The sequence below is a fragment of the Notolepis coatsorum genome (assembly GCF_963971535.1).
Source record: "Notolepis coatsorum genome assembly, chromosome: 1".
In the NCBI taxonomy this organism is placed as follows: domain Eukaryota; kingdom Metazoa; phylum Chordata; class Actinopteri; order Aulopiformes; family Paralepididae; genus Notolepis; species Notolepis coatsorum.
The window spans coordinates 279,580,575-279,724,753 of NC_140165.1; the positions used below are offsets into that span (position 1 = coordinate 279,580,575).

Below are 144,179 nucleotides of genomic sequence, written 5' to 3' on the forward strand. Positions count from 1 at the left end.
TAGTGAACCATATTATGTATGCAGATGATCTTGTGGTATTTAGTCCGAGTAGCGCTGTCTCCAGCAGCTTCTTGCTATATGTATTGTGTATGGGGTTGAATATGATATAAAATACAATGCCAGTAAGAGTGTTGTTTTAATATGTAGATCCAATTTCCTGACTTCAAATTGTCTGAAAATAATCTTGGGGTCTGTGAAAAGGTAAAATATCTTGGACATTTTATTACAGAACAAATGACAGATGATGATGATATACAGGCAATGCCGCAGGATGTATGCACAAGCGAACACTCTCTCACGCAGGTTTAGTAGGCTATACAGATGGAGTGAAAGTGTCTCTGTTCAGAGCATATTGTACAGCACTTTATACTGCACACTTGTGGTCAAGCTACAAAAAAGCAAGTTTGCGGAGACTTCAGGTAGCATATATTATATATTTGATATATTATGCCACGAGAATATTACTCAAAAGACCTAGATGGTGTAGTACAAGTGAAATGTTTGTGGCTGCACGTGTCAATATCTTCCAAGCTGTTTTAAGAAATCTTATGTATAAATTCATCTGATGGCTAAATTACTCTGGAAATTAGATCATTCTGGTTTTAACGGACATTAGGCTCAGTGCCACACGTTACCACTCATCGATGTGGAGACATTGGCACAGCTGTCTATTTGTGGGACGTTGATGTGTATTTTAAGTGATGATATTTTTGCCTGTTGTGTGTACTTTTATATAGGTTATGTATGTTTTATTTGTTTTATCTGGACCATGAGTCTGTATTAAAGTTTGATTGATTGATTGAGTATACAGATATAAATATGAGATATACAGATACAGTTAGAATATATACATGTAGGCGGCTGAGTGGCGCAGTGGGCAAGGCGCTCGCCACTAACGCAGGAGATGCTGGTATCGAGCCCAGCTCTCGGCGTTGCTACCGGCTTGGCCAGTCGTCATACTAACACAATTGGCAGTGTTAGAGGGTGGGAAAGCCGGTGGGTGGGGATTGGACGTTGTGGACAGCGACTCCTACAGGTCGGTTGGTGCGCCTGTACAGCAGAATCAGGAAGTATCGGGGGCAGCGTGAGCCTCCCGCGCGTTACTCCTCGCCACTGAGAGATCGCGCTGTTCAGGTGAAAAGACAGCTGCCTCCTCATGTACCGGAGGGGACACGTGATGCAAGGCTTCTATCCTCACTGCAGCCGACCAGTGGGAGGCATAGTCTAGCAACGTTCGAGACAGGGGAGGGGAGAATTGAAGGGAGAATTGGCAAGGCGAAATTGGGATGCGAGAAATTTAAAATAAGGAGAAAAAGTGGATATAAAAAAAAATTATATATACATGTATACAGGTAAAGTATGTGAACAGGGGTATATGCAAATCCAAATGGTTGTAGATAAATATATACAGTATTATTGTACATGGCTATATCATACAGGTATGTAAACAGTAATAATAATAATTAATTGCATTTATATAGCGCTTTTCTAGACACTCAAAGTGCTTTACAATATAGGGTGGAAATTGCCTCCTTAATGGTAGGATGAGCCCATACGAGCTCTTCGGTTCAGACATGACCAGCGCAGTGAAATCTGTCTACGGTATAATTTCTAGAGCAAAATAATGTGAATACAACGGTAAAACGGTGTCCAAAATTACATTGAGATTTTTGTGTTGCTTATCGGCCACGTTTAAACAGTGCAGTTACTTCTCAGATCCACAAGGTGTCTATCTACCGTAGTGTAATGAATGAATGAATGAAAACTTTATTTAACAGATTGCAGAATGGGTACAATACAGTACGGCTCAATACATACAATTGTTAAGGGGATGCAGACCTGAGAAAGACGTTTGTCTTGTTTCCATCAGGGTCCCCCATTTTCAATTCATATAGACATATATGACATACATGACATACAGATAGTCAGTACTGCTACATCTATACATTTATGACATACCAGATTTGCAAATACAGTACTGTTTGTGATACAGAAGGAGTCAAGAAAAGGGAGTATATACATTTGACGTAGAAACTGTACATTGGAGGTTGGGTGGGGGGGGTTGGGTACATTGGGATATTGACAACCATACTGGGTAATTTACATTGGAGGTGGTTGGGGGGGGGGGGGGCGGGGGGCACACTGTATAAACAAGTAACACTGTACATTGAGGGGGGGGGGGAGGAGACACTGTACAAACAAACACAATTGTACATTGAACTATTGACAAAACCATACTAGGTAAATGACTGTACATTGGAGGGGGTTGGAATGATTGGGTTAGGATATTTACAGGGGCCAGTGTTGAATTGCAGTCTCCCGTAGGTGTCCCTTGAGAGAGGTTTTGAAAGTGGGTAGTGATCCACATTCCTTTACAGCTTTGGGTAGGGCGTTCCACATTGATGTGGCATAATTGCGAAACGTGTTTAGTCCCTTATTTGAGCCGAATCTGGGTTTGACATGATTTGTGGAGCTCCCTCTGGTGTTGTGATCGTGGTATTCACTGACCTTTGGGAAGTATTTTGACATGTACATGGGTACCTTGGTCGTGTAGTGTATCTTGTAGACCAGGCCCATTGCAAGTTGTTGTACTCTGTCGTCTACTCTAAGCCATCCTAGGTTGTCGAAGTGGGCAGGGGTGAGGTGGGTTCTAGGAGTAAGGTCAAGCAGTAGTCTGACCAGTTTGTTTTGAGATGTTTGTAATTTTGTTTTTAGCGCCTTTGAGGTGCTTTGGTACCATGAGGTGCAAGCATAGTCGTAGTACCCCTGAATGAGTGCTCCTGCCAGAGTCTTCAGGGTGTTCTTGTTTACCAGAGAGGAGATCCGGTACAAGAATCGAGTTCGTTGGTTGACTTTTTTTATTACATTGGATGCCATTTTGTCACAGGAGAGATTAGCCTCTAGGATGGACCCCAGGTAGGTAATTTCATCTTTCCTTGTGACAATATTGTCACCCACTGTAACTGAGAAGCCGTCGGTCTTGCTGAGTTTGTTATTTGAACCGAAGAGAATGGACTCTGTTTTGCCCATGTGTAATGATAGTTTGTTATCAGCGAGCCATATGCAGATTCTGCCTAGTTCCGAGCTGAGGGTTTTTTCAACCTGTAACTTGTTCTTGTCAGAGACCAGCAGGGCTGAGTCGTCCGCAAACAGGAACAAGTTGCAGTCACAAGCTGACGACATGTCATTTGCATAAATTAGGAACAGTAGCGGTCCTAGTATGCTTCCTTGTGGAACACCACAGCTCACTGTGAGGGGGGGGGATAGGGTACCGTTTACCTCCACCATCTGTTCCCTCCCCTCAAGGTAGGATTGCATCCAGCTCACTGATAGACTATCAAAACCAATTGCTTTTAGCTTGTCAATCAGAATGGAGTGATTGACCGTGTCAAAGGCCTTTTGTAGGTCCAGCATGACCATGCCGCAGTATTTGCCTGCGTCCACCTCTTGTTTGATGTGGTCATTCAAATAGAGAAGGCATGTGTCAGTGGAGTGGGATGTTCTGAAGCCAGATTGGAATTCGTAGATTAGATTTTTTTCCGCTAGGTACTTTTCGACCTGTTCGTAGACTATTTTTTCCATGACTTTCGAGATGGAGGTGAGAATAGAAACAGGGCGGTAGTTGCCTGGGTCTAATTTGCTGCCCTTTTTGTGCAGAGGGGTCACCCTCGCAATTTTGAAGTCCTTGGGGACGTGTCCCTGTTTTATGGAGAGGTTTATTATGTGTGTGATGATTGGTGTGATGGCGGCTGCTGAGTCTCTGAGGAATTTGGAGGGGATGTTGTCATGGCCAGTGGCCTTGTTAGGTTGGAGGGCGCTCAGTTTATTGAGTACCTCATCTGTTGTTACCATTTCCAGCTTGAAGTCGTCCTTGCGGACCCCTAGGTTTTTGTAGAAAGCTACTATGTGTTCTACCCCATAAAGCCCTGAGTGGGAGGGTAGTTTGTTTACCAGTGTTGTGGCTATGTTTGTGAAGAAAATGTTTAAGTAATTGGCTACATCCAGCTTGTCTGTGATGAGCGTGTTGTCAGTTTTTATGTTTATGTTTGAGAATCTGGTTTTAAGTTTTTTACTGCATCCTAGTTGATTATTGAGTAATTTCCAAAGTTCACGTGGTTTGTTTTTGTTTTCCTCAGTTTTGTCATTGATGAAATTCTTTTTTGCAGTTTTGATCATGGAGTTTACGTCGTTTCTTAGTCTGTTTCTTTCTAGTTTGAGTTCAGTCACGTGGGCTTGGAGTTCACTGCTCGTGCTTTTAGTAAGCTTTGACTGACTTTTACGAAACTCAGAGCATTTTTTGTCTCTGGTTTTCATAGCGGCCAGTATTTCGGAGTGCATCCACGGCTCAGCGCGATTTTTTACCCTGGTGGTTCTTAGGGGGGCCATGTCGTTTAGTATTGCTGAGAATTTGGTTTTGAAACCAAGCCATGTTTCGTCAACCAGTGTACCATTGAGTTCATCTGACCAGTCCAGACTCTCCAGTTCAAGGTTGAAGGCCTCGCTAGAGTAGGTTTTGAGGTCTCTAGATGTGACTGTTTTGTGGCAGCCAGCCTTTTGTTTTAGTTTTTTTCGGGTACAGAATATCATATAATGATCACTTAACCCACATGCTATAACCCCTTTATTTGAGATCTTGGACTTGTCGGAGGTCAGAATGAGGTCAATGGTAGTCTGAGTTGATTCACATACACGTGTGGGTTGGGTGATTAGCTGGCTGAGGCCATGCAGATCACAAAACCTACTGAAGGCCTTGAAGACGGGTGCATCTTTTCGTTGCATATCCGTGTTCCAGTCTCCAATAAGAATTTTGTCTACATCCTCAACTCCAGCTAAACACCCATCCATTGTATCATAAAAGCCACTATGATCTGGCGGCCTGTAGACTGTGCCAACCAGTAGGGATTTCGCCCTTTCGAATAGGATTTCCACCCATACAGTTTCAATTGATTTATGATTCAGGTCATTTCTGTTGATGAATTTGGTGTCCTTGTGTATGTACATACAGACACCACCTCCATGTTTGTTCCTATCATTCCTGATTATTGAGTAGTTCTCAATCTCTATCTCTGGATCTTTTACAGAATCGTCGAGCTTAGTTTCTGAGAAGCACAGTATGTTTGCCTTACCATTTATGAATATTTGCTTGATTTCATCCAATTTGTTTTTTAAGCTGTTAATGTTAATGTGAAAAATGTTCAGTCCATTGGCGTTGGTTATTTCATTTATGTTGGCAGGTTCGAAGTATTGTCCGTTTGTGATCTGTTCCTCTGTGTTGTTATGGGTGGGAAGGGGGGGGGGGGGGCGTCGGGTCCCGCGCCGTGTTGGAACAACAAAGAAGGGGGGAGGGGGGTGTCGGGTCCCGCGCCGTGCTGGGACAACAAAGGACTCGTTCCTGGTTGTTTTTGTTGTTAGCTCTGCTAGCTAGCCGGCTATCGGGCGTCGAGATGTTTACATCCCGCGTCGAGATGGTCGTCATGGTTTCGACCCTCGGTTCACCTCCTCTCGTCACTGCCTCACGTGTGCTCGTCTGCTGCGGCGTCATTGGGGAAGCGTTGCCGTCCGCGCAGTAGATGTAGCCACAGGTTGCGTTGTTGATGCTGTTGGTCGCGATGGGAACCTCCATCGCTTCTTGCTGTAGTCTCTGGTTCCGTGTCATTACGGGACCAGGGTTCTGATGTATGTCACCCGACATGAGCAGATATAATAAAAACATTGATCTCTTATTACACTTGCCTGCCGGGGGTAATTTCTTTCGTTCCGGATTTGCAGTAAGTACTGCGTGGATCGCCGAGGCTCCGAAGGGTGGATGTTTCCTCTCCGTGCCCGTTAACAAGTAGAAGTCGCAATGGGACTGTTGATTTACGTTTTCGCTACCCTCCACTTCTGTCTGGAGTTGCTGCTTGAGTTGTGAATTCAGGTACAAATCCATAATCCACAGGAGGGAAAGTAGAAAATGCGCAAAGTACTTTGTTGTTGCTCTGTTGCGTTGGCTGTTGCGTTGGTTACGGGAGCTACGTAAAATGCGACCGTCCATGTTGAAGCCGGATGTCTCAGCCCTGATGGAAAAAGCTTTAATGAAAACTCTAATAATTCTACCACTGTAGTTGAGGTCAAGCAAATGATTCATTACAGCATGATGTCAAAATCAACCACATAGACAATTGAATGTAATGTTAACATATACAACCAAACAGTTTCTTTATGTTTTGATGATAAGACTCGCTATTGACATAATAACAACTTGTGTCACCGTCGATGTGAAGTTATCATGACAAAGACATCCAGGACAATGTCAACATTGCACTGAAAAATGCCAAAATGAACTGAATGATACTTAGACAACAGTCGTTAACATTCATAAACATCAATTCAAACAAACTGGTCAGACTACTGCTTGACCTTACTCCTAGAACCCACCTCACCCCTACCCACTTTGACAACCTAGGATGGCTTAGAGTAGACGACAGAGTACAGCAACTTGCAATGGGCCTGGTCTACAAGATACACTACACGACCAAGGTACCCATGTACATGACAAAATACTTCCCAAAGGTCAGTGAATACCACGATCACAACACCAGAGGGAGCTCCACAAATCATGTTAAACCCAGATTCGGCTCAAACAAGGGACTAAACACGTTTCGCAATTATGCCACATCAATGTGGAACGCCCTACCCAAAGCTGTAAAGGAATGTGAATCACTACCCACTTTCAAAAACACTCTCAAAAAACACCTAAGGGAGACTGCAACTCGAAACTGGCCCCTGTAAATGTCCGAACACAACCCCCTCCAATGTACAGTAAATTACCAAGTATGGTCTTGTCAATAATCCAATGTACAGTGTTGTTTGTACAGTTGTACAGTGTCCCCCACCCACCCCTCCTACCCAACCCCCCCCCCCCCACTCCTACCCAACCCCCCCCCCCACTCCTACCCAACCCCCCCCACCCACCCAACCACCTCCAATGTACAGTCCCCCCCCACCCCCACCTACCCAATCCAATGTACAGTTTCTACGCCTTCTGGACTCTTTTTGTATCACAAACAGTACTGTAATTGCAAATCTGGTATGTCATAAATGTATAGATGTAGCAGTACTGTCTATCTGTATGTCATGTATGTCATATATGTTACGATGAATTGAAAATGGGGGACCCTGATGTAAACAAGACGAAAGTCTTTCTCTGGTCTGCATCCCCTTAACAATTGTATGTATTGAGCTGTACTGTACTGTACCCATTCTGCAATCTGTTAATAAAGTTTTCATTCATTCATTCATTCATGCATATGTCCGATCATGTTAATGTCATGTTTATGAAAGTGTTATGTCAGCCTTTTCAACACTGCTTCAGTGTTTACAGACACTCTCACTACATCCACACTGTGATTATTGTGTTGTAAATTAGAGCAATTTTATTGTTGTTTATACAGATATTTTTAAGCTATTTCTGTTGGTTTTGTTGTACCTTTTGTCTGTACTTATTTTCTTTTATTCCGTCTATTTATGCTCATTTTATGTATATTTTACTGAATGTTCTGCTGAAATGTAGAATAGTATTATTATTATTATTATTATTATTATTATTATTATTATTATTATTATTATTATTATTATTATTAATATAATTAATATGAATGGATGGATTCATGAGTTTATTTCGAACATAAATTAAAAACAAATTACATGAAAACATTAAATAAAACAATAAAGTAATAAACAGATCATACAAAATAATAAATAAATAATAAATTATGAATGTGTGTGTTTTTTTTATAGGGAGCAGTTTTGCAACACTAATAGACTTACTTACAAATTACAATATAATATGGAGCTAAAATAAGATTCAACCAGAGTATGCTATATTGCTGATGAAAAAAAGCCAGCATTTTCTAAATCTCAGGATTTTATTTATTTTTTGGTGTGCGAGTACATGCATTTTACACTCGCAGTCTGCAAGTACCTGAGTTCTCCTGCGTGTGTCATTCATTCCTAGTAGTATCCACTACTCGGTGTCTGTGTACATTGGGGTGCAGCTGCAGGCTGTAGTACAGCGTGTTCTAGTTTTTCTACCGGATCTTGCGAAGCGCAAATGCAGGAAGCTCCATAGGATCCACGTCGTCAAACGATCCTCCGCCGAAATACACCACTCGAGAAGCCCTACGCGTGCAGCAGGAAGCCGGGGTGCACTTCACTAAAAACACCACCTGCAAACGTGGAAACATGGTAGGCAAAACAAAAAAGTGAATAATATTGTCGAGGTAAACTACTTTAGCAGGAGAATGCTTCTCTGTTTGTGTTCTTCATCGTGGCGCTGGGGAATGTAGGCTTCGTGCGTGGAAATTAATCTATCAAGTTTTGACATGGTAGCACAGAGAGGCCCACGTTGGTGTCATGTCACGTAACGTTGTTATTGTTGTAAGGCACGCGCACGAATACAAGCAAACATTGTTGACGTTACTTGGCCTAAACTTTCGACAGTCAACAACAAAGCGAAACTGAATTGCTGCAAATCCCACGCTCGACGGTGTTTGTTCAGGCATATTTATATTTCACGCCACATTTCTATAATTTTAACAGTCGACTCGATATACATTTCTGTTAGACCCTTGTTTTTTCCCCACCCGCGTACAACTAACCAGTCTCGGGACAAATGATTGTCATCCAAGCAGTCATGCACCTCTAATGTGGAATGAGATGTCTAAACAGACACGCCCCCTTATTAACCCAATGTGTTTTTAACACGTAGTTCAAGTCCTCTCGTTGCAAAATGAAAAAAGAGTGGGTCGTACTGAGTGTCAAGAAAAGTACATGAGACGACGACGTAGTGTACTTAATGGCTCTTAACACATTACTGAGTTGAAGTTTGAGTGCGATACACATTTAAATCCAAGACCCACACAAGCATATCTGACTGGCTACCATTTTATCTGAATATTTGGTAGCTTTCACTCAAACACAGACTACATCCTATTATGAAATGTAATTTGTCGAGAGACGTTCTACAAATTAAATCATTCATTCAAGCAAGCTCTCATTTATAATGTCATCGAGAGGTACATAAAACATACATAGGCCTACATAAAAAAAAATATATATATATATAGAAACGCAAAAGTCAATCAATTAAACAATTACAATTAATTAAAACAACTACAGACTGAAATGATTGACTATTGTAGCTTTAAACTGTCCAATTGATACTAAAGTATTGAGTTTTCATATGCTTTGCAAAACATTCCACGTACATTCCAAGCAGATCTTCCGAAATCAGTGCACACTCTGGGGACCTTAACACATTGACCGCCGGCAGGGGCGGACCTAGCACATTTGGCGCCCTAGGCGAGATTCACCACTGCGCCGCCGTGGCTTTTGCCTCTTCATAGTTCTCTAACGTTAGTCTTTCTTTCCGCAACGCTCAATTCTATAAACACTTGACCGATACCCTTCAATGCACAGCGCTCTAGCATGTTCTGACTGTGGACACCTAAAGCTGAGGCTCAGACCGACCGACCGTTTTAGATTTTTGGCTCATTTTTTCCTTATGTTAGAATTTTTTTTATGTAAAAATAATGGTTGCAGATATAGAGGAGGGCGCCAAAACTGCACAGAGAAAAAAAAAATTAAAAATGTTGTGTAAATGTATGGCCGTTTGTGCCAGCGCTTTGTTCAATGGAGAGAATGCTGTGTTTGCGAGTGCTAAAACTATATTAAATATTATAGCTATGTGGATCTAATAACGTTGTCGATTGTCAGTGACAGATCATTTTTTCATCCGTACATTTCCGTTTTATACCGTGGTGAATATGAGTATAGTTTGAGTGATTCTGAGTAATCCCAGGAAAAGACGCGAAAACAGCCCTTTAGTTAAATCCACTTATAACGTTGCCATTTTTCGCCTGATTATCGAATCTTCCTGAAATCAACGCTAGATTATCGTTATTATGTCTCCTCATACACGCATGAAAGGGGGCTTGTAGCGGGGCGCCCCTCCGTGCTGTGATGTGACCAACGGGAAACAGCACACACACATTCCACACACACAGCTTCGATCGCGGGAGAAAAAAATATCAGATCAACGCAAGATTGGATATATACTGTACTTAAATCCAATTATCTGATCGCCATTTCAAGTACTGGTCGCGGTAGTCTGTCCCACGTTATCCGGCATTGCATATGAACGAGGGGGGGGGCAGACTAGTTGATGCATCGTTGTAAGCGCTTGTCTTGCCAGAGTATTTAAACCCCGCCCGCACGGCTCAGCTCGGCCCAGAAAACAAACTACATCGTTTCAAATGGAGTGCAATAGAGGCCGCAAGGCGTTAGGTGGCGGTATTGACTGTCTGTGATTTCAGACACACTCAGAACAGCCTGCACAGGCTGCCCCGATGAATTATGAATGGCAATAGCAAATAAAAGAAAAACGGATCCAATAACGAGTATACTCGTTGTCTGGCGCTCAGCGATTGGCGGGCTAACACGAGTTAACTCATTGTTGGTGCAGAAAGGGTTAACACAATGGAGGCCAAACCCGAGATAAGTCGGGTTAACTCGCCAGCGGTTGGGCGCCAGACCCGAGATTTCTCGGATTTTGGTCGTTTATTTCTTTTATTCGATATTTCCCTTCATTATCCATCCAGGGAGCCTGTGTTATCATTGGGAATGGGTCTGAGATCGCAAAAGTCCAATACCGCCGCCTGGTGGGTTGCGGCCTGTATTGCACATCCTTTGAAAGTCTGTATTCGGGTGTGCGTTGATGAACTAGGTCCGGGCGGACTTTTCCTTGTCGGGCATGGCGAGCTCTTATAACCCATGGATTTATAACTAAGAATCAAACTCTCCCGATTCATGTTCTTTGGTGGATTATGTTATGGACACGATCGACATCAATACTTGGAATGGCAATCAGATAATTGGAATATTCTTTTTGGGTTACATCCTAATCAAGGTAAGGGCTATATTAGGCCTGCCGCGATAAGCAATAAATCGATTAATTGCCGCGATAATTAAAATGAATGCAATGATTTTGACGGGCGCGATTAATTGCTATTTGCGCGTTTGTTTTAATGAGGCGGACCCAGTGCCCCTTGTCAGTCACTGTCCGTGTTGGGAGGCGGGCCGCTGGCTTTACTACAGAGCACAGCACAGGAGCTCCGTGGGGCTAACGTTACCCCTCATTGTGTCTATTCTACTAGCATTAACGTTACTCATACAAACAGAGTAAACACAGTTTTCAATCAATCAATCAATAACAACATTAACGAGACCCTCGTTGTGTCTATTCTGCTAACGCTAACGTTACCTCTCATTGTGTCTATTCTACAAGCGTTAACGTTAGCTAGGCTGTCTATGCTAACGTTAACGTTAGCATTAGGCTAACAAGCTGTAACGTTACCAGTCGCGTCTATTTGCTAACGTTAGCATTAGGTAATAACCGGTTTAAAATGGATGGTGATTACCTCACGTTGTGTCTATTCTACTAGCATTAACGTTACTCATACAAACAATCAATAGCGAGTTATATTGATCACGCTATGTACGATAGCCATGCTAAAACGCTAGCACAACATTAGCACCTAACCTAACAACAAGCCTTAACAAGTCAGCGATCTTTTTGCGAGACTAAACTCTCCGCTCGGTGGCAAATTGTGTTGATGTCGGTTTTGTTTAATCAATAAATGAGGCAGAATACACAGTGACTGTATCCTTTGTTTATTGCACTTGTGCCTGCTGCAAACATAATGATTATGAAATCCTAGAGACGCGTCTCTATTCTGACCAATCAGTGGTCTGCAGTGTTTCACGTGACTTTTCTGGTACCCAAAGTACCTGATAATCACAACAATACTTCCGGTCCGGTCGGTGGGCTTCAAAATAAAAGTCTAAAACACAGGAAAAGACGGAGCGGTGGGCTTCAAAATAAAAGTTTTGGGAAATAAATTTCTCAAAAAAAAATTCTCTAACCGGTCGCAATAATATCGCTTATCGCGATATTTTCGGGGGCAATTAATCGCCCAGCAAAATGTGTTATCGTGGCAGGCCTAGGCTATATCATATATGGTATCAATCTTGCGTTGTTCCAATAATTCCTTCATTGCGATCGGAGGGTATGTGTAATGTACTGTGTAACGTATTCCGTTGGTGACGATCAAAGCATAAAACCCACCCTTTCATGCATTCATGATTGATGAAACATAATACAGATAATATAGAGTTGATTTCGAAATAATAATAATAATAATAATAATAATAATAATAATAATAATAATAATAATAATAATAATAATAATAATAACTTTATTTGTATAGCACTTTTCATACAGAGGTTGCAGTTCAAAGTGCTTCACAACATAACAGTAAAAAATACAGGCATAAGCGAGCATAAAAAGATAGACAAGTAGAATCACAGTGTTTCACATTAGGATCTAGCATCCCAATAGGCTCTCCGCTTACAGTTTTCAGTAACACAAATAGTAAAAATAGTTTAAAATGATTCAGTTTAAAAATAGTCAAAAAATTATAAAATAGAACTGACATAAAAAATACAGGCATGAGCGAGCATAGCAAGATATGGCAAATAATCACAGTGTTTCACATTTGGATCTAGCAAATAATAAAAATTGTTTAAAATGATTTAGTTTAAAAATAGTCATCAGTAAGAAGTAAAAGGTGCAATAACCGACACATGAATTTGATAGGCAGTGTATAAGAGTAGGCAGGGTAAGAATAGTGCAGGTAAATACAAGTTGTGTCAGGATATCCCTGATGTTTCCTCTTGCCACTAGGTGGTAGCAGATATCTATCAGTGAAATGCCTGAGCAAAGAGATAGGTTAAGCTGTCTTTTAAAGATGTCTAGCGAGTTGGCTTCCCTGATGTTTTGGGGTAGTTTGTTCCATAGTTTTGGGGCATAGTTGATAAAGGCTGCATTACCGATCCTCTTTTGACTGCTTCTGGGAGCCTCTAGTAGTCCAGCAGCTGATGATCGCAGTGTTCTTGCTGGTGTGTAATTTATTAGAGTGTTGGCGATGTAGCTAGGTCCCTGTCCATTTAGAGCTTTGTATGTAAGGAGAAGGACCTTAAAGTCAATTCTAAATGTTACAGGAAGCCAGTGTAAAGCAGCTAAGACTGGACTAATGTGCTCTCTCCTTTTGGTTCTAGTTAGCAGTCGGGCTGCAGAGTTTTGGATTAGCTGAGGCCTCTCTGTGGTTTTCTTAGGGAGACCTGTGAAAAGTGCATTACAGTAGTCTAACCGGCTAGATATGAATGCATGAATTAGCTTCTCAGCATCGTTCTGATTAATAAATGGTCGTACTTTTGCTATATTTCTGAGATGGAAGAACGATGTTTTCGTCACTTTGCTAATATGAGAATTGAAGTTCAGTTCTGAATCTATGATAACCCCAAGACTAGTGACCTCAGATTTGATCCAAGGGGTTAGTCCCCCCAGGTTCTTTATTAATGTTTCTTTTTTAGTTTTGGAGCCGATAATTAGAATTTCAGTTTTGTTCTCGTTTAGTTTCAGGAAGTTCTTACTCATCCATTTATTTATTGCCAGTAAGCAGTCTGTAATGGAGCTAATCGCTGTATCATTTGGTTCAGCAGATATGTACAGTTGTGTATCATCCGCATAGCTATGGAAATCTACATTATGTTCTCTGATGATATCACCCAGCGGTAACATGTAAAGGGAGAAGAGTAAAGGACCTAAGCAATAGTCCTAGCAATAGAAATAGTAGCGTATACAGGCGAGAAACGGCACGGTTTTTAGTGAAATGCATGTATTGCTGCATAGCGTAGTTTTCTGGGATTAGACAGGATTACTCTAAAACCATACTCATATTCACCACGGTATAAAACGGGAATGTATGGATGAGAAAATTATTTCTTATTCACAAATTGAACGATAGATACTCGATGTCAAATGGGCAATATTATTATATCCATAGCTATATAATATAGTTTTAGCCCTGCAAACACAGCCACGTATATAAGCTCTGGCCTTTCAACAGTAACAGTAAACAGCGCCCTCTGGCTAGCATGCAGCCAGATAGCTTTCTACTGAACGCACAGAGAGGAAACTGGTATCTATCTTCTTGTCTCTCTCTGGAGCAGACTGTAAGCTAATTTCACAAAATGTTGGTGTGTTCTTTTAAGTGTAAGCCAATGATAAGGTCCAGAGTTCCAGTCCGGTAATGAAGCGATGCTTTGGTGTGTGTGTGCGCATCAGCTCCCCAGTATCATGCATTCTACTTTGACGTGGACAGCTACGATTTCTAAGAGCTGGATCTGTAGTTGAGAGGAGTTGATGCAGGTCATCCTAAAAAAAAATCTGGGTACACCTCCCTTCTAGTCCGGTATCTGCTAGGTCAGCTATAGCTATCCCATTTCACATTCAGATGTTATTGTCACATCTTCATATACTGTTTACAGCATAGGCAACCAAAATTCCTTTTGTTCTGGCTCATCAGCCTCGTAGTAGCATCATCAATAATGTTGAGGACCAAAAAAATAAATTGATAAAATTATGTAAAAATAGCAGCATAAGTAAGGGATAATGTATAGCTACGAGGTCATTGTCGCAAAATAATTGACCGACACAGAGTTTAAAATACCGAGCCGCCTCGGCGAGGTGTTTTAAACGTCAGTGAAGGTCAATTATTTTGCGACAATGATCGAGTATAGCTATACATTATCCCGCTTATTACATGGCTAACTTACTAACAATATACCTAATTCATTTTACATCGACTCGCAACAGTAACACTGGTTCTGGCTCCACTGAGTGCTCGTCGCTCCGCCCCCCAGCAGCTTCCCCGGCAGCCGGCAGTTTGCACTGATGTCAGTGGGCTTGATTGCGAACAGCTGCGCACAGCGGTCATTATTGTGGGCTTGATTGCGAACAGCTGCGCACAGCGGTCATTATTGTCCCACAGCGGTCATTATTGTCTGATAACTGACCTCTGACGCGCGCTATTGACCAATCACAAGCAAGCATTTTGGCGAATGTGAAAACGCCATGTAATAAGCAACAATAAAATGGCACTAATTTGCAATACAATAATCACAGTGTAATAATCACAGTGTGGGTGTAGTGGGTGCAAAGTGGCAGTAGAATCAATGATAGAATAGCTCTAGGCTATAACATAACAATCACTGCATGGGTGTAGTTATTTGTTCATGAGTCGGACTGCCTGTTGATGGGGGGGGGGGGCCTGTCCAGGAGGTTGTCTTTGATAACGCTGTGGGCTTTGCTGACACACTGTCCGTAGGGCTGACCTTCTATTTTTTTTGGAATTCGAAGCTTCTGGGCCGAGATTCGATTTTAATTCGAAGCTTCGGGAAAAGAAATTTATTAATTTTTTTTTTAATTTCTTTTATGTTGTGGGACTTGTACAGCACTTTGTTCAACTTTGTCAGTGCTGTAAACAGGGGAGGAAACTAACTTTTTGGCTTACCAGCCAACTGGCGAGTATCTGATTTTTTTTACCAGACAAACTGATTTTTTACCAGCCAAAAAAAATCGCTAATTGTGATAATTACTTCTTTGTATGTCTTCGTCTAAATTGATTTTCAATCATAGTAAAAATCACACCGTGTCTCTACTCTTTAAAATATTTATTAGCATAAAACATTAATAACAGTCTCTACTCTTCACAATATTAGCATACAACATGTATTAATCACACTGTCTCTACTCTTCAAAATATTAGGATATCACATATTAACATGAAAGAGGGAACTATTCTGGACTGGGTTGGGTTGAACTAGGCAGTGAAAGATGCTGGGCTGGGCTGGCATTTCACTGTAATGTAATAGCTAAATAAAACAACTTGACTTGTTACATTTGCACTCTGGTTGGATACCAAACGTATTCTGGTTGTACTGTACTTGTGCTGTATGATGACAATACATTGGAACCGAATCTCATGACAAGTTGACAACGCTAGGGGTTCAGCAGGTGTATTCTGAATGCCAAGTATGACAACATCACCGTTGTGAAGGGCATATGGGCGAGTGGTGATATGGGAGGAAACCCGGTAATAATAAAATGTCACTCGGCTGCATTTAAGCAAAGCCGCTCAGTATAGTCCACTATGTTGAATGCGCGTTATGGTAGCTTGATGCTAGGTAGCTAGCCGGCTAATGCTGGTTAGCCTCACGTCCACTTGTCATTCTCATCCGACTCGAAGGAGAACGTCGTGTGCTGTTGTTCGTCCCCATGTCAGACCGCACTGATATCCGAAAGCGACGACTCGACATGCAATTATTTTCATCCACAATGTGTTTTTGTCTAAGTGTGTCTACGTTGTCAAGCCGGTGACAGGAGTTTGTAGGTCTGCGCGCAGTGGTCTGTCCACTTCCCCTAGATGCGCGACATCGTCTAGAAAACGAGTGTTCATTGGAGGAGCTTAGAGCGCATCTGTACAACGATGATGTTCATTGGTTATGGTCGGATTATTATGAGGCACAAATGGGAAGAATCAAGGGGGGAGTCAGATTTCGGCTTGTGCCAGTGAGCGAATCAGAAGATTGCAGAATGATTTTTTTGTTTTGTTTTGTAATTACTAGTACTCGCCAGACTGGCGAGTGCTCTTCATGAATCACTCGCCAAACGTAAAAAATACTCGCATTTGGCGAGTAAAGTGGCCTAATTTCCTCCCCTGGCTGTAAAGTTTAAACAAAGTTTAAACAAACTAAACACTTTGCTTCCATGAAATATTGTAAGGCTATGTGTCCACTCAAAGCCTTTTTTTCAAGGCGGCCCGCTTTGAAAAAATAAGAAAAAAAAGCTGCAAGCGGTTTTCTGGGTCTCCCCAGAGCTCGCGCCAGCCGCGGCTCCGCCCCTTCCTCGATGAGTTACATTGATGAGCGCGCTCATTTCCCAAAAGTTGAACGAGTTTCAACTTTATGAGCTGAGAGCGCTCCGACCAAAAACGCTGCCGCCCAGAGCTCATAAAACGCGAGGCGCGTCGCTGGGAAGAGGAGCGCGCCTGCCGCTTCTCCAGCATAGAAATTAATGACAGAAAGGAGCTGGCAACTCATAAAACGTCCCCTATGGACACAAGCCCTAAGCCGTCATTTGAGGCTTTATAAAAGCAGCACAATGAACACAAATCTGTCAGTGCCGAGTCCGACCTCATATTAAATAACAAACGGCATTGCTTGTTGTAATTAACAAAGAGAGGCAGAGTTGATTTTGAAAAAAATTATAAAAAAATATTCATATATATATATATATATTTTTTTTTAACATAATCGAATTTTATTTTCATATTCGAAGCCCATGCCCATCGAACGAAGCTTCGAAGTATTTAAGACAACCCTAGCTGTCTGTTGCCGTAATTTTCGCACTATAAACCGCACCTGAATATAAGCCACAGCAGCTAAATTGAATGATGTGTACATATATAAGCCGCACTGGACTATAAGCTGCAGGTGTTTTAATGTTTAATTACCATTAGGGATGCCCCGATCACGTTTTTTGCCACCGATACCGATCACCGATCGTCGTGATCCATATCGGCCGATACCGATCCGATACCGATTGTTTTTGATTAAAAAGAAATTAAAACTTATTTTATATAAAAAGTTTTTTTTTTTTTTTTTTATAAAATATATATATTATATAATTAGACTTGTACTTGTATTATCTGCGACTGCGAGACATCGCCACCACGCAACAAGTCAAAATGCTCACTATCTGCAAACAGCTCCACTGTCTGTGTGTACTCTAGTAGCCCAGCTCAAAAGGATTCTCCGGCGCTGCAGCGGGACCCCATTGGTAACGTTAAGTGCTTTGGTCGTTTCACATTCAGCAAGCCCTCAGCTCGAATACGCATTAAATCAATGTTATAAGACATTGATATCAAGAGCTATCTGTAGCTACTGCTAGCCGGCTAGATGACGTTAAGACAGAACTTTAGTTCAATGGGACATTTCGTTTTGAACAGTAAACGAACGTCAGCTAACGCAAGCTAACTGAGGTATGAACATGAACTACTAGACTTTCTGGATCATTTGTTGATATCAGGAGCTATCGGTAGCTAGCCGGCTAAATACCGTTAGACAATGCCTACTAAACGTGAATAGTTGACTGGGTAATTTTGTTTAAACAGTAACGATAGCTAGGTAGCTAACGTTAGCGCAGGTCGAATGCAGTGCACTACAGACTCGAGCAGAGGAGCCGCACCTCTTTGTTTACAAACTCTACACGGGGGCGGGCGGGGCTAGGGAGGAGGAGCAGCGGCAGTTTGCAGGTCGTGTGTGTCTGAGACAGACAGCGAGTGAGAGCTTCGCTTGATCGGTTTCCGCTATCGGCGAATATGACTAATTATCGGAATTCACAGATTGCATATTTATACTGAGTATCGGCCGATAACGATCGGTGGCCGATCGATCGGGGCATCCCTAATTACCATATGTAAGGGTTCGTGCACAGAGGGGATTGTCGGGAAAGAGATGGCTGTTTGAGGAAGCTCCCATTTATTAACTTGCAGCAGCTGTGTGCCTGTGAGAGAAGAGCGAGTGAGAGTTAAAGGTGGTGGACTGTAACCTGTAAAATCCATAGATTTAGGAGGTCCCCTAGTGGCCGTTAGCTGTAAAAATCCATAGATTAGCCGCACCATTATATAAGCCGCAGGGTCGAAAAATGGGGGGGAAAAGGCGCGGTTTATAGTCCGAAGATTACAGTATATATTTCTGTCAGGGATCACGCACGTCATTAGCTGAACCATTTATTGTGATGGCAGTATATTCTGCAATGGCGATACAGTTATTTAGCTGTGTGGTTCTACTCTTAGAGTTGCTACCTGCTGCAAGTGGTTAAAGCAACAAACGGCAAAACAACTTAGACAGAAGATAAAGCATAATGGTATACTGACACTGAACAGCAGGGAGCATGTGAACAAATCCCCCATAGGCCGGGGATGTAACTTACAGAGTACAACACTAGAACCAAAGTCAAGTCAAGTCAAGCGTTTTAATTGTCACGGCATACAGGTATACAATGAAATGCGGGTGGTCTTTCCCGCAACGATGTGCAATATTCAGTGGTACAACATATAATAGAATCAAAATGAAAAACAACATTGTGCAGTAAACAGGTAACAGGTAACATGGAGTGACATCTCGGTATCTGTACATAGTTATTTACAGAGCATGGGACATGCTAGTTAGCTTTGGTAGTGCAATACACTGTTCCTGTTATTCTAATTTAAAGTGTCCTTTCCTTTGGCCATACGTGTGCGTGTGTGCGACATGAGTGTGTGCCCGCTCATGTTAAAGTGTTAAGTGGCTGCTCGTGTGTGAGCGTGCACAGCGTGCGTGTCGTGTATGTGTTCATGTGTGCTTGTGTGTGGATAGTTCAATGTTCTGAGCACTCAATGTTCATTGTTCATGGCTCTGATGGCCTGGGGGAAGAAGCTGAGCCTAAGCCGCTCTGTCCTAGTAGCTGGGGTTCGCAGGCGTCTGCCTGACCTCAGCAGCTGAAACAGGCTGTTATTGGGGTGGTGAGGGTCTTTCATTATCCTGCAGGCTCTGGATTTGCACCTCTTGTTGTATAGAACCTGCAGGGGGGGTAGTGCAATACCCGTGGTACGCTCGGCTGAGCGCACCACTCTCTGTAGGGCCTTCTTGTCCTGTGCCGTGCTGTTTCCATACCAGGCAGTGATGTTTCCGGTCAGGATGCTCTCTACAGCTCCTGAGTAGAAGGACTGGAGTATCTTCCCCGATACTCTGAACTTCCTTAACTGTCTCAGGTGGTAGAGGCGCTGTTTCGCCTTCTTTACTACTGTGTCTATGTGTGTTGACCATGTCAGGTCCTCTGAGATGTGGACCCCCAGGCAGGGACCGAAATTAGAGAGCGCCACCCGCCATTTGCGCTCAGTTTTTACGTTTGGCGCCTCCCACTGAGACGTCTGAGCGCCGTGTGGCGCTCAATCAAATAGTCATGTGAAAACCGAAAATCATGATCAAATTCTTTAGCGGAGTTCTCACTCGCTGTCTCAGCAGACATGAAGCGCGCACCGCGCACTGCTGCTGCTACCCCCTCCCCACCTGTTTCTGTATGCTGCATGTAAACAGAGGCTATTGCCTCCGAGTCACCGTGACGTTAGTTAGCACTTAGCACTGCTGCTCCTACCCCTGTATGCCTGCATGTAAACAGAGGCTATTGCCTCACCGTGACGTTAGTCTAGTCAGTGTGGGACCTTCGTGAGATAACGTTAGCTACCGTTACAAAATGACCCAGTCAACTATTCACTTAGTTTAATACACAAGGCATTGTGTAACGTTATCCAGCCGGCTAGCTACGGATAGCTCCCGACATCAACAAATCCTCCAGCAATAGTCCAGTGCATAATACCTCCGTTGGCTAGGTAACTAGTCACTACGAAATGTCGCAGTAAACTAAATAGTTCACTGAGGCGTTGTCCCAACGCCATCCAGCAGTAGCTACAGATAGCTCTTGGCATCAATGTCCTACAACATAACAACAACAACATGCGTATTCGAGTCCCTGGTTTACATCGCATGAGTGAGGGCTGCTGACTAGGGTCCAGGTGCAGCGCCGGAGAATTCTTTTGCATGCTGAATGTAGCGTTTAGGGTCCAGCTGCACCCCCGGAGAACCCTTGCTGGAGCTGGAGGCCACTCGAGTATACACACAGACAGTGGAGCTGTTTGCAGACAGCGAGGTGGCGATGTCTCGCAGATAACACAACCACAAGTATGATTATATAATATATATATTTTATTAAAAAAAAATATATATAAAATAATAATAAAAAAAAATTTATCAAAAAAAAGTTGGCGGGTAAGAAATATGCTTGGCGGGTAGATTCTTCCCATCTACCCGCCACTGGCCGGTGAGTCAAAAAGTAAATTTCGCTCCCTGCCCCCAGGTACTTAAAGCTGCTCACCCTGTCCACGGTAGCCCCGTTAATCATCAGTGGTGTGTGCGTCTCCTGCTGTCCTCTCCTATAATCCACGATCAGCTCCTTGGTTTTACCAATGTTCAGGAGCAGGCTGTTGTCCTGGCACCAGCGTTCCAGTCAGGGTTAGAAATTAACATTTTTTTTCAAGGGCTTTTTTTGCCCCCCTTAATTGATTTTCGGGGGCTTTTTTTGTATTTCGGGGGCACTGAATTTTTATGATAAACGGTAGGGGTGGGACGGTTCACAAAATGGACGGTTTGGTTCATATCACGAATTTGGGGTCACGGTTTTCAGTTCGATATACGTTAATTTTTATTAAAAAAAATTTAACACTCAAATCTAAAAGTCAAGATAGACTGCGCTCACAAATTATAACACTGGGTGCTGAAATCCCGTCGAGTATAATAGAAAAAGAAAGCAATACGCTTGGACCAGCACTCACAGATTTTGGTATATTTAATGGCAGCCTGAAACAAACATGTTTCGGAACATAATCGTTCCGAAACATGTTTGTTTCAGGCTGCCATTAAATATACCAAAATCTGTGAGTGCTGGTCCAAGCGTATTGCTTTTTTTTTTCTATAACACTCAAATCTAAACATGTTTCTCATTTATTAAAAATAAAATAAAAGGTTTACAGTGTTTACAGCCTTAAATAATGTTTGGCACACAAAGACCGAACTGACTGAAAAATATAGGCTACATTTGTCAAAGTATTAATTTAGTGCAAACAAACAATATGCTCAGCCAGCACTAGACTTTCCTTTCTTTAATTAATATAAACACACAAAAACAATGTCAACCATGTTTAAATTCCCTGCTTGTCAGTTCTTAATGGAAAGATTCGTTTTCTGCTTGAAATTATTATGTTTCTGTCTACATATATTTAGACTAACATTATTTAAATATTGAGTGCAACTGTGGTGGATTACGTAATTCGGTGAGTTGGAACTATCTATGGGTTGGCGCCGGGTCCCCACGGACATTTTAGCGTGTGGCACCGCCACCTTCAGCTCCGGTCACGTTAGGAGCAGTTCATAACGTCAACAAGCAGCGCGAAAGCGGCAATAGTCCCGGTTGGAGTTAGTAAAACACAGTTGTATGTTAGCCTTCTTGGATGTTGAATAAACGCCTATCATTGTCTTTAAACACCCCGCCTCTCAGACTCCCATTTCCTCCTCTGCTACAGTAGCTAGTAGCTACGGTGTTAGCTGTTGTTGTGAAGGGCTAGCTAGCTAACAGCTACAAACATTGTACAAACTGCTAACGCTATGGCAAGATGTGTGTAGGCCTATGTAATGTTAATGGCTATGTTTTTAAAGTCGTAATGAAGATTGATTTATATTGTGCGTGCCATTTTTACACAAACTGACTAGCACCTGGCTGCTGCTGCAGCCAGTGCAGAACACCGGCTCCGCCAAATGATTTTTTTTATTTGCGCGTCATCTGAACCGTATACGATACACAGACGCTCCATTACCGGATAAATATATATATATAATTAGTAAACTTTAAGCATTAAGTGCCCCCCTTAACTGCTTTTCGAGGGCATTTTATCCATTTTCAAGGGCATTATGCCCCAAGCCCCCGTTAATTTCGAACCCTGGTTCCAGTACCTCAACCTCCTCCCGGTAGGCCTTCTCGTCGTTGTCCGAGATCAGCCCCACCACCACCGTGTCGTCTGCGAACTTCACTATGGAGTTGGAGCTGAACTTGGCCACACAATCGTGTGTGTAGAGTGAGTACAGCAGGGGGCTCAGAACACAGCCCTGGGGGGACCCGATGCTCAGGGTGATGGTGTTGGAGGTCTGACCCCCCCACCCTGACCGCCTGGGGTCTTTCGCTCAGAAAGTCCAGTACCCAGGCGCTCAGGGCGGAGCTCAGACCTAGCTCGATCAGCTTGTCCACCAATCTGGAAAGCAGGTGTTGGTGGGGGAAAACCTTACTTGCAGGTTACAGCAGCAGTAACACTTGGCACTAGGGATGGGTATCGTTAGGATTTTATCGATACTACTACTCTTATCGATACTGCTTAACGGTTCGGTACTTTATCGATACTCTTATCGGTTCTTTTTGGTTATTTTTTTGCAAGAAAAAAAGACAATTAATTAAGAACAGAATCAACATTGCTTTATTATTTATAAATACAACTTTATAAATAAGTATTATAAATAAATATAATTTCTTCAGCAACAGCAATGTTCTTTTATATATCTTTATAAATAAATATAATAAATTAATATAATTTCTTCAGCAACAGCAGCAACAATGTTTTAAATGTGTCTGACTCTGAATTATAGACTTTTTATAATAAACAACAAATGCAAAAGGCTAACAGAACTGTGACACTCGTTCACCCTATCCTCTGTCATCCTTCCTCTAGCTGCTAGGGAGAAAGGACTTTGGGTGGTGGAGGGAGGTAGAGGGAGGATGTGTGGTGGCCCTGGGCTCACTGGGCTGGGACATAGTGGCTGACGCCTCAGCTTGACGATCTATAAAAAGTTTAGATTGTAGTATTTGTAGCTAAACAATTGTTTTGTTTATTAGCCTATTTGTAATAATTCGTTATTAGCCTAGGCAACTCCGTATCTTGGCTTACGGCTGCAGTGGATGCAGATGGAACACTGCGCGCAAGGCAGTCGAATACGCGCATTTCTGCACACTAATATCATGTTTTGCCAACAGATGTTTTGATAAATTGATTTGCTCGTATTGCCACCCTTACTGGCAAATGTTTTGTTGCACTTGTGGCAACGTGCATTGTCGGCATTGACCCTTGTAAAGTATATCCATACTTTAGAACGCTTCGCTCTATCCGCCATGATCACGACTCAGTGCATGCAGAGCTGCTGTCTGTGTGCAGCGCGCTATATAGCACGGGGCGTCGGGGACAGAACTTTCATTAAGGAGTACCCGTATGTAGTACCCGTATGTCTATGTGTAGCACTAGCGAGCGACTCGCGAGGAGTGTGTGTAATAATTGACTCGCTGGCTGCGGCTCGCTTCTCGTGCAGAGACAGAGAGAGGATCGTTCGCAACTTTTAAATAATAATAATAATAATAATAATAATTTCTCTAGAGTATCGATAGCAGTACCGAGGACGTCAGAGCTTATAAATACTCCGGTATTTTCTAATATAGTACCGGTTCCCGTTTAAAACCGGGGTCCGGGGGGCATCCCTACTTGGCACAATATCGTCAGCGAACAGAGTGTGTGAACGCGGAGGTCTTTAAATAGACCAGTGGTGCCCAACCAGTCGATCGCGATCGACAGGTAGATCGCGGGTTGATTTCAAGTAGATCTTGATTAATAAAATCAATCAACTCTGCCTCTCCTTGTTAACTACAACAAGCAATGCTGTTTGTTATTTAAGATGAGGTCGGACTCGGCACTGACAGATTTGTGTTCATTATGCTGCTTTTATAAAGCCTCAAATGACTGCTTACAATATACAATTTTGGCTGGTAGCTCTCGGCTAGGTGGTAAATTAAAAAGTAGATCTTGGTTCAAAAAAGGTTAGGCACCCCTGAAATAGACCATCAAATCAGTGTAGGTGTCCTGCCAGAATTTTTTTCCCCCCCATTTTGTTGATGAGAAGGTCATTGTTGTGTTTGACAACCATCTCTGGTGATAATATCGTTGGCCATCAATAGTATTCTCATGATGTGTCTTGCCGTCCAAAATATGATGCAGTGTGCCACAGCTTATTGGTCATGGTTGTCATTTAATGATAATCACCTGCTAGTTGATTTACAGTCACCCACTGTTTGCCGACCAATATGTCTGCAGTGGAATGCCATTAAATACTAGGTCACTAGGCTTGGTAGGCAGTGGTGCCACTGGTGAGTATAGCTTTCTTGAGTTGTCGTGGGCCTAAATACAATTAGACATCTGTGATGGGAGGAGTCCACTAGATAATCCCATTTCCACCCAAGCCAGGATTTCCGTGCAAGCTCTTACCCTAGTTTAATTGCCATAAGGCAGTGTGCCTGGCTGTTGCCTTGATGTTAGCTCATGCTAGGGCTGGGCGATTAATCGATTTTTCAATTAATTCGAATTAATGATCTAGGATGATTTTGAAAAATTAAAATCCATTTTCAAAAAATATATATATATATATATATATTTTTTTTATTCACCTTTTATTTTACAAAAAGTGATGTTTGGTGAAAGTTAGATTTGCACTTTATTAATCCCAATAGGGCAATTCATTCTTGTTTGATGATCAAGAGGCACATTTTATTTGTTTTAAGTGAAGTTTGGTGAAAAAGCAATTATTGCACTATTAATCCCAATAGGTACATTCATCTTTGTTTGATCAAGAGTAACCTTTTATATATATATATATATATATATATATATATATATATATATATATATATATATATATATATATATATATATATATATATATATTATTTTTTTTAAGTGAAGATTGGTGAAAGTTAGGTTTACACTTCAATCCCAATAGGGAAATTCATCTTGCTTTGATAATTCTTTTGTGTCAAATAAAAACAAAGGTTATTTGAATGATTTCCTTGGCGTTTCTAGTTTTCAAGAGAGAAAAAAATCAGAGATTTTATTTTTAGGCCGTATCGCCCAGCCCTAGCTCATGCCTATTTTGAGGTTGTAAAGAAAATGTATGTTAAAAATATTAAGCTATGTTAAAGGAACACGCCAACATTATGGGAAATACCACCGTTTCCAGAGTCAGACAAGAAGATGGATACCAATTTTCTCTCTGAACACATAGTTCAGTAGAAAGCTATCCGGCTGCAAGCTAGCTTAGCACACATGAATGGAAGCGGACATGGACCAGCTAGTCTAGCTGTGTGTTGGCCAAAAACACCACTTCCAGAGTTTTAAGCTAGGCTAGTAGTGGTCCATATCAGCTTCCATTAATTTGTGCTAGGCAAGCTTGCAGCCGGATAGCTTTCTACTGAACTATGATTTGTATATCTATCTTCTTGCCTGACTCTGGAGAAGATGGTAAGTGTTCCGATAATTGTTGCATGTTCCTTTATCTTGACTGGCAATTTCACTCAATCACTCACTTACGGCTAGCTAGGCTGTCCCTAGTGAGCTCTGTGTAAGCTTCACTTCTATGCCACTGTGTCCTTCTATAAGTGTTGAGAACCATGGTCATACTTAGTGATGCACCGATGTGAAAATTGTGGCCGATACCGATAACCGATATTATTGCTGTTCTGGGCGATACTGATATTTACCGTTGTGTTGTCGATATCTCTGTATAGAAAACACTTTTTTTATGATAATCAAATAAAGAGCTATTTTCCACTTTTGTAACTTATTTTCAGAAATGACTGATATTTTGAAACTATTTAAGGCCAAAACATGTAAAAAGATTTATTTTTTTAATATCGGCCCTATCTTGATATCGGACCGATACCGATGTGTAAAAAAACTGCCATATCGGCCGATATTATATCGGCGGCCGATATATCGTGCATCACTAGTCATACTGTTAGATTCGATCCTGTTTACTGTATGTATTAGTAACACACACCCCCTCCCCTCTCTCTCTCTCTCCCCCCTTTCTTTCTCCCTCTCTCTCTCCCTTCTCTCTCTCTCTCCCCTCCCCCCCCCCTCGCACTCTCTCTCGCTCTCTCTCTCGCTCAGCCTCTGCGATTGGATATCAAAAGGAGGCTGACAGCTCGGTCGGACCGGGTGAAGAGTGTGGACCTGCACCCCACAGAGCCATGGATGGTGGCCAGCCTCTACAACGGCAGTGTGGTGGTCTGGAACCACGAGTCCCAGGTCAGACACTCGCATTCATCTGTTTGTCTCAGTTGTGCCAGTCAGCCAGCCTACTTAATTTATTGAAATTACTTCTATTCGTACCCAAGTACTCATCTATTCATTCATCCACCCACTCACTCGCTCACTTACTCACTGAATGAACTTAATTAGTTAATTTATTGATGTTATTGATGTCTTTTTTTAATCCATCCATCCCTACCTACCTCCCTCCATCCATCCCTACCTACCTCCTTCCATCCATCTGTCCACTCATGAATCGATTTCAAATGTATATACTCAGAATCCAGCATGCATGGTCTTGTGATTATTTGACGAAGACCTAATCACTGTTAATCCATGTTCCATGTAGAACCTGGTGAAGACCTTTGAGGTGTGTGACCTGCCCGTCCGAGTGGCCAAGTTTGTAGCCAGGAAGCACTGGGTCGTCGCTGGAGCAGTAAGTCTCAGATCGGTCGTTAGCACTGGTTATGTGTACAGCAAGTTATGAGAACATTTAAAGACACGACCCCCTCTCTTTAACCTAATTATAATACAGTATAAACCATGAAAAACTTTTTCTTTCTTGCGTTCTTTCTTTCTTTCTTTCTCTCTTTCTCTTCCTCTCTCACTCCCTCTCCCTCTCTCTCTCCCCAGGATGACATGCAGATCCGTGTGTTCAACTACAACACACTGGAGAGATCTCACATGTTTGAGGCTCACTCTGACTACATCCGCTGTATCGCTGTGCATCCTAGCCAGCCCTACATCCTGACCAGCAGTGGTACGATCACACACACACACACACACACACACACACACACACACACACACACACACACACACTTCTCTCTCTTAGCTGTCCATCGTGTTCGATGATGACGCTTCCTCCAGGGACGGGGTGAGGGACGGGGGGGGGGGTGGTAGCGACGCTGCTGCTGGTGCCACTTCTCGTGGGCGTTGAGTCCGATCCTTGAGCCGCACACCCGTCCACAGATGGCGCAAGGGAAGCCAGATACCTGGGGGATGCCAGCCGCCCACTGGTGTCGTTGCGTGCGCCTCTCAGATCTTCGGTCTTGGTTCGTTTGGTGTATTTGGGAAACTGCAGTGGCACAAGTGACTTGCCAGGCTGATCTGTCGAGTGCCAGAGTTTCAAGCTGCGTGATGTTTGCACACTTTAGGAGGTCCCTGGTGTAGTCCTTAAAGCGTCTCTTTTGGCCTCCAGCAGCCCGCTTTGTGCCCTATCCAATGAAGATGTTTTTTGGCCACAGCTGTGGCCATACAGGTTGAGTTGGTGTTGTTGAGGATGTCACACACACACACACACACACACACACACACACACACACACACACACACACACACACACGCACACACACAGAAGTTTCTGCTTTTCGTATCATAAAGCAGATAAGATTGATGTTACTGCTACCTGCACTGGAGCCCGGAATTTGTGCCAAAACAGTGACAGCTGAGGAACCAAAAACGAAATAACCAATAATTAATTAATAATTACAAATAATTATGAGGGGAAATATTGTATTGCGGATGTCTCAAAAGTGTGTATGTGTGTCTGTGTGTGTACTGTGTGTGTGTGCGCACACAGATGATATGCTGATCAAGTTGTGGGACTGGGACAGGAAGTGGGCCTGTAGTCAGGTGTTTGAGGGCCACACCCACTACGTCATGCAGATCGTCATCAACCCCAAAGACAACAACCAGTTCGCCAGCGCCTCCCTGGACAGGACTATCAAGGTACACACGCACACACACAGACGCACACACACACACACACACACAGACACACACACACAGACACACACACTCTCACTCTCTCTGTCTCGTTCAGTCTCTCTTTCAATACCTCTCTCGATCTTCACTTATATGCATAAAATGGTCACACACACATAATGCATCATTTCTGGAGTGAGGAACATCCCTCCTTTTTTTGTATATAATTATTTTCATTATTTGACAATGATACAAAACAAAACATTATATATAAATGGAACAGAACGGAACAAGACAAAAACATATATACAAGACATTATATAAACAAGACTCACAAAAAAAAGACTAGACCGAAAAAGGACAATGACAATCGTGAAAATTACTGTATTAAATGTATGTTATTGCCATGTAACTGCTACTGATAAGTATGATCGACAAATGTCCCTCTTGTGGAGTTGTTATCTCAGAGACCTGCACTGAAAGGTAACATATAGGTATCGGTGCACTGATGTACTGTATATCAGAACACGCGTAACGAGGACGTCCTGTGTCTGTGGCAGGTGTGGCAGCTGGGCTCCAACAGTCCTAACTTCACCCTGGAGGGCCACGAGAAGGGGGTGAACTGCATCGACTACTACAGCGGAGGGGACAAGCCCTACCTCATATCAGGGGCCGACGACCGCCTGGTGAAGATCTGGGACTACCAGGTACCACGACTACATTTACAGTTAGTCATTTAGCGCAGGGGTTCCCAAAGTGGGGGTCGCAACACCCAGGGGGGTCGCCAGATGATATAAAAAAAAGGTGTATTTTTTATTTTTATGCAGTCAGGCCACTGAACTTAGAAGCAGGCCAGGCCAGTGTTTCTAGTTGCAGCAGCACAATAGTTAGATCACCTAGGTGGGGAACAACCAGGAGATCACTGCAACTCACAAGTTGGAGAACTATCTCTCTCTCTCTCTTGCTCTCACACACACAGACACAAAGGGAGCCGCATGTGATTGGTGGAGGCGGGACCCTTACAAAAAACTGTTGTTGCTAATCATTGACACATAATAGCCTGTAATAATCCCCCCCAGAAAAATCTACTTTGCGTTTGATATATTGCAAATATATGCCATCACACACACTGGCATTTAACACTTTGAGTGCCACGCCGGGTTTTCCTTTTCACCCCCTGAATGCCACCATCGGCGCCAATGTTAACGTTAATATCGCCTAATCTATGTTTTAAATTATGGCTATGTGTCTAATCTGCCCATTGCATTATCAAAGACTATTTTCCAGTCAGTGCTGTCAAGGCAGATTGTTTTTTTATCGCGTCATTTCCGTTTCAGAGCATTTAGAAAAGCACCCGTTTTCAGATGAAAATCGTCTTTTACTGGAATATTCCACAACGTTGATATTCGTCTGCCTTTTTATGAATCGTTTTCAAATAAACGCTAGATGATCAATATTATACGTGCACGCAAGCACATTCGGGCCGCGCACGGATAATCGCCGCGTTGATTTCCTCTCGGACTTTTACAGTGAAACCGAAAGAGTCCATTTCACAAAACAGCCTATAACTTCATCAAAATTAGTCTGATTATCCTAACACTGATAACATAGAGTCCGTAAGGACTCTAACTGGTATATTCCAATTCCTGATCACCATTCGAAAAAATCGATAAGTGTATGGATCCAACGCGATACAGTAGAACTCCATGATCAGCGGGGCTCAGACGCTCCAGAATGAACTGTGGTAACCCCGGCTGGATCAGTGGACTGGAAAATGTCGAGTACCGGATTTTTTTCCCCATCCATTTTCATTGAGTCCATTCCAAAATCCCTTATGTCATCTGGGAGACGACAGGGGGCGCTTTTTTCCACAATGATCGCTGGCGCCGCTCGGGTATACTCGGGTAGGCTCGGTGATGCAATATGATTTCAGATAGCTAAAAAAAAAAAAATCCGGGAAATCTCGTGAGTGGCTTTCAACCACCTATAAATAAACCCGAGTATTCTCGTGTGTGGCAGTTAAAGTGTTAAGGGTTAGAATTATAAAATTAATATGTGGTGTTATGATCAGGGCTGAAGTTGAATAAAGGATTGTATTTTTTTACATTTTTTATTACAAAAAAAAACCCTGCTTAAAAAGTGGCCTGACTGGGGCTATATTTTGCACTATATTTCCTGGCCTGAATGATTTACCCAGTCCGGCCCTGGTTAAAAGCCTCCAATGCTTATTAGTGTGTGTGCGTTTGAACGTTTGCATGTTTCAACCATACATTTCCATTTATAAAAAAAATATATATATTTTTTACCTCCTATAATAGTGGGGGTCGCGGCTCTCTGACACCGTTATTTGGGGGTCGTGGCCTGAAAAGTTTGGGAACCCCTGATTTAGCTGATGCTTTTATCCAAAGCGACTTACAAGTTGTGTACAACAAGTCAGCAGGAGGGGGTACACCTCTGCTAGCGGTGCTGAACAAATTTTGATTTTTAAATACAAATGTATCTATGAGTATTTGCTGACTTGTAATTTCTTTAGTCTGGGACAGACATAACCCCTACCCCATGTCCAGTAATATTTATTGTTTACAGTTCCAGTGTGCGTAGCTGACGGACTTTAGTATGTCTTCTCTCTCAGAATAAGACGTGTGTGCAGACGTTGGAGGGCCACGCCCAGAATGTGTCCTGCGTCAGCTTCCACCCTGAGCTGCCAATCATCCTCACAGGCTCAGAGGATGGTGAGTAGTGTAGTTCCTTATGTATTTAACTACACACATAAACTGCAAATCAATGTCAAACACAATGTTTTATATTTATTTTACTGTATTAAGTGCTACAACGTGGGATAATCACCACTTAAAGTGGTAATCTGCAAGATCCAAATTTGTTGCCACATGATGGGAATACGAAATCGTAATTGAAATTGTAACTCGATTAATCACCCTAGTTTTAGGTGGTCTTGACTAGTCAGTCGGTTGGTCCACAAAAGTGTCTCTACCCTAGTGGCTTCACATTTCACCCTAGGAGGCTGAGATTTGGCATGGAGGTCAAGTGCACGTGTGCGAAGATGTGTGTTTGTGTTGGCTGGTCCTTAACTCATTGACCGCCGGGGATTAGACGGGGCCCCGTTCTAGCACTGCCATGCTTTAAAAGATAGGAGTGCGTCACCTTGTTTGTAGGGCTCTAACTATATTATATATTATAGCTATGGATACAATACTATGGCCCATTTGACATCACCTATCTATCGTTCAATATGTGAAAAAGAATACATTTTTCCATCCATACGTTCCCGTGTTATACTGTGGTGAATATAAGTATCGTTATAGCATGGTCTGGGGTAATTCCCGAAAGGCTGAGTAATAGGCTTATACGTCAATTCTACTATAAACGTTGCCGTTTCTTGCCTGTACACGCTATTATTCCCAAATCAAATCTATATCATGGGTATTATGTTTCATCATGAATGCATGAAAGGGGGGGGGGGGGTCTTTTCTTGATGCTTTGATCGTCACCAACGGCATACGTTGTGGAGTAACGTTACACACATATGTTGCGATCGGGGTGAAGACATGGTTGGATCAACACAGGATTGATATCATATAGCCCTTACCTTCACTAGGATGTACCCCAAAAAGAATATTCCAATTATCTGATCGAGTCCCAGTATTGGTGTCGATCGTGTCGCCAACATAATCCACCACACATCATGCATCGGGAGCATTTGACGCGTCTCAATCCGATCGTTATAACCGATCCATTCGCCCGACAAAGAAAAGTGAGCCTGGTGACATTTTACCATTGCACAGGCCCAGATACAAGGTTTCAAAGGGTGCTCGATACCGCCGTCTAGCTGGATGCGGCCGGTATTGCACTTTGGCAATCTCAGACTCATTCCCTATGGTAACACCGAGGTGTCCCCGGATGAATAATGAATACAAATATTGGGGGGGGGGGGGGGGGGGGAGGGAGAAACAATCAAATAACGTATATATATACGTGGTTGGCGTTCAAAGGATGGCGCCCAATAACGTATATAAACGTTGTTGGCGGGGAATGAGTTAAGGTCCCTCGGGTTTGCTTGGAACAGGGTAAATCTGCATTTCTATGATGCCCCTATAGATCATGGAATGAACTCTAATAGTCCTTAAAGCTTAAAATTCTCCCCTTTATCGAATAGTTTAAAACATTGATTTCCAACAAGTTGTACGTGTTTTAATTGATTTGTTATCCTTACTTTTTCCCTCGTCTTGTTGTCTTATTGTTATGATTTTATATGCTGTGTGATTTTATATGCCTTATCTTTTTGCTTATTGATTGATTGATTGAAAACCTTTATTTATCCCAGAGGGGAGATTCAGATGTCCATCACAGCATAACAGCAATTTAAAAACAGTAAAAACAGTTAATGGAAACAGTTTATACATAACATACACTTATTAGTATGTGTTAAAAACAAGATGGACAAATACATAGGGATAAAAAATTGCTAAAATAGAGCTAAAAGTGGTTAAAAGAAAAATAAGTCCAATTATGATGTTAAATAATTAAATTAATTGGTTACAGTCCACAACCCAGATCCTCCAGTCCACAGCAGTTAGCCCGTCCTGGCCCTGCCTGTTTGTGGAGCCTGATTGCCACCGGCACAAAGGACTGCCTGAAGCGCTTTGTGTTATGTCGGGGGGGGGGGGGGATAAGTCTGCGGCTAAACGTGGACCGCATTGCGGTCAGCTCGTCATGGAGGGGGTGGCAGGCATTCTCAAGGATAGCATATAGCTTCCTCCTCGTCCTCCCCTCTGCCACCACCTCCAGACTGTCCAGAGCCCTCATTTATCAACGTTGCGTACGCACAGATATGTGCGTAACCCGTGCGTATGATCATTTCTAAGAAAAGTGTGGGACTTATCAATTTGAACGTGTGCTTGACTTTGTGCGTATATCTACGCTCAGCTCTGACTGTGCGTACCTGGCGCCCGGCGGTAGAATATGGATACTGCAGACGGACGGCATATGCTTTCATCAGTTTCATGCATTAGTTTCAACGCGGAAATAAGCTTTTGTTCATTAGTTTGACTGACGTGTTCTGTATGACCCCCGTAATTCATTATAGTTAATTGTAAAATGGCGACAGTAGTGTAATTATGGTCAAAACCCTATAAATAGCATTTGGAATAATGGGTAATCTGAATGAATGAATGCAGCATGGTTTATATATAGCGTTATCGGAATATACAGGGTGTACTGACTGCGCTCCGCGTAACTCAACTCGTTATTATTTTGAGCATAGATTGCAGAAATACGGGAACGTTTTGATTATATTTAAAAGGCTTTGCCATTGTTAAACTAAATAAGTGGAATTTCGAAGCTGTAAGCAGAATACAAGTCATATGAACACGCACAATATAGTGTTCTTCCCCCTTCCTACTGTATAAGAAAGAATTAAAAACGCATTGCAACGAGAACAGAGGTTATTTGTTGAGTTTATGTGTATTACAAAACCCTTGCAATAAATGTGTCTTAAATGAATGAAAAGCATACATGCTCTAGATATACAGGTAGCATATATCGTGTGGGTGATATGACTTTTAATTATTCTGCTTACATAACTTCGAAATTCCACTTATTTCGTTTTACAATGTCAAAGCCTTTTAAATATAAATCAAAACATTCCCGTATTTCTGCAATCTATGCGCAAAATAATAACGAGTTGAGTTCTAACAAAGAACGTATTACATGCTGGGTAGGCTGATAGAGTAAACTGTAAATGAAATAGTCTATAACATTATAAAGGATAGGCTATAATAGCAGGGTCTTCCCAACCTTTATTCCCCAGAGCCCCACGATTCCTGGGAGACATATAGGAATATGATATGATATAAGGTATACTGGTCCGTCAGCGAGGAGATTTAGCCCACAGTGGATAGCCATTAAATGCCATTTGAGAATATAGGCTATTAATGCAAAACGACGGCCTATAGCCTATACATATTATTTAATGTGTTCATAAGCGTAAAGATACAACAGCTAGATTAACGATCAAGTTAGTTTACTGTGCAGGCTTCGCAGGGCTGTGCCATGTGCTATTATATATGTGCAAGTTACTGTTGCATAATGTAGGCTATGGCTGCTATTATATGTAATTCATATAGGCTACCTAATACCGACAACAAAATAGATTGTATGCCTCTACAAATCATATTATACCCGGTAGTCAATCGAACAAAACTAATAAAGGCATTCATATTCCAGCATGGTTATAATGACACACCAACGCCAAACCGTGGTTAACAGTCTTTATTAGTATTTTGAGCTGTCCAGGCAGAATTGCAGCAATGGTCTTAGGGAGTCGTTGATATCTGACATCCCCGTGTACAAGTCCGCCAGCCTTTTATTTATCCCATAACACGGGTTGTGTCTTCTTGGTTCGACAGCGCCTCCGTGAACAATCTCGCTCGTGGAGTTTCTCAGAGTTCGCTCAGGTTAGTCCATTATTGCACATCCTATGGGGGGTGTTTCATTACCATATATGGATAATCATGCACGAGCATTGACGGTAAGAACAAATGGTATTTATCGGAGTGTGCATAGGACCCGTGTACGCATGGTTGATAAATCCCGATATTTCTGTGCGTATACATTCTAAATTCTGTGCGTAGGAACGGAAAACACTTTCTACGCAACGTTGATAAATGAGGGCCCAGGTCCGCTCCCACCACAGAGCTTGCTTTTTTGACCAGTTTATTTATTTTGTATGTGTTGGTGTTGCCCCCCCAGCATACCACAGCGAAGAAGAGGGCACCAGCAACCACAGACTGGTAGAACATCTGCAGCAGTTTGCTGCAGACATTAAAAGACCTGAGCCCTCTCAGGAAGAACAGTCTGCTCTGTCCCTTCCTGTAGAGGGCCTCGGTGTTGTCCGTCCAGTCCAGTTTATTGTTCATGAGAACACCCAGGAATTTGTAGTTCTCCACCCTTTCCACCTCCACCCCCTGGATGATGATGGGAGTTGGGGGCTTCCTCCTGCTCCGCCGATGGTCTACCACAATCTCCTTCGTCTTGCTGATGTTGAGCTGTAGGTGGTTTTCATTGCTCCACTCTGTGAAGCTCTCCACCACAGCTCTGTACTCCTCCTCGTTGTCGTTGGTGATATATCTAACGATGGAGGAGTAATCAGAAAACGTTTGGAGATGGCAGTTCCTGGAGCTGAAGCGGAAGTCTGAGGTGTACAGGGTGAATAAAAAGGGTGCCAATACAGTTCCCTGGGGGGCGCCAGTGTTGCAGATCAGCACGTCCGAGTGACACCCCTTCAGTTTGACAGACTGTGGTCTGCCAGTGAGGTAGTTGAAGATCCAGGCCACCAAGTCGTCCTCCTTTTCTGTATGTACACTCGATGTGACTATAAATGAGGGAAACCTCAGTTGCCTTTTGAGTTTAAATAAAGGTTTGAATGCATGCTTGCATGGATATAGCGTGTCCGCTATTGCAGAACATTTGGTTTTGGCAACATCTATTGTTCAGAAGCGGTCATTGCTGTTGTGTTTATGCACTGTTTTGACTTGCTTCCCATCTTTAACACATTGACGACCAGCGTCCCGCGCCGATTTATAGGCCAGAGGACCGAGCGTTGTCAACAAACCGATGTACTTTCTAACAGCTATATATATACTTTATAGTATTGCTATCTGTCCATTCTCATTGTCACTTGAGTGCATAAACCGTGCCTTCATAATGGCTTAAAGAAAATAAAAATCCATCGGTTGGTTGTCATTTTATAGCGCCGTGAATATAAGGTTTATCGCAGTTTTCGCCTAGTCTTTTTTCTGGGGAGCTAGATAATAGGCTAAATGCTAGTCACGTTATATCAAACGCCATTTCTGCTGTGTATATATATACGAATGAAATAAAACAAACTGCGTAGCATCCGGACTATTACAGAGCATCTATGGATGAAATGGGGGCGGCGGGGAACGCCGATTACTATTATTGATTAGCAATACAGTGCGTTCACGTAGCCATTTTCACTGATCGATCACGTTGCGTTTTAAAACAATGTCCAATCCAGCTGTAATTTCGGGGAATAGTATCCTACCGTCAGCCCATGTGATCGCCGGCAGCATTTCGTCATTAGTCATCGGAATCTGGTAGATCGATATGTCCATTGGTTGATCATAAATCTGCGGTCGGTAACGGGATCAAAGATGGAGTATGTTCGGCTGGGACCGAGGCTCATATGAAACGCAGACAGTAAAAAAAAATTTTTTCAATCGCCCTCAATGATACTGCAGTGGAGCAATGGCGCCCCTAAGAGGATCTGGCCGGTATTGCATGTTTCGAAAATCAAATATGCGGGTAGGTCCTGCAAGAAGATTGCGGACGTTAATAGCGTTATTAATATGGAATAAAACAATAACAACTTGCCACGAGTTAACTCGTGGCTCTGGTCCACAACGCATGGCACCGAAACACGAGTTAACTCGTGGCTGGTCCCTATAGTGTTAAAATGCATACGAACTACTGAGTTCGTTTTTCTATTCATTCCAAACAAACTGCTGTTGCTGCTGCTGGTGACATAAAACGCAACACTTCCTGTGTGCCGGATGATTTTTCCCAGGAATGTCCAGACACTAGAGTTTGAAACACTCAGGAATGGCAATGAACTGGGTATAGGTAGAATCACTATTGTGGCAAATTAGACATTTATTTATATGAAAATGGAAATTGGAAACAAAACTTGTTATTCAGTATTCTTCTTTTTTACTATTTTTAAATTTGAATTTATTCACACACGATACAATACACACTTAACACTTTGAGTGCCGACGACGTGTATTGTAGTCTTATCATGCCCCCTGTTGAGTGCCGACGGCGTGAAATGTCGTTTGATTTTTTTATTAGCGATCTGAATTCATATTTCATCAACAGAGTCTCCCGTTGGTACAGCAGACTCTCTAGGAGCTCAGATGGGAAAATACCGCCCCCTATCGTCTATCCCTGTGTAACTGCAGCCCATTAGATTATACTGGGAGATCCCTGTGGGGGGAGCCTACTGGCTCCATTATGCTGGCGATGGATCTGATGAACATGGAAGTGATCGCGAGTTGGAAAGCAGCGTGGAATATATATTTACAGCAGCCAATAATCAATCAATAAACGTGATCGATATTTGGAATGGCGATCAGGAATTGGAATAATCTTTTTGAAGAACATCTGATCTAAGGTAACGAGTCTATGTTACCAGTTTTAGGATAATCAGAGCTGTATTCACTGAGATATCAGCATGTGCCATGTGTGTGTGTGTGTGATGTTGAGGAAATGAGAGAATAGATTTTTCAGCCCGCTTCTATAGCGTGCATAAGTACACATATACTATTGATAATCTAGCGTTTATTTGAAAACGATTCATAAATAGGCCGACAAATGACAACGTGTCTAGTGTATTCGAGAATATTCCAATAAATGCCGTTTGTTGTGAAGGGCCAGATTAAACCGAATATATATATTTATTTATATATATATATTTAATTGTATTTGTATATTCTCTAATATTCCCTGATATCCCTTGTATATTCCGTGTACAATATGCATTGAATATCCATTCTAGCCTACTGAACATCCCATAATAGTCTCCATTCTACTATTGGTCGAGACCTTGGTGCCAGGCTGCCATACCCCCCAGACCCAGTTCAAACGTACCGCTCAACATGTACGAACAAGTCCTAGTTCCGCGTAGGAATCTGGCTACCGCACCACTAATGGGACTATTTGTTCATAGTGCGTATATATACTGCGCTACTAAAGTAGGACTTCCTTTTCAGTCCAGTTTCTTACCCTCCAATAGAGTCACAGACGTAAAGCCTCCCCGCGACGCCACGTGTGGGAGTAAGGCCAAGTTCGGCTTACCATCGGTATTGAGACATCGTGTATATTAATATTTGAATAGTCATATTTGGCACTATATCGTCGAGTTGGACGTAGTCTATTAAGCTAATAATAGTCTGTTAATATATAGTGCTTCGTGCGGTGAGAATACTACCGTAGTCAGTACCCCATCGTTTCGGGCAGAGAACTGGCTGCTTATCCAGGGTGGTTGACCCCACGTGAAGCTGCACCCGAGGAGCCCCAGAGCCGACGAGCGAGTGGACCTGTATACCGGATTATTCTACCGACGACAGCCCGCCTTCCCCGGCACGGATTATGCTTTGTATACGTTGATTATTCCATGGATAAAGACCCCCGACACTGCCGTGTGTTGGAACCCCCCCCCCCCCCTGGAGAGGACGCAAGGTGAGGAGACGCTCTGCAAGACGAGGTCGCTTCACGTCTCTCCTCCGTGGACCGGAGGACGCCGGCCCACAAAGAGTCCACCTGCTTTCATCTGTGGTCCAAGGATCGCCGGCGCATTGAACGGCACTACAGTGGGTTCACCTGGGATACCCTTGGCCGGATGAGGCAGCCGGATTCTACCCCCCCCCCCCCCTTCCTACTCCTGTCGGCTTACAAGCGACCGGATTAACCCCCCCTAGTGTATCCAGTATATAATCATTAAAGTATCATTGCTGTTATTCCTTAAACTATTCCAGGTCGTATATGTACCACCTGCGCCTTCAGAGATTGGACATTCTCTATTGATATACCGACGAATACTCTTGCCATAAAAGTGCATACTAATTTCCATTCATAAATGTGATTGATTTGATTAAGTGCTTGCTCTACACACCATCGCTGTGTAGAAATAAAGACCTATTTCTAATTTGTACATTTGTGTTGGATCCGTTTCATCTACGTGACTGTTCATCATAATATATTTATGCCGTGTACTGGGTGGCCGAATATTAAGTACAAAGGTAGTGGTAGTAAGTATCATATCTAGTAATACAGTCAGGGAATTGTACCCCTCAGTTACACCGTTTATGGGGGGAATCTTTAAATTTTCCGGACGTTTTCGAGAGAACGATAGCTTTTCGAAATGCTATAAAAAGGATATGAACCGATTTTTTAAATAAAAAATAAAATCCGTTTCGACAATGTTGACTGCAAACAAGTCATTGATAAGCGACGGGCAGATTAGACACATAGCCATAATTTAAAATAGATTATGCATTTTTAACGCTAACATTGAAGTGGTGGAAGTGATGATGGCATTCAAGGGGGTAAAAAGGAAAACAAGGCCGGCACTGAAGTGTGTTAAGGTGCTATAGATAAATTTTTTATTTAAAGTAATCATAAAAAATTATAATAATAAGTATTGCTTTTCCCCCATTTCTATTGATTAATTAATTTATCATTTAAAAACATTTGTGTTGAAAATGAATGTTGCGTGCATGTATACCTGCCCTACTTCCCATTTCCCCCACGTGGAATGCACCTGATTGGATAAACGACATGTTGGTTCTCTAGAGCGACATCTATTGGCTGAATGTCATCCGTGTCATTTTCTCGTATTTTGACACATTGAGCGCTGAACATTAGGTAACAGGTTGTGTGCCAAATGGATACATAGAACTTTTGTTGATGAAATCTCTTCCTCCTTCCAGGGACCGTTAGAGTCTGGCACTCCAGCACCTACCGTCTGGAGAACACGCTGAACTACGGCATGGAGCGCGTGTGGTGTGTGTGTGGCCAGCGGGGCTCCAACAGTGTGGCTCTGGGCTACGACGAAGGCAGCATCATCATCAAGGTACTGTGTGTACATTGTATTTATTTATTTGTTTATTTGTCAGGGACAATGCTAAATAAAACATTGTAGCAAGTTACAATAACAAGATACAGATTCATTGCATATAGGCCCTCAACGGCTCAACCTGGCATACCGTGTGGCAAAGGGAACTGCTCCCGCCTACCTCCGGTCAATGGTCTCTAACTACACACCCTCAATACCTTCTGGCCGTCTCAGACCCACTCCTATCCGAGCTCCGGGAGGGTCATCAAGGAGAAGCCGCCTATTCTCAGTCCTTGCCCCACAATGGTGGAACGAACTGCCCACCACAGTTAGGACAGCTGAAACCTGTCCAATCTTTCGCCGTCGACTAAAGACTCACTTATTCAACCATTATCTGAAAAAATATATATATATACTGTATATATATATATTTTCTAACCCTAACTAACCTTCATGCACTTGTCCCAATATACTAACCTACACTGTAGCACTCAACACTTTGATGAACATTTTTACTCAGCTGATGGAATTGTACCCTTCCTGATGACTTGTCATACAGAACTTGTAAGTCATTTTGCTTTGGATAAAAGCGTCAGCTAAATAACTACCAATGTAAATAGGATTTCTAGCCCAGGCTAATTTGCAACCCCCCTGTCCCTGGTTAGGCTTTTCTACTTAAAAGTGGTCATTACATATCATCATTACCAAAAGTACATTCATTAAAATGAGCACATAATTAATAGTGACACTCTTTACATAATCATTACATTACATCACATTACAGTAATTTTACATACGTGTGCATGTGTGTGTGTTCCATGCCTCATGGCAATATATGTGTATTTGCCATATGTTTATAGGTGTGTGTGTCCGTGTGCATGCATGCATGTACTGTAGTCTTATGTATATATGATTGATATACAGTTGGATGCTGTCACAATTTCCATTCCGAGTTGAGAATCAATCGAAATTAGTTTGATTTCAACCTTCAAAATAATTTAATTTATTTAATCTAGAAAGATCATTGAGAGCAACCTCTCATTTACAATGACATCGAGAGGTACAGTACATAATACAAAAACAATATAGAAACAAAAGTTGATCAATTTAAATGAATTAAAACAACTACAGATTGATCAGGTTTGTGATTCTCCTAGTGTTTTTTTTCTCTCTCCACCCTCACCTACTTGGGGGGGGGGGGGGGGGTAGCCTGCATTACTTTTAGAGAACACACAGTGTAGCTGCTAGTTAACCATCTCACCGGTAGCCTGCATTACTTTTAGAGAACACAGTGTAGCTGCTAGTTAACCATCTCACCGGTAGCCTGCATTACTTTTAGAGAACACACAGTGTAGCTGCTAGTTAACCATCTCACCGGTAGCCTGCATTACTTTTAGAGAACACACAGTGTAGCTGCTAGTTAACCATCTCACCGGTAGCCTGCATTACTTTTAGAGAACACACAGTGTAGCTGCTAGTTAACCATCTCACCGGTAGCCTGCATTACTTTTAGAGAACACACAGTGTAGCTGCTAGTTAACCATCTCACCGGTAGCCTGCATTACTTTTAGAGAACACACAGTGTAGCTGCTAGTTAACCATCTCACCGGTAGCCTGCATTACTTTTAGAGAACACACAGTGTAGCTGCTAGTTAACCATCTCACCGGTAGCCTGCATTACTTTTACAGAACACACAGTGTAGCTGCTAGTTAACCATCTCACCGGTAGCCTGCATTACTTTTAGAGAACACACAGTGTAGCTGCTAGTTAACCATCTCACCGGTAGCCTGCATTACTTCTAGAGAACACACAGCGTTGCTGCTAGTTACTATGCTCACCGTTAGCTAGGGCTGCACGATTTTGGGAAATAATCTAATTGCGATTTTTCTCACAGATATTGCGATTGCGATTAAATTTGCGATTTATAATAATAAAAAAATGTAAGCAGCCCCACAGAGGTTTATTGTAAAATGCGGCTTGCATCTGCCCTACGCGTGGGTCTGTTCGGGACACCGAGCCTGAACATTTTTCTTTTTACCTGGGAATCGATACCGGTACTCAACGGTACCTTTTCTTCTGTACTTCTGAGATTTGCCTACCCCTGGAATCTTCGCGGCATGTTCCAACGACACGTCGGGTCTATTATTACATTTATTACATTTCATTATCTGAAATGATAAAAAAAATTAAAATAAAATCGAACCCCCGACTAACCTTACTGTCATGCACTTGTCCTAATAAACTAACCTACACTGTAACACGTAACACTTTGATGAACATTGTTACTCAGCTGATAGAGTTATACCCTTCTTGCTGTCTTGTCGCACAGAACTTGTAAGTCGCTTTGGATAAAAGCGTCAGCTAAATGACTAAATGTAAATGTAAATGATGTTTCCTCGTCTTGTGGCAGCAGATCGCGGGACAGCGTGCAAGGTTTGGCTATCGAGCCGGCTCGTACACAGGTACAGTAGGCTCTGTGTCATCAGGCATTAACGCTGGTGTTAGTAATGCTGCTGGTTGTTTTGTTACACAACCGAGTTGTGTGTCGGCGCCAGGGGCGGGATGTTTTGGTGAACGTCCCTCTGAGTTGGACGTTTTCCAGGCGATCCTGGAGCGCGCTGCTAACACTAATGCTATAATGCTGGGTCACTGTTTTAATGTTCCCCGCCGTGGGATGTCACTGCTTTTCCCTCCTCTTAACCGGTTCATTGATGAAGGTCAGTCGGTAGCTAATGTGGGGGGTTTTGCTGAGTCTTATTTACCCTTTTTACGGGTGAATGGGTTGACAACAGGGCGCAGGGCGGGTGTGCCGTGGCTAGAGAGCCAGGTAGCATCGATCCTGTGCCCCGGCGGGGTTGAACGGTGTCCCACCCGGAAGCCGACGCTTGAGAGTCGGCCCGGCACGTGGCAGTATGGAATGATGAGAGTTATACTGCTACAGGATGGAATTTAGCGGCGGCCAGTGTTGTGGCTCAGCTGACTGTTTTTCTGTCCACATTAGCGTCGGGTAGTGGGGCTACAGGACCAGCCGACGCTGAAAACATTTTGCATGTTTTTGGTGTTATAGAGATCTTGACTCAGTCGCAAGCTATAATTGCGGGGAGGATTAGGATGCTATCAACGCTTGTTAATAGGCATTTCTGGTTGGAGCAGTCTCCTCTTGGGGAGCAAGAAAGGTTTCTTCTCCTCACGGCTCCTCTTTCCGCGGAAGGACTCTTTGGTCGTTCTGCGGAGACGCAGGCGGTTGTTGACCTAGGTCCCACACCGCCTCACGCTATGCAGCCAGAGGTTGGAGCACGGCCTCGTCAGCGACTGTGGCGAGGCCCTCGACAGGCGGCCATGTTTCCCCCGCCAGTGGTACCCTGGGCGTCGAGTCAACAGGGGTCCACAAGGCCGACAGCCTTGGCGGCCGAGGGATCGGCCATGTTGGATGTGCTCGGCTTGGAATATACAAGCCGTCGCCGTTCGCCGAGCTGCATTTTCGTGCCTACAACCACAGCCACAGGGATATATCCAGCTTTGACAAGCTCTCTCTCCTCCTGCCGATTAAATTCAGCAGCTCTTCCTCGACCTCGAGTGCCTGTAGCTGCCAGCTAACGTTAAAACTAACCTAAAGTTACACAAGCAGAATACATCACAAATACTTCCGGTCGGGGGATTTCAAAATAAAAGAGCGACGTCTAAAAGCACCGGAAATACGTTTATTTTGTACATTATCTAACGTTAACACGAACCTAAACTAACTTTAGTTAAACAAACTTTGCGCGTCGATGTTGCAGAAGCATAAATGCAGAGTGTCTACAACACCGTTGCTTTGTCGATGTTGTGGTGCAGTTGCTTTGAAGTTGCTGTAGCATGTAGAGGCCTTTAGTCTGCAACACTACTAGACATCTAAGAAGGGAGATCCCCCCTTGAATGGCCCTTCTAAGGTTTCTCTCCTCCACACTGCCTGTGGAGAATGTTTCCCTATTGTTAGGTTTTAGTGAGTTTTTCCTTACCTTCGCGTGGTGTATGTCTGGGAGTGCTTGCATTCTTTCATTTATTTGCATTTATTTTAAATTTGTTGGACCTTATGGTGTTCTTGTTCTGTTCTTGACTTATTGTTATGTTTCTTCTTGACTTGTTTAAAGAAGACGTGTACGGCCCATGGGGACATTAACGTGTGTTGTCGGGCCTTACAAATAAATTTGATTTGATTTGATTTGATTTGGGACTAAACACGTTTCGCAATTATGCCACAACAATGTGGAACGCCCTACCCACAGCCGTAAAATAATGTGAATCCCTACCCACTTTCAAAACCGCTCTCAAAGAGCACCTACCGGAGGCTGCAATTAGAAACTGGCCCCGGTAAATGTACAGTTTCTTCCCCCTCAAATGTATATATTCTCTTTCAGAAACTCTGTCTGTAAATAAACAGTACTGTATATTTGTATATCTTGTATGTCATAAATGTCTGGATGTAACAGTGCTGTATATCTGTATGTCGTGTATGTCATAATTGTTATGATTAATTGAAAATGGGGGACCCTGATGATTTTATCAATTAATTAGAATTAATGATTTAGGACGAGGAGTCACCTTTTATTTTACAAAAAGTAATGTTTGGTGAAAGTTACATTTGCACTTTATTAATCCCAATAGGGAAATTCATTCTTGTTTGATGATCAAGAGGCACCTTTTATATATATATATTAGGGCTGTCAGTTTATCGCGTTAATTAGATTAATTAATTACACAGCAAATAATCGCGTTATGAAAATTAACTCAAAATTAATTACATTTTTTTTTTTTTTTTTTTATAATTTTTTTTGTATCTTATTCATTCCATAAGCATGTAGAATACACATTTACAGATTTTTTTTTAATATGGTTCATTTGCATGTTCTTGGTATCTGATTCTAGGGACATCTATGAATCTCAGGGAATGTATTCCCAGTGTCAGAAATACTGTGGGCTAGATCCACAAAGAATGGATTGCACGGTGCAAGTTGCACCCTTACTTACAATTCATTATGAATTGAAAATGGGGGACCCTGATGTAAACAAGACGAAAGTCTTTCTCTGGTCTGCATTCCCTTAACAATTGTGTGTATTGAGCCGTACTGTATTGTACCCATTCTGCAATCTGTTAATAACATTTTCATTCAATCAATCAATCTGCGCGGTGATTGATTGAATGAAAATTTTATTTTGAGTAAATTGTAATGAACCAAATGAGAATATCAATAATTTTTTTTTATCTTTGACTGTGAATAACACCATGCTCAAATTGACCAGACCTGAAAAATCTAAGCAAATTAATAGATGGAAGATCATTAAACAGAAGGTTTTGTAGATACAGTACTGAATTCTGCCATCTGGACACATGCAATTTGAAATATGATTATAGAATATAGAATATGAGGCATAAAATGGTAATGCGATTAAAATGCGATTAATTAGATTAATTCATTACAAATCCTGTAATTAATTAGATTAATTTTTTTAATCGCCTGACAGCACTAATATATATATGTATATATTATTATTATTATTTTAAATGAAGATTGGTTCATTTGGTTAGGTTTGCACTTCACTCCCAATAGGGAAATTCATTTTTAGGCCATATCGCCCAGCCCTACCCTGATGTAAACAAGACTAAAGTCTTTCTCTGGTCTGCATCCCCTTAACAATTGTGTGTATTGAGCCGTACTGTATTGTACCCATTCTGCAATCTGGTAATAAAAAATGTAATCAATCAATCAATCAATTAGAACAGTGCCCATCAATGTGTCAAGTCTCCTAATTTCAAGTCAGAAGTTTGTGTACCTGGTGGTTAAAGTAATTCTTCATCTCTCTCTCTCTCTCTCTCTCTCTCTCTCTCTCTCTCCCTCCCTCTCTCAGCTGGGTCGCGAGGAGCCGGCCATGTCCATGGACTCCATTGGGAAGATCATGTGGGCCCGCCACTCGGAGGTACAGCAGGCCAACCTGAAGGCCATGGGAGATGCGGAGAGCAAGGACGGGGAGCGGCTGCAGCTCGCTGTTAAAGACATGGGTAGCTGTGAGATCTACCCACAGACCATCCAGCACAGCCCCAATGGGAGGTGAGGGGCTGAGGGCCATGTGTCAGGGTGGGGGATTAGGTATTTGATATGTGTCAAGCAGGGGAGGGTTGTCATGGTTAATCGACTGAATTAAATAAATTAAAATGTACTGAATCGATGCTTCAAAACCTTTCATTGGTGGTAGTTAAAGGAACACGCCAACATTATGGGAAATTCGCTTACCGTCTTCTCCAGACGGTACAAGGACAAGAAGATGGATACAAATGAACAGAAGCGGATATGGACCACTAGCCTAGCTTAAAGTTCCGGGAGGTATTTTTTTGGTCAACAGCTTGGCTAGTGCCTCTGCTTCCATTCATTCCATTGCATGTCCCAGTTCATTGCATGCTGAATAAAGGCCTTTTAAGAGGTCCTGCATTATTATTATATTATTATATTTGTGCTAAGCTAGGCTAGCTTGCAGCCAGATAGCTTTCTACTGAATGCACAGAGGGAGGAAATTGGCATCTATGTTTTTGTCTGACTCTGGAGAAGATTGTAAGCACATTTGCCATAATGTTGGCCGGTCTAGTCCAACAGAAATGCAAAAGAAGGAAGTAAAATAATTCTATTCAGAACCACTAAGATTGTTCACAAATGCTCTTTAAAGAAAAAGACAGTGTTAAAGTGCATCTTTAGCTCCATTTCAGTGCATTCATGAAAAAGGTTATGAATCTGATTGGAACCATGAGGTCCGAGGGAGCATTGAAAAAACAAGCACACAAGTAAACTTAAATGCACTGCAATCATTGAACAAATCGATGACTTAATAATAATTGTTAGTAGCAGCTCTCGATGCACATTATGTTTGTGTGAATCTTGAATTAGATTGGCTAATTGGAGGTGCAAAGAATTTTTTTTATTACATATTCCAATAATACATAAACCTTTTGCACAAGACGGTCATCTTATCCCACCGATCCAAAGAGATAATTGAATGAATGAATGAATGAATGAAAACTTTATTTAACAGATTGCAGAATGGGTACAATACAGTACGGCTCAATACATACAATTGTTAAGGGGATGCAGACCTGAGAAAGACGTTTGTCTTGTTTCCATCAGGGTCCCCCATTTTCAATTCATATAGACATTTATGACATACACAACATACATGACATTTATGGCATAGGGACATATAGGTATTTAGTACTGATACATTTGTGACATAGGCGGTATTCAAATATACAGTACTGTTACCCCTAGATCCTGACAGAGTATATACATATGATGGGGAGGGGACTGTACATTAGGAGGGGGTGGGAGGGAAATATACATACGGCGGGGAGGGAATATATACATGCGGTGGGGAGGAGACTGTCTATTAGGAGGTGGTGGGGGTTTTGGGCATTTACGGTGGCCAGTTTCGAATTGCAGCCTCCCGTAGGTGCTCTTTAAGAGCGGTTTTGAATGTGGGCAGGGATTCACATTCCTTTACAGCTTTGGGTAGGGCGTTCCACATTGTTGTGGCATAATTGCGAAACGTGTTTAGTCCCTTGTTTGAGCCGAATCTGGGTTTCACATGATTTGTTGAGCTTCCTCTGGTGTAGTGGTTGTGGTATTCACTGACCTTTGGGAAGTATTTTGACATGTACAATGAATGCTCTGTTGTTAATCCAGATTTTACTTGCATTTTGAATCTATTATATTGACTTGAAAGGGCTCTAGCCCTGTGTGTTTCTGAGTGTGTCTCTTTCAATTGCGTTGTTATATTCCGTTTCATAATCACGCTAGGCGTATCACATGGTGACGCTGTTAAAAGAGTTTCAGATTTAATTGTTGTGTGCTTCTGTTTCCCTCTCCTGTGTGTGTGTGTGTGTGTGTGTGTGTGTGTGTGTGTGTGTGTGTGTGTGTGTGTGTGTGTGTGTGTGTGTGTGTGTGTGTGTGTGTGTGTGTGTGTGTGTGTGTGTGTGTGTGTGTGTGTGTGTGTGTGTGTGTGTGTGTGTGTGTGTGTGTGTGTGTGTGTGTGTGTGTGTGTGTGTGTGTGTCGTCAGGTTTGTGGTGGTTTGTGGGGACGGAGAGTACATCATCTACACCGCCATGGCCCTGAGGAACAAGAGCTTCGGCTCAGCGCAGGAGTTTGTCTGGGCCCATGACTCCTCAGAGTAAGTCCCAACTACTCCTTGAAGCGCTGATGCCACTATTTCTGATTCCTTTCTCATTCCTAAGTTTTAAAGGGGAACTACACCCATTTTCTGAATTCATTATGGTCTAAGACGGTCCAAAAATATTGGTGAACATTAGGGTTGCCACAATGATGTGGAATTTCCCATGATTAATCAACTCATGACAACACCGGTAATATCGGTGATACCAGACATTTTACAAAATTACGCTCAATCTATAGAGCGCTTACTCTTACTTTCCTAGGCCATGGAAATAACATCGGAATTGTTCATGTGAGTGGTGTTCCCCTTTAAGTATCAACTGCTCCCTTTAAGTACCAGTCCAATCCATCTGTTTTACTAAATAGTAGTACAGTATAGACTGATAGATAGATTACATGGGGGACTCTAATCATTTGTAATAACTGCAGAGGTCATGTGTGATCTTAATCCCATGCAACATTTCTTTTCCATAATTTGAAATAAAAAAATGCCAGTGCCAATTATATCGGCAAACATGAATGTCATCTGATAATATTAGTCCTGTGTGAATTGGCATCTCAGTAATTTGGGGTCGTAATTTGTTCTTGGTTGTAGTATAATCAATACAGGAATGTTTTAAATGCATTTTTAGTACACTCTTTGAATCAAGCTGCTTCACCATAGCAATCTAGATCAGTTGCTTCTCAAAAAATGTATTTCCATCCAAAGTAGCTGCCCATACTGTAACTGTTATCCAGTTTATTATTTGTCCCCTACTGGATTTATCATTGAAAAGATATTTAACCATGTACTTCACTATGTCCGCCATCCATAGGTATGCCATAAGGGAAAGCAACAGCATGGTCAAGATCTTCAAGAACTTCAAGGAGAAGAAGGCCTTTAAACCTGACTTTGGAGCTGAAGGTGAGTTGGATTTGTATTATTATTATTCTGTCAGTGTTATAGTGTTATTTGGCTCGGGGGTCCACTGTGTCTGCATGCGTGCATATGACTTTTTGGGCAAGTGAGGAGGTTTTTGTCTCTTCTGCATTTGCGATGCATGTATGCATCATTACCTGCGTGTAGGGCTGACCTTCGAAGCTTTTTTTGGCAATCGAAGCTTCGGGGCCGAGCTTCGATTTTTTTTTTCTTTTTTTTTCTTTTTTTTTTTTATCTTATGTTGTGGGACTTGTACAGCACTTTCGTAAACGTTGTTGTTTTTAAATGTGCTCTATAAATAAAGTGGATTGGATTAATGAATTAAGTAGCCCCTCGGCTGTGTGATTTAATTCAAGGTGGATCGCTGTTGTCGTTTGAACAACTTCAGATTTCATGGGAACTACCAATCCCCCAAATCAAGAATGTTTAAGATGAATGAAGTAAGATTTTGATTATTTGAAATATGGCCTGTGTAGACTAAACTATGCACAGAATTATGTCAGTCTACAAGGTCCGGATTCTACATGGTCCGGCAATGTAGACCTTGTAGACTCCACTACAGACCAATTATCAGTGAATGTTCATGCATTTTTAAGAAGGGCTACTTCCACAAAAAAACAAAGAACTCACCAAAATATCTCAGTAGCACCTTATCTAAATGTTCTATTTCATATATAGAGATTCATATTTATTTATGTATTGCATGCATTTCTACATTTTATTTCCTATTTTGTTTATTCATCCCAGTATCTTTCTTTCTTATGTGTGGAATTATACAAGGCATGTAGGTGTATATGTGTTTGAGGATGATATCCTTCAAACAGGCAATAGTGATGATATACCGGTAATTTGGGCAGTGCTGAGCTGGGTTACTTTCCTCCAGTGTATTTGTCCCCCGGCCCCACCCAATGGCCCCATGCGCACGCACGCACACACACGCACACACACACACACACAAATCAAAGTAAATTATAAAAAAAAATTAAACTTCGATTTTTTTTTAATGTTCGAAGCTTGTGCCATCGAACGAAGCTTCGAAGCTTCGAAGTATTTAAGACAGCCCTACCTGTGTGAGCGTTATATTTGCATATTTGATACCACCTACCTATGGAAACTAGTATATAGAGAAGCACTTGCAATACAATGCAAATACATTGAATGGCTATAGTAACACAATTGCTGGTATTTCTTTTATATAATACAAGATATGTGAGATATAAGCATGGCATTGGCTTCATTTGCAAAGATTAGCTATAAGCCTGAATATATGAAGCTGCTAAGTAACAATGCTTTTTAGAGTTCTTAACGACTGTAAAACACCATGCGCTAGACAGAATATCTGGATCAGACGATATTGAGTTATAGTGACAGCATTATAGTACCTTATTCAACTGTGTTCAAAATGATTTGTATACGGCGGATAACTATGAGATGAATGACTCAATGATGATTATGGCACATTAGGTATACCAAGCTATAAACAAGCTGTGATAACAAAGCAAGTGGTCTAGATCAGTGGTTCTCAACTGGTCTAGCCTCGGGACCCAACATTTCCCTAGTCAGTCGCGACCAACATTTTTTAACCACTGATTTATTTAAAAAAAAAATTGTTGCAGTAATACACAATATTTCATGCACTGTTAAAAACGTGAAATAAACACAAAAAGTGCAACAAAAGTGCAACTAGGGCTAAAAACCCAATGAAATAAAATTATAATAAATAATATATGCTTCTTAGCAGACTTCTTAGCTTAACATAACAGACCTACAGTAAGTTTGGGGGAACTAATGGGATAACTGGGGTTGCAACAAAAGTGCAACTATGGCTAAAAACACAATGAAATAAAATAATAATAAATAATATTATGCTTCTTAGCAGACTTCTTAGCTTAACATAACAGACCTACAGTAAGTTTGGGGGAACTAATGGGATAACTGGGGTTGCAACAAAAGTGCAACTAGGGCTAAAAACACAATGAAATAAAATAATAATAATAATAATAATAATAATAATAATAATAATAATAATAATAATAATAATAATAATAATAATAATAATAATAATAATAAATAATAATATATCCTTCTTAGCAGACTTCTTAGCTTAACATCCCAGGGAACTAATGGGATAACTGGGGATGTTGTTTGCTCCTGACAAGAGTCTCAAAGTCTGGGGTGATGGTAGACAAAGCAACTCTGAGGTCATGCTCAATGTCCAATCTGTTCCTCTGCTGTGTCTTCAGCTGGACCAGAGCTGAGAAGCCACTTTCACAAAGATAGGTAGTGCAAAAGATTTTTTATTTTTTTTTAAATAAAAATAATTTTTTTTTTATTTTATTTTTTTACACACATCCGCGACCCACTCAAAATGGCCCCGCGACCCACCAGTTGAGAAACACTGGTCTAGATCATATTACTGCTGAACACATTAAATATGCCAGGGATAGCTCCTCTCCTTGCTATGTACTTTACTGGCTTTACCAGACTCAATGTTGTCTGTTCTGTTAGTGCCAGTTATTAACCCTTTCTCCGCCGATGACGTGTTAAGACGTCATTCTCCGCCATGCGTAATCTGCCAATGAAGTCTTACAGCGTCTTTGAAATCAATATTTCATATTTTCGTCATGGTATTCGCATTTCACCCACGGAGTCTTTGCTGGTGTTGTAGGACTCCGCTCAACTCTCCAACGCTTCAATACCGCCACCTGGTGGCCGATCGGCGAGTTGCCAAAACCGGAAGTCACCGGAAGTGCTTAGTCCGTCCCCTATTCTGTCCGGACTCTATCCAAACACCGTGCATATCGATCCGTTGCCATAACTCAATAAACAACATGATTGGACGTGTATTAGTATTATACAAACCGGAACTGGATCACCTAGATCAACATCCCATAATAGCGATCTTTTTGCTCCACGCTCATCTAGCGGCACGGTGGTGTAGTGGTTAACACTGTCGCCTCACAGCAAGAAGGTCCAGGGTTCGATTCCCGCTTGGGGACCAGGTTTCCATGATGCCAGGTACCCAGGTGGGGTATCTCCCAGGCCTTTCTGTGTGGAGTTTGCATGTTCTCCCCGTGCTCGCAAGGGTTTCCCCCCCGATAAGATAAACCCAATGGAAAAACATGCACAACAACAGATCGCTAACGCTGTGGCGTCCTTGACGAAGACAAACAGGAGCACTTGGATTGGTCCCCTGGCGCGGCTCACGTTGACGCCTGTCTGCTCCCGGCTGCCCTTGGGGGGGAAGGACGACGGGATGGGTTAATCGCAGAGACGAATCGCATCAGCGATCCTACAGACAATGCATGCGTGTGTGTTCCGGTGTGTGTGTGTGTGTGTTGTGGATAATAGCCAATGCCAATTAAAGACCTCTGAGCAGGTCCTGCATTATTATTATTATTATTATTATTATCACCCAACGGTAAGAGGAGACTGGGGTGAGTTTCAGCGTTTTTCTTTACCATTTTCGATACAAACTGCTCTGATCTATATATCACCCATACTACAGATGAAGCCTTTAGTATTCATGGGCACTTTGCCGCGACGCGCGCACGTTATATCACGTCGTTTTAATTAATCAGGAACCCAGGCTGCTGTTCTGTTTTATGCCGCCAGGAGGCGCAAAGTCGACCGACGGCGGTCTATTGAGTATTGACTTCCTCATTCATCACTGTGCCTTTGTGTCGATAACACGAGCCACTGTCAACGTTGGGACGGCGCGAGACTGAGAGAGACTTTATTGTGAATTTAAAATATGCTGGTAAAGTGGGGAAGGAGATTGTTCATTCAAGTAAGCTATAATATATTATGAAATTCGTATTATGAAACAGGAAACACCTCGACCATTGTCTTCAACTTAGCTCACTACGATTCAACCTATTGCATGGCACCACAGAGAGCCGTTGTAGTATCGGCGTCTGTGATTTGCCTAAACGTTCGGCTGAGTCTGCAGCAGCCGTAGTGGGCCGAGTTAGACAGATAATCCATATGTAAATAAAGTTATGTGTAATCAAGTGGAATGAAACAGGAAAAAGGTATTGGACACACTAAGAAAAAGCAGTACACCACAGCAAGGAAAGGCAAGGAACTAGCTGAAAACCAAAACGAATTAGGAGGCAACTCTACCTCCTATCTGTGCTAATAATGTCAACTGGGTTAGAATATATTAATGGGCTATAAAAAAAAAATTGTTTGTTACCAAGGTGCCATACAAGAAACATCAACTGATGGGTAAAAGCAAAGGGCTCGCCTCTCAAGACCTTCACAAACAGATTGTTGCAAATCATGAAAATAGAATTGGCTAAAGACGTATTTCACAACTTCAGAATCTTCCAGTAAGCACCATTGGGGACATTATCCATAAGTGGAAGCAACATCACTCCATCATCAACCGGCCATGCACTGGTGCTCCTCGCAACATTTCTGATCAGGGAGTCAGAAGGATACTGATCGGCCAAAATCACACCTGAATACTGCGGGTGATCATACAGAAAGCATCCTTGAAGCTGTCATTACAAACAAAGTTTTAGTTTTGTAACACAACTCCTGGTCTACAGTTCTCCTGGTACAGTGTGTAAACCCATCTTAGGTCCCATCATCTATTAACAGTCTATACTGTAGTTGAGGGGAACCTGTGTCAGAATAGTCATTCTTATGGTGAAGGTCAACTATTCCTGATTTTGCTATAGGGACCCACCGGAACCCTTGCAAGGACCGGCTTTTTATTTAATATTTATTTCAGATATTGATTGAAGTGTGTTTTTAGTCGACGGCGAAAGATTGATCGGGTTTCGACTGTCCTAACTGTGATGAGAAGTACGAATGACCTTGACTGAAACTGACTAAACTCCTGCCTTGATCAAATCCATTAATAGCTAAATAGAACTGTGTTGATAAAAAATTGCACAGTGGTGTTTCTAGGGTGCCAGGTGAAATAGGCATGTTGGAATACCACCCACATATTGGCATGAGGACAGTACTTATCGTTTATTAGCACATCTTTTGATGAGTTGGTCCCTCACACTTTAGAAGAACAAGTTACAGCTCAGAACTAGGCAAAATCTGCATATGGCTCGCTGATAACAAACTATCATTACACCTGGGCAAAACAGAGTCCATTCTCTTCGGTTCAAATAACAAACTCAGCAAGACCGACGGCTTCTCAGTTACAGTGGGTGACAATATGGTCACAAGGAAAGAAGATATTACCTACCTGGGTTCCATCCTAGAGGCAAATCTTTCCTGTGACAAAATGGCATCCAATGTAATAAAAAAAGTCAACCAACGAACTAGATTCTTGTACCGATTCTTGTACCGGATCTCGTCTCTGGTAAACAAGAATACCCTGAAGACTCTGGCAGGAGCACTAATTCAAGGGTACTACGACTATGCATGCACCTCATGGTACCAAAGCACCTCAAAGGCGCTAAAAACAAAATTACAAACATCTCAAAACAATCTGGTCAGACTACTGCTTGACCTTACTCCTAGAACCCACCTCACCCCTGCCCACTTTGACAACCTAGGATGGCTTAGAGTAGACACAACTTGCAATGGGCCTGGTCTACAAGATACACTACACGACCAAGGTACCCATGTACATGTCAAAATACTTCCCACTTTCAAAAACACTCAAAAAACACCTACGGGAGACTGCAATTCTAAACTGGCCCCTGTAAATGTCCTAACACAACCCCCCCCAATGTACAGTAAATGACCAAGTATAATAATAATAATAACTTTGTTTTATATAGCGCCTTTCAGAGGACCCAAGGTCGCTTTACATAGAGGGGGGGGGGGATGACAAATTAACAAACATAGTGGACAGACACAACATATACCGTACTTTTCGGACTATAAGCCGCGGCTTTTTTCCCCATTTTTCGACCCTGCGGCTTATATAACGGTGCGGCTTATATGTGGACAAAACCCGAAAATCTAAATATTGCTTTTTTTACTGCATTGAAATGTTATTTATCCTCATTTGCTAAACTTAATACAACTTGTAAATGAGTTAATTCTTGTTATTTGTCCGACAGTATTGTGTCCCAATGGGAGTCATTCTCTGTAGAGGTGGGAGTCATTCTCTGTAGGTGGGAGTCATTCTCTGTAGAGGTGGGAACTTAAAGCTCAATATAAGAAGCCATGCACCACCACCCACAGAATCGAGAAAGAGCAATCAATCTGTCAATCCTTTCCGTGTCCGGGCCGGGTGAGGTTTCCCGTGTTGAGTCAAATTAAGCCGCAGGCTCCACTCCTTACATATGGTAATTAAACATTAAAACACATGCAGCTTATAGTCCAGTGCGGCTTATATATGTACACATCATTCAATTTAGCTGCTGCGGCTTATAGTCCGGTGCGGTTTATAGTGGGAAAAGTACGGTACATATAAAGTGAGAAAGTTAGGGGTTGAAGGCCAAGTTGTAGAGGTGGGTTTTGAGCAGTTTTTTAAATGAGTCCAGAGTTGGGGCGGTGCGGAGTTCTGCGGGGAGGGAGTCAATATTCCAATGTACAGTTTTGCTTGTTCAGTTGTACAGTGTCCCCCACCCACTCCTCCTACCCAACCTCCCCCCAACCTCCTCCAATGTACAGTTTCTATGTCAAATGTATATACTCTCTTTTCTGGACTCTTTTCGTATCACAAACAGTACTGTATTTGCAAATCTGGTAAAAAAGTTCACAGTCAAATCAGCCCCATGGATAGATAGTAGCTTAAGGATTTTAATGAATGAGAGAGACATAGCCAAAAAAGCATCAGTGTGTTCCAGTTCTGCTGCCCCAACAATTAGCATTTCAATGGTGTGTGTGTGGGGGTTTCGCCGCATTCCATGTCACACCTACAGTACATACACAGTATAGTCACTCTACTACCCCCCTGTTGGGATGGAGGGAGAGACGAGACAGACTGAATGAAAACTTGTTTTCAAGTTTAATGTACATTAAGTTGTAAAGCACTTTGGATAAAAGCTCTATATAAATGCTGTACTCTGTCGTCTACTCTAAGCCATCCTAGGTTGTCAAAGTGGGCAGGGGTGAGGTGGGTTCTAGGGGTAAGGTCAAGTAGAAGTTTGACCAGTTTGTTTTGTGATGTTTGTAATCTTGTTTTTAGCGCCTTTGAGGTGCTTTGGTACCATGAGGTGCAAGCATAGTCGTAGTACCCTTGAATGAGTGCTCCTGCCAGAGTCTTCAGGGTATTCTTATTTACCAGAGAGGAGATCCGGTACAAGAATCTAGTTCATTGGTTGACTTTTTGTATTACCGTACTTTTCGGACTATAAGCCGCGGCTTTTTTCCCCATTTTTCGACCCTGCGGCTTATATAGCGGTGCGGCTTATATGTGACTCGACGTGACCAAACTCAAAAATGTAAACATCTAAATATTGCTTTTTTGACTGCATTGAAATGTTATTTATCTGTTCCCTTATTTGCTAAACTTAATACAACTTGTAAATGAGTTAATGCTTGTTATTTGTCCGACAGTATTGTGTCCCAATGCTAATTACATATGGTAATTAAACATTAAAACACCTGCGGCTTATAGTCCAGTGCGGCTTATATATGTACACATCATTCAATTTAGCTGCTGCGGCTTATAGTCAGGTGCGGCTTATAGTGCGAAAAGTACGGTACCTTGGATGCCATTTTGTCACAGGAAAGACGACAAGCACAACACCAGCCTCTGCCACAGCGATGCATGTCAAGCTCTCTCTCGTCTGTTGTATATATAAATATACAATATATAAATTAGTACTACTGAGTAATAGTGCTAATTACTACTCAGATGTATGTATAGAGTTGTAGTATAATACAGTGATAAATGCTTATGTCATAAAGGACAGTTATTAATGTGATACTGCATTTGCACACATTTGTTACACCTGATTTTGTAAGTAAGAGGTCTGGACATGGACATGGTTACAGCCATTTGTTTTATTATTCATTTCAATTTGGAACGTCACACAACTCAAGCAAAGTAATAACATGGGAGCATGTTCTAGTGTGAGGAAGTGTGCTCTTCTGGCCAGCACCTAGTATTTATCGTTTGGATGCGCATGCTTCTGTAAACCTTGTGCGAGACATGGTTTTGGATCCATCAAGATGTGCTAATAAACGATAAGTACTGTCCTCATGCCAATATGTGGGTGGTATTCCAACATGCCTATTTCACCTGGCACCCTAGAAACACCACTGTGCAATTTTTTATCAACACAGTTCTATTTAGCTGTTAATGGATTTGATCAAGGCAGGAGTTTAGTCAGTTTCAGTCAAGGTCATTCGTACTTCTCATCACAGTTAGGACAGTCGAAACCCGATCAATCTTTCGCCGTCGACTAAAAACACACTTCAATCAATATCTGAAATAAATATTAAATAAAAAGCCGGTCCTTGCAAGGGTTCCGGTGGGTCCCTATAGCAAAATCAGGAATAGTTGACCTTCACCATAAGAATGACTATTCTGACACAGGTTCCCCTCAACTACAGTATAGACTGTTAATAGATGACGGGACCTAAGATGGGTTTACACACTGTACCAGGAGAACTGTAGACTAGGAGTTGTGTTACAAGAGAAGTGATTCAAAACTAAAACTTTGTTTGTAATGACAGCTTCAAGGATATTTTCTGTATGATCACCCACAGTATTCAGGTGTGATTTTGGCCCATCAGTATCCTTCTGACTCCCTGATCAGAAATGTTGCGAGGAGCACCAGTGCATGGCCGGTTGATGATGGAGTGATGTTGCTTCCACTTATGGATAATGCCCCCAATGGTGCTTACTGGAAGATTCTGAAGTTGTGAAATACGTCTTTAGCCAATTCTATTTTCATGATTTGCAACAATCTGTTTGTGAAGGTCTTGAGAGGCGAGCCCTTTGCTTTTACCCATTAGTTGATGTTTCTTGTGTGGCACCTTGGTAACAAACACATTTTTTTTTATAGCCCATTAATATATTCTAACCCAGTTGACATTATTAGCACAGATAGGAGGTAGAGTTGCCTCCTAATTCGTTTTGGTTTTCAGCTAGTTCCTTGCCTTTCCTTGCTGTGGTGTACTGCTTTTTCTTAGTGTGTCCAATACTTTTTTCCTGTTTCATTCCACTTGATTACACATAACTTTATTTACATATGGACTTTAATGTTTAGATTTCTTGAGTTAATACAAACGTCTGGTGCAAATTTCGCTTGAATACGCTAATTGGAAATACATTTACTGAACAATACTTATTTCCCCCATTGTACACTATAAGAAGTGCTTCTACTTTATTCACCTGCACTGCAGAGTATCACGTTAACAATCAAATGGCTAGCAAGCTCACCTGTGACATACTGTACACTTTTATGAAAACAATACACAAGTTGGAACAGTTTGAACGTTTTATTTTTACTTTCGTCTTGTTTACATCAGGGTCCCCCATTTTCAATTCATAATGACATACATGACATACAGGTAGACAGTACTGCTACATCTATACATTTATGACATATCAGTTTTGCAAATACAGTACTGTTTGTGATACAAAGTAGTAGTAGATAGTAGTATAGACATAGCAGCATAGTAGGTAGTAGTAAATAAAACGATATGCAAATATACAGTAAGGAACCTGACGCATCGCTACTGTAACTCCGCCATCACAACCATTGAACTATTATAACTCTGTTACACCTATACACGGCTGGCCCATAGTAGGTAGTAATAGATAGTAATACATACTGTACTGTAGTCAGAAATAAAACGTTACCAAAAGAATAATATTCGAATGATATTATCTGTCTAACTCGGCCCACTACGGCTGCTGCAGACTCAGCCGAACGTTTAGGCAAATCACAGACGCCGATACTACAACGTCTCTCTGTGGTGCCACGCAATAGGTTGAATCGTAGTGAGCTAAGTTGAAGACAATTGTCGAGGTGTTTCCTGTTTCATAATACGAATTTCATAATAAAAACGGCCCGCTTAAAAAATAAATAAGAGCGTGTGCCGTTTCAACGTTGACCGTTATCAATCGCTTGCGCTCAAAGGATATTTTATAAAACGAGGCATACAATATAATACTATGTATTTGAGCCAAAACATGTGGTCAGAACACAGTGCATTTTGGCCATTCGCTCTCATTCTCTCTCAGCCTCTCTCTCCCTTTGTCGAGGGCGGAGCTTCTTGAATGAACAGGCACCTCGGCACGTTGTCACCAGCTGTATGAGAGCGCCCCCGCTGGTCATTGTTAACATTAACCACGCAAAACGGCCGGCAAACAGTTGTTCCATGACTATTTATGGCTGTATCTGTACATAAATGATTTAACGTCGGCCATTGAATTACAAATGACCCCCCCCCCCCCCCCCCCTCCGGTCAACCGCAGATGATCAGTCAACACGTCTAGGACCGTGTACAGTTGACATTTTTAATATAGCATGGATCGGTATCAAACTGCATTTGATGATCTAATATATGCATTTATGGCTATAGCTCACGTTCTATGAAATACTGCAGAAAATGATAAAAACATATTTATACTCTAGACCGTATTATTGTATGAATGTGTGAATGAAAAAGTTAAACGTTCCTACATCCTGAACGATAGATAATTGATGTTGAATGGGCCATAGTAATGTCAATTTAGCAATACAATTTAAAAAGTTATAGCCCTGCAAAGAAGGTGAACATCTCCATAGACAAATAGAGCTGGCAGAGAGGCTACAAGGATGGATATAAGCTCCGGCAAAGAATGGGTTAAGAACAAAGCTGGTAAAGTTGGCAGCCTAGATAACGAAGGTTATCCTATAACCCTAGTTATATGAGTATAGCGAGCGCCCTGCTCTATTGGAACTGTCCCTTTAATCATATGCTATCATGAAAACGTTCAACCACATGCACGCTCCACACCTGCCTGGCCACGCCCACATCCGCTCACACATAAGCGGGGCCATGGCCATACTACCAGCTCCTTCCCCAGTCTTTCACCGCCGAAACGGAAGACACATGGGGTCCTCAGTTAGTCAGAGCAGAGCGCTCGCTATACTCTTATAACTAGGGTTATAGGATAACCTTCATTATATTTCGTTATAGCTTTGCGCTCTGCTCTATTGGAACACAAGAGTGGAGCAGAGCGGAAAGCCCGACAGATGTACCCGCTGAGGTCCCCTACAACCATCAGAATACCGGGGAGGATCCGGGCTAGTGGTCTGCAAGGGCCTTGAAATTAGGCCCGTGCCCAGCCCAAGCCCATGACGTTCAGGCCCTGCCCGAAAATAAGCCAGACTGTAATGCAACATTTGAAGCCCGAGTGAAAGCCAGAAAAAATATATATATATATTAGACTTAAAGTTATTTTTTATTTGTATTTGTTTTAAATATTCGAAATACGGTTTTATATGAACTTAATAAATAAACAAAAACGAAAATGTCCAATAGGTCTACCTAAATAACAGATAGGTGCATATCGCGCTGAAAACTAATGAAGCATTATAATTATATAGCCAAATATTAAAAAAAATATTTGTTTTAAATATTCGAAACACTGTTTATATATTAACTTAATAAATAAACAAAAACGAAAATGTCCAATAGGTCTACCTAAATAACGCATAACACGCTGAAAACTAACAAGCATTATAGGCCTATATAGCCTGTTTCGCGAATGCCTTCTATTTCCATTTCCCAGCACGTGTGTTACTGAACACGGTGCCTCGTCACAATCAGTCCAAAAACTGCTCGGATGCTACCGTATCCAATGTCGCGAGTACAGAGGTACTGGCAGACACAGACTAAAACATTAATGTCATCATGACACAAAAGTATACAGAAAAGACTCGACCGCAGCAGCCAATTATAATATAAAATAAATCAGGACTCACCACGCTGTTGACGTCAGCAACAAAAATGTCTGGCGTTGAATAACATTAACAAAACTTCGCCAACCAGTTGCTACATCCAAGAACAAATTTAAACGTTCGCCAACTGGCTATATTCCAACTTCAAACAACAATTGAAGTTATTGAACCACTTCGTCTGCTCTTGATTTGTTCACCATCCACCGTTGATGTCCTTCAGCACTGTTCTACTGTCCTCGAATTCTCCCTGCGGTAATTACATCCAAATGTTTCCAAAAATGCAGCTTTCCCAGACGCATTGGGAACATTCAAAAGCTCTCCCTTTCCCTAATTCCATATCTGTTAACTTATCCATCGCGACTCAGAGAGACACGAGGCTCTGACTCTCTGATGACAGCTGGCGCAAAACTGAAACTGAAACCGTATGGTTATCCTATAACCCTAGTTATATGAGTATAGCGAGCGCGCAATAAACAAAAAAAAGAGGGCCCGGCCGAGCCTGAATTATTTATTTAAAAACAAAGCCCTACCCAGCCCAAACCCGTCACAGCCCCCAACATCGCCCTACACAGCCCCCAAAAGTCCCGACCCCGTGGCTAGGCCGTAGCAGCGGGGCGCGGAGGAGGCCCCAGCCCCAGGCCACATCCCGGGGGCCTGGCGAGGTCAACGAGGCCGCGGCATCGAGACCCCACCAGACGGTCACTGGTGACACCACCCCCCACATCGCCAGCGTATCGGATAGGGCCTACAATAGGTGAAGGCCCTTCTCCACCTGGCACGCCGCTCCGAAGCGCTCCAAGGAGGCTTCCCCCCCACAATGACGTGGGGCCAGCTGGCGCACCGGGGAGAGAACCCTCCAAGGAGGTTGATCCCTCAATCCAGGTCGACAGGTCTTAACAAGAGCAGAACTCGCCCGGAGCACTGCGGACTAGGCATAACAAAAAATATTGTTTGTTTCCTGTTGGTTGTCAGTTAAGGCCATGGGTAGGTAGGGAATTTATTTTATTTTATTTTTTATTTTATACTTTCCCACGGCGACTATGGATAGGGAATTTCTTTATTTAATTAAAATGTTCACAACAACATGGATGCATGTACTCTGCCAGCATGTTTAATATCCATAATACCGGTACTAAAGGTTTGACTAAGATTTCTATGAAACTTTATTAAACATTTTTTTTTTTTTTTTTTTTTTTTTTTTTTTAACTCATAAAATATATTGGGTCGCACCTAAATCGGCAGGGTCGGTCGGCAACCGGAAACAAACCATTATTTTTTTTAGGCCCTAGACAGGCGCCTAAGGGGCTTACTGTAAGAACAGTATCCCGGCGGAAGGGGTGTTCGGTATGCCGTGCACCATGTCACAATCTCATGGGGTCACGAACCTCGTGGAGTAGGAGTTAGCCAACTCCGCCAGCGAACCGATTCCACCACGAACCCTGACCCTGCCAATTTATTAATCCCACGGGGTCGAGGTTCAGAGAAAGAGTTTGACACAATTGGCAGACGTCATGAAACATGCGGGGGCAGCCGGGGTCAGACCCGGGCTCAACCGGAGAGTCGACTCTGCTACCAACACACCGGGGAGACAACCACCCCCCTATGTTTATTAACAGAAAATGGTTGCTCCCTTAACCCATCAAGAAAACCCCGGAAACATAACTGCGTGTATACACCGGCTATACAATGCAGTTCAAGGCGTTTCAGGTTTAAAAAGGGTTAACCCAGGCCAACAGGTCAACGAGGGCAAGGCCAGACCTGAGCCTGGACGACCGGGACCTACACAGGGATGCATAGAGGAGTTGACAGAATCAGCCTACCAGCCCCCTCCCATCCCCGGTTTAGCAGGGAGGGAGGGGTGAAATGAATGGAGAAGGACCAACCCACCTAACATTGTGCAGAAAGGTACAACACAGTATGGACCAATGCACACCACTGTTAAGGGCAACTCATAGTGGCATCTACATGACACACACATTCATGACCTCAACCCCTGTGACGTCCGGCCCGCCCTGGCATTTTCCCCCCGGAAAAGCTCAGGGTCCTTCGGGGTACCAGAACTTGTCTGCGCCCCGGCGGACAACGGGTTAAACTGATCCGGTCCGGCGCGACCAAAAGTCCTGTGCCCTTGTCACGCCGCCGCCCCCAGTCCTAAGAGGGGGGTAGGTACGAGTGTCGATCCAAAACATCACAGGAGGCGCCACCAAGACGGTCGGTACGCGAACGCACCGCTCCCGGTGGCCCACCTAACGGGCGTGAAACCCCCCTGCCAATGTTTGATCTACTCCGTCATCCCCCCTGGAGATGTACGCGAGTCCTCGAGTCTAACCTAGTGCACTGGCCCTCGGTAGAGATACAAATAAACCTTGCCAGCCTACCGCATAAAAAGCAGTTTTTATGATGTTGGGCAACCAAGGCTCGCCGGTCCCAAAAAGCGGATTCAATCATTGAAAAACACCCTGGGCCAGCGCTGATCGGTCTCGTAAGACCAAACGCTGATTTATAAAACAGCGTGTAAGCTCGTAAAGAACCCGAGAACAGTGACAGCGAATTTCTAACAAGAAAGAGCCCCACAATGTATCTCCGTGCCGTCTGGGACAAGAAGCAGGAAGCCGGTCTACTGGAGACACAGACACGGGCTCTTATACGACGGAACAAAAAAATTCGTCAATTCTGCTATTTATGTAAGAGGGGAAGACAGAGATTTTCCCAGAGAGACCTCAACGTGAGTAAAACAATTGAAAAAGGTTCATGTAACAATTTGGACTAAGTAGACAAACCGGCCCAATATACACTACTGTTTAGAGAGCAGAGCAGAAGGACCAATAGTACCGACTGCATCGCATCATCTATCCTTTACAATAACATCGGTTTGTAGCACAGGCCCTGTAACTCACGGACATGTCTCTTGGCCAATAAGAAAACGCGCCTGTGACGTCTTCAATGGCCGGGGAAATCCCCTGTCCCACTATCCTAATTTGGTGTGGGAGACAGGGAAATCCCCCTCCTCCCTATGACGAGAGAGAACACCCTCGTCAGGGAGACTGATAGGTAGAAAAGGCACAACCTCTCGGCCAATCAGTTTCGTAAAGGATATAACTATACGGAGGGGGGGGTTTATTTGTCCACCCCCCTCAACCACCTCACTCCAGATACGACGCAATAAAAAAGCAGAGACGTGACACCAGTTGCATAGCGCGCCACATGAAAGCACATACACCTATAGAGTAATAGCTTTACATGCTGCATGCCAACCACAACCGATAACCGGTTTTATCCACGGCTCTGGCTTATGTGCGAAAAACCTGCCACCCGCTATTTTTACCTTCACCCTTAAGCAAAGAAAAAGATCAGACTGAAGAGAGGGACTCAAAAAGTCCTTGGTTCACATGCTACATATGTACAACTCTGTAAGCTAACAATAGCACACCAGTTGCGGACTCAAATGCTATGTTTTACCTAAAACGTATTACATGAAACACACACAACTCGTCATACAATGAAGCCGCCAAGTTCACTTTTACCACGTAAGAAAGAACACTGGCTTAGGCAGAGAGAAAGGACATAAGCCCTTGGCTAAGTGCTAGAACACAGCCTTGTAAGTTATACACAATAGCAACCAAAGCAATTTTAGAAAAAATTTGCACAAAACTCAAGCAAGAACGCGACCCTAGCATTCTTAGCTGCAGGTTTATATTGCACATGTTGCATCCCCAAAAATACAGTGAAGTAAACACACGTTTTGTTAAACAAAAACATTCCCCCTTCAGGAGGGACCTTTTGTGTTATCAACCAAAATCATTTTGGGGGGGGGGGGGGGGAGATTGGGGCATATGCGATAATGAGTCCTACCTGTACCCCGGACGCAGGACGATTGGCAGCAACAATGGTGGTCCCCCTCGTTGACGAGGCCTCTTGCTGGCGGGGCCAGTAGTGGCGACGGCTGGAGTCCTGCTCCGGCGTTTCGCCCACATCCTGCGGCCGGCCGTGGTGCAGGCTGACCACATCCCCTGCCAGAGATGACGCCGAATCAGAGTGTCCAGGGCCCGCTACCTCCCTGCGGCTATCGCTAACAGATAGCAACAAACTAACGGCTAGCTCTTACAGGCCCACCGTTAGCTACCGGCTAACGGCCAGCTACTGTATTCAGGCTAACGGCCAACAACAAGCTAACCGGTAGCTCTTACAGGCCCACCGTTAGCTACTCGCGTAAGGTAGAGAATAGCGATGCAGGCCTGGTCACTCCAGATAGCCGACTGCCCAAAGAAAAAAGGCAGACAACGCTGGCCTCCCTCACAGGACGGCGTTGCCAGAGATACAGTGGCGTCGGCAGCAAAGCCCCCGTTTATGCGGGCCGCTGCCGCCCTAAGCTCGGGGACAAAAAACATGCAAGCTCGCATCCCTCGCGGCGGGAGGCACAACCCACTTTATCTTCTTGATAGGCTGGGGCCAACGTCCAGTGCGGATGGTGGTAGGGCATCTCGCCTCGGAGGTGGGACTCGAACCCAGACTCGGAGTACGAGGCTCCCAGGAAAAACAAAGCACACTCTGCCCGAGAGAAGAGAACTCTGTCTTCGTGGAGCGTCAAACAAGAACTCCCCGCCCCCTCCATGCAATCCCAATTGTCCATCGGACGTTTACAGGCTAATGGTTAGCCACAGGCTAACGGCCAGTTACTGTATCTGTATTGGACGCGATGGAGAGGTAACAGAGGAATCCTCGCCTGGAGCCGACTGTTCTGCGGGGTCGTATGCCTGAGCAGCCGACCCCGCACAACTGACACATCTGTTTAGACCGTCCGGCCCCGCCGCTCACCGCCAATTGACGTGAGCGAGCAGAGGCGGAGAGCCCGCGCCGCAAGACACCACCCACCCAGAGAGACCGTCGGCCAGCCGACGGCCTCTCGCGGCAATAGTATCCAGCTGCACAGCCGGAGAGCAACGCTAGCGGGGGAACTTCCTACCTGACTCTCCTCCGGGCGCCGCTGAGGCTCACCTGCCTGCCACAGACGTGGAGCAGGCAAGCCCCACTATGCCCCGAGGAAGCCTGAATGTGAAGCGCCGGTGGAGGTCAGAATAATCCTCTAGACTCTCCGGTGGTGACGACATTATCCTTTCTTTCTCTCATAAATTAGTGGGAGAGGGAAAAGCAAAAGACAATGCCAACACAGCTCCTATAACTAACTAACTACTTTAAGCTAGAGTTGTTCCGATACCGATACTGGTATCGGAAAAGCCGCCGATACTGGCTAAAATGCTGGTATCGGTATCGGCGAGTACCCTCTAATGCTGCGCTCCGATACCATATGACGTAATTTATCAACAACACTGTGGTCTGTTGAGTAAGCATTATAAAACAAACGTGTGCTTAATCGATTAAAGTGTCAATGCCATTTGTCATTTTAACAGCAGATACTTTCTTAAATGTCATCGTCCCGACAGAGCGGTGTTGACGGCGAGCTCATGGGTTCGCTTGGTGGCTGGTGTTATTAGCATTGAACGGCTAACCGAAAGCTAGCTTTAACATTACCTTGGCTAAAGTTGGGGCTATTCATATAATCCAGCAATAATGGCTGCAGACCTGCAAGCAAAGTACAGCAAGTTGGCAAAGGAGTATTCCAAGTTAAATCACAATGTCACCAGTAACGTTACAGTCTTCTATGGTCTTCCCATATACCGGTAGCTCATGCTAGCTAACGGTAACGTTGTCATTGCACAATTGCACGTCGCGTACACAATTAATGACATGTTGCGGACAGCCATATCGGCGACAATGTTTAGCTTTTAGTGCCAAATGATAAGAGTCTGAGGCGGAGTCTCAAAAGAGAATGTTGAATATTTATTGTGCAAAAATCAAAACAGATCCGACTGCTACTGAACGGAGCCTTGTAGACAGACTGAGTAGGGTATATCTGCAGAGCCAGTGGGTAGCGAGTGCAGCAACGTATAATGTCCGTGTGGATCATTGGAGTAGGGTATATCTGCAGTGCTGAAGCCCCATACTCATTGATTAATGATACTAATACAAATCTATACAATCACCTGTTGTTGAATAAATACCATTACTTTCTAGTTATGACTAAAAAACAGTATATATAAAACAGTATTTGTTAAAAAAAAAAAAAAAAATTATATTTATAAAGAATTTATATAATCGTTTTTTTAGGTATCGGAATCGGATCGGAAAGGAAAAAATGGTATCGGAACATCTCTACTTTAAGCACTGAACTCGAAGAGGTGCTATACACGGACTATACGGTGGTGAAAGTAGGGAAGGAGCTGGTAGTATGGCCAGGGCTCTACGCTAACCTTTTTCCCAAGGAGCACATGTGCTCCTAAATGAAAAAAATGTAGGAGCACACAAAGAAATTTAGGAGCACCCAGTGAAAATATTTCAAGTAACAGTTTTTTTTTTTACATATGTACCTTCACAAAATCATCAAGGGGGGGGGGGGGTCGTTTTAACTCAAAACTGTGATTGTGTTTGCTGAGCATGTTTTACGTCCGGTAAAACACAAAACTGTGATCGTTAGAAAAACACGTTTCAGGTTAGGTAAAATAGACATATAATATACCTTACCTTAGCCAGAAGGTATTCCAAAAAGAATAATTCCAAGTGATCGCATCGCCATCGCGATTACCAGTGTATATGTCTATACACGTTTCGATGGTAAATACGCTCCAGCAACGGAATTTCGAGGTGATTAATCTCTGTTCAAGCAGGAGGAGGAGCCCTTACCAAAAAAAAAAGAAAACGTGTATCCACGCCAATGCAATTCCAGTTCAGACACAGACTATACTGCCACCTGGTGATATTCTATCAGCATTGCAATTCCAACGTATACAAACTAGCCAGGGACGGCTAGAATGATCCGGATGATGATTTAGAACGGGGATCAGAGGAAAAAGATCAAAGGATCTAAAAACGTGTTTACTTGTTATTGGCGCTCAACGATTGTTGGCCAATAACGAGTATACTCGTGATTGGCGCTGAATGTGTTAAAGGAAATTATAAACAAATATAGAGGTCAAAACTCATCAGTTCTTATGTTTTATTGGTGCTTCCAAAGGCTTTGTTCGTGTTAATCATAGAAAGTTGAGTCAAAGAGGGGTGTCTCATATTACATGGTGATAATTCTGTTTTACTGGTATGAACATCAGAATATGCACGTAAAATGGGACAACAGTGTCTCAGCCCCATTTGGGGTTAGCAATGGTATTTTGGAGCATATAATGTATGCAGATGATCTTGTGGTCTTTAGTCTAATGGAAGATAGTCACGCTAGATGCCGCACAAGTGTGTGTGTTTGTGTGGGTTTGTGTGTGTTTTTCTGTGCTGTAATACTGACACTGTCCTCCAGGTATCCACGGAGGCTTCCTGCTGGGGGTGAAGTCGAGCAGTGGCCTGGCCTTCTATGACTGGGAGAACACTGAACTGATCCGCCGCATCGAGATCCAGCCCAAACACGTGAGTCACCTAGCCGAGACCGGCGGCTCCTTGGCTCCATGTTTACTGAACAAGATATAATGAAATGAAAGAAGCTATACATAACATTTTTATGTAGACTAATCAATTTATTATTATATTTTTTTTTACAATACATCCAGAGCTTTTAGAAAGGTGTGGAATAGGCGGTTAGGTGGCCGAGCGGAGATTGCGTTCGTCACCAGCCCCGGAGCTGAGCTGGATTTGCCTGTTCGAATCCAGCTCACAGCTCCGGGGTTGTCACCAGCTTGGCTGGCCGTCTGCACTGATACAATTGGCTGTATCAGAGGGTGGGAGAAGCTGGCGGGGTGGGTCCGGGTCGTTGTAAACAGCGACTCCTACAGTTCGGTCGGGGCGCCTGCTAAGCGCGGATTGGACGTGAGGGGGATAGTGTGGTCCTCCCACACGCTACGCCCTCTCAATGAGAATCCGCGCTGCCAGGTGAAAAGAAGCGGTGATTGGCTGGACGTGTGTCGGAGGAAGCACGTGGTAGCCTCCACTCTCCCAGATGATCTGACTGTGGGGGGTAAGTGCGCAGCGACCAGGAAGGGACTGGGAATTGGCATACGACTAACATTGGGATGGGAGAAAATCGGAGGAAAATGGAGGGGGAAAAAGACAAAAAAAAAAAGAAAAAAGAAAGGTGTGGAATAAAAGCATTGCCCCCCCCCCACAAATGATTGATTAATCATAATTGATTATCATAAAATAATTAAAAGAATGTTTACATGTACCCCCTCCCTACTTCCATGTGGAATGCACCTAATTAGGAAAAATGACATGCTGGTGCTCTAGTGCGACATCTAGTGGTTGAATGTTATCTATAGCAACTTTAAATAGAAGATAAGTGAATTAATTGATTCTAAATAAATGCAGATCGTAGATAATAGGGCCGGGCAATAAATCAATATCAGTTATTATCATATTTCTTTTTTTCACATTTTTTTTTCAAAAATAAACACAACATTGATGACAACAATAATTACAATAATGACAAGACAACAAAATAACAAACTCGTACCCAAAACCTGACAAAAAAAACAAATGCAAAATATACCCAGTCCCCCCCCTCACTAATCTATCACCTAACCCCCCCCCCCCCCCCCCCCCCTTTAGCTCTATCAACCCTGCTCCCCCCCTTCTAATCTCTATCGTTAGCCTCATACGACAGCCGCCCAAGTCATCCTCCAAGACTGTTGGAAATGAGCCTCGGAAGTCAGTCACAAGTCATAAGAGTGAGTTGGGCAAATTGGGATCCTTTAAACTTTAAAGGGGAGATGAAGCAGTGAGCAATGTGATCCTAGTTTGTTTGTTGTGTACCTTGTGTAAGACAGGGTTCTATAATCAAATGTGAAATCTATCTTATTTGTCTGAAAAATCAAATATAATATCCCTGTTTTCAACATGGGCGCCGCCATTTTGTTGCTAACGTCATGGCTGACGTCATGCCGCTGGTTTGGTGTATACACTGCTGGTACACTGCCTATAGTGAATGGGTCAGTCAGTAAATAAAATGTTGCCTACAAAACAACGGGACCGCGGTGGTTCTGTTTGTATTGCTCCTGGCTGTTCAAACTAATTTTACCATGTGAGAGAGAGGAAAGTTGGTTAATTTCCACAAACTACCAGTGAAAAAAACAGTGTTGTTGGCATGTTGGCTCAGGCTGGCTGCACTCAGGCGGCGCGACCAGCCTGTTGGACAGGGAAGGAGGATCTGCAGAGAACACTTCATTGCCTCGGATTATGTTGTTGGGGTGGGATGTTTGTCCAGAAGACCACTAATCAGCTGAAGCCTGATGCGGTTCCCTCGGTCTTCGACAGACAGACCGGCGTTAGCTCTCGGGAGCGATCGCTAGCTAGTTGGCACCAGCCGGCGACCGGCGTTAGCAACCGGGAGCGTCGCGGAGCATTCAGCCTGCTGGCTACCTAGACCCACCCAGCCGAGCGTCGGGAGCTCCAGCAGCTTGTCGATGTGCTAATAGCCTGGAGCCAGCTACCGTTAGCTTGCAGAGGCTCCAGCACACCAACAAGCTGTGTAGCCAGCTACCGTTAGCTTGCAGAGGCTCCAGCACACCGACAAGCTGTGTAGCCAGCTACCGTTAGCTTGCAGAGGCTCCAGCACACCGACAAGCTGTGTAGCCAGCTACCGTTAGCTTGCAGAGGCTCCAGCACACCGACAAGCTGTTTAGCCAGCTACCGTTAGCTTGCAGAGGCTATTAGCACACCGACAAGCTGTGTAGCCAGCAGGCTGAATGCTCCACGACGCTGGTTGAAGTGGATCTAGGTAGCCAGCAGGCTGAATGCTCCGCGACGCTCCCGGTTGCTAACGCCGGTCGCCGGCTGGTGCCAACTAGCTAGCGATCGCTCCCGAGAGCTAACGCCGGTCTGTCTGTCGAAGACCGAGGGAACCGCATCAGGCTTCAGCTGATTAGTGGTCTTCTGGACAAACATCCCACCCCAACAACATAATCCGAGGCAATGAAGTGTTCTCTGCAGATCCTCCTTCCCTGTCCAACAGGCTGGTCGCGCCGCCTGAGTGCAGCCAGCCTGAGCCAACATGCCAACAACACTGTTTTTTTCACTGGTAGTTTGTGGAAATTAACCAACTTTCCTCTCTCTCACATGGTAAAATTAGTTTGAACAGCCAGGAGCAATACAAACAGAACCACCGCGGTCCCGTTGTTTTGTAGGCAACATTTTATTTACTGACTGACCCATTCACTATAGGCAGTGTACCAGCAGTGTATACACCAAACCAGCGGCATGACGTCAGCAACAAAATGGCCACGCCCATAATGCTAAATGCTTCAGAAATGCACACAACAAATCGTTTTTTCTTAGAAACTGCTTATTTTTATAACGTGATTTCTTCTGTGGCTTATCTAAATACTAATGTGATGCTATGAATATGTATTTATCGCACTGCTTCATCTCCACTTTAAAGGACAGTCAGGACAGTCAGGACAGTCAGACCACCCGCATTTCATTGTATACCTGTATGCCGTGACAATTAAAACTCTTGACTTGACTTGACTTGACAGTCAGGACAGTCAGAACACTTGTTACTTTAAAGTTTAAAGTAACAAGTGTTCTGACTGCCGAGGACATAGGCAATAAGCCAGGAAGATGCAGCAGTGTGAGGAGAGCACAGTCAGGCATAAATCTCTACCATAAGGGTTGGCATCACATACTTACAACCTAATCTAATAGTATCCCCCGTTGGAGACATAGGTTCCTAAGTCTGTCCCATCCTTGCTCCCCCTCTATTATCCCTCCATTAGTCCTTAAATATTCGTTATAAAAAATAAAAGCAACACCAGCAGCCTAAAAAAAACACAAAATACTAATATAACCTCGGTACAACAGCATAAGCAAAACATAATTATAACTGTGGCCCACATTAAACATAGGCCAAATGCTAAAACAACAACCGTGAACAGGCCTCTTAGCTGAAACATTGTGGGGAAAGAAAGGCTAGCTTGAATGAGCACATGTAGTCCTGCGCACACAGGGTTAGCTTGATGTGATGGAGCATAATGTAATTCACGCACATGGCCATGTTCAGTTATCTCCCATGGGCAAGTGCAGCACTCCAGCAATTGACCAGCTAGCTTAATTTAACAAAGAAAATAATTAAATAAACATAGGGCCAGCCTAGCCTGTCGAAATAGCAAACCGTGTCATTCCACATACCTGTTGTGTCTATTTGCTCATATGCCCATCTTGAATGTGCACATGTAGCATTTAGCAATTGTCTTGGTTAAACAAACCTAGGTTAGCCTAGCCTGTTACGATAGCACACAGTGTCATTCAACGTAATTGTTCAGCTAGCTGGAGTGTGTACATGTCAGCTAGTTTCACATACTCCTTCGCCATTATTAGCGGCCATATCTGACGGTGTTCTTCTTCCTTCATTTTCACAGAGAGTCTGGCTGGGTATCAACCGGGCCATGACCTCTCGATTTTCCCCTCTCTGAGCTAGCACTTCGGGTGTGAAGTCATCGGAAATGGCCACTTTACAATCACCAAAGCGTAATTGTCCCCTTCTGGAGCGGGCCGACCTCACAATCAGCTTCTTCGTGCATAGACTGTGAAGCCTTGCAACGATGGGTCTAGGCGCCTGGTTTCTGTCAGACCTCGTCGGGCCAGTTCTGTAGTCCGTCTCACACAATGGAGGGGTAGCCAGAACGTCAAGGCCCACAATCTGCTGCAAAACGGCGGGCATGGAGTCCACGAGACGGCTCCCTTCGGACCCCTCCGGGACTCCCACAATACGGATGGTGAAACGTCTCTCACTGCATCTCACAGATCGTAGCTTGCATCCCGGCCATTTCCAACTGCTTATCGGGCAAGGGTTCCTCCAGGCTTAGCAGGGCTGTACAGTGCGACATATATGTCGCACGTGCGACACTGACGTCAGTCTGTGCGATGAATGAATTGACTTCAGTAGCACTGGTGCGATGGCCCGTGGCGCAAGCAAAAAAAAATAAAAAAGTGTGACAGTAAATTGAGTGTACCACGGCGCCACGCTATCCACTTGGTACTTGTAGTCTCGTGCGATTAAAAGCAATGTCCCGTCTCGCGTAGAGTCCATATATCAAAACACCAAATCCCATAATCCCTAGCGAACAATATCCCCGCGAGTTGCGAGCTCAATGTACAGTGACTGGGTGACTTCGACAAGATGAAGTGCTTTTTTAAGGTATTAAATCCAACAAAAGAAGTACAAGATCAAAACCCCAAACGAGCCCGAGAGGGACCACCGTTAATAGAAACGAGACAAAAGGAGAAGATTAACAAGATGTACAGATATAACGCAGAGTGGAAAAATGATTTTCCGTGGGTAATTTTTAATGAGGAAGCGCAGCTATTATTCTTCTGTCACTGGTGCCGGGAGGCTCCGGAAAAGATCCGATCAGAGAATCCCTATGTCGTGGGTAACAATATCCTAAAAAGGGATAACATTAATAAACACAATACGTGCCATCGACACATTCTTGCCCGGGATGCCTTCAACGCTAAACAAAACCCTGAGCGGGCCGGCACCCTATTGCACTCGCTGACTAAACAGGCGACCAGAGCGGATGATGCTGATCTCCGCGAGGTAAAGCTTAAGATGAATGTGGCATATTGCATCGCCAAGGAAGAAATGCTGTTCACTAAATTTAAGCCGCTAATTTTACTCTGTAAAAAGAACGGAGCCGATATAACTCCATCGTATGGCTACTTAAATTCCCCTCCGGGATCAATAAAGTATTAATTATCTATCTATCTATCTATCTATCTATCTATCTATCTATCTATCTATCTATCTATCTATCTATCTATCTATCTATCTATCTATCTATCTATTAACGAGACAATATGCAAATAAGGTAATAATAATAATAATTCATTTTATTTATAAAGCACTTTTCATTCATGCAGAGTTCCTTGTACTTCTGATTAGTGTGTGTGTGTGTGTGTGTGTGTGTGTGTGTGTGTGTGTGTGTGTGTGTGTGTGTGTGTGTGTGTGTGTGTGTGTGTGTGTGTGTGTGTGTGTGTGTGTGTGTGTGTGTGTGTGTGTGTGTGTGTGTGTGTGTGTGTGTGTGTGTGTGTGTGTGTGTGTGTGTGTGTGTGTGTGTGAATAATTATTTATTTATTTGGTTCCACAAATATGTATAGGTGTTTGTATGCATTATATCTATTTGTTATATTGGTTTCTAGGTTGGTTTCTAGCTTTCCCTGTAATCTGAGTCCACACCAGCGCTGCCTGGTCTCAGACTGCTTCATATCGGTTATATGGTTATGTCCTTGTTTTTTTTGTTTTACATTGTGGGCAAATAAAGAAAGAATTTGTCTGAAAGCATTTCTTGTTAAAGTTTGGATTTTGTGTGCCCTGTATGCAAGATTCATGTCCCTTGCCAGTCACATACCTATTTAAGTAATGAACTGCACTACTTGTGGTTGTTTTTAGAGATTTTAGAGACGTTTTATACTCGTGCTACAAGATTTTGGCCTGTGCTACAAAACTATCAACCTCTGTAGCACCAGTGCTATGTGCAAAAAAAGTTAACGTACAGCCCTATTAGTAGTCTCTCTGCCTGTCTGGACGTTTCCTCGGTTAGGGATATTATTTCGGATGAATTAGCCTTGGCCATTGAATTCAGCGATTCCCCTCTCTCCATGACCAAATCAATTGCCGTCCTGATTTCCAACGTAACCTTTCGTCCAAAGTCTGCGAATGGTATCGAGGCTTGTCGTTCAGTTCGACCGAGGGAGAAACGCTAGCAGACTGCTTCGTCTCCCCCCCCCCCCCCGAGCTTCGGGGGGAAAAAATTATCATATACCAGTATATATATATATTTTTTTTTTTGTATCTTATGTTGTGGGACTTGTACAGCACTTTGGTAAACTTTGTTGTTTTTAAATGTGCTCTATAAATAAAGTGGATTGGATTAATGAATTAAGTAGCCCCTTTCGTGACTGTGACGCAGCCAACAAGGTTTCACTCGGCTGCGCTGCTTGGGTGCAGTGGGGCTGCTCTCACAGCCAACGACATGACATTACATAATTATGTTGCAACCTTTGTCTATCAAGCAAACAATTATATTTAATTTATAATTTATAATTATATCAGACAATGCACCTACAAAAGCAGATGATTACAATTAAATTAGCCAACTTGGTAACACATTAGTCATAGCAGCATAGGCATAGCCTTATTAATGTTTTGTGTGGCGTCGCCGTCGTGTACAACGATACTTACGTTTTTAGGTGATTTGACAAAGTTGTTGTAGAGTTGTGATATGCCAAAAAAATTATAATTTGTTTTTTATTTATTTATTTTTAAACTTCGATTTTTTTTATGTTCGAAGCTTGTGCCATCGAACAAAGCTTCGAAGCTTTGAAGTATTTAAGACAGCCCTAGTTGCCATATCCAATGCTCAAAAACGTGTATACTCGACATATCTAACAAAATACTGTAAAAAAAAAAAATAAAGACTAATGGGTAAAAGTGTGATAAAACAATGTACTTTGGGGAGCTCAGAAGAAACACGTCCTCACCCTATGCCGCCTGGCCACGCCCCCAGTTATTATCATTGTTACGTTTACCACAATAACAATGATAGAATTGTGTGTTTTTTTTTTTATATACAGTCAATAGTGCTCAACCTCCTTATCTTACAAAGTTATTTCAAAATACATTTATATTTAAACCCGAACAAGGACATTTAATGAAACACTCAAGGTACAAATTTGCTGAGAAGAAAAAAGGAATATATTTTTCACGTCTATTGTTACATATTGTTACATATTCCAGTGTCATTTGACTGTTGTCTTTTGACCAAACCTGTTGTGTTTTGACCAAACCTGTTGTGTTTTAACCAAACCTGTTGTCTTTTGACCAAACCTGTTGTGTTTTGACCATGCCGTCATTGTCCTCTCCTCAGATCTTCTGGTCAGACTCAGGGGAGCTGGTGTGCATCGCCACAGAGGAGTCCTTCTTTGTGTTGCGCTACATGTCAGATAAAGTAGCAGCCGCTCAGGAAACCAAGGAGGGAGTGACTGAGGACGGGGTCGAGGACGCCTTCGAGGTCAGAACAAGTGCATGAAACTTCACGTTTTCCACGAGCTCTGAGTTCTATTTTTAGAACAGAAAGGACTGAAGACTTTCCACACACGGTCAACATTTGCCAGTGATTTATTTTGCACATAATCTCAATGATCTCAATGAAATGATAATAATGAAAAGATGGCAGCTAGGGGTGGGACTCACCAGAGGCCTTGCGATACGATACTGTCACGATACTTGAGTCACACTACGATAGTATTGCCATACTAAATATATTGCGATATGCTGAGTATTGTGATATTAATATTGCGATATATTGCGATTTATTACCTTTTTTCAACTGCAAAGTAAAACTTTGTCGACATGTTTTATCTAATAAAATGAAGTTCAGTCTGTTCATCTCACTTCAATCATTTTTATTGCAGAACATGGTATTTTCTCAAGCAGACAGATGTAAACCCTGTAATCTGTGTTGCTTGTACCTGACAAACTGAACTGTTTGTGTTACAGTCATATTCCAACTTAACTGAATGCACACATGTGTGTGGACTACTGTACTATTACAGGTATTGAAATTAACAATGCAACTTCCCTATAAAAAAAAATAATAATACAAATTACTTAAATTTTTTATGAATAATTAAATATCGATACTTGGCGTCCCTGTATCGATACAGTATCGCCACGCAAATATCGCGATACTACTACGTATAGATTTTTTACCCCACCCCTAATAGCAGCCCCTATAAGACAAGCTATTGCTATTCTTTCATCTACATAATTTCATGGAGCTGTAATGAACACAACACAAGGATTCAATGTCCCAGATGACATCATCTAGTGGCCATATTCAAACGTATTCACTTTGAATAACTTTCAACTATTAGAGCTTTTTGATGTGTGTGAGATTATGTGCAAAATAAATCAGCATTGTCTTTTGGTGAAGTGCCCCTTTAAAACCGCACTCCATGATCACTGATTGGGCCTTCACTTTCAGGTCCTGATGGGAATGACATGACATGTTTATTTATTTCACTTGGAATGCATTGATACTAACACCAAGATAAAACAGCTCTGCCCCCTAGTGGCAGCTCACTGGAAATGAGCTTTGCATCCTTGTTGTCCAATAACTCGATAGCATATAAATAACTATAACTATGCTGTTCAGTCAATTGAATGGATGGGATTGGCTCTCAGTTTATGCTGATAGATAAAATGTAGAACTCAGATTTAGCTTTCAACTCGCTGCACTCATCATCCCTATCTCCCCTTCTCTGCTTTTCCTGTATTCCTCCCTCTCTCCCTCCCTCTCTCCCTCCTCTCATCCCTCTCCCCTCACCCTCCTCCCTCTCCCCTCGCCCTTCCTCTCTCCCCCCTCTCTCCCTCACCCTCCTCGCCCTTCTTCCTCCTCTCCTCCCTCTCCCCTCCCTCGCCCTTCCTCCTCCACTCCTCCCTTTGTCCTTATCACCTCACCCTCTCCCCTCCCTCTCTCCTCCTCCCAGGTGCAAGGGGAGATCCAGGAGGTGGTAAAGACAGGAGTGTGGGTGGGAGACTGCTTCATCTACACCAGCTCTGTCAACAGACTCAACTACTACGTTGGTGGAGAAATTGTCACCGTTGCCCACATGGACAGGTTGCTGACACACACACACACTTTACTCATCTCATCTCAGTTATTACATTTTCATTGTTTTGCCGTAATATAGTTACTTGGGCGAGGCGGGCCGTGCTCCCTAGCAGTGGCAGGGGAAATACTGTACTGACAACATTGTCTCGTCTGCTATAGGACCATGTACCTGCTTGGCTACATCCCCAAGGACGACCGTCTGTACCTGGGCGACAAGGAGCTGACCATCGTCAGCTACTCCCTGCTGGTGTCCGTCCTGGAGTACCAGACCGCCGTCATGAGGAGGGACTTCGGTATGGCCGACAAGGTCCTACCAACAATACCCAAGGAGCAGAGGACCCGGGTGGCCCACTTCCTGGAGAAACAGGTACGGGGATGGACATTGGACTAAGCCCACTTGGTAGCCCATGGCTAGTGCTTTTCAGACCCCTCCTCGGTAGACTTGAAGGAGGACAAGTTGGTCTTGGATGGAGGTGGTAAATAAATTGACACACTGGGCTCCATCGATTCAGGAAGTGGATTTCTTCTAAAATGAACATGAAAAGGTTGTTCTGTCCAACTTGTAAAAGTTGAGAACGAATGCTCTATCACGCATTTGAATGCTCAACGAATGTCCTTAGAAAAAAATAAGTAATTCAAGTAAAACAAATGTTTTATCACTTTTTGTTTGTTCTGCTGTTTTTAACCCACAGTGTAAAGGTTCTTTGAGTACTGTGAAAAGCACTATATTAATTATTAATGCATCATTAGCAAATCCAGAGTTTTATATTGTAATGTGATTCCCGTGCAAATGCACACGTGTGTAACTGTCTTCTCTTCCCCTGTGTTGTTGTGTAGGGCTTCAGACAGCAGGCTCTCGCTGTGTCTACTGACTCGGAACACAGGTTTGAGTTGGCTCTGCAGCTGGGAGAGCTCAAGATAGCCCACCAGCTGGCCTTGGAGGCTGAGGTCAGAACCCCCCCCCACACACACACACACACACACACACACGTTTGAATGCTATAAGTGAATCTGTTCCACACCCTTATTGTTTCAACTTTGAAGAATGGCATGATGCTTAACACATCCAGTGCCGTTCACGAGAGGTTGCTGTGGGCCGTGCGCTTTAATGAATGGGGATACATGCCGGTGTTTGCAGTGCTAAAACTATATTAAATATCATAGCTATGGATATAAAACTATTGCCCATTTGACAGCGAGTATCTATCGTTCAATTTGTGAAAAAGAAATATTTTTTTCATCCATACATTCCCGTTTTGTACCGTGGTGAATATGAGTATAGTTTTAGAGTAATTCTGTGTAATCCCAGGAAACGCCGCTAAGCAGCGTTTAGTGCATTTCACTATAAACCGTGCCATTCCTCGCGTGGATCAACAATCAATCTGAAATCAACGCTATATCAACGCATTTTCAGCTTTTTTGGTCAACGCAGGACCTTTTGGCCACGCAGGACCGACAGAGGCGAGAGGGTGAAACGGGAGGAGAAGAGGGGAAGCCATGCGGCATATGGCCACCGGGTCGGGGAATCGAACCCGGGGTGACCGCTTCGCGACTTAGCGCGCTATGTGGTGTGCTACTGGAGCGCCCTAAATCAACACTATATTATCGGTATTATGTTTCATCATGCATGCATGAAAGGGTGGGGGGGGGGGGGGGGGGGGTTCTATGCTTCGATCGTCACCAACGACATACGTTGTGGAGTAACGTTACAATAACACTTTCGGATCACAACGAAGGCATGTTATCAAGATTGATATCATATAGCCCTTACCTTGAATAGGATGTACTGCAAAAAGAATATTCCAATTATCTGATCGCCATTCCAAGTATTGATGTCCATCGTGTCGCCAACATAATCCATCACAAAACACGGATCGGCGGTGCTTGATTCTCCCCAATCCATGTGTTATAAACGTTGAAAACCCGGACCGGAGTTTTTAGATCGACGTACAGGCTGAGCCAGAGAGATTCCAAGGATGTGCAATACCGGCCGCAAGGCGTTAGGTGGCGGTATTGGACGTTTGCGATCTCAGACCCATTCAGGACAGCCTGCACAGGCTGCCTCGTGGATTATGAATGGAAATAGCGAATAAAAGAAATAACGACCCAGAAATGAGAATCTTCGTATCTGGCACTGAACCGTTGGGCCACAGAAATGAGAATTCTCATGAACGGCACTGGATGTGTTAAAGAAATGTAGTGGCTTGATAAGATAACATTTCAACTAGCTGCAAATAAATTAAATGATTTTCAATCATCATTGTGTTTTCCCTTTAAATCCCTATGAGTACAAACATTAGTATGACACTGATGATGGGCATAATTTTTCAACATGCAGCCCTAATGATGCTAATCTTCTTGCTATTCTCTCTCATCTCTCCCATGCCTTGTCACCTCCGTGCCTTGTCACCTCCACACCATGGCCCATCCACGCCTTGTCACCTCTGCGCCTTGTCACCTCCACACCATGGCCCATCCACGCCTTGTCACCTCCACGCCTTGGCCCACCCATGCCTTGGCACCGCGGCCCTCCAGTCAGAGCAGAAATGGAAGCAGCTGGCAGAGCTGGCCACCACCAAGTGCCAGTTTGGCCTGGCCCAGGAGTGTCTACATCACGCCCAGGACTACGGAGGGCTACTGCTGCTGGCCACTGCCTCGGGCAACGCCGACATGGTGGGCAAACTTGCCGAAGGGGCGGAGCGAGATGGCAAGACCAACGTGGCCTTCCTCACCTACTTCCTCCAGGGGAGGTGAGTGTTGTCGGGAGGGAGGGAAGGAGAGCGGGAGGGAAGGAGAGGGGGTGGGGGGGGAAGGAGAGAGGGTGGGAGGGAGAGGTAGGTAGATGTATGTAGGTAAGAGAGGGAGTGGTATTTCTCTGCTCATAATATCAAGGCAGTTATGTTCTTTTGAATATCAGGTGGCACCCAAATGTATTTGTTTGTTTGTTTGTTTTTTAGAAAATCCCCTTACACAGGTTAATGCACTGGAATAATGTGGTCAAGTCAGAGCAGGCGAGATGGAAACCCCTTTCATTCAAACCCTCACCCCTCAGCCCTCCCATCAAGTGAACACTTGGTGAGGCCTTAAGGCCTTGTCCTTATGAGGGTAACCTTGTGTGAGGGAGTAGGGGGTGCTGCAGCAAGCTGAATTGAGACTTAAGCACGCCTTGAAAGAGCCCTGACTGCGATTCTAGCATCTTGGCAGATATCTCTACAAATGTAGAACATCTTTAAAAGCCACATTTAGCTCCACTTCAAACTGCAGTACCTGGTCCTCGCCAGGGGTGCCTTGAGATAATAAAAAAAAAAAAAAAAAAAAATTATTCTTTTTGGATTACAGAAAATTATCACTAAAGTGCTATCTGTTGCAGCTGTACTGTTTTCCATGAAAATACCATATTTGGATAAGTTTGACCATTTCTGAAAATCATTATTTAATAAAACACAGAAAAGGATTACCAAGTTACTCTGGATAAAAAAAAACTTTACAGACAACATTGAGACAAAGCTTCCTGACACATCTCCATCCAAACTCTTGGAAGAACTCATTGAAATCTCATCTGATACCACCTGGAGAGCTAGTTTCCAAGTGTGGTGCTGAGTACCAAGTAATTCATGATGCAGCAGTTACGGTGTTGATACCATTCAGCACCACATATCTGTGTGACGCTGGCTTTTCATCCATGACAGCTCTGAAAACAAAATGTAGGGCCAAGTTGAGCCTTGGGGATGACATGCATGTTGCCTTGTCAAAGATCTCCCCACGTATTGACCGTATTATTAGCCAGCAGCAGCAGACCTCGCATTGAGCTAGAAATGTCCACTGAGTGAACGAGTGCTTATTTTCTGTATTTATTTATATTTTTTGAGAAATGGTAACTTGGTGATCCTTTTCTGTATTTAAAAAAAAATACATGATTTTCTGTTTTTGAGAAATGGTCACACTTATCCAAATATGCTATTTTTATGGAAAAGTGTGCAGCTGCAACAGATAGCACTTTAGTGATAATTTTCTGTAATTTTATTTAAAGAAATATGCTATTTGATTTACTACTACAAGCAGTGTAATGTCAACAGTACTAAGCCATTTAGACCTGAAACACCTGTTAATAATGCATTACTGTATATAGCCTGCATATACACACAAATGTGTTTCCCGGGTTCTTAAATAAACATTATTTTGAAAGCAAGCACTTTTGTCATCATTGTAGCAAAAAAGACAGGACCGGAAAAGTATTTATCGTATGTAGGGGTGCCCTGGAATATTTTATTGAACACAGGGGTGCCTTGGCAGCAGAAAGGTTGAGAACCCCTGGTGTACACGACATTAAAACACATTTAGCTCCACTTCAAGCTGCAGTACATTACAAGTGTACACAACATTAAAACACATTTAGCTCCACTTCAAGCTGCAGTACATTATACGTGTAGTGTACGTGACATTAAAACACATTTAGCTAAACTTCAAGCTGCAGTACATTATACGTGTATGCAACATTAAAACACATCAGCTCCACTTCAAGCTGCAGTACATTATACATGTACGGTGTACACAACATTAAAACACATCAGCTCCACTTCAAGCTGCAGTACATTACAAGTGTACGCGACATTAAAACACATTCAGCTCCACTTCAAGCTGCAGTACATTATACGTGTATGCGATATTAAAGCACATTTTACTTTTGGTCTGTTGTTGCCACCATCTTTATTTAAAGTAGGCATATTTTAGTCCTTTTCAACAAGTTAATATAGGTCTTTGATGTCCCCTAAATATAAAAAAAATTCTAGCAGCCTCTAGCAACTTCTCTGTTTCAGTCCTGTTCTCTTTTATCGTACAGATACGATAATTATCGTACATCTAGCAGTGGTGCGCGAGCATGTACTGTTGAATTAAATTCAGATCCAACTTTCAGACTAGAGGTTGCAGATCAAATATTTGTTTCAAGATCCAGCAATAGCATAGCAATCTTTTAGGTTCAACCTTAGGTAGAGAAGAGAGGATTTACGTGCCATCTTGTGCACGCAAATCTTTCAAGATATCTTCACACGCGCACGTTATTAACTAAGCAATTGTGGCTGCAATTGTGAATGGCTTGTTTCAAGAGGGAGGGTTCTTTACTTTTATAAACTGCACAATGGCACTTATAAAGGCACAATGCACATAATCTTAACATTTCCTCAGTGTTGGGACAACCCCTCATTCTGTAAAAACAATGCTAAACACAGGAAAGGGCCATTATCACAATAGGTCCCCTTTAAAAAAATAAATAAACAAAGACAATAAAAATACACATCCTACTGCATTACATAGTGGGTCTATTTGGAGCTGAAGTGAACAGATTTGATCACTTGCTTCAGCTGCTCCCTCAAGGTGTCATGTAGTGAAGAGTTGGGCCAAACATTATCAGGCCAAGCGGTATCTTATCAGGCCAAACGTTATCAGGCCAAGCGTTATCAGGCCAAGCGTTATCTTATCAGGCCAAGCGGTATCAGGCCAAGCGTTATCTTATCAGGCCAAGCGTTATCAGGCCAAGCGTTCTATTTTCCAATAGAAATGTGTTTCTGTTGAGACTGGCAAGATCAGCAACTCTTGTCATCCACCCAGTAAAATGTTGCCTGTGAAAGTAACTGTGTTGAGGAGGGACTTTGCGGAGGTCTGCACTTGACTACATTCTTCTACAGTAGTTGTGCTATTGTATCAGTTTGGGAAATCAAACTACAATCGAGAATACAATGTATGGGAATCACTAGTACCGTATTTGAACACAGATTTCAATGAACAGTGCCATTGGCCTACATTTTTGACAGGTTATTTGATCAGCAAGTTGTGTTTTTTGTTTTATTCTGTGTTTGCACAGACTGGACAAATGTCTGGACCTCCTGATCAAAACCAACCGTTTGCCAGAGGCTGCCTTCCTGGCAAGAACATACCTGCCAAGCCATGTATCAAGGTACTATAGTAGCTGTCTACATGGATTATAATGAAATGTTTAATATGTACCGCATGACTTACATTCAAATGTCAGGCTGGTGTATTTATCTGGGAAGCTTTTAGATTCTGCTTATTGCCCCTGACCTTGCAGATGTGGGGGCAATATTTGGTTAAGGTGGACACTTTTGCCCTTTGCCCATGTTTATTCCCTATACTGTGTCAAAATACTTCCCAAAGGTCAGTGAATACCACGATCACAACACCAGAGGGAGCTCCACAAATCATGTTAAACCCAGATTCGGCTCAAACAAGGGACTAAACACGTTTCGCAATTATGCCACATCAATGTGGAACGCCCTACCCAAAGCTGTAAAGGAATGTGAATCACTACCGACTTTCAAAACCACTCTCAAAGAACACCTACGGGAGACGGCAATTCGAAACTGGCCCCTGTAAATGTCCTAACCCAACCCCCCTCCAATGTACAGTAAATGACCAAGTATGGTTTTGTCAATATTCCAATGTACAGTTTTGCTTGTACAGTGTTCCCCACCCACCCCTCCTACCCAACCCCCCCACCCCACCCACCGAACCACCTCCAATGTACAGACCCCACCTACCCAACCTCCTCCAATGTACAGTTTTTACGTCAAATGTATATACTCTCTTTTCTGGACTATTTTTCTTTATCACAAACGGTACTGTATTTGCAAATCTGGTATGTCATAAATGTATAGATGTAGTAGTACTGTCTATCTGTATGTCATGTATGTCATATATGTCCTGATGAATTGAAAATGGGGGACCCGGATGTAAACAAGACGAAAGTCTTTCTCTGGTCTGCATCCCCTTAACAATTGTGTGTATTGAGCTGTACTGTATTGTACCCATTCTGCAATCTGTTAATAAAGTTTTCAATCAATCAATCAATCAACCGCATATACATTATGTAAGGGATAATGTATAGCTACGAGGTCATTGTCGCAAAATAATTGACCGACACGGAGTTTAGAATACCGAGGCGCCTCGCCGAGGTGTTCTAAACGTCAGTGAAGGTCAATTATTTTGCGACAATGACCGAGTATAGGCTATACATTATCCCGCTTATTACATGGCTAACTTACTAACAATATACCAAATTCATTTTACACCATCGACAAGACGAGATCAAATGCAGACGCAGTTCTGTTCTGTCGCTCCGCGCTGTCATCGCCGGCAGGTGTGTCTGATTGGCTGCACTGATGCAGTGTGTGTCAGTGGGCTTGATTGCTACAGCGACGAACAGCGGTCATTATTGCTCGGCAGAGGTCCGTTATCGAGTAATAACGGACCTCTGACGAGCGCTATTGACCAATCACAATCAAGCATTTCGGCGAATGTTAAAACGCCATGTAATAAATATTTATATTTACTGCATACATATCCATATCTGTCTGAATTTACCTGCATATAATCCCCCTATATACCTACTTATACAACTGCATATAACTCGTATAACTCCGTATGATAGCATGTACAATAATGATGTATATACCGTGTGTGTGTATATATATATTTATTCTTACCGTATATATCTATTCACCTGTCTGTACATACCTGCATATAACCATTTACATATCTGTAGATAGTGATACTATATCTATATCTGTACATATCCCTTAACTGTTCTTACTACCAGTTACGCTGCTGGCCAGTATGATTACGACCATGTCTTTATACCTGTATCACTGTACATATTGGCATTACAACATGTACATACATCTGATTAGCACTTCACCCAGTAGTACTAATTTATATATTTCATACCCAGATTAATCACCTGTACATCGTATATTTACTGTTACATTTGCACTCTGGTTGGATGCCAAACCTCTTTTCATTGTATATTGACAAATACATTTGAATCTAATCTAATCTATACTACCCCCCTCCCCCTCCCCTCCGCTGCAACCTCCCAGGGTGGTGACCCTGTGGAAGGAGAGCCTGGCCAAGGTGAACCAGAAGGCAGCGGATGCCCTGGCGGACCCTACCCAGTATAGCAACCTGTTCCCTGGTCTTCAGCAGGCCCTGGTGGCTGAGGAGTTCCTGAAGGAGAACCATGTGGGGGTCAGACCTGCCACAGAGTACCCACTCATCATGGTCAGTTTGAAGTGAACATGGGTCATGTTCCGCTGACACACTGTAGCTAAATGTTTTCAGATTGAATGTGCCCCTGGTATTCACTACGATTGCTAACATGACTTGATGGGACCGAGCATGACATGAAGTTCACATTAACACGTGAAACCAATGTTTAGCAAAGGCTAACTGTTGCATTAAACCCCTAATGCTATTTGTATCACTGGGGTAGCGTGCTGGGTGGCTAACTATGTAGCTAGCTAGCATTAATGTGAGCCGGGTAGCTAGTCAATGGTAGCTAGTCTAGGGTGACCAAACGTCCTCTTTTGCCCGGACATGTCCTCTTTTCACGCCCTGTCCGGGCCGTCCGGGGGGGTTTATAAATTCATGAAAATGTCAGGGTTTCACGGAACGTTTGCATGTACTTAAATTGACTGGCGCATTGCACAGAATACTACGGTACTCTGTTGCGTGTGTGACGTAATCTCTGAGAAGCTTTGTGGGCGGCTCTACAACTACGCGTCGCTCACACACAAACAGAGGAAGGGGACAGAGCGGCAGCTCACATTCACAATGCCAAAGCGCAAATGTACTTTTACAAACGGGGAACAAAATTAACTTTTTGACTTTTTATTTATTTTATTTTTTAGCTTTTTTCCCCTCCCTTTTCTTCCGTTTCTCTCCCATCCCAATGTTAGTCGTTATGCCAATTCCCAATCCCTTTCCTGGTCGCTGCGCACCTACCCCCTACGGTCGGTCTGGGAGAGTGGAGGCTATCGCATGCTTCCTCCGACACATGTGTAGCCAATCAACCGCTTCTTTTCACCTGGCAGCGCGGACTCTCACTGAGAGGGTGTAACGTGTGGAAGGATCACACTACCCCCCTTAGATCCTTTCCTCGCTGAGCAGGCGCCCCGACCGAACTGTAGGAGTCGCTGTTTACAACCAGGACCCACCCACCAGCTTTCTCACCCCTAACACTGCCAATTGTGTTAGTATGAACGACCAACCAAGCTGGTACTGCAATGCCGAGAGCTGGGCTCGAACCCAGCATCTCCTGCACTAGTGGCGAGCGCCTTGCCCACTGCGCCACTTAGCCGCCCCTGGCTGGTCGATTTAAAAAACTACCAGCCAGGCAGATTTTTTACCAGCCAAAAATTATAAATAGCTAAGTTTTTAGTATATCGCCATGTGTTATTATTACTATATAATACACTCATATGCTATTTTCAATTAATATCATAAACAACATAAGGAATATTAGCATAATATTGAGTGGACTGAAGGAATGAGTCAGCGTTAATAGTTTTAAATGCAAATAATTGATTGAAACATAGAAGTGGGGTCGGGACACACACACACACACACACACACACACTGTTTCAACTCACCACCCCCGCATCATATTGTAGTCTAGTCTGTTTTCAAACTTCCACTCCTCTCGAAACTTTTTTATATTTGAATATCAACATTATCTGTCCATCCTCAGTAATCCTTAGTTTACTATAATATACTCCTGACTTCATCGTCTTTCCAAACGCACACACACACACAGAGAAAGGGAGAGTGCCCCCCCCCCCCATTTCCCTTTCCCCAGTCCACACTGTCTGCTGTTCTCTATGGCTCTGCTGCTGATCAGGATTAGCTTGTTAGCTTACGCTAACGTAACGTTAATTTCGGGGGATGTGGGCATAAAGGAATGGCGACGATGCAAAGCATGTTAGATGCATTTGACCCGTTGTGAGGGGGGAAAAAAACGGACTTATTTCGGGTCGCAAAATAGGCGCCCTGCTGTGTAGCCCTGCTCTGCTTAATGCAGACAGCACGGACTGGGCGGATATGACTCGTCGAGTTGCCACGGTCCGTGGGGAAAATAAGAGTATCGATATGAACTGAACGTTGCTAGCTGCCGGAGCCATAGATATTATAGCTGGAGCTGCGCTTGGGGCGGAAATGAGACCCGCTACAGGATTTTCAAAATAAGAGTATCGATATCAACTATTCTTTTACACGCCAGGTGGCGGGCAGACCTCTCATTGTTACTCGCCAAACCTTAAATCTGCCCGCCATTGGCGGTTGGTGGGTACTTATTTTGTTCCCCGTTTACAGATGAACTGCAGAAGAAATTCCAAATGTACCGACCCGTCGGAACAAATGGGAGGCGGAGTGCACCGTGTGCAAAGCTTGCACATACACGTGTGTGTCCAATAAAGGTGCAGGCGATCTTAAAGCGCACATGGACATGTGCAAGTTGAAAGTTTGTCTGCAAAGTTGACATACTTCTTTGTTAAACCCGGGAAAACAGAGGATGCTGTAAAGTAAATGCAGCGGAGGGTGCGTTTGCATTTCATACTGTGAAACATCACAATCTATGGATTGCACAAGTGCCTTGCTAAAAAAGGCATTTCCAGACTCTGACACTGCCAAAAAGTTCAGTAGTGTGCGCACTAAATCCGAAGCCAATGTGTTATAGCACCCCACTCGATTGATGTCGCACATGAAGCACTCAAATCAAATCCAGTACTGTGGTGTTTCTACAGACAGGAGTAACCACGGAGCAGTGAAAATATTCCCAATCATAATACAGTACTTTGACTGGAAGAGGGGTGGCATGCAAAAACAAAATTAATCAAGGTTAAATACACCAAATGAGACAGCAGAAACCATTGCACAATATCTAATTGAAACATGGCAAAAAAAACGATTTGTCTGAAGAAAATGCATTGCATTTACTGGCGACAATTGCAACACAAACCTTGGAGGAATCCGACGTGATGAAGGGGGAAAGAATGTGTTTGCAAATTTGAAGAGGTTGCTGCAGAACTGATCGGTGTGGGTTGCCCAGCACACATATTGAATAATTGTGTTCATCATGGGGCAGACACAATAGATGTTGACCTTGAGAATATCATGTTCAAAATCTACCAGTACATCCACATTTACACTGTGCGCACTGAGAGCCTGAAGGAGTACTGTGATTTAGTTGACATTGAATACAGAAGGATGCTTTGTTCCCAGGCATTGAGAGGGTGATACAGATGTTGACAAGATACAAAGAGATATTTGTTAACTGGATTTTCTATTTTCTATTATTTCATATATTTTGTTATTTATTTTTGTCCAGTAAGACTTGAAAAGAGAGCTATTATTTTGTTACAGGTTGATTTTTAAGTTATTATTGTGCCATTGAGATTTGTCAGATAATTCTAGGCATAATCAAGCATGTTGATTGTTGAGTAACTTTGGTTTGGTGTGTCTTTGGTTATAGAGAGATATTGTTGTTATATACAATAAAATAATATAAATAATAATTGTATATCCTTACAGAGGAGGCATACTTTAAATATATTAAAACAATAATGCATCTTTGAGTAAACGTTGAGTATCATTAAGTATCTCGAGGCTGGGGGGACAGCATGACCTCTTTTTTGGAAATCAAAATATGGTCACCCTAAGCTAGTCCTAACTTAGTAAAATTGTTCAAAAGCATTAGGAGGTTAACATTACCTTCCTAATCGCCTAGCCTTTAAAACTGATACCATTTATAAAAAAAAAAAATTTTAAATTAAAGAACACAACTTTTAGTTCTTTGTTTTAAAGCTGGACTAAGAAATTAACCCCACAATAATTTGTTACATATGCTTGACATTTTTCTTGACACAAATATAAAAAAAAAAAAAAAAAAAACTTATGAAACAAAATGAAACAACATTGTCCTTAGATTATCCTTCTTTGTATGGTAAATGTGGTGGGAAGGTTTCACCACCAACACATTATTTTGAGTTTCAAACGGTGCTCCAGGGATTCAGTTATTCCTCCTTACACTTTATATTATAGTATTCAATACTGAGAATGTATCATCGTTTATTTATTTTGTGGTTATTTCAACCAAAACAGTGCTGCTTTTAAATGGTGCAGCTTTAAGTATTATTTGACTTCTGGCTAAGATTTAAACATACCTCTGTGAGTTTGACCGTTTCTCTGTTCCCCAGCCCAATGAAGATCGGAGCATTATGGAGGAATCTGCAGGCTATGTGCCAAAAGGAGCAGAGGTAAGGCTTGGACACATTCTACATGCTCTCAGCCTGACCCTCTGACCTACATCTAGGCTCTCAGCCTGACCCTCTGACCTACATCTAGGCTCTCAGCCTGACCCTCTGACCTACATCTAGGCTCTCAGCCTGACCCTCTGACCTACATCTAGGCTCTCAGCCTGACCCTCTGATCTACATCTAGGCTCTCAGCCTGACCCTCTGACCTACATCTAGGCTCTCAGCCTGACCCTCTGACCTACATCTAGGCTCTCAGCCTGACCCTCTGACTTACATCTAGGCTCTCAGCCTGACCCTCTGACCTACATCTAGGCTCTCAGCCTGACCCTCTGACCTACAACTAGGCCAGGGGTTGGCAACCTGCAGCTCTTTAGCCAATCAGCTGCGACTCCCTGGCCCAAAAAAAAAAGATTAACTTTTTTTTTTTTTTTACTTTTTTTTCTTCTTATTTTGGAGATCGATGTCATACTGTGACACTGAAATGAAAAAAAATGTCATCAACTAAAATATTTCATCAACTAAAATATACAGTATGTCACACCCCGCACCTCTCCCTGCCGTCTGCAAGTGGCTAATCTTGAGTTTCCGACCCCCCAGTAAGCTAACCATGGATAAATCCAAAAAAAGGAAAGTCTGAGGAAAATAGAGGGTTTAATTCAGCGTGGACAGATTAATTTGCTTTCACGACTAACGATGCAGGCGTACCTGTATGCCTGATATGTGGTGCGAAATTTGCGAACAACGAAACATTTCCTTTTTATTTTATAGATTTTCCACAAATAAGGGAAGGACTCAAATAGAGCTGCATAGTTCAGGGTTTTATTTCAAAGTAGATCTACAGATGCCAATGTTTTTTCTCCTTTTCTGTGTTTTATTTCAAAGTAGGTCTACACATGGTAGTATTTTTTCAAAGTGGACTACTTTTTATTTTATAAATGTTCCACAAATAAGGGAAGGACTCAAATATACCTGAATAGTCCAGGGTTTTATTTCAAAGTCGGTCTACAGACACCAGTGTTTTGTCTCATCTTCTGTGTTTTATTTAAAAGTAGGTCTACACAGCCAGTATTTTTTCTCCTTTTCATACGCGTTTGAGGTTTTCCTTTGTTATAACAGGTAAAAACAGCAATAAAAAGTCAAAACATTTATTTTTGTTGCTTTATAATTCCATTAATGCAACAAACTGTGCTATAAGTATAAAGTATAATAAATCGCAAATTACTTTGGGTATGCAATTGTCAGGCGTTTTATGCTAAATGTGGGGTATGCTTGGGGATATATAAAACGTTGTACACTGTGTTATCTTCATTTTAAGGGTAAATAGGTTGTGCGGCTCCCTGAGCATTTTATTTTGTGGGAGGGGGAAAAAGTGTCTCTTTTGATAGTAAAGGTTGCTGACCCCTGAACTAGGCTCTCAGCCTGACCCCAAGACCTATTAAAACCCAGTCAATAGTAAGATTCTGAGCAAAATATAAAGTTTATAAGTATATACCTTTTTCCTAGCAATATTTGAAGGTATTTAGTTTTTCTATTTTTCTTTTTCCCTTTACTGTACTGCAGAAATGTGGAATTCATGTTTACTTTCGAATGAATGATATGCATATCGGTATAGCTTACATTTTGATATACTACCCCAGCCTTAATGAATTATATGCATATCAGTATACCATACATTTAGATATACTACCCCAGCCTTAATGCATGTCGATTTGAACACAAGGTGATTCACAGTTTTGACCTGTTGTCTGCATAGGAAGTGGTAGAGAGCATGGAGGAAACCCCCATAGCAGCAGCAGTGGTAGAGGCTACATCTACAGAAGCCCCAGTGGTGGAAGAACCCATTTCCATGGAGGAGGGTGAACCTGTCATAGCAGTTGTGGAAGAATCAGCTGTACAACCTCCCACAAAAGGCCCAGAGGAAGAGGTTATCGAGGCGGAACAAATGGAATCCATTTCCTCTGAAATGGCTGCATCTGAGCCAGAGGCAGCAGTCATGGAAGTCACCATCTCCAAGTTAGAGGGGGTTTCACTCTCTGTAGAGCAAGACTTATTGGAAGACAACATTCCAGAGGCTCCCCCAGCTGAGCCAGCAGTGGTACTATCCACCCCTGAGGAAGATGCCATATCCGCACTTGAGACGGATGTTCAGGAAACATCTCTAGCAACAGAAACAGATGCTGTACCCGTTGTTGAAGCCATAGCAACAGAGGTAGTTGTTGATGAAATAATGGTGAGAAACATTACCGTTGCAGCAACAGAACCCATAGCAACAGAAGGAGCACCTGTTGAGGCAGTAGCAGAAACTATAGCAACAGAAGAAGCAACTGTTACTGAGGAGGTATCAACAGTAACCATAGAAACAGAGGATGTACCAGTTACAGACACACTAACAGGCGTTACTGAGGAAATAATATCAGAAGCCATAGCAACAGAGGAAACTGTTACTGAGGCAGTAGCAGCAGAAGCTATAGAAACGGAAGTGGCATCCATCATCGTAGAGGAAACGGCTCCAGTTGATGCAGCTGTCACTGATGAACTAGTTCCAGAGGTAACAGCTCCACTAGAGGCTGTCACTGATGGACTAGTTCCAGAGGTAACGGCTCCACTAGAGGCACCTGTCACTGATGAACTAGTTCCAGAGGTAACGGCTCCACTAGAGGCACCTGTCACTGATGAACTAGTTCCAGAGGTAACGGCTCCACTAGAGGCACCTGTCACTGATGAACTAGTTCCAGAGGTAACGGCTCAACTAGAGGCTGTCACTGATGAACTAGTTTCAGAGGTAACGGCTCCACTAGAGGCACTGGTTACTGATGAACTAGTTTCAGAGGTAACTGCTCCAGCAAAGGCACCTGTCACTGATGGACTTGTTCCAGAGGCTGCAGCACCACCTGCTGCAATGGAGGAGCTCATCTCTCTAGATTTCAGTTCATATCTTAATATGTCTGCCCCGGTCCAAGTTGGGGTCCCAGAGACGACACCTGCTCCAACTCCACAACTGGACCTATTCACAGCCCAGATTCTTGACCCAGTTCCAGCTCCAGTGCCAGTAGCAGTCATGGAACCATTGGCCCCAGTGTCACTATTAGGGGACCTGATCACACCAGCCCCAACAGAGCCAGAGTCCATCCTTACCCCCAGCATGGTGGCTCCTCTAGTCCCAACAGCAGCTCAGTCAGGTGGAAAGGCAATGGAGGAGGCGGCCCTGGGAGCAGCTGAGGAACCAGCAGTGGACCTGGAGATGGAGCTGAATGATGAGGTAAAGCTAGCTTATCAACCCCATACTTGTTAGCCTACACCACCAGTCTCCCATATGTATTGGTACTGAACGTCCCCTTTGATATGATATCCAAACTCGCCAAAAGGAACACGCCAACTTTTTGGGAAATTTGCTTATTTGCCATCTACCCTGGAGTTAGACGAGCAGATACCCTTTTCTTCTCTGTGCATGCATTAGGCATCGGGAACACCCGCACCGTTAGCCTAGCGTAATTCACTGGAAGTAGGTTCCTCCATGTAGTTCCCAACAGTCACGAAATACACTTCAAATACAATTCCAAAACTGTCTTGTAAACATGTTGTGACCTGTGTATTTCCCACACAAAAAAAATGTATTAGACATTTTCGTTTTCTAAGCAAATACTGTATACTCACGCATCACCTCAAAAGTCCAGCAAAGTTACGTCCTATTCATCAAGTCTCACAATATTAGCTAACGTTAAAAAGATGGAAGACAGCCTTCCATCTAAAAACATAACATAACACTTACAGTACCAAAGCCATGGTTATAAAAAAATACAATAAAAAATTGACATTTTCGTTTTCTAAGCAGAAATATACTCTGAATTTTTTTTTGCCAAACCACTGCTGCCTGGGTGCAGTGATTTCATCACCTCAAAAGCCCTGTTGTTTTTTGAAAAGCGGGGCTTTTGAGGTGATGAAATCCGAGTATATATCTGCTTAGAAAACGAAAATTTCTTAATTCTTTTTTTTTTCATTTCTCCACGTGGTAAATACACCGGTCACAACATGTTTACAGGAACGTTTTGGAGTTGTATTTGGAGTGTATTTCATGACTGTTGGGAACTAGGCTACACTGGCATACCTACTTCCAGTGAATGATGCTAGGCTAACGGTGCGGCTGTTCCCTAAGCCTAATGCATGCACAGAGAAGAAAAGGGTATGCATCTGCTTGTCTAACTCCAGGGTAGATGGCAAATAAGCTAATTTCCCAAAAAGTTGGCGTGTTCCTTTAATGCCTCCACGCTGAAATTGAGGTAAAACTGTTTGCACTCTTCATGCTTTTTTTGTATTTTCGTCAAACTATACACTTTGAAGTATATTGCTGCCAAGGTTTGAGGCATTACATTCAAATTGAGTTACTTGATGAATAGTGATAGCACAGGAAGCCTACATACCTGCCAGGATACCTAAACACTGGGTTGTTTTTTTGTGTCTCAGGGACTGGACGACCTTGACCTGGACAACTTTGACCTTGACGATGACCTCGACACCTCAGACATCAACCTGGACGATGACTTCTTGAATGAATAGAAACAAAACACCCTTCATAAGTGAATTTCTTCTGAAAGTGACCAAATAACACAAAGTGTTTCCCGCTCACATTCATTCATGAGTAAGGGAGTGTGAGGGGGGAGGAGGGTTTGTGATGTATGCTTTTTAAATGTAACTGGTAAAGAGTGATCGGTTGAAAGGGATCTGAAATGTTTTTAATGTTGTCTAGATTATAGCTAGGAAACAGGGATGCGTGTCTGTGGGGTAGAGCTTTGATCGGGCCCAAAGAAATCAGGCCCGACCAGGCATTGAACCCATGTAGGTTCTGTCCAAGCACCAATCACAACAGCAGTTTTGTGTCCAAGATTGATTTAAAAAACCCAATTTATTAAATATAATTTCTTTATTTTTTAAGGTCACAGTGAGGCTGCCATTCTGGTGCTGTCGTTATAGTTAAGTCCAGAAGAGTTTCCGTTGTGAGTGCCAGTCCACCTGTCCTGGAAGATTTCAATGTCCCAGACATGTGTTTATTGAGCAGTCCCTCCAGGAAATCGCGATCTTGCAATAATTAAATAAAATTCCGCAATATTTGCGGGGGTTTGCAATTTTGCTAAAGTTTCTCCACATAAAATGTCCAAATCTGAACTGTATAAAGTCGAGCCATATATATGCATGTACGCACATAATGTAGCAAATGTGTCTGTCAACTTCCATTTAGTTTGGCAACTCCTGCCAATTCCTGCCATTTTAACTTTTTGAGAAAAGCCGCTGCAAAATCAAGCATTTTGATTGCAACAATCACAAAAAACTCCCCGGAATCCTGGAGGGACTGATTGAGCTGAAAAACAATTGATAGGCTATATGAAGAATGACATCATCAAGTAGGCTGTCAATAGACTCACGTGTTGGTACTAGCAACAGAGTGTTGGTACTAGCTTAGCCATAAAGTTGTTGACGGCAAACTCAGACCGTTATCTGTGTTGTTGAGTCAGGTTAAATAAATGGAGAGACCCTCCGAAGATGTTTATCTGGTTCAGTCTTGTTTTTGTATAAGTAAATGAGAGAGAAATTAGACTTTTCAGTTGCCTCTCTGCTCACTGTCCAGTTCTATTTATATTCTATTCAGCACCATGGACAGCACCAAGCCACAGCTCAGCTGTGTACTGAAACAGAGAGAGAGAACCCTCTCTGCTGGCACACTCCAAATGAGGATCAAGCAGGTTACCAGTTTGGCCCACTTGGGAATTAATTACCGGATAACGGAAACTCTGACGTCTACTATGAGTCAGTGGTTCATATTTAAAAATAAAAAATATATTAAATTTTTTTTATTTTGTATTATTACAGCCTGGCCCGACCGAACCCAGTGTGTCAGGCAGAGAATCAAAGCTCTACTGTGGGGGGGGGTGCATATATATATACCGGTATATATATAATTATTGTTGTGCATGTTGCCTGCATTGCAGTCAGACTGGATTTATACTTTTGAGATCAGAGGCCCATTTCAAGAAGCAAGATTATTCCCAATAAGCTAAATACATTTTTAAAAAGGTCCTTCATTATTGTTGTTGAATAATGTGCTTATCTGAGATCTGAATAATATCCAATATTATCAGAGCATATTAGACTATTGATGGCATCAGGCAGGGCTTACCATTATAGACCATTTTACTGTTTGTAAACATTGTGGCAGAAGTGCACATACTCTATGGACACCAGCTGGAGGCAGAGGGCTAGCCTAACCATGCTAGTTACTTCAACGTTTTGGGCTGCTGCTGATTACATTGCCAACACTATTAAATTAATTCTACTTCTGAATGTTGGGACCACCCAAATCGGCATTTAAATTGACCATGTGTAACTTTTCTATTATGTTCTGGAGCACGTACAGAACAGATGACGACTACCGGCACTTAAACACACCGCTCACCTGTGCACCTAGAGTCTGGTGCGAACAGCTTGGTCAGCCTTCTTGCGATACCAGAAGTACAGTAACCCTAGAATGAAAAAGACGTGATAGTTTCTATAATGTATACATTTTGAACTCCTATAACAATATATGCTACGAATGCAAAGTAACTTACCCATGCTGTCTTCAGGCTACTGTTGCTCGTTTGTTTCTCACTACTTTAAAGTAGCAAGTTTGATTCGCATTATGTTGGCACCTGCATTCATTTTACTTGGAGCAGCGAGCCAGCTAGCAACAGAGGGTTTAGTTAATAATCAACAATAGACGGAGACATCACTCTTTATTTTACTATCTAGTTCAAGCAACTTATACATTTCCTAAAAGGTGGCCAGCGACTAATGTGTCGCCAAAACAAATGCCTAGGTTTAGATAGAATATTTACTTTGAACAGTAATTTTTTTTCTCCATAGTAGGCTATAGAACAATCAATGGTACTTATCTCATACAGTCATGCTTATATTACTAATTAAGACAATTATTGTGAAATATCATGGAACTTTTGATTCTCACAATTTGTTCTCAGCCCCAGCCGGCTTTCTGCCTCCAGACGGGTGCACATCCAGGTTTGTCGCGTGATCTGACAAATGGTCTGTATCCCATGCGGATATCTGCTATCTTGACTGCAATGTGTGGTATTCCGTTTCCCCAACACATCTTCTACTTACCTCTTCTTTATTAGTACATCAGAAAACGCTATTGTTTACCTGGGTTGTCGGAAACATGTTAATTTAGGAATTGTTCCAATTTGAATATTTGTTTTTCAAGAATTAATTGAATTTAAAGGAATTGGACTCTAGCATTGACCTAGCCAATAGGGATACAAGACCGTGAGCCATGAGTTTGTAGCGAGTTATGTAGGAATGTTTCTATACCGTAGGACACCATTTACACAAATACACCACAGTACTGTAGCTACCTCTTTTTCTTTTTACAAGCTTAGTTGTATGGATACAAACCATAGTTGCACATACTCAATGGGAATAGAAAGGCATGTCAGATATTCTATTCTATAATAGTGCCATTTTGGCAACGGTCTATAAGTATGAGGCATCATAGTAAACACTTTTCTTTCTCTTGGAACAAGCCTGCTATTTGGATCCGTCTCATTCCTCTTTCTAGGTTTGTCTTCATTAACTCTGTGTTGAGACTTTGAGAAGTCTGTAAATGTTCTCAAAGGATGAGTTGGAAACTCTGACGTGATGTTCTCCCACTGTCGACGTCTGAAACCTGATGTTGCACCAGCTATGCAATGATACCAAAATAAGAACACAGTATGTCCTTAAAGACACAAAAAAAAACATCTCAAGGAATCGAGACTATTTCGATCCAACTGCTACCTTTGCACACTGCTGCCTTGAGTGCCTTTTGACTCACATTTGCTAAGGATCTACTTCATTGTTGTGATGGGCCTTATTCTGTTCCAAAAATGATTGGTTATTTTATCTGATGGTGTGAATGATGTTATCAATTTAATAAAGACTACAATATTAACTAGGCCTGGTGGGTTGTTATTTCAATCAAGAACCAAAACATGTATTCTGATTGGATTCAATATTTATCTTTATGATGTTAAAAGAGAATACCACCCATTTTAAGAATTCACTTGTGCCCCACGACAGTTCGGTCAGTATTTGTGAACATGCACCACTGTTGTGTGGGATGTCAAATCTAGGCCTTCTCCATATACAATGAACTGCGTTTTGACTCTTATGAGTCCCTCTCTGACCCTTTAAGAGTACAAAATAGCACTCCTGTATGAAATGGGTGCTCTTGCAGACTGGTGTGCTGGTTTACAGTATATTAAACCTTAAGGTAACATATCTGGTGAGATATAATTATCAAGCCGATAATATACCTCAGATTTATATCTCAAGAAATAATGAGACAACAGCCACCCACCTGTTGGGGTTTCATAGTGGGCCAAAACAAAGTCGATCAGCTTGATTTGACCATACTCCTTACCGGACATAACAATGTTTTCCTGGAACAGAAACACACCCAGTATGAACAGCAGCACATGACCTTGCTCGAGGTGCAACCATGCACTACACTTATGAATATGTAATAATGGTGTCTCACAACTCAGCACTGTACCAAATAGTCCACACATTATTCCTGTGCTCAGAGACTGTTCAGACAATATTTATCAACACAACAACCTCACCTAAAGCTACAACTCTCATGCATGTCAGATCTGGGGGTTAGGCTCCGTAGACGATGAATGGAGCACTGACAGTGGAGCCATACAATGTTGATTTCTCACACCAAAATTGTTTATATTCTACTATTGCTATGTGCACAGATGGGCCCAAATGAGGCTTAACTTCCTGACCTTTGTCCTGTCATACAGAAAGTAACCTTTTAGAAAGTGTTTATTGATGTATATATATTTTATATAGTTCGTTTACCATCATCTCCTGATAACATGTAACAGTAATTACATAAAAACAGGCACCATTTTAAAAAGGGTCCTCTAGTCTTCACCATTACAGATGTTCGGTGCAGGAGTGCTCTTTTGTTGCTTGAGATACTGCAAAATGTCTGTACACGGTCCTGATCGCGAACGGACCTTGAACCAGAATCTAAACCTCAATGGGGTGGAAGAACTCACACACATATTTTATGGGCCTACAAGCTCACAGGCCACATTATTCTATCTGAAGCAGCCCCAGATTTTACATCCAGGTGACATCACAGACTGGAGGGTTCTCTTGGGCTTCTGACTTTAGCAGAGAGTGGTTGGCGTATGTCCACATACTAACTGAACTGCCCTGGGGCTAAGGACACGCTTGTGAACTCTTTAAAATTAATGCCATTTAAAAACCTGCAGACTACAACGTATGCTGCACCTTGTGTATACTGTTTACTTTTACTCATAGTATATGTTCAGATTCTAATTCTTTATTGCCTATATTTATTGTAACATGTAATTTATAGGGCATACAGACCCTCATCTGCACCTCCGTTTACACTGTTTATCTTTGTCGTATTTTTTTATATTCAGAGATAAAATTTTACAGTTGTATTGCCTATATTTGTCTTTCCACTATTAACCTGCCAGATCTGAGCACATCTATGATATAATGCATTATTAGTATCTATCCACTGAGCACATCTATGATATAATGTATTATGAATAGGATCAATCCACTGAGCGTTGTCGTGATACAAACAGCTGGAGAGGTTTTTGCTTTTGAAATCCAGCTTGTTACCAACAAAGTATCACAATAAATTTGCCTTTTCTCTTTTTTTTGGTCATATTTTGCACCAGGAACGTCTTTTTAAAGATGAATGGTACGTCTGGATAAGAAAAGGGAGTAGAATGATTTTGGATCAGGCCCAACGTCCAGACTACAGACTCGTACTCAGTCCTCATGGACTTGACGTATTTCCCGAGTGTTAAGAGTTTGGGAGTTCAGGGTGCGAGGGTTCTGCGATTTGGAACAGCCTTCCCCTTCTCAGTCGACAGAATCAACATCAGCAACACAAGACCTTGGATGTTATTATAAACACGGGTTGAAGGGACAGAAAACAACAAACAAGCATGGATGTGGGTTTATAGTAAATCCACAGGTTCTAGATGGTAGAAAATATATAAATAAAATAATTATACAGGTATAAGATGCAAGGAATATCAGAATAAAAGTTTACACTCGAATAGTTTGTCATTGTAGGCTTATTTCAGCTTTATGTGTAATTAAATAAACAGATTAAAATCCTTAAAAGGTAGAATATTTAATGCCATCAAACGGCGACCTCTAGGCAAAAACACCCTGCCTGCCATTGCGCTGGTCAGTACAAGGGGGCAGACATATATTAGGGCTGCACGATTAATCGTTTTTTAATCGAAATCGCGATTTGGAATGATGCAATTATCAAATCGCCAAGCCTGCAATTAAAAAAAACATTTTTTTTTTTTTTTTATTTAACCAGGAAGTCCCATTGAGATACACGATCTCCTTTGCAAGGTAGACCTGGCCAAGATGACAGCAATAACATTTGCAATACATCACACAGCAATAAAATGTGCGATACATCACACAAGAACATAATAAATGTGCATGTATACAATACATCACATGTAAACACAAAGCAGAATAGTCTACATGATAGTAAAAGTGTATAATACAGGGTAATACAGTAATTTTGCAGTTGGGACCCGACTACAGAAAGCAGCAACATTCTTCTTGTAATTTTTTTTTTAAATATGTTATAATCGCATCGCAAATCGCAATCGCAATATCTGTCAGAATAATCGCAATTAGATTATTTCCCAAAATCGTGCAGCCCTAACATATATATATATATATATTTGCATTTGTTAGCCATGCTAGTGATCCAAACAATCAATCCATGCCAAAGCTAGATATGTAAAATGTAGGCTGGTAAAGCTATGCCTAAGTGTGAAAACGGAAGTACAGGCTACAGGCTTTCCGGTTTCGACAAAACAATTATAGAAATGTGTGAAGTGCACAATATTTCCTCGTTTAAGCCACTGCAACGGCTTTGCCTGAAGAATTTACTACATGACCGGGACGTTCTAGCTTGTTTGCCGACAGGATTCGGGGAAAGTTTGGTCCGTTCGGAGGCAGCTCATTGGACGCCACTCACGAATAAAGTCGGGTTAACTCACCGACGTTTGAGCGCCAAACCCGAGAAAAGTCGGGTTTTCTATCATTATTTCTTTTATTCGATATTCCCATTCATAATCCATCGAGGGAGCCTGTGTTATCATTTGGGAATGAGTCTGAGATCGCAAACGTCCAATACCGCCGCCTGTCTCCTTGCGGCCAGTATTGCATATCCTTTGAAACTATCTGGCTTGGGCCGTGTATCGATCTAAAAAGTCCGGGCCGGGTTTTCCTTGTCGGGCAGGACAAATGTTTATAACACATGGATTGAGGAGAATCGAGCACTCCCGTTTCATGTTCTTTGGTGGATTATGTTGGCAACACGATCGACATAAATACTTGGAATGGCAATCAGATAATTGTAATATTCTTTTTAGAGTACATCCTAGTCAAGGTAAGGGCTATATGGTATCAATCTTGCGTTGATCCAAGAATCCCTTCCCCGCGATGCAAACGTATGTGTGTAATGTATTCCATTGGTGACGATCAAATCATAGAAAAACTACCCCCCGCCCCACCCTTTCATGCATTCATGATGAAACATAATACTGATAATATAGCATTGATTTCAGATCGATTGTTGATACAGGCGAGAAAATCCACGGTTTTTAGTGAAATGCACTAAATGCTGCATAGCGTCGTTTTCTGGGATTAGACAGGATTACTCTAAAACTATATTGAAAGAGTTAGTGAGTATAAATATCTTGGTATATGGCTGGATGATAAACTCTTTTAAATTCCATATAGATAACCTAGCTACAAAATTACAGCAAAAGATTGGTTTCTTGTACCGTAACCGCGCTAGTTTTCCTATGTTCTGTAGGAAAAGAATTATACAGGCTGTTTTTTTGTCAATATTGGACTATGGTGATGTCATTTACAGGCATGCGTCTGCGTCTACATTAAGGCCTTTGGATTCTGCCTACCACTCCGCCCTAAGATTTATTACGGGTGACAAATATGATACTCACCATTGTCTTTTGTATGAGAGGGTAGGCTGGCCATCTCTTTCATTGCGACGTAGTTATCATGGGTATCTTTTTATCTACAAAGCAATTATTGGCAAACTTCCACCTTATATTACATCTTTGTTGGTCTGGAGTGCTGTCACCTACCAAACTCGTTCAAATGATCGGCTTGTGCTCAGGGTGCCTCGAGTTCGGTCTGAGCTTGGAAAATCTGCCTTCTCCTACGATGCTCCATACACATGGAATACCCTGCAAAAGACTCTAAAGCTCGGAACATTCCCGTCATTCATGGAGTTTAAAGGCATTGCACTTGACCTATGTACTGAATCATGTAATTGTTATTAATCCATCATTGTAGTAATTGTAATTCATTGTAATTATTAACTGTTATGATATTTGTGTCCTTTGTTAACTCATCATAATAATAATAATAATAATAATGGATTGGATTTATATAGCGCTCTTCTCTGACTCAGAGCGCTTCACAGAGTCCATTATTCGTTAATACACAGTCATACCGGTGGTGGTAAGCTACAATTGCAGCCAGAGCTGCCCTGAGGCAGACTCACGGAAGCGTGGCGAATAATCATCGCCTACGGCCCCTCCGACCACCACCAACATTCATTCACATGCATACACATTCATACGAGGCAAGTAGGTTAAGTGTCTTGCCCAAGGACACAACGGCAATGGGATGGACATGGGCTTGAGCAGGATTCGAACCACCAACCCTTCGATCATTGGACGCTCTGCTCTACCCCTGAGCCACGCCGCCCCACAATCACTGTAAATGAGGGAAACCTCAGTGCTTTCACGAGTATAAATAAAGGTTTGAAATGAAATGAAATATATTCACCATGGTATAAACCGGGAATGTATGGATGACATTTTTTCTTTTTTTCACAAAATGAACGATAGATACTCGATGTCAAATGGGCAATAGTATTATATTCATAGCTATGATATATAATATAGTTTGAGCCTTGCAAACACCGCCATGTATTCCTATTCTTTAAAGCGGTGGCCTTCTTACCACACGGTAAACAGCGACCTCTGGCGCCGATTGAGTTAAGCTTTGGATTGTGGGCAATCCCCTTGGGTGAAGTCTGTAAAGTTACTTGCTGCATAGAGGGCTCAAAATGTCAGCATCACAACCCCCATGGACTCGCTGATTTTACCATTAGACAGCTCTGTGACCTCGTAAACTTAACAAGAACACACTTTGAAGCTTGTAAGCTTGCAAGTCCAGACAATGGGATTCAGCCTTTATCAACTCCATAAAGACAATGTACACAAGGTCTGGATGACTTCAGTTATTTCACACGAGAACCGAGACAAATACAATGGCTTTGTTTATTTTGTTATGTACATAAGTCAGGTTTGGCTTCACTCCAGACTTTTTCAGGCGTGTCCAACCAGTGGCTCTCTGCCTGCTTTTGAGCAGCTCACCAGACTTGCTCTTAACATTTCCACCATGAGCCACAAGGTAGAACCCGCCTCCTCTCCGTGTAGCACATCATGGCTGAATGACTGTAGGGAAAACAATGCACTGTGCTATTTTACATAACGCAAGCAGGGCTGTGAGTCTCTCAGAGTTCTTCAAGAGGCAGGGACAGACTAGCACTACACAGAGGAGGTCCGGTCAGGCAGTGGAGCTCTCAGCGGCAGTCTGGTCGTAGGCCTGCAAGGCCAGCTCAATGTAGCCAGACCTCTGGGACTCCTTCTGGGCATATATCTGGAAGGACAAAAGGTCAGGGGTCAGGACAGAGGGGAAAGGGGAAAGAAGAGTTGTCTGGAGAATATCAGGAGGAGTTTAATACCACCATTACTTCATTTAGTAAAAGTTGGCAATGAGATGAAGCGTGCCTGGTTAAGAATGGCTGTTTAGTATCAATACCACTGGAGCTTGTTGCTCAGAACACAGTGCAGTATGTGTGACTACTACAACATACTTGGAGGACCTGCACACCCAGGTGGAAGTGGCCGTTCATAACAGAAGAATAAGAAATTAACTCACTAACTGATCACCAATAAAGGTCAGCTGGTGTTTCAGATGGAAGAAGCATTTGACGGAGTGGATAGAGTGATGCAAGGCAGTGATTTCAGGTTTACTTAACACATACCGACTGCTGACACAGTGGTTGCGCCGCCCTAGAAGGACCAAGACTGTGCACGTCCCGGACGGAGACCATGTGGGCAAGTTTTCTGGGTAAACTAATCTATGGTTGTTTTTCTTTGTTCGTTGAAAACCAGCACCAGTGTTGAGAGTCCTCACCTTGAGCAGGAGGGTGCTGGAGGCCTGCTGGCTGCTAGCCTCCTGGGCTGACTGGCTGTGGGGGTGGACCATGTTGAACAGAGACACCAGGCTCACTGCGTCCTGGAGCCTGGGAACACACACACAGCACCAGAAGACATTCTAGTCTGAAGTTCCACCACAGACATTCAGTGTTTCTGATACACAGATGTATTTACACTGGCCCTCCACAATATCAGACAGCCCACGACAAGCAGGCCCACCACAAACTTTAACAACACATCAACACTATACTGCTGTTCAATAGTGTCTCCTGATGATGACCCAGCCTGCCATCATCACCGCCACAAATAACCCTGGGAAATACAGACTGCCATTTATAGTATCAAGTTAAAACCAGTGTTCCTGCAGAGAAACTCACAGGTCTCTCTGCAGCATGTCTATGATGAGTCCGTCCATCCTGCGCATGTTGACCAGGTACCAGGCCATGCCTCCAAAGTGTCTGGTGGAGCGCAGCAGGTGGTACGTGCCATGTTTCGCCACGTCTTCATAGGCGGATGCATGCACCTAGAGACAGGGCACAGAGGAAGGACATACAATCACGTAGAGACAGGGCACAGAGGAAGGACATACAATCACCTAGACAGGGCACAGAGGAAGGACATACATTCACCTAGAGACAGGGCACAGAGGAAGGACATACATTCACCTAGAGACAGGGCACAGAGGAAGGACATACAATCACCTAGAGACAGGGCACAGAGGAAGGACATACATTCACCTAGAGACAGGGCACAGAGGAAGGACATACATTCACCTAGAGACAAACCACAGAGGAAGGACATACATTCACCTAGAGACAAACCACAGAGGAAGGACATACATTCACCTAGACCAGTGGTTCTCAAACTTTTTTATACCACAACCCCATTTTATTTAGGATTTTTTTGGGCGACCCCACACTTAATATATCACGTAATTTCAACATGGAAATAAGTAATATCACAATAAAAGCACTTGTTGAACTTGATCATGAATATTTATTAGAAAGTGAAATTACAGCACTATGTTATCAATGAAATGAATGAATATTATCAACAAAAGCAACGGAATTGTTTCTGTATACACATTTATAAAACGAGGCATAGCCAAAATATGTTGCCAGAACATAAAAAAAGAAAAGATGCGTTCACATGCGCTTTTCAAGAATAAAAATAATAAAACTACAGGAAGGGTGTGCTGTGCTTGTACATTTGAACTTGACTTTCAGTAGTAGAGTGGGTGCCTCCTGCTCAGACAGTGTCTGTGTCTGACAACCTGTTGTTTCATGCGTAATGAACGGATCTTGGATCCAATAAAATAGTAACATTTTAAATAGTTCTGAAATTGTTCAATGAGCCCTTCTATGTAGCTACAGATGATGGGCTTCAAATAATTCTTTGCAACATTCTGTTCCTCCAAAAACCATCAAGCAGAGTAAATACCCCCAAATCTCTGCTGATTATCCTGGAGTGCCACAAATCAGAGTTTCATAATCCAGCTCTCTATTTGAACTGCGAGTCCAAACAGGTCTGTGTCCCGACCTTGTAGTACCAGATTCAACGCATTGAGTCAGTCAAAGATGTCGGCTAGATCAGGGGTTCCCAAACTTTTCAGGCCGGGGCCCAGAAAATAAGGCGTCAGAGAGCCGCGGCCCAATGCACATCGTCTGGCTTTTTTTTTTTTTTTTTTTTTGTCAGGCGATTGATTTTTTTAAGCCAAATATCACTTCAATCCTATTAAGTTAGTTCAAGTTAGTTATTCATTTATATGTGCTATTTATGAGAGGGCTAACTTGTTGCAAAATAATAATGATAATAATAATAGCCTCATTAAAATACTATTGTTGCTTCGGTTGTTTTCAGCGTTTTATGTGCATAATCTGTTATTTAGTTTGAAATGTTCGTTGAAATACGTCGATTTTTCGTTTTTGTTTATTTATTAAGTTAATATAAAACCATATAGTCACATTTTAGAATACAATAGAATAGAATTTTAGAATACAACTAGAAACACTGTCCTGGCCTGCTTCTAAGTTCAGTGGCCTGACAAAAAAAATTTAAATAAAAAAATAAAAAATAAAAAAATAAAAAATAATTTTTTTTTTTTTTTTTTTAAATCATCTCGCGGCCCACCCGTGGCTGCTCGCGGCCCACCTTTGGGTCGCGACCCCGACTTTGGGAACCACTGGGCTAGATAATAATAATAATAATAATAATAATAATAATAATAATAATAATAATAATAATAATAATAATAATAATAATAAACAAAGCATGTAGTCCTTTTTCGTTGACTGTTGCAGTTTTCAGGACAGTTTTCTCTGCTCCAAAATAGTTTTTTCTTTCCGAAAGAAAGCTAGTGGTTGCGTTTTAAATTCAGCATGTCTAGTTTCCAAGTGCCGCTGTAATTTACTTGTCTTTTACTCATCTCGTTTTAGTAATTCAACCTTCAAGCATTCAACCTTCCTTACCCATAACCACCCTCCTCCAACTCGCCACCATTTCCCCATGCCCCACGTTCTCTCCTCTCCTGGCCCCCCCCCACCCCCCCTTGGTTTTCCATTACTCTCCTCCCGACAGTCTCCCTTACTCACTCCCGTATTTGTTATCAGTTACTCGTGGTTTTATGTTCCTGTGTATTTCTTATTGTCCTCCGTTTCCCTGTGGTTCTATGTTTCTTTGTTTTCTTTGTTTCTTTTTTGCCTATTGTCAGCGACTTTGGGTCTTTGAAAAGCGCTATACAAAATAAATGAATTACAAATTCATTAATTATAAATGAAGTAGATTACGCCTTTCTTTTGCCAGCATTTGGAACACACTGCCAAATCCATTGAGAGTGTCCAGATTACAATACCTGCCAAAAAGAAATTCTTAAATAACCCTGACCTAGACACAAGCCACAGAGGAAGGACATACATTCACCTAGGTGTAGAACACTAGGGGTGTAAAACACTCCATAAATAAAGGACACCAGCATTAGATCCTTCGACATCAGCATGTCACTTCTCTATGTATTCTATCAAGGTATCCTCAGTGTCCTGTTTAATGCTGTTCTCTGCTGGGGGGGGGGGGGGGGGGGGGGGGGGGGGGCAGCATCACGGTTTCTGATAAAAAACATATACCGACGACGATAACGACACTTAAAACAATACAACAATATTCAAGACATTCAGTGTTTCCCATTGGCAGTGGTAGTAGTCGTAATAGTAATCCAGTATATTGTTTTATCTTCTAAAAAATAAACCAGTTCAACACAGGCAACTACTTTTGCTTAATTTCTTTGATGGCTCAAATGTATGCTAGTGTTTTTTGTTTTGTTTTTTTTACATATATAAATGTTTTTCTTTTTCTTTCATACACAGAACAAGACATCACAATACAATAACATTGACAATAATAACACTGACAATAACAACATTAGCAATAACAATAGAATAACAATACAATAGGCGGTTAGGTGGCCGAGCGGAGATTGCGTTCGTCACCAACCCCGGAGCTGTGAGCTGGATTCGCCTGTTCGAATCCAGCTCACAGCTCCGGGGTTGTCACCAGCTTGGCTGGCCGTCTGCACTAATACAATTGGCTGGGGGTGGGAGAAGGTGGCGGGGTGGGTCTGGGTCGTTGTAAACAGCGACTCCTACAGTTCGGTCGGGGCGCCTGCTAAGCGCGGATAGGACTTGAGGGGGATAGTGTGGTCCTCCCACACGCTACGCCCTCTCGATGAGAATCCGCGCTGCCAGGTGAAAAGAAGCGGTGATTGGCTGGACGTGTGTCGGAGGAAGCACGTGGTAGCCTCCACTCTCCCAGATGATCTGACTGTGGGGGGTAAGTGCGCAGCGACCAGGAAGGGACTGGGAATTGGCATACGACTAACATTGGGATGGGAGAAAATCGGAGGAAATGGAGGGGGAAAAAGACCAAAAATAAATAAAAAAATAACAACAATACAATAATAATAATGACAGTGAGACTAATAAAAACAGAATATAGACAAAAAGAAGAGCACTAACACACATGACAAGAGACAAACAAGAACATGGCTCAAGTACATGTATTATAAAACATGTATAGTAGGAGTAGCTTTTAACTCATTCAGCGCCATCGCTTAATGAGCCAGGGGGCGCTAGAACGCCATTGCTTTAATCAATGGGGAGACTGCGAGATTTGAGTGTGCTTAAAATATATCTTATATTATAGCTATGAGTCTAATACACCCGTCGATTGTCAGTGAGTTGCTTCCAGTCAACATGCACAAAACAGATTGTTTTTTCATCCGTACATTTTATATATAGAGTCCTTACCTGGTCTCTGATGTAATGCAAAATAAATAATCCAATTATCTGATCGCCATTCCAAATACTGCTCGTGGAGGTCCGTCCCACATTGCCCGGCATTGCATATGAAAAAAAAATAATAAATAATAATAATTTAGGACCTGCTCAGAGGTCATTAATCGGCATGCATGCGATGCATGTATGCGATTCGTCTCTGCGATTAACCCATCCCATCGTCCTTCCCCCCCAAGGGCAGCCGGGAGCAGACAGGCGCAACGTGAGCCGCGCCAGGGGACCAATCCAAGTGCTCCTGTCCGTCTTCGTCAAGGACGCCACAGTGTTAGTGATCTTGTTGTTGTGCATGTTTTTCCATTGGGTTTATCTTATCGGGGGGGAACCCTTGCGAGCACGGGGAGAACATGCAAACTCCACACAGAAAGGCCTGGGAGATACCCCACCTGGGTAACTGGCATCATGGAAACCTGGTCCCCAAGCGGGAATCGAACCCTGGACCTTCTTGCTGTGAGGCGACAGTGTTAACCACTGAATGGGGGGGGGGGCAGCATCGCAGATGTAACGCTGTAAACGCTAGCCCTGCCGGAGTATTTAAACACCGCCCGCATGGCTCAGATCGGCCCAGAAAATAAACTATACCATTTCTAATAGAGTGCAATACCGGCTGGAAGGCATAGGCGGCGGTATTTGCCATTTTGCGAGCTCAGACCCATTCCCAATGATAACATCAGGCTGGATGGATGAAAAATGAATGGATATAGCTAATAAAATAAATAACGATTAAAACCAGACTATACTCGTGATTGGCGCTGAATGAGTTAAGGGGTCGGCTTCTGGCCAGTGTTAGGACCCATTGGACTGAGATAAACTGTGTGTGTGGTGTGTGCGTGTATGTGTGTATGTGTGTTTTACATATGTGTGTGTGTATGACCCAGGGGCGTAACTATGGGGGGGGGGGGGGACACACATGGGACATGTCCCCGGCATGTTTTCAGAATGCAGTTATTGTCCCCTGCACGATAATAAACGGTGACGCGGCGTGATAGGACCACACGGAAAACGGCTGCTTGTCCATCTCTGAGCCATTGTCATGCAAAGTCAAGTAGCCAGGTGAGCACACGGCGCTAAGTACTACCGACCACAGCTGTCTTTGCATATCAACAACAGCCCAGTCTTCAGGTGTGCTCAAATAGGCTACATAACACCCCTCCCCTCAAAATTTGGTGTGAAACTGTGAACGATGGTCTGAGATTGCCATGAAATGCAACAGCATTTCTTGGTGTCTGTCTGTATTTAAAAGCCTCTTTTTTTCTCTCGCAACACGCACGCACGCGCACACGTGTGTACACACACACACACACACACACACACACACACACACACACACACACACACACACACACACACACACACACACACACACACACACACACACACACACACACACACACACACACACACACACACACACACACACACACACACACACACACACACACACACACACACACACACACACACACACACACACACACGTTCCGAGACTCGCGTGGCATTATGACTTGTCATAAGTGAATTGTATATAGAAACAACTCACCAAAATTGACTTGCACAACTAGTTTAAAAAAAAAATCTACGAAAAGGAGGGACCCGCCCTTGACCACACAACAATACGTAGCACCCCTCCGCAACTGACCACGCCCCCAAATGTGTCCCCTCCACCACCGACAACAAAGTTACGCCCTTGGTATGACCTATATAGCGTGTGTAGATGTGTGTTCACCCACCAGTCTCACAAAATCATGTGGGAAACACTGACATTACATCATTATCAACATCACAAGCTGCTAGCAGGAAGGAATCATGCAATGCTATTTGCCAGGTAGTTTAGGTTAGAAAAAAATTATGATAGTCTGCCTTATGGGTAAAACAATAATCTACAAAGTTTCCTGCAAAGATGGTCAGTTTTGAATGTGGTGTTAAACTCAGAAACAAAGAGATGAGTAATTTATCCACCATCTCTTTACATGAGCCACTCTTGTTTAGAAGTTGCTTTGGCTGACATCACAGAAAACTGAAAGCTGAAAACGGATCTGTAGCGCTTTGGAAAGTCAGCTGCAACCGTGGTCAAAGTTGAAATAACTTGAACTTTTAGTGCAGTGTTATATTATATTAACGTTAAATTGCAGCCCAATTCTTGGCAGCAGGCTGAAGCTAGCTTGATGAATACTGGACCACATCAAACAACTTTGGTCGCCAACATTCAGGTAAGACTCCCAAGAAGAGAACAATGGGGCCCCTCCTCCTTTACCTTAGCATTTAAACTTGTACAGTAAAACATCAACAGTTAGTCCGCAGAATACCGTTTGCATGTAAACGTACTCATTGACTGATGTTGACCAACTGGTGACTTACCCTGATGTAGTCGCTTGAGTCTGGCTCAAACTGCACCAGGCACAGGTCCAACACGTCCTCATGACGCTCTGCAGAAAACAACACCTGGCAGAGAGATGGAGGGTAGGAAGAAGTGAAGAGAGGGATAGACAACCGGGGTAAACAGCCCACCTCACCCCTGCATGGGACCTTGGTTTACGTTTAAGGTCCTAAGAGTTTACACTGAATTAGGAAAATCTGCGTTTAGCTTCTGTGCCCGCGACACGTGGAATGTTTTGCAAAGCACTTTAAAACTCAATACTTTATCTATTGGTCAGTTTAAATCAATAATGTCCAACCATTTCACCTCAGTCTGTAACTGTTTTGATTGATTTGAATTGTTTAATTGATTGACTTTTCAGTTTTTACATTGTTTTTGTATTATGTATTGTTCCTCTCAACGTCATTGTAAATAAGAGCCTGTGAATGACACAAATATTTCACTGTATATTCTGCAAGATTTGAGTTTAGCACCTCACGCAGAGAAAACAGACTCAGCGCTGCATGTCTAGATGACGCTGCTCACGCGTGGCTCTTGAAAAGCTGCCAAATTAAAATCAAGACATTCCACGTTGCACCACTGAGGATAACGGTGTGAAACAGGCCTGAGGAGGTGCCATCTTTGACTTCTGCTGCCCTGTACTGACATTTCAAATTTCCATGATTTAAGGTGTCCTGCGTGATTCCCAGGAGTGATGCTTGATAAATATGGGCCCGGGTCGTGTCCAGTCCACCAAGCCACCGCATTTGGGAGAAGCCGGGAAAACTGAGAAACCTCTCACTTTCTACCAATGCAGCTGAGCATACTTGTCCCTTACCTTGAGGTTCTCCTCCTTGAAGACAGGTGGCGCTGTGAGCTTGCGTCCCTCCTTGGGGAAGTAGACCTGGACGAGCCTGTCCCTCTCCTCCCAGGAGGCCTTCCTCAGCGTGCCCGTTGGCTCCCGCACCACGATGAAGCGCTCCTGGACCAGAACGCAGAATAGACGAGGGAATGACTGCGGTTACAGCGTGATAGCTTTAAAAGGGAACACCACCCCAATTATGAATTCCAATATGTTATTTCCATGGCCTGGGAAAGTTCAGTTGATATTTGTGAACATGAGCTACTCTCTCCCAAAGCCAGAAACCACAGTAAAAGTAAAACTCAAAATGTATGATGTCATCACTTAAGGTATAAAGTCTGGAGCTGCTTCATTACACAACATTTCAATACACTGTATTGAATGTAAAATGCGTTTTATTTTTCGATTCTGTATCGAGATCTTTACACTCCTAATAGATAGATAGAGGACTGAGGTGTTAATTTATGAGACACCACAGGCAGTGTGTGTGTGTGTGTGTGCAGGACTGCAGGGGAGGAAATTAGGCCATTTTACTCGCCAAATGCGAGTATTTTCTATGTTTGGCGAGTGATTCATGAAGACCACTCGCCACACTGGCGAGTAAAGAAAACAAAACTAAAAAGGATCGGTTCATATTGCGATACTCCGGCGAGTCGTGACTGGTATCCGCCCAGTAGTGTGAAACGCCGTGTAGCTCTGTCTATTTTGCGACCCGATATAAGTCTGTGCAGTCTTTTCCCGCAACGGGTCAAATGCATCTAACATGCTTTGCATCGTCGCCATTCCTTCATGCCCACGTCGCGTTAAATGCCTAAATTAACATTAGCTGCTTACGCTAACTAAGCTAAGCAGCTAACCCTGAGAGAGAACAGGAGACGGAGAGGGGAAGGAGGAGGGGGCAGTCTCCCTTTCTGTCTGGGGACTGGGGGAGGGGCATTCTGTGTGTGCGTGTGCGTTTGAAAATACCAGATGAAGTCAGGAGTATTATATTGATAGTATTTACTGAGGATGGACAGATAATGTTGATATTTAAACATAAAAAATACAATACATAATAAATGTATTCATGATCATCATGCAACATAAAACAATTGTAGGAACAGTTTGGGAGAGGAAGGGGGAAAATGAACAATCACCATGCCCCGCTCAATCCAATATTTAGTCCAGTCCGGACAGCATCTTTTGTCCAGCCCAACCCAGTCCAGTGCAACCCAGCACAGCCTAGCCCAACACAGCCTAACCCAGTCCAGCCCAGCAGAGTTCACTGCCCAACCCAGTCCAGTGCAACCCAGCATAGCCTAACCCAGTCCAGCCCAGCATATTTCACTGCCCAGTTCAGCCCAGAATAGTTCCCTCTTTCATGTTAATATGTTTTATGCTAATATTGTGAAGAGTAGAGACACCGTTAGTAACGTTTTATGCTAATAAATATTTTAGAAGAACAGAGAGACACGGTGTGATTATTACTATGATTGAAAATCAATTTAGACGAAGACATACAAAGAAGTAATTATCACAATTAGCGATTTATTTTTGGCTGGTAAAAAAAAATCATCTACTCGCCAGTTGGCTGGTAAGCCAAAAAGTTAGTTTCCTCCCCTGTGTGTGTGTGTGTGTGTACCCTGTGTGGGATGGTGAAGGTGATGTCAGTGAAGACGTGTTTGGCCGTGTCCATGCCCTCCAGGATCTTGTCCTCTGACAGCACATCGTCGATGGGCTTCCTCTCTGGCAGCACCGGGGGCATTTTCAGCAGCTTCTCTGCCTGCTCCCGCGCTCGCTCCATCGCCTGGATACAACACACAACGACTGCTGTGCACGGATATATACCATATACAGACATACACACAGTAACGTGTCTCAACAGGCTTCACAGGCCCACATGAAAAGCTCCCACAAAAAACAAATGTTCTCAGAAAACTGAGAGACAATTCAATGAGGCCCAAACCATAGGTGCTGAGGTGGGTGACAGTTAACTGGCAATAGCACATGGAGACATAATATATAGACTGGTAAAATGTAGGGGTGGGACGATACATCGATCCAGATCGATACATCGATGTAATTATCAACAATCGAATCGGATCGATGCGATGTAATAAGATCGATTCATATCGATACTCTTATTTTGAAAATCCTGTGGCGAGTCTCATATCCGCCCAAGAACAACAGCAGTAGCTCCGTGTGTGTAGATGTTACAGCATAGCATTCTCCCTTTCTGTGTGTGTGTGTGTGCGCGCGTCTTTGGAAAGACCAGATGAGGTCAGAGGAGTTTGATGTTTAAATGTTATTTAAACATAAACAATATAATACATAATAAATGTAGGCCTATACATGATCATGCAACATCAACAAATTGTTGTAGGAACAGTTTGGGAGAGGGAGGTTGTGAGTTTTGAGTTCCAAAAAATGTAGCTTAAAGTTTAAAGCTCAATATATAAAAACGTGGCACTTTACAGTGAACAGGAGGTCTATTTGTATTAAAAACAATAGATTGATTTTCCTTTAAATGTCTGGAAGAGCTCAAAAATACAAATGTCAAATGATATTTATTACCTTTTTTTTGTTGATCTAAATGTTACTGATTGTGTTAAATGGGCATATGATATCATCTCATATCAATTGCAGGCACCTGAATCTAATCGTATCGTATTGTATCGTGAGAGACTTTGTGATATCGGCAAATATCGTATCGTTGTCCAAAGAATCGATATCGTATCGTATCATGATGAAACTGGTGATTCCCACCCCTAGTAAAATGTGTTAGAGGTGTGTGTAAGTGAGCGTGTACCTCCTCTAGTTGCGAGTCAGTCATGAGTTTGTATGTAGGCGGCTTCAGTTCCTGTTTGATAGGCCTGAAGACTTTCTGCAGGTCGAAACCTGTTATCCTGGTCAGGACGTCCTGCACCGCCAGGTCTGTGTACTGGGGCTTGGCATGGCCGTCTGAGAGGGCTGGAGAAGACCGTTTGTTTAGTGAATGACTGTCACCATTTTGACTGAATGACTGACATAACATTTGAAATGTATATCCCGGACCGTATTTTATCTTAGGCTCGTTTTAATTCTTATTTGCGACTTTTGTTTTTGTCTACCTAAATGTTTACTGTGAGCGATTAGTGCCAAATTTCCCTCTGGATGATTAAAGTATTTCTATAAGATTTAGGAGAGAGCTGTAACCAACATACAACTAAACCCCTCAAGGAACCGTGGGGGTCCTCGCCGGACAACACTTCAGAACCTACTTAGTAGTAGATTGGGTCTGGGTTGCCTACTGTACATAACATACATGTGTTTTTAAGAGCAGTCAAAATACAGTGTTAATTGTTTGTGTGTCAATTAGTCCTGTGTATTGTCATGTCAGACTTTTGTTGTAATAATAAGGTTATGTACATTTGTTTATGTTTTGTTGTTTATTTTGTCCAGCATGTGGCCTTTGTACTGCATGATTATGTACATTGTGTATTGTTAATTGTCTTTGTATTGCATGTTCTTTGCATGTTGTGTGTTCACAATTTCACATCAACCTGCAAAGGGACTACAGATGGAAATTAGCTTATAGCTACAATCTGGCATGTTTACATATAAATGTTCATTAATGTGCATTGTCCCCATCTTTAAATAAATAAATTGAAACACAACCCTGTTTGTCGTGACACTTCAAAACAATGGTGTGTTTACACGGCTATGCAAGCTAGCTAACGTTAGCTATAGGGAGCATTGGAGTAGCTAACTTTGGATGTCATATCCCAATTTCAGATTGACAATGCGATAGTTTGGACTAATGTGATATATTCAGACAGACTTTGATATAAAGTTAACATTAGTGACTAATTATAAATGTTGCTAGTTAATTAACTAACTTAGCTAATAATATTAGTTAGCTATAATACTATTCACGCTACAAGGTCAGTGGTCGGATTTCGTTTAGGTTTACCTTCAAATAACAATTTTTTGTAGACATAAAAACTTAACTTACTGCTCTCGGGTGTTTCACTGCATAGCGTCCTTTTGCAACAACTGACGAGAATGTTTGCGTTTTTATTTTTATCAACATGTTTCACTCGAGAATAGCTACGAAATAAGCACCGTGCTGCACCGAGCGCCGCCATGACTGTTACCTTTCACCTTACCGTGAAGGATGATGGGATATGCAGTCTGTTGATTGATTGATTGATTGATTGAAAAGTTTATTAACAGATTGCAGAATGGGTACAGTACAGTACAGCTCAATACATACAATTGTTAAGGGGATGCAGACCAGAGAAAGACTTTCGTCTTGTTTACATCAGGGTCCCCCATTTTCAATTCATCATAACATACATACATGACCAGGGCCGCGAGAAGTCCGCGGGGAGTGGGGGTGCTGAGATATCGATCGTTTTTGATTAGTTTTTTTTTTTTTTATATAATTTTTTTTTATATAAAATATATATATTATATAATTATACTTGTAGTTGTATTGTCTGCGAGACATCGCCACCACGCAACACGTCAAAATGCTCGCTATCTGCAAACAGCTCCACTGTCTGTCAGTCATAACCAACACTCTCGTTCACTAGGATACTATGATGAATTGAAAATGGGGGACGGTCCCTGATGTAAACAAGACGAAAGTCTTTCTCTGGTCTGCACCCCCTTAACAATTGTATGTATTGAGCTGTAATGTACTGTACCCATTCTGCAATCTGTTAATAAACTTTTCAATCAAACTTATCAATCAAAACAGCTGCCCAACTCAAGCGCTCTGAGCGTTCTGATGCACACATCACAGCCCAGCTTACCCCATCTGGCTGTTGCGCCCTCTGTGTCACTGTCGCAACAACAATCGCTGCAGGAGCGATAATAATAATAACACACATTACCTATTCCGAAGACGGTAAAACACAGAAGGTGGTCTTGCGTTCAGGAGTGGTGGAAATAAACTCCTTCATGACAACATGAATGTCCAGTGAGTCCAGAATATCCGGATGCATATGCTGCAGCAAGTCCAGGTTATTATTATTAAAAAAATCAGATGAGACATTTCTTTTCGGAGACACAAGTAAACACACTCTCCACTTCAGACAGTCCTCCCTCTCTGCAATTCGTTCCCGCATACAACATCGCCGACAGATATATTCCTTTACTGCGAATTGTCCCAAAACAAAAACTATTCCAGGCCGCTATTTATTTTACCAACGGATTTCCAGTTCCGCGTTGACGCTTCCAGGCCGCGTCTATTCGAATCCCAACCGGTTCATGAGTCTACACGCTGTTTTAATAACACTGCATTATCGAGACAGCGCCCCTATGGATCTGGCAATGAATTCCAAGAATAGGGTAAATCTGCAGTGCCGTTCCGCTCTATGACATTGAGTAGCGTCGGTATTCCAATGGAATAAAGGCCAAAACCACCTTGCAGTTGCAGTTACCCTCCCCGCCAGCAGGGGGTGCTGGAGCACCCGTCGCACCCCCACCTCTCGCGTCCTTGTACATGACATACAGATAGACATCTGCTACATCTATACATTTATGACATATCAGATTTGCAAATACAGTACTGTTTGTGATACAAAAGTGTCCAGAAAAAGAGTGTATATACATTTGACGTAGAAACTGTACATTGTAGGAGGTTGGGTGGGTGGGGTGGGGTTGGGTGGGTTGGGTAAGGGCAGTTTGTTATGTAATGTTCCAGTTTGTCAAGTAGCCTGTGGCGCCAAATGTTTATGTTTTATTTTATTTTTGAGATTAGATTAAGTTTATTGTCATTGCACAAATACAAGTACAGAGTAGAATAAAACGAAGTTGGCATGTAACAAATGTAATGAATGAATGAATGAATGAAAACTTTATTTAACAGATTGCAGAATGGGTACAATACAGTACGGCTCAATACATACAATTGTTAAGGGGATGCAGACCTGAGAAAGACGTTTGTCTTGTTTCCATCAGGGTCCCCCATTTTCAATTCATATAGACATATATGACATACATGACATACAGATAGTCAGTACTGCTACATCTATACATTTATGACATACCAGATTTGCAAATACAGTACTGTTTGTGATACAGAAGGAGTCAAGAAAAGGGAGTATATACATTTGACGTAGAAACTGTACATTGGAGGAGGTTGGGTGGGGGGGGTTGGGTACATTGGGATATTGACAACCATACTGGGTAATTTACATTGGAGGTGGTTGGGGGGGGGGGGGGGGGGGGGGGGGGGCACACTGTATAAACAAGTAACACTGTACATTGAGGGGGGGGGGGGAGGAGACACTGTACAAACAAACACAATTGTACATTGAACTATTGACAAAACCATACTAGGTAAATGACTGTACATTGGAGGGGGTTGGGTTAGGATATTTACAGGGGCCAGTGTTGAATTGCAGTCTCCCGTAGGTGTCCCTTGAGAGAGGTTTTGAAAGTGGGTAGTGATCCACATTCCTTTACAGCTTTGGGTAGGGCGTTCCACATTGATGTGGCATAATTGCGAAACGTGTTTAGTCCCTTATTTGAGCCGAATCTGGGTTTAACATGATTTGTGGAGCTCCCTCTGGTGTTGTGATCGTGGTATTCACTGACCTTTGGGAAGTATTTTGACATGTACATGGGTACCTTGGTCGTGTAGTGTATCTTGTAGACCAGGCCCATTGCAAGTTGTTGTACTCTGTCGTCTACTCTAAGCCATCCTAGGTTGTCGAAGTGGGCAGGGGTGAGGTGGGTTCTAGGAGTAAGGTCAAGCAGTAGTCTGACCAGTTTGTTTTGAGATGTTTGTAATTTTGTTTTTAGCGCCTTTGAGGTGCTTTGGTACCATGAGGTGCAAGCATAGTCGTAGTACCCCTGAATGAGTGCTCCTGCCAGAGTCTTCAGGGTGTTCTTGTTTACCAGTACTAAATGTAAATGTACCAGCCCTGCTAGTCTCTGACAAGAACAAGTTACAGGTTGAAAAAACCCTCAGCTCGGAACTAGGCAAAATCTGCATATGGCTCGCTGATAACAAACTATCATTACACATGGGCAAAACAGAGTCCATTCTCTTCGGTTCAAATAACAAACTCAGCAAGCAAGACCGACGGCTTCTCAGTTACAGTGGGTGACAATATTGTCACAAGGAAAGAAGATATTACCTACCTGGGTTCAATCCTAGAGGCAAATCTTTCCTGTGACAAAATGGCATCCAATGTAATAAAAAAAAGTCAACCAACGAACTCGATTCTTGTACCGGATCTCCTCACTGGTAAACAAGAATACCCTGAAGACTCTGGCAGGAGCACTCATTCAAGGGTACTACGACTATGCTTGCACCTCATGGTAGCAAAGCACCTCAAAGGCGCTAAAAACAAAATTACAAACATCTCAAAACAAACTGGTCAGACTACTGCTTGACCTTACTCCTAGAACCCACCTCACCCCTGCCCACTTTGACAACCTAGGATGGCTTAGAGTAGACGACAGAGTACAGCAACTTGCAATGGGCCTGGTCTACAAGATACACTACACGACCAAGGTACCCATGTACATGTCAAAATACTTCCCAAAGGTCAGTGAATACCACGATCACAACACCAGAGGGAGCTCCACAAATCATGTTAAACCCAGATTCGGCTCAAACAAGGGACTAAACACGTTTCGCAATTATGCCACATCAATGTGGAACGCACTACCCAAAGCTGTAAAGGAATGTGAATCACTACCCACTTTCAAAAACACTCTAAAAAAACACCTACGGGAGACTGCTATTCGAAACTGGCCCCTGTAAATGTCCTAACACAACCCCCTCCAATGTACAGTAAAAATGACCAAGTATGGTCTTGTCAATATTCCAATGTACAATGTTGCTTGTACAGTTGTACAGTGTCCCCCACCCACCCCTCCTACCCAACCCCCCCCCCCCCGCCCCCCCACTCCTACCCAACCTCCCCCCACCCACCCACCCAACCACCTCCAATGTACAGTACCCCCCCCCCCCCACCTACCCAACCTCCTCCAATGTACAGTTTCTACGTCAAATGTATATACTTCTTTTCTGGACTCTTTTCGTATCACAAACAGTACTGTATTTGCAAATCTGGTATGTCATAAATGTATAGATGTAGCAGTACTGTCTATCTGTATGTCATATATGTTACGATGAATTGAAAATAGGGGACCCTGATGTAAACAAGACGAAAGTCTTTCTCTGGTCTGCGACCCCTTAACAATTGTATGTATTGAGCTGTACTGTACTGTACCCATTGTGCAATCTGTTAATAAAGTTTTCAATCAACTTTGGTAGTGCAATACACTGTTCCTGTTATTCTAATTTAAAGTGTCCTTTCCTTTGGCCATAAGTGTGCGTGTGTGCGACATGAGTGTGTGCCCGCTCATGTTAAAGTGTTAAGTGGCTGCTCGTGTGTGAGCGTGCACAGTGTGCGTGTCGTGTGTGTGTTCATGTGTGCTTGTGTGTGGATAGTTCAATGTTCTGAGCACTCAATGTTCATTGTTCATGGCTCTGATGGCCTGGGGGAAGAAGCTGAGCCTAAGCCGCTCTGTCCTAGTAGCTGGGGTTCGCAGGCGTCTGCCTGACCTCAGCAGCTGAAACAGGCTGTTATTGGGGTGGTGAGGGTCTTTCATTATCCTGCAGGCTCTGGATTTGCACCTCTTGTTGTATAGAACCTGCAGGGGGGGTAGTGCAATACCCGTGGTACGCTCGGCTGAGCGCACCACTCTCTGTAGGGCCTTCTTGTCCTGTGCCGTGCTGTTTCCATACCAGGCAGTGATGTTTCCGGTCAGGATGCTCTCTACAGCTCCTGAGTAGAAGGACTGGAGTATCTTCCCCGAAACTCTGAACTTCCTTAACTGTCTCAGGTGGTAGAGGCGCTGTTTCGCCTTCTTTACTACTGTGTCTATGTGTGTTGACCATGTCAGGTCCTCTGAGATGTGGACCCCCAGGTACTTAAAGCTGCTCACCCTGTCCACGGTAGCCCTGTTAATCATCAGTGGTGTGTGCGTCTCCTGCTGTCCTCTCCTATAATCCACGATCAGCTCCTTGGTTTTACCAATGTTCAGGAGCAGGCTGTTGTCCTGGCACCAGCGTTCCAGTACCTCAACCTCCTCCCGGTAGGCCTTCTCGTCGTTGTCCGAGATCAGCCCCACCACCACCGTGTCGTCTGCGAACTTCACTATGGAGTTGGAGCTGAACTTGGCCACACAGTCGTGTGTGTAGAGTGAGTACAGCAGGGGGCTCAGAACACAGCCCTGGGGGGACCCGATGCTCAGGGTGATGGTGTTGGAGGTCTGACCCCCCACCCTGACTGCCTGGGGTCTTTCGCTCAGAAAGTCCAGTACCCAGGCGCTCAGGGCGGAGCTCAGACCTAGCTCGATCAGCTTGTCCACCAGTCTGGTGGGGACTATGGTGTTGAACGCTGAGCTGTAGTCAATGAACAACAGTCTCACATAGCCCCCCTTCTGACGGTCAAGGTGCGAGAGGGTGCTGTGCAGTACCTGGGAGACCGCGTCGTCGGTGGACCTGTTTGTCCTGTATGCAAATTGCATAGGGTCCATATCACTGGGGAGGGAGGCACAAATGTGGTCCTTGACCAGCCTCTCGAAACATTTCATGACCACAGAGGTGAGTGCCACCGGTCTGTAGTCATTTGGACATGTTGGGGAGGGTTTCTTCGGTACAGGGATGATGGTAGACATCTTGAAGCAGGCAGGGACCACTGACTCCGCCAGGGATTGATTAAATATGGCGGTGAACACTGGGGCCAGCTGGTTGGCACAGGACTTGAGTATGCGTCCTGTTATGCCATCTGGGCCAGCAGCCTTCCTGGTGTTCACCTGCATAAATGCTCTTCTCACACTGTGTTCCGACAACGAGAGAGCGTCCCCGCCCCCCCGCGGTTGCCCCCCCCCCCCCCCCCCCCCCCCTCCACAACAGCCGGCGCGCCAGTGACGTCACTAGCCGGAGAGCCGGCAGCGCCACTGTCTACACCAAACCGAGCGTAGAAGATGTTGAGCTTGTCCGCGAGGGAGGCGTCGTCGCTCCCCATTGAGGGGGCGCTGACTTTATAGTCAGTTATTGTCTTCAGTCCCTGCCATAATCCTCTTGTGTCGTTTTGTGCCATTTGTGTCTCCAGTTTGTCAGCATATGTCCTCTTAGCAAGTTTGACAGCCTTGCGTAGAGTATAGACTGAAGCCTTATACTCCTCCATGTTTCCTGACTCTCTACCCAGGTTGTAGGCGGTGGTACGAGAGTTCAGAGCTGCTCTAATAGTGCTATCCACCCACGGTTTCTGGTTTCGGAAAATCCGCACCGTTTTTCTGGGGACAATACCATCGGCTATTGTTGTGATGTAGCTCACCACTGTGTCTGCGAGCTCGCTGACGTCACTGGCGCTTCCTTTGAACATATCCCAATCCGTGTCTGTAAACACGTCCTGGAGCGTGGCCTCTGATTCGTTGGTCCACTTCTTTGTCTCACGTGACACGACGGCGTCACGTGATCTTTGTTGATATGCCGGAAATAGCAAGATAGAGTCGTGGTCGCTCGAGCTTGTGGACCCCGTTAATGGCGGAGCGGCTACTGCCTTGTAGCCGGCTCTGAACGGGGAATAACAGTGGTCGAGTGTGTTTTTCCCTCTGGTGGAGCAAGCGATGTGCTGAAAAAAGGACGGCATCACTTTCTTCAGGTTGGCCTGGTTGAAATCGCCGGCCACTACCATCGCTGCATCTGGATGTTTGATCTGGTGTCTGTTGAGATAGTCGGGGGGGAGACACTGTACAAACAAGCAAAACTGTACATTGGAATATTGACAAAACCATACTAGGTAAATTACTGTACATTGGAGGGGGTTGGGTTAGGACTGTAGGACATTTACAGGGGCCAGTTTCGAATTGCAGTCTCCCGTAGGTGTCCCTTGAGAGTGGTTTTGAAAGTGGGTAGTGATTCACATTCCTTTACAGCTTTGGGTAGGGCGTTTCACATTGATGTGGCATAATTGCGAAACGTGTTTAGTCCCTTGTTTGAGCCGAATCTGGGTTTAACATGATTTGTGGAGCTCCCTCTGGTGTTGTGATCGTGGTATTCACTGACCTTTGGGAAGTATTTTGACATGTACATGGGTACCTTGGTCGTGTAGACCAGGCCCATTGCAAGTTGCTGTACTCTGTCGTCTACTCTAAGCCATTCTAGGTTGTCAAAGTGGGCAGGGGTGAGGTGGGTTCTAGGAGTAAGGTCAAGCAGTAGTCTGACCAGTTTGTTTTGAGATGTTTGTAATTTAGTTTTTAGTGCCTTTGAGGTGCTTTGGTACCATGAGGTGCAAGCATAGTCGTAGTACCCTTGAATGAGTGCTCCTGCCAGAGTCTTCAGGGTATTCTTGTTTACCAGAGAGGAGATCCGGTACAAGAATCGAGTTCGTTGGTTGACTTTTCTTTATTACATTGGATCCCATTTTGTCACAAATGTCATGTATGTTGTGTATGTCATAAATGTCACTATGAATTGAAAATGGGCGACCCTGATGTAAACAAGACAAACGTCTTTCTCTGGTCTGCATCCCCTTAACAATTGTATGTATTGAGCCGTACTGTATTGTACCCATTCTGCAATCTGTTAAATAAAGTTTTCATTAATTAATTAATTCATTCATTCATTCATTCATTCATTCATTCATTCATTCATTCATTCATTCATTCATTCATTCATTCATTCATTCATTCATTCATTCATTCATTCATTCATTCATTCAACCAGACTGCAACTTAGCAGTATAGTGCATTGCACTATAATAATAATAATAATAATGACTTGGATTTATATAGCGCTCTTCATGACACCCAGAGCACTTCACAGAGTCCATTATTATCTATACAGTCTATACAGTAACATGTCGATGTTTGGAGCTATGACAAAGCTACAGAGTAATCTAAACAAATGTAAGTACAGTATTATTATATACAGTGGTACGAGTATGAATACATTATTATGTATGCAGCAGTATACAGTATATGCATGTATGTACTGTGTGTATACGTTTGTATTAACACGTATCTTTTTAATGTATTCTGGTATTTTATAATATGTTATAAATAATTCGTCACCCTCCGTCTGGACTATGCAAACTCTGTCCTCATAGGGCTACCCAGTAATGCCCTGAACCGGCTACAATATGTCCAAAATTCTGCTGCCAGGGTTCTCACCTGCACCAAGTCCTGGCACCACATCACCCCCACCCTCATCCACCTCCACTGGCTTCCAGTCAAGTCCCGCATTAATTTCAAGATCCTCCTCATCACCTACAAAGCCCTTCACTCCCTTGCCCCCCGGTACCTAGTGGACCTCCTCCATCCCTACATTCCGCCCCGGAGGCTGCGGTCCTCTGACTCCGGTCTCATCTCCATCCCCACCACCAACATGCGGACTGTTGGTCCCAGAGCCTTCTCTGTGGCCGCACCCACCCTCTGGAACTCACTCCCTCCAAACATCCGTAGTGCTACATCCCTGCACTCTTTCAAATCCCAACTCAAAACATGCACCTTTTCACCAAATTTGTAAATGACTCTGCCTGATTTCCCCTTTTTCTTTCGTTTTCTTTCTTTTCTTTCCTTTTGATTAATATTTTGTTGTTACGTTGTTCCCTGTCCCCCTCCCTTAGCTGTTAAGCACCTTGGGTCTCCTGAAAGGCGCTATATAAATTTAAGATTTTTGTATTTTTGTATGTTTGATTTTATAAAACAGGGGAAGTTCTCGATAAGCCTCTAGGCTTCTAACTTCTCCTTCACAATGGTTATAACTTATTATGTATTGTTTTTACTTTTGTTTAACTGTGTTAATAAATAAATACAAAAAAAAATACAAAATACAATACACACTGCTAATAAACCAGTGGTTTAACTAATATTAGCATGTATACAGTGTGCAGTGTGTTATTGTACATTGTTATTATACACTACAGTGCTATGGATATAGGCAACAGAGATCAGAGTTTATACGGTATGGATTGAGTCAACAAAGTTCAGAATTCTGGAGTCGGTAGAGGAGGGGGAGTGAAGAGAGAGAGATATGGGGGGTGCATAGTTCAGCACAACCGAGGGGAAGAAGCCGTTCCTGTCCTGAACACGCTGGTCCTGGAACTTAGATTTCTGTAGTGCTTCCCAGAGGGAAGGAGGGCAAACAGATAAGGGGAAGGAGGTCCCTGAATTATTACTTAAAGATCCCCAGAGACAAAACAAATAAAACTAGCAATAAAGGTCTTAAATCCCACGACTATCCCACAGAGGAGGATATGGACTTGTAATACCTGACAGTCCTTTAGCCCAGTGTTTCTCAAAGCTGGGTTTGGGGGCCCCAGCAGTCCTTGAAGGGGGTCCATATGGGTCCCCTAATTAGGCTACTCTATTCATTAATTTACATTTACATTTACATTAACATTTACATTTAGTCATTTAGCTGACGCTTTTATCCAAAGTGACTTACAAGTTCTGTACGACAAGTCATCAGGAAGGGCACATTTCTATCGTAACAATGTTCATCAAAGTGTTGAGTGCTACAGTGTTATTAGGACAAGTGCATGACAGTAAGGTTAGTTGGGGTTAGATTTTTATTTCAATTTTTTCATTTCAGATAATGGTTGAAGAGGGCGGCTAGGTGGCGCAGTGGGCAATGCGCTCGCCACCAACGCAGGAGATGCTGGGTTCGAGCCCAGCTCTCGGCGTTGCTACCAGCTTGGCTGGTCGTTCATACTAATACAATTGGCAGTATTAGGGGGTGGGAAGCTGGTGGGTGGGGATCGGACGTTGTGGACAGCGACTCCTACAGGTCGGTTGGTGCGCCTGTGCAGTAGAATCAGGAAGCGACGGGGGCGGCGTGTCCCTCCCACGCAGACCCTTGCCGCTGAGAGATTGCGCTGTGCAGGTGAAAAGGTGTGCCGGAGGGGACTCGTGATGCAAGGCTTCCACATTCCCACATTGCAGCTGGCTTGTGGGAGGCATGGCCTACCAACGTTCGAGACAGGGGAGGGTATAAAATTGGACAATACGAAATTGGGGAAGGGAGATAAATAGAAAATGGGGAGAAAAAGTTGATAAAAAAAGGATAATGGTTGAAGATGGTTACATTAATTCTGTAAAGATGTAGTAATTCAGCCACATGGCTGTTTTGATATAGGTTTCACTCTGCTGCTGCTATCTACACACTACAACTCTTTATTAAATCATATCCAACAACTATCTCCATAGATTGGGGTCCCTGGGACGGTTGGTGGCCCAAAGTAGCCTACTATATGTAACCCCGCCAATGTACAGTTTCCTCCCCCTCAAATGTATATATTCTCTTTTAGACACTCTGTCTGTAAATAAACAGTACTGCATATTTGTATATCTTGTATGTCATAAATGTCTGGATGTAACAGTACTGTCTATCTGTATGTCGTGTATGTCATAAATGTTATGAATAGAAAATGGGGGACCCTGATGTAAACAAGACGAAAGTCTTTCTCTGGTCTGCATCCCCTTAACAATTGTGTGTATTGAGCCGTACTGTATTGTACCCATTCTGCAATCTGTTAATAAAATGATCAATCAATCAATCAATCAATCAATCAATCAATCAATCAATCAATCAATCAATCAATCAATCAATCAATCAATACAATAAATTCAATCAATCAATCAATCGCACTACCAAAGGGTTAACCCTTTCACTACCACACTACAGAAAGTTAACCCTTTCACTACCACACTACAGACGGTTAACCCTTTCACTACCACACTGCAGATGGTTAACCCTTTCACTACCACACTACAGACGGTTAAGAGTTAACCGTCTGCAGTGTGGTAGTGAAACTGGGTTAAGTAAGATTTTTGAGGTACCTGCTGTACTTTACTTGATTTTTCTCAGTTTAGACTTTAGGGAACTTTATACTTTACACAAAATGTCAAAGGAAATACTGAAATACTGTACTTTTTACTCCACTACATTTATCTGACCCTGTCAGTTACTAATTACTTTGACAAAAAAAGAGTTTGCATTGAAAACATGGCAAAAATAGATGAAGATGATGTACTTTCAAATTTTAAGCCTGCCAATTTCAAGATGATGTATAATCAGAGCAGCATAACTCAAGATTCAAGAGGTTTATTCATCACATACATACACAAGACATATAGTGAAATGAAGGTGGCCATGCCCACTTCAATTGTGCAAAAAATACAAATAATAATAGAATAAATAATAATAAATAATAAACTGGACCACATACCACTTTAACATAACATTTTAGAAGTCAATGGATCAAGGAATGAATGCTCCCAAGCAAATACAAAAACGTCTTAAAGACGACATTTAGGACTTTTATAGTACTATTATATCTGAATATTTTCACCTTTACTAAAGGTTGTCAAACAGCAACCTCTAGGTGAAAGAGTTCAAATGTAATGTTTTGGTCTGAACTTCAAGTGTGGGTAGAAGTTGAATGGGGAGCGGTTGCTATTGGAAACACCTCAGGCTCTGCCAAGAGAGGTCTGGAGAAATTCACAGTATAATAAGTTACTAAACTCCAACCCACCTCAGACAAGTAAACAAGGCACAATACCAAGCGGGGCTGTTTGAGGTGGCTGTTTGATCAGATTATACCTTTAATTTCAGGAATTCTTCCACCACTGAAAGTCAAATCATCAGTCCATTCTGTCCACCAGATGGCGCCATCCTACCAAAAACCATGGTGGCATAATTTATGCCTCTACCGCTTAGAACCAACCAATCTGATTGCACTACAATTCCCATTTATTGGTAGTAGCCTACACATCCTTTTGGCCCTCAAAAAGAATATATATATATCAGATTGGTTGCATGTATGTTCTCCATCAAAGTTCACACGACCAATTGGCTTTATCCTTGAGACAGAGTAGGCTACACACACATTCCTGCCTCATTGTCATCACAATGTGTTCTTGTGTTCTTGACTTGTCTGATAACTGGGAAATCTGTCTAGACGATAAGGAGCATCCCAAATTAATTTCTCGTCCACGTGCTCTCGTGCGCACACACACACACACACGCACACACACACACACACACACACACACACACACACACACACACACACACACACACACACACACACACACACACACACACACACACACACACACACACACACACACACACACACACACACACACACACACACACACACACACACACATACACACACACACCATCATGAAATGCTTGAGGCTTTTAAAGGCCCAGTCAGTGATCCAGCCGTAAATCAAATGGGAACAATTTTAATATAATTATTTTTTAAAGGAAATGGAGACATTGTCTTGGGGACACGTTCTCTTACCCCCTTGAATATGAGCCACGGGATCGACTCTTATCTTATCTGGTTGTGTTTTCAATCTACATTTCATTGACTGAGCTCACCACGACTACATGTGGTGAGTTTCTTTATTAATTTTGTGGCTGTAAAAATTTGGATAATATTTGTAAATACTGGAGGAAAACAATGTGGTAAACAATTGGTAAGCAATTCCCAAATAAGGGCTTTAAAGCTATTGTCCTATGAGTATTCTGCATGCATAGGCCTACATCTGCATACTTTTTATTCATATTATTTGCAATGTCCATTTATCAGTTATTTATTTTCCACGAGGACCATATTAGAAATACGTAGGCTATGTAAAACGGTCATCCTTTATCCTAAGGGGTTCTGATATATATATATTTGTGTATGGATATTTCAATGTAATGTTTTCTTTGTTTGCTTGCTTGTTGGTTTTCCCAAAATAAATCAAATCAGACAAGCGTCGCAAATCAGCACTGATTTAATCCTTAATAGAAACATTTGACTTGGGTCTTTACTGTAAAAGGAGATTCTACGTACTGGCCAGGGGGTGACCTTCATTCTTCCGCAAGGAGTTCAATGTTTTTATTTAGTATAGAATGCGAAATAAAATGGAATTTCTTTCATGTCAGAACATCCTTTATACATAATACAAGTTTTACAATGTTCAAATATTATTTTCATTGAAAAAGAAAAAAATAATAACTTTTAGAGTTAGTCAAAACATAATAGTTTTAGATCCAACAACAACAACAACAACAACAACAACAACAACAACAACAACAACAACAACAATGACCTTAGTAACATGTTGGAACTGTGCTTCGTAAAAGACTGATGCTAACTGTTACCCTACAGCTTTAGTAGTATTAAGTAACTAACTAGGCTTCTGCATTTGAATTTAGTATCAGGTAAAAAAATATATATATATTCATTGTGTCATTTCTCTTTTAGTAAACGTTGAAAAGCGGTTCGCACAGACCAGAACACCACACAAGGGTTAATGCAACCCTTAACCTCACTGTTCTACCTTAAGTTACCTTTTTATGTAATTGTCATTTTATTCCATTTGATACAATTCTTTGAGTAATGAATATATGATATCAGATAATAATTGTATTCCAGAATGGAAAAATATTGTTTTGGAATGAAAAGCAAACAGCATGTATCCAGGAAAAGGCAGGTGAACTTTATTGTTCTACAGAGTTGGCTGTAGCCCCTCACAGCCTGTAACTCTTTGGGGTTCCCAAGGTTGGGGGTGGGACCTCAGGTGGGGTCTGCAAAAAGAAAGAAATTGACCCCAAGAAAAATTCTTATTCTGAAATAATGTTGTTGTTTTTACTTGGAAATACTACCATCTTATTTGACAGAAGCCACTGTGCAATGGGTTTATTTATGGGAGGAATCTTCAAATCTCAGTATGGGGTCACTGTTGTGCACACACACACACACACACACACACACACACACACACACACACACACACACACACACACACACACACACACACACACACACACACACACACACACACACACACACACACACACACACACACACACACACACACACACACACACACACACACACACACACACACACACACACACACACACACACACACACACACACACACACACACGTATACGTCACACACACACAAACTCTTTTGCACACACATAAGTCCCCAGAACCAGCTAACCCCCCACCACCACCACCTATAACGCTCACGTAACTCAACAACGTACATCATTAATAAACCCTCACGTGCCACATATACCCCCTTCCCCCCCCCTGTCCACCCCCCCCCCCCCCCTCCCTCCCCCAACGTCGCTGTACACGGGTTCCCCGCTAGCATGGCTCCCCGCTAATCTCCGGTAGGATTTAGATATTAGGGGGACAGAGGGAGGTGTGGGCGAGGCGGTAATGAGGCCCGGCTACAGCAGCACGGTCCTGCTCGGAGTCCAGACCTGGCCACAACGACGTGCTGATTGAGCTGTAAGAGCCCCCCCCTCCTCTATGCAACCAGATGTACCCAGCTGTCACCCTGCTGACAGACCCTAATCCTGAGAAAGAAAGAGAGATGGGGGGTGGAGGGGTTGGGGAGAGGAGAGAGAAAGAGAGCGAGAGGGAGAGAGAGAGGATGAGAGATGGACAGAGCGAGAAAGAGAGAGGGAGGAAGAGAGATGGACAGAGAGAGAGAGGGTGAGGGACAGAGAGAGGGAGGGACAGATAGGAACAGAGGGATAGGGAGGAAGAGAGATGGACAGAGAGAGAGAGGGAGGGAGAGACAGAGAGGAACAGAGGGAGAGAAACAGGAAGGGGGAGAGAGAGATGGGAGTGTGGAGTTGAGCAGGAGACAAAAAGAGGGAGACAAAAAAAAGAGACAGGAAGGAAGAGAGATGGAGAGAAAGAGAGAAGGGGGCAGGATGGAGTAGAGGGATGGGGTAGGGGAGAGGAGAGAAATAGGGAGAGAGGAGATAGCAAGGAAGGGGGAGAGCGATGGGAAGAGACCAAGAGGGAGAGAGAGAGGGAGTGGGGGGGGGGGGGGGGTAGAACAGGAGAGAAAAAGAGGGAGGGAGAGTGTGTGCGAGAGAGAGATAAATAAATGGAGAAACAGAGAAAGCGTGTCTTGTCAGTACAAGGCCACCAGTGCATATTACTGTTATACAAATCCACTCCCTCATCTCACTACTAATTCTCTTCTCAGAGAGCAAGCGTATCAGTTATGGTACACTCGTACATCTATGCATGATGTCTTTGAAGTCCCACGGTATAAAGTATAAAACCAGGCGCTTTCATTGAGATGTTTCTGTCGCACTTATTCAGCTGCAGTGACAGCGTCTCTCTCTCTCTCTCTCTCTCTCTCTCTCTCTCTCTCTCTCTCTCTCTCTCTCTCTCTCTCTCTCTCTCTCACACTCTCTCTGTCTGTCTCTCTCTCTCTATCTCTCTCTCTTGCATGCTCTTTCTCTCTCCCTCTCTCTCTTTCTCTCTGTCTCTCTCTCTGTCTCTCTCTCTCCATCCCTCTCTCTCTCTCACTCTCACACACACACTTAATTGGGATGTTTTACCCATTTATTGTCGATCACATAATAATTTGGGATTACACATAGTACTAAAATGTACTCATATACACACACATACATATATCTACACACACATAAGCATCCACACACAAACACAAGAATAACATATATCACTGCTGTGAGAAGGAAGCCTCTCTAACGTTTTTTCTTTAATCTCATGATGGATACCGGTGGAGTTTTTAACGGTACTGTGTGTTTGAACAGGCTTGAGTCCCTTAAGGTCTGGACAACTGGATGAGAATGGCACACACGGTTCCACAGTATGGCTCAAGAACCTCACAATACAGTACACAGTGTTGGGGAGTAGTATGTTGTTTAATTACTAGGGTGGTAGTTTAATTTAAATCATAGTTGTTTTTTCAGTAGTTAACTCCTTTGTGTCATGTAGTTTAGGTGGTTAAATGGAAACGACATATTTCCCAGACATTTTAGCATTGTCCTGATTCCACCTCAACAATTGCTCCCTGATTCCAGACTCAGATGGTGATCATTTTGCACAATGGTGTTTGGAAGTATTTTAACTACTGTTTCAAAGAAATTTTTGTTTGACACACTACATGATTTCATTTGACTTATTTTTTTTACTGTGAAGTAGCTAGTCGTTTGGTACATTGTGAAGTAGCTAGTAGTTTGATAAAAACTTTAAAGTTTCCCTAAACACTGACCATAGATGATCTATCACTATACTATAAACATTAGACAGTATCACTCTCCATACACTTAGTATTATGTACATCAAGCAATAGACAGTATCACTCAGTAGACAGTACAGACGGTAGACAACAGACAGACGTATCACTCTCTATATATTTAGTACTATGTACATCAAACAGACGGTAGACTATATGTATCACTCTCCATATATTTAGTACTATGTACATCAAACAGACAGTAGACTATATGTATCACTCTACATATATTTAGTATTATGTACATCAAACAGACAGTAGACTATATGTATCACTCTCCATATATTTAGTATTATGTACATCAAACAGACAGTAGACTATATGTATCACTCTCCATATATTTAGTACTATGTACATCAAACAGACAGTAGACTATATGTATCACTCTACATATATTTAGTATTATGTACATCAAACAGACAGTAGACTATATGTATCACTCTCCATATATTTAGTATTATGTACATCAAACAGACAGTAGACTATATGTATCACTCTCCATATATTTAGTACTATGTACATCAAACAGACAGTAGACTATATGTATCACTCTCCATATATTTAGTATTATGTACATCAAACAAATGTCAAAGGTTACAGAGTAAATCGACCCGGACTAGTTTCCGCAGGTTCCCAAATCAGTAATACAACACACAAGGGATGAAGGTATAACAGAGGTAAATCTTTATTTGGAAATTCATTCTTTATTACAGTCAAATAAAATATGAAGGGAGTAGGACATTTCTTTTTTGTTGCTGATATGGTGCTGGGATCTCTCACACACCACACAGCAGCTTAAAGGGGAATGGGGGAGATACACTGACCTGACAGCTAACTGAGTGAGAGATAATCCGGTGAGCCAAAATGGCAGAACATACACACTGTTATTGGCGCCAAAATGGAGAAATGTACACACAGTTAGCCACGCCAAAATGGCGGAACGCACACAATAATATAGGTGCACCAGCACCGTCCACATGCATGGATGTTGTGTTTAACATTATACTTAAGAGTTCACGCTCAATTTGAGCCCCACTACTCATGCAGTAGAATTCACACGCTGTAACTAGTCTAAAGGGCATCACGCTAAACATGCACTCAAAATGCCTGCGCTTACACAATGGCATGCGACAAGTAAGGCTCTGCTTAGTGACCGATGGGAACGGGGTACAGGGACATGCTGCCACGGTCACAGAGGCATCCCTTCATCCTGGCGGAGCACCGTGGGGTGTGGGGACCACCGTGGGGTGTGGGGACCACCGTGGGGTATGGGGAGCACCGTGGGGTATGGGGACCAAAAAAAAAAATACTATCTGCAATTAAACTAAACGTAAAGGACCACCGTGGGGTATGGGGGAACGCACACAAGGAACTCAAAATACTATCTGCATTTAAACTAAACGTAAAGGACCACCGTGGGGTATGGGGACCACCGTGGGGTATGGGGACCACCGTGGGGTATGGGGACCACCGTGGGGTATGGGGACCACCGTGGGGTGTGGGGACCACCGTGGGGTGTGGGGACCACCGTGGGGTATGGGGACCACCGTGGGGTATGGGGACCACCGTGGGGTATGGGGGAACGCACACAAGGAACTCAAAATACTATCTGCATTTAAACTAAACGTAAAGGGAGCGTTAAAAAGATAAAAAGGATACCGCTGCCCTGCTGGTGTGAATATGGCCAACAGGCCACAGTTGACCCAGATATTGACACGCAGGGCAGAAAGCCAAAACAACGGTTGTGCAGTAAAAATAGGTTCTGTTAAAAAGAGGGGTCATTCTTATGGTTCCAGCCATGTCTGGTCAGTCCCACAGGGTTAATCCTCCTAGCAAAGGGAAACCCGATCAGTGGCGTGTTGTTCACAGTTTAACATCCAACCATGTGGAGAATAGCACTTAACTGGGGGAGATGATTTGTAGAGGACCCCAGTCAGTCGATCCTCTGGACCCACAGCAGTGTAGATGGGTTAGAGATTGAGGATGTTGGTAGGTAGTGGATGAAGGATCCAGCGTTATAGATGGAGAACGGGCTGTATGCCGTCGTGAGACTTCCGGCCGGGAACAGTCTGCCATCATTATAAAGCCCAGGTGTGTAACGTACCTTGGAAAGAGGCAGGGGTGGCACCTGGGGACCATTCCTCAACCAATCACAGGTCCTCCCCTGATGAGGTTAACCACCCACAGCTGTGCTCCATTCATGTATCAATTAGTCAATTTGTCCAACGTTCTGGGCTACAGCTGTGGGGAAAACAGGGGGGGGGGGGGGGGGGTGCGTAATCCACATGTCTTCCACAAGTCATTGTCTATACACCCACAAGTAATCCACAGTTCATATTCCATGGTAATGCCATAGGTAATTGCATGCACACGAGGTAAAAGTAAAACTAAATAGTAGTAAATATATTTCTGGTCTGGGGAGCAATGTCCTTGATGACAACTTGATATTGAATATTTATCCTCTCCAATTTGTTGATTCAACTAAAAACAGCCAATGCAGAAGGCTAGTTGAAAGTCGAAAACGAATTATACTGTAGATAACATTTGTTTACAGTGTATGTATATCAAATGTGAGACAATCAATAAATGTATGTATATCAGTCTTAGTAGTGTAGCATACAGTATGTAGTTGTGTGTATGCGTGTAACAAGAAAAAAGAAACAAGAAAAAAGAAAAAACATTACAATAATACACCACAAATAAAATGTAGAGGTTCTGACGTGTGATATATTGTACTCAAGAAGACAAACTTATTAAACTTAAAAAATGAATCATTTGAACTGAAAGTATGACATGTGAAATGTCTGCTGTTGAATTGAAATTTCCATTCACCTCTTGAACTGAAATAGAATTGACCCAGAAATCGAGGTGCACACTGTAGACACACACATGGACACGGCTACTTTCACACACATGTGTGCGTGTGCACTCACAACACACACACACACACACACACACAAACACACACACACACACACACACACACACACACATAGAGTATACTCTCCTACACTGACTGTCAGTAGACTGAGTGTAACACACACACACACACACACACACACACACACACACACACACACACACACACACACACACACGCGCGCGCGCGCGCACACACACACACGCACACACACTCTTCTCTCACAGTGACAATGGGTTGAATGTAAGACTGTGTGTCAGCGTGACGCCGAGCAGCAGGAAGCCGAAAGATGAAACCTGAGCAAGAAGAGGGGCTGGGGGTGGGGGGGCTGGTGCGTGTGTGTATGTATGTGTGTGTGTGTGTGTGGGGGGGGGGGGGGGGGGGGGGGGGCTGTAATATGGGGAGGTTGGTGCTGGGGAGATGGGGGGGTTCAGGGCGCTTGGGGAGCAACTCGGTGCCGTGTTTATTTAGCTTTCTGCACGGTGGATGATGGTGAATGGGTTCATGCCAGGGTGAAACGGAAAGGTGTGTGTGTGCGAGAGAGAGAGAGAGAGAGAGAGAGAGAGAGAGAGAGAGAGAGAGAGAGAGAGAGAGAGAGAGAGAGAGAGAGAGAGAGAGAGGGTGGTGCTCAGGGGCGGGGCTAGGGGGTGGCTACTTGGGCTCAAGCCCCGAATGTTTTCTGAAAAGCCCCGAATCTATTTTTAAAATAATATTTTTTTTTTCTTTTTTTTTTTTGACAATTCATCATTGTTACATGAAAATATGTTTGCACCAGATTTAGCAGAAGCTAATTTCCATCTGTGGTCTATCCAGCTGCTAACTGTATTTGAGTGAGTTAAGTCTTGGTGTCATGGTAGACTCAGACCTAAGCTTTAAATCACAATCAACAAGTTGACAAAAACTTAATTCTTCCACCTTAGAAACATAGCTAAAGTACGGCCATTTATAAATCAAAAGGACGCTGAAAACCAGATCTATGCCTTTATTTCAAGCCAACTCGACTACTGTAATGCACTCCTTACCGGCCTCCCGAAAAATACGATGATAACTATTTTATTGCAATGCACTATTGCATTATTTTATTCTATTTTACTAACTATTTTATTGCACTGCACTATTTTACTTTGTATCAGTGAATCATAGACGCCTGGCCATAAGAGCATTCGGAGCATCTCTGCTCTCCCACTATTGAACTTGGGGGAGCAAAGGTATGCTCTTGCTCCACCACTTTTTGATCATATGAAAAATATGATATATCCCCCCCCAATATATAAATCTAACCATAACTACGTTATGGTTAACTGAGTTTTATAGTGAAAAGAGCAGCTTTATTGGTCAAGATTGAAGGCTCTATATTGCAGGAAATTGCACGTACAGGTTAATTAAATAAAAAAAAAAAAATAATAATAATAAAAAAAAAGGCGGGCACCTATCTGGGCTAAGCCCCGGATCTCCTAGAATCCTAAATCCGCCCTGTGCTCTTCACAGACAATGTGTAGGAGTGTGAGAGGATACAGTATACTGTAACAACTTGCTTAACTCAATCAGCGCCAGACCCGATGATAGTCGGGTTATCTCGCCATGCGTTGAGCGCCAGGACCCCCGAAAACCAGAGTATAGTCGGGTTTTCATCGTTATTTCTTTTATTCGATATTTCCATTCATTACAGGCACACGGACTCGGGGTTAAAATGGGGAATCATCCTGAGAATGCCAAAGTGCAATACCGGCCGCATCCACCCAGGTGGCAGTATCGAGCACCCTTTGAAACATTATATCTTGGCCTGTGCGTCGATCAAAGGTCTCCTGTCTGACTTTTCTTTGTCACGCAAGTGGACCGGTTGTCCCGATCGGATTGAGAAGCGTGAAATGCTCCCGGTGCATGATGTGTGGCGGATTATGTTGGCGACACGATCGACACCAATACTGGGACTTGCGATCAGATAATTGGAATATTCTTTTTGGGGTACATCCTAGTGAAGGTAAGGCCTATATGGTATCAATCCTGCTGTGATCCACTTCGATCACAACATATGTCTGTAACGTTACTCCACAACGTGTGCCGTTGGTGATGATCAAAGCATAAAAAAACGACCCCCCCCCCCCCCAACCTTTCATGCATTCATGATGAAACATAATACCTATAATATTGATTTGATTTCGAAATAGTCGCGTGTACAGACGAGAAACGGCATGGTTTTTAGTGAAATGCACGTATTGCTGCATAGCGTCGTTTTCTGGGATTAGACAGGATTTGTGAGGTTTGGTCCGCTCCCCGCCACACGCTCCGTTCCTTTAAGGTACTATGTTGATTAATGCATTCCCCGCCACGCGCTCCGTTCCTTTAAGGTGCCGTGTTGATTGGTGCTTTCCCCGCCGCACGCTTTTGGAGCAAGTATCAATCTCATCCTGCAGCTGTCACAGCTTGTAATTAGCGCCCCTGAAGGCTTTATATACTCAGACCTCCTTACTATCGATGTTGGGTCGTTCTGAATTACACCTGCATATACCTGCCTTCCCCGTCGCTGTTCCTGTCTTTTTGCTCTCCAGGACCTTTTGTGGAGAACCGCTGTGGAGAACCTGGTTCCCCGTTCGGAGCTGCGCCTCGTTATCTGCCCGCTTTTCGCGTTGTGCTCTGGTGAGTTTTTGGAAACAGTCTTTTTGGATTATCAGTTTTTTGTGTGTTTGGTGAACACCGAAGAAATCCCGTTTTTGTTTGTACTGGACTCACCTAATTTTTGTGTTAGATTAACACTGAAGATTACCGTATTGTTTTTCTCTGGACTCAGCTAACTTGTGTGTGGTACACCGAAGATCAAGTCACTTGGATTAATACTGGACCAGTCACCTCTCTGCCTCTGTGTGTTCGTTGGGCTAACTCTGATTTCTCTCTCTCTCCGTTTCCACCGGGAGTGAAAGCTGGGAGTATCTGCAGAGCCGCTTCAACGTCACTTGCCAATTCCTCACCACTACCTACTGGGAGTATCTACAGAGCCGCTACATCGTCACATGCCAGATCCCCGTTTGTTCGATTGCTGTACTTCATCCATCTTGTGACTCTGTAAATAAATACGCCCTAGCTTTGGCTAACTCTAAACTTCCTCTCTGTGCCGTTGCGTTTGAGGTCGGTTACAAACCATAACAGGATTACTCTAAAACTATACTCATATTCACCACGGTATAAAACGGGTATGTATGGATGAAAAATGTATTTCTTTAACACATATTGAACGATAGATAGTCGATGTCAAATGGGCCATAGTATTGTATCCATAGCTATAATATAGAATATAGTTATAGCCCTGCAAACAACGCCACTTATTCCTATCTCTTAGAGATTGGCGTGGTAAGTACAAATGATGCTCAACTGCGTGGCGTCCATTGAGTTATTGTATTTCTTGAGGTGTACAATGATTTTTAGCACTGAACATTCTAATGATGATAAGACAGTGGTGTCATAAGGCTCCTCTGCAACCTCTTTGTGTTCCTCCTTGTGTCTCCCCTTGTGTTCCTCTTTGTGTTCCTCCTTGTGTTCCTCCTTGTGTTCCTCCTTGTGTTCCTCTTTGTGTTCCTCTTTGTGTTCCTCTTTGTGTTCCTCCTTGTGTTCCTCTTTGTGTTCCTCTTTGTGTTCCTCCTTGTGTCTCCCCTTGTGTTCCTCTTTGTGTTCCTCTTTGTGTTCCTCCTTGTGTTCCTCTTTGTGTTCCTCCTTGTGTCTCTCCTTGTGTTCCTCTTTGTGTTCCTCCTTGTGTCTCCCCTTGTGTTCCTCTTTGTGTTCCTCTTTGTGTTCCTCCTTGTGTTCCTCTTTGTGTTCCTCCTTGTGTCTCTCCTTGTGTTCCTCTTTGTGTTCCTCTTTGTGTCTCTCCTTGTGTCTCTCCTTGTGTCTCTCCTTGTGTCTCTCCTTGTGTCTCTCATTGTGTCTCTCCTTGTGTCTCTCCTTGTGTTCCTCTTTGTGTTCCTCTTTGTGTTCCTCCTTGTGTTCCTCCTTGTGTCCCTCCTTGTGTCCCTCCTTGTGTTCCTCCTTGTGTATCTCCTTGTGTTCCTCTTTGTGTTCCTCCTTGTGTTCCTCCTTGTTCCTCCTTGTGTCTCTCTTTATGTTCCTCTTTGTGTCCCTCTTTGTGTCTCTCCTTGTGTTCCTCTTTGTGTCCCTCTTTGTGTCCCTCTTTGTGTTCCTCCTTGTGTTCCTCTTTGTGTCCCTCCTTGTGTTCCTCTTTGTGTCCCTATTTGTGTTCATCCTTGTTTCTCTTTGTGTTCATCTTTGTGTTCCTCTTTGTGTTCCTCTTTGTGTCCCTCTTTGTGTCCCTCTTTGTGTTCCTCCTTGTGTTCCTCTTTGTGTTCCTCCTTGTGTCTCTCTTTGTGTTCCTCTTTGTGTCCCTCCTTGTGTTCCTCTTTGTGTTCCTCCTTGTGTCTCTCTTTGTGTTCCTCTTTGTGTTCCTCTTTGTGTCCCTATTTATGTTCCTCTTTGTGTTCCTCTTTGTGTCCCTATTTATGTTCCTCTTTGTGTTCCTTTTTGTGTTCCTCTTTGTGTTCCTCCTTGTGTCTCTCTTTGTGTTCCTCTTTGTGTTCCTCTTTGTGTCCCTATTTGTGTTCCTCCTTGTGTTCCTCCTTGTTCCTCCTTGTGTCCCTCTTTATGTTCCTCTTTGTGTCCTTTGTGTCTCTCCTTGTGTCCCTCTTTGTGTTCCTCCTTGTGTCCCTCTTTGTGTTCCTCCTTGTGTTCCTCTTTGTGTTCCTCTTTGTTCCTCCTTGTGTTCCTCCTTGTGTCCCTCTTTGTGTTCCTCCTTGTGTCCCTCTTTGTGTCCCTCTTTGTGTTCCTCCTTGTGTCCCTCTTTGTGTCCCTCTTTGTGTTCCTCCTTGTTCCTCCTTGTGTTCCTCTTTGTGTCCCTCTTTGTGTTCCTCCTTGTTCCTCTTTGTGTTCCTCTTTGTGTTCCTCTTTGTGTTCCTCTTTGTGTCCCTCTTTGTCTTCCTCCTTGTTCCTCTTTGTGTTCCTCTTTGTGTTGCTCCTTGTGTTCCTCTTTGTGTTCCTCTTTGTGTTCCTCTTTGTGTTGCTCCTTGTGTCCCTCTTTGTGTTCCTCTTTGTGTCCCTCTTTGTGTCCCTCTTTGTGTTCCTCTTTGTGTCCCTCTTTGTGTCCCTCTTTGTGTTCCTCTTTATGTTCCTATTTGTGTCCTTCTTTGTGTCTCTCCTTGTGTTCCTCTTTGTGTCCCTCTTTGTGTTCCTCCTTGTGTTCCTCTTTGTGTTCCTCTTTGTGTCCCTATTTGTGTTCCTCCTTGTTCCTCTTTGTGTTCCTCTTTGTGTTCCTCCTTGTGTTCCTCTTTGTGTTTCTCCTTGTGTTCCTCCTTGTGTCTCTCCTTGTGTTCCTCTTTGTGTCCCTCCTTGTGTTCCTCTTTGTGTCCCTCTTTGTGTTCCTCTTTGTGTCCCTCTTTGTGTCCCTCTTTGTGTTCCTCTTTGTGTCCCTATTTGTGTTCCTCCTTGTTCCTCTTTGTGTCCCTCTTTGTGTTCCTCATTGTGTTCCTCTTTGTGTCCCTCTTTGTGTTCCTCCTTGTGTTCCTCTTTGTGTTCCTCTTTGTGTCCCTCTTTGTGTTCCTCCTTGTTCCTCTTTGTGTCCCTCTTTGTGTTCCTCCTTGTGTTCCTCTTTGTGTCCCTATTTGTGTTCCTCTTTGTGTCCCTCCTTTTGTTCCTCTTTGTGTTCCTCTTTGTGTTCCTCTTTGTGTCCCTCCTTGTGTTCCTCTTTGTGTCCCTATTTGTGTTCCTCCTTGTTCCTCTTTGTGTCCCTCTTTGTGTTCCTCCTTGTGTTCCTCTTTGTGTTCCTCTTTGTGTCCCTATTTGTGTTCCTCTTTGTGTCCCTCCTTTTGTTCCTCTTTGTGTTCCTCTTTGTGTTCCTCTTTGTGTCCCTCCTTGTGTTCCTCTTTGTGTCCCTATTTGTGTTCCTCCTTGTTCCTCTTTGTGTTCCTCCTTGTTCCTCTTTGTGTTCCTCCTTGTGTTCCTCCTTGTGTTCCTCCTTGTGTTCCTCTTTGTGTCCCTCTTTGTGTTCCTCCTTGTGTCTCTCCTTGTGTTCCTCTTTGTGTTCCTCTTTGTGTCCCTCCTTGTGTCCCTCTTTGTGTTCCTCCTTGTGTTCCTCTTTGTGTTCCTCCTTGTGTTCCTCTTTGTGTTCCTCCTTGTTCCTCTTTGTGTTCCTCTTTGTGTTCCTCCTTGTGTTCCTCTTTGTGTTCCTCCTTGTGTTCCTCTTTGTGTCCCTCTTTGTGTCCCTCCTTGTTCCTCTTTGTGTTCCTCCTTGTGTCTCTCCTTGTGTTCCTCTTTGTGTTCCTCCTTGTGTCTCTCCTTGTGTTCCTCTTTGTGTTCCTCCTTGTGTTCCTCTTTGTGTTCCTCCTTGTGTTCCTCTTTGTGTCCCTCTTTGTGTTCCTCCTTGTGTCTCTCCTTGTGTTCCTCTTTGTGTTCCTCTTTGTGTTCCTCTTTGTGTCCCTCTTTGTGTTCCTCCTTGTGTTCCTCTTTGTGTCCCTCTTTGTGTTCCTCCTTGTGTCTCTCCTTGTGTTCCTCTTTGTGTTCCTCCTTGTGTTCCTCCTTGTGTTCCTCCTTGTGTTCCTCTTTGTGTCCCTCTTTGTGTTCCTCTTTGTGTTCCTCTTTGTGTTCCTCCTTGTGTTCCTCTTTGTGTTCCTCTTTGTGTTCCTCTTTGTGTTCCTCCTTGTGTTCCTCTTTGTGTTCCTCTTTGTGTCCCTCTTTGTGTTCCTCCTTGTGTCTCTCCTTGTGTTCCTCTTTGTGTTCCTCTTTGTGTCCCTCTTTGTGTTCCTCCTTGTGTTCCTCTTTGTGTTCCTCTTTGTGTTCCTCCTTGTGTTCCTCTTTGTGTTCCTCCTTGTTCCTCTTTGTGTTCCTCTTTGTGTTCCTCCTTGTGTTCCTCTTTGTGTTCCTCCTTGTGTTCCTCTTTGTGTCTCTCTTTGTGTTCCTCTTTGTGTTCCTCCTTGTGTTCCTCCTTGTGTTCCTCTTTGTGTTCCTCCTTGTGTCTCCCCTTGTGTTCCTCTTTGTGTTCCTCCTTGTGTCTCCCCTTGTGTTCCTCTTTGTGTTCCTATTTGTGTTCCTCCTTGTGTTCCTCCTTGTGTTCCTCTTTGTGTCTCTCTTTGTGTTCCTCTTTGTGTTCCTCCTTGTGTTCCTCTTTGTGTCCCTCTTTGTGTTCCTCCTTGTGTTCCTCTTTGTGTTCCTCTTTGTGTTCCTCCTTGTGTCCCTCTTTGTGTCCCTCTTTGTGTCCCTCTTTGTGTTCCTCTTTGTGTCCCTCTTTGTGTTCCTCTTTGTGTTCCTCTTTGTGTTCCTCTTTGTGTTCCTCTTTGTGTCCCTCTTTGTGTTCCTCTTTGTGTTCCTCCTTGTGTCCCTCTTTGTGTTCCTCTTTGTGTCCCTCTTTGTGTTCCTCTTTGTGTTCCTCCTTGTGTCCCTCTTTGTGTCCCTCTTTGTGTTCCTCTTTGTGTCCCTCTTTGTGTCTCTCTTTGTGTTCCTCCTTGTTCCTCCTTGTGTTCCTCTTTGTGTCCCTATTTGTGTTCCTCTTTGTGTTCCTCCTTGTGTCCCTCTTTGTGTCCCTCTTTGTGTTCCTCTTTGTGTTCCTCCTTGTGTCCCTCTTTGTGTCCCTCTTTGTGTTCCTCTTTGTGTTCCTCCTTGTGTTCCTCCTTGTTCCTCTTTGTGTTCCTCTTTGTGTTCCTCCTTGTGTCTCTCCTTGTGTTCCTCTTTGTGTTCCTCTTTGTGTTCCTCCTTGTTCCTCTTTGTGTTCCTCTTTGTGTTCCTCCTTGTGTCCCTCTTTGTGTCCCTCTTTGTGTTCCTCTTTGTGTTCCTCCTTGTGTTCCTCCTTGTGTTCCTCTTTGTGTCCCTCTTTGTGTTCCTCTTTGTGTTCCTCTTTGTGTCCCTCCTTGTGTTCCTCCTTGTGTCTCTCCTTGTGTTCCTCTTTGTGTTCCTCTTTGTGTTCCTCCTTGTGTCCCTCTTTGTGTTCCTCCTTGTGTTCCTCCTTGTGTTCCTTCCACATTTATGAGTTATGCAGTGATGTAGTTATCAAAAAAGTAAACAGACTATCTTTTCTGCATAAGGAAACCATACCTTTATGGCTGCATCCATTGTCGTTTCCATGGACACAGTGAATGAACAAGGCAAGACACGGCTGTAACATTTAATTATTGAACCTTTTTCAACAAATCTTCTTTCTTATTTAAAAAAGAGACTAATAAACATGGGGGGAATAATAATATAACGTAATTTTTTCAATAATGTTAAGGGAAATAATACAAGTATAGATAGCACAGTTTAGTTTACTTCCTCTTTGGGCAGAGATGTGGAACATAAGTGGAATGTAATCCAACTCTCTGTGTAGGAGAATAGGAGGAGCCTTGCAGTGAAACTTTAGAATGGAATATCTCTGCACTGCTGCTACATTGCTCAATGAAACAGGCTCACGGTAGACTGTGAGTCACTGTGTCCATGTTAACATATGTTTTGGAGCAACATTTTAAAATATTTTTTTTACATGTTGTAGCTTTAAAATGTTAATATCTCTATCTGATTGGCAGGCCATTGTTCTATAAAGATAAATGACATGTCACAAGAGTAACTGTATGAAGCTTCTAATACCTAGCAGCTACACAATTAGAATACTGTTACGGTTGCAGGTAGGAAATTCGAGTTCCAATAGTAGAGGAATGAAATGAGACGGAGAGGTGGTTTGCTCTTTCTCAGTAGGGTGTCTTTTAAATAGTAAGAACACAGAGCAATGTAAATGAAGCATACGAAAGACGCCGGGCGTCAACTGAGAGAATAGACCTAAGGTAAATAGATACAAAATAATAGTTTGACAGCAACGAGAAGGTCAGCACTCGTTCTTACTCCGTCTGCACGCAGGACAGTCTGAAGACTCGACAAGGAGAAAAGGAAACAGTAGGTAAATATAAAGTCCCATTCCTGACATTCCAATGCATCAATTAGTGACGGCATAGTGACAGCCAGTGACAGCAACCAGTGGTGACAGTTCAATCAGAGTATTGACAGCGAACCAGAAGTGACCATCAATAATTGCAAATACCAACCACCAGGTGAAGTACTCCAGAATGACAGTAGGGTTCCTAGACCTAGAAACCCAGAATGTTACAGAATACATTATGATCTATAGCCGTTTGTCTTCAGTGAAATGTTACCACTGGAACAGGACCAAGCTACATTGCCAATTATAATTGTCAACTATGTGACAAGAACATTACAATCTCTACTACTGGTTTATTGAAGGTTCCCAACAGCAGCCAAAAGAAAATCGGGATGCAGCCGTTGCTAATTGCACACCAAAACTATGGAACACCCTACCTATGGACATTAGGGAGGCTAGCTCACTAAATATTTTCAAAAGTAAGCACTCTGCTACTCATTACATCCACACTGTGGGCCACCCCACCCAAGGTTACATTTTAGGACCCGTCTTATTCAACCTTTATAT

General features: G+C 42.9%; 2 protein-coding genes across 2 annotated transcripts; one reads left to right on the top strand and one right to left on the bottom strand.

Annotated features, from left to right (window-relative positions):
- Positions 1-8,098: 8,098 nt before the first annotated feature.
- LOC311241135 (coatomer subunit beta'-like) lies at positions 8,099-97,638 on the top strand. The gene is made up of 22 exons (XM_084329849.1): positions 8,099-8,226; positions 26,575-26,712; positions 27,065-27,151; positions 27,349-27,475; positions 28,298-28,446; positions 28,983-29,129; positions 31,055-31,154; positions 39,951-40,093; positions 45,963-46,162; positions 48,157-48,267; positions 49,085-49,173; positions 68,377-68,483; positions 75,935-76,078; positions 77,559-77,689; positions 77,843-78,050; positions 78,521-78,631; positions 80,219-80,433; positions 83,544-83,636; positions 85,576-85,756; positions 89,728-89,787; positions 91,541-93,046; positions 94,249-97,638. Exons 1-22 carry the CDS (start codon positions 8,224-8,226, stop codon positions 94,339-94,341), a joined length of 4,143 nt encoding a protein of 1,380 aa, XP_084185975.1. The 5' UTR covers positions 8,099-8,223; the 3' UTR covers positions 94,342-97,638.
- A 5,264-nt stretch (positions 97,639-102,902) lies between these two features.
- mrps22 (mitochondrial ribosomal protein S22) lies at positions 102,903-115,835 on the bottom strand (the record flags this gene model as incomplete). Its single annotated transcript, XM_084322097.1, has 8 exons — positions 102,903-103,605; positions 104,146-104,254; positions 104,546-104,691; positions 110,870-110,953; positions 111,706-111,849; positions 113,351-113,515; positions 114,518-114,678; positions 115,703-115,835. 8 exons carry the CDS (start codon positions 115,833-115,835, stop codon positions 103,513-103,515), a joined length of 1,035 nt encoding a protein of 344 aa, XP_084178223.1. The 3' UTR covers positions 102,903-103,512.
- Positions 115,836-144,179: the final 28,344 nt, after the last annotated feature.

Excerpts from the sequence above, each read along its gene's own strand:
- LOC311241135 (XM_084329849.1), top strand. Across the intron at positions 27,476-28,297 it reads CTACATCCTGACCAGCAGTG|ATGATATGCTGATCAAGTTG; the intron begins GTACGATCACAC and ends GTGCGCACACAG. Across the intron at positions 49,174-68,376 it reads ACCTGACTTTGGAGCTGAAG|GTATCCACGGAGGCTTCCTG; the intron begins GTGAGTTGGATT and ends ACTGTCCTCCAG.